Source organism: Typopeltis vanoorti, chromosome 8 (assembly GCF_054136105.1).
Source record: "Typopeltis vanoorti isolate ZY-2024b chromosome 8, IOZ_Tvanoo_1.0, whole genome shotgun sequence".
NCBI classification, from domain to species: Eukaryota; Metazoa; Arthropoda; class Arachnida; order Uropygi; family Thelyphonidae; genus Typopeltis; species Typopeltis vanoorti.
In genome coordinates, this window is record NC_143556.1 from 26388240 (window position 1) to 26532418 (window position 144179).

General features: G+C 35.7%; 1 protein-coding gene across 1 annotated transcript; it reads left to right on the plus strand.

Annotated features, from left to right (window-relative positions):
• The first annotated feature begins 60067 nt into the window (after window positions 1-60067).
• On the plus strand, window positions 60068-121380 carry LOC150103867 (glutamine synthetase-like). The gene is made up of 7 exons (XM_090397160.1): window positions 60068-60217; window positions 92641-92831; window positions 98389-98550; window positions 99973-100119; window positions 100248-100375; window positions 115702-115901; window positions 120781-121380. The coding sequence occupies exons 2-7, from the start codon at window positions 92657-92659 to the stop codon at window positions 121064-121066; spliced, it is 1098 nt and encodes a 365-aa protein (XP_090253286.1). The 5' UTR covers window positions 60068-60217; window positions 92641-92656; the 3' UTR covers window positions 121067-121380.
• Window positions 121381-144179: the final 22799 nt, after the last annotated feature.

A 144179-nucleotide genomic window follows, 5' to 3' on the forward strand; every position in this document is an offset into this window, starting at 1 on the left:
CACAGGCTAGAAGGGTAACTGGTATGGTAAGGAAGGCAAAATCAGAGTATTAATGAAGAGATTAGCTGAATGGGTCAAGAGTAATCCACAAGAATTCTTTCAGTAGATGACAAGTAAAAGAAAGAATGATGACAGTAGAATGCTTTTTAAGAATGCAGATAGTAGGGAGGTTACTGAAGAATATCAACTACTTGAATTATTGAGTGATCATTTTGCAAAAGTGTATCATGCAGGTGATGACATTACAGTAATAGATATGACAGTGATTAATGTGGAAGTAAGAACAGAGAAAGTCGAGGTACATTGGATATTATAGAATTTGGAATCTGGATACAGCTATATAGGATTTGGACGGGATATCACCTCGATTACGAGAATGTGCTGGGAAACTGGTTATCCCTTTGACTAGATTTTTTTAACCTGAGATTCAGCTAGAAGTAGAACCTTAAGGGAATGGATAGAGGTGAAAATCTTCCATTGCATAAAGGGGGCTCCAAGACCAAAGTAACAAATTATTGACCAATTAGTATTTTACAAAATTTAGTAATGGGTGGATAGGAATGGTATATTGTATGGGGAGAGCATGACTTCGTGAAGGATAGGTCATGCTTCTGTAACTTACATTTTATAATAAAGTGACACCGAGTTGGATAAAGGTAATGAATGCACGGTCATGCTGCTGGACTTTGCAAAGGCATTTGACAGGATACCGCACGGAATCCTGATAAATAAATTACATCAAATGGATATGGACATGAGGCTGGCGATGTGAATAAGAGGATGATTGTTGGAGAAATACCAGACAGTCGTTTATACAGGAGCACTTTCCAGTAGAAGGTGAGACTAGCGGCGTGCCACAGGGCTTTGTACTTGGGTCACTATGATTTAATTTCTTCATTAATATATAGGAAATGCTCTGAGGGGGAAATATTCAGTTGTTTTCTGATGATGCGAAATTAGGTAGAGCAATAGTCAATAAAAGTGATGTTGATATTTTACAGGATGATTTAAATAGACTGGCAGTGGAATGAATGTCAATTTAATGTGGCAAAGTGTAAGGTTATGCGTTTTGGAGTGAAAAGATTACCAGCTGTGTACCATATTAATGGAACAGTACTCCAGGAAACTGATGAAGCCAGGGATTTGTTGGTGTTGGTGGATAGAGAGTTGAAGTTCAGAAGGCATATTGCAAAAGTGGCTATAACAGTTCATAGAATTGCCTGGTTACTGAAGAATACCTTGACTTTGAAAATTGCTTGGAGCAGTATCATGGAAGATATATTTCAGGGAAAATATGTTAGTAGTGCAAGGGAAGTTGTAGCAGGTTATTATTCCTCTTTATAAGGCTATGATATAAGGCCTCATCAAGATTACTGTTGGAGATGTGGACGAGATGAAGCGGATTCAGAGGCGAGTGACCAAGATGGTCGGAGGTCTTTGTGATGCTCAATATATGATTTGTGGTTTGAGCATTTGTGATTTACAGAAGCTGGCTGATCAGTGGATAAAGGAGGGATTTGATAGAAACAAATAAGTTGCTTAGAAAATTAGAAACAAATAAGTTGCTTAGAAAATAAGTTGCTTAGGGGGATTTATAGGAATGGTGTGGAGGAAATATTTCGGTATACGAATAATGTGACGAAACCCAGAGATAATCCATGGAAACTGATTAAGAGTGTGGCTAGCAAGGAAGTGAGGACTAGATTTTTTGCTTGGAGAGGGTAAATGAATGAAATAAATTACCAGTCAGTTGTGTGCTTTGTCGGTGAATGATTTCAAAGCAAAATATGACAGGTATTGATAATTATTTTTTTTAACTGGATCTCCCGCGATTAGCCTACGGACTCCATGGAGGTGTTTATATGTAATAATAATCGTAATAATCGTTGAGCTGATTCTTGAGGAAATACTAGAATAAACTTTGGCCATCCGCTTTTATATGATGTCTCATATTGGGTTCTTTGAGAGGTTGAAATCTTATTACACTATCCATACAGGCCTGTAACGTGATATTCAACTGAAATCAGCTACATTGTATTTTGAATACAAATAAATAAACAAACTGCATTCTGTAGATGTATATTTATACTTGATTTATGCTCGTTAGAACTGTCACTATTTTTTTCATAGCCTATATTTGCACATGATGTTTTCTGTGTGTGTGTGTGTGTGTGTGTGTGTGTGTGTGTGTGTGTGTGTGTGTGTGTGTGTGTGTGTGTGTGTGTGTGTGTGTGTGTGTGTGTGTGTGTGTGTGTGTGTGTGTGTGTGTGTGTGTGTGTGTGTGTGTGTGTGTGTGAGAGAGAGAGAGAGAGAGAGAGAGAGAGAGAGAGATATGATTTTAATTTTCTACAACTTCCAGTATTTCTTTCATGAAATGGTATAAACTGGCTGCATTTGTTTACAAATCGCTATTTATTTATTTATACGCCATTCCATAAACCGAAGGAATATTTCAGGTAGGTAATGCAATTCATGTTGCTAAACAAACATCTGAAATAAGACAACTGTTTTCTCGTTTGATCTGGAAGAATATTATTTTACTTCTATTATACGCTACTGCAATAAATCTTGGAAAGAAAAAAAAAAAAGTTATTTCACAAAAAAAAAAAAAAAAATCCTTATTGTTCTAGAAAACATATAGTGCACTGCAGCATATGTTTCTGTATTGCATTATGTACTGTGTGTGTTTTATAAAGATTCCCTCTGAGACCTTACTAAAACATCGGGAGTTAAAGTCCTAGTTTTTTTTTTATTACTTTCTCTCCGTCCTTATTAAAGTTTGGAGTTAATTTAAAGCAAACACTCAAAGGTAAATATATGCAATTTTCTTAGCTGGGTGTTTCCCATCCATTCTTTTACCGAATGCTAATCTTCAGTGAGTTTTAAAAATAGTTAGATTAGTTTTTCCAGAACATAGAACGAATTTTCATTGTAATTGTGGCCAAATGTGAGCCAACAGTATGTTGAGGTCTTGTTTCTGTATTTTTTTTTTGCGTGTGTATGTAAAAAAAATATATATATATATGGTTACGCGCTTCGCAACCATATGCCTGGGGAAGGAGTGTCCTAGGTTCGATTCCCGTTCGAGACGTGAGGAGCTTAAGGATCTTTCTCAACCATAGCCAAGTTAGCCGGTCTTTGGGCGTGGACAGCGGGTTTTCTTCCCCAGTTTATCCTGGGGCTTTTCCTCCCGCAAAGCAGGCAAACCAGTCCCGTGAACACGCTTCGACAGACATGGGATACCGCCGGGAATAAGGAGCATCCAACCTATTCCGCGGGATTATCGGTTACGGAAAATTATTCGGTAAAATGTGTAGACCTGCGCGAAAGCGTAGCATACGATGAGTTTTTTTTTTTTTTTTTTTTTTTTTTCCGGCTAACGCTTGGAAAATCCTGCTTTATCCTAGGCATGGTGTTCATAATGTCTCTGATCGTTGTAACATTTCCGTCATCTTCTTGTTAAATGTTGGCGAATATAAATTGGATAATTATGGATCAAATATTAGCCGGTAATGAGGGTGGGGATGGTGAAAACGTATGTGATGCAAATATGATTATTACTATTACTACTACTACTAAATGAAATATCAGTATTGACGTTAGTACTAGTTCCTTTTATAACGATGTTGAACCAAGAGCGACAGGTGACTAAATTTAGGAAAGAATGACAGCGAAAAATATGAACAATCCATGAACATCGTAAGCTTTTGGAACTCATCGGAAGCTGATGAGTTACAAAAGTTCAGATGCCTTCCGTTGCACGTTTTCTCACTGTGTGCTTACCATAATTTAAGTGTCCCTGCAACCAGCGTTCTCCATCTCTCGAGAGGCTTTTTCTTTAAATTATTTATTTATTTATTATTTTTTGATCTCATTGGCGGTATATTACAAGCTTCATTAGATACATTTTAACTCCTGGATTTCCCTCGTTTAAGACATGATGCCTACACCTTTTTTCTAATCTTGTCAAATATATAATAGTTAGAATTATTCTCGATTTACTTTCAACTATTGAAAATCATTATATCAAATTAAAACTATTCAATTAAGCATTTTTTTAAAAAAAAAAGTATGCATACTTAAGAGAAAATCTTCTTTTAAGTAACACCAAAAGCAATAAGTTGAAATATTGAGAGTCTTAGCTGCTTCTAAAGCTGAAACAGAACTGATTAACTGTATCATCTTAAATAATTCACAACCTTATGTATATTTAATCCATGACATTGGAATCATATTACTCTACGTCAAACATCGTAACCTGCACATACGAAAACAAATCTTCAAGGTCACCCTAGGACGCAAAAGCCAAGACTGAAAATCTAAAACAAGTATGTCTTGCCTGTTTCTTTAACCTCCGAAAAGGTCATTCATAATTCCGACCACCAAGATAGATTCTTGTTCCAAATTTGTAGTCGCGTAATTTTCACTTCACTTTTGCTTTTCTCTCTCTCTCTCTCTCACACACACACACACACACACACACACACACACACACACACACACACACACACACACACACACACACACACACACACACACACACACACACACACACACACACACACACACACACACACACACCTGGAATGGAGAAGGAGAATGCCAGTTACGAAAGAAGCTATACGTTCTTTTTTACAAGTTTATTAATAAATCAAAATATGATAAGATGTACCAGAGAGACAGCAAAAATTCAAGATAAATAAATACATAAATAATTAATAAACATAAATGGTTAATAAGTATGAACACATTAGCTTGCATAAGAGGAAATAAACGAGACATTTTGGTTCTACTTGCTAACGTGTTCTACGAGCTAACGTGCTCGTATATCATTACATTCTACAGGAATCATTAAATAATTCGAAACAACAACAAAAATATATTTTTGAAATCTTGTAGCCCAAACTTTTGGAAATTGGAGGCAGTTGGTGGTCGCCCTAAGTCGTCATGCAGTTGAGTTCATCTCTATCAACTATTTGTAGATTTATGGCGACGAGAGTACAGCTGACAACTGGCCCTCCGTTGATGAGTCTTTGACTCCCTGTGGGACCTACATATAATAATAATAAATAAACTGCAGCTGTCTCTTGTTCCTAACCCTAACTGGTTAACTGTATTATTTTCAATGATAGTATGAGTGCTATGAGCAATTTTTCAGCGTTATATGTCTGTACCCAAAGTCGACTAATTCAGAAAATGGCTCAAAAAAAAAAAAAAAAAAAAAGCCCAGAAAATGTTATTTTAGTTAGTCGGCGACTAGAATCGAACCTGTAATAATATCTCTTGTGCCACCCTCATGGAAGTTACCAGGAGGCTGCGATTATAAATACTGTATGTGATTGTTTATTTACATAGCAAATAACAATTTGGTCGGTGAACATGGACATCTACTTCAGTGATCTTTTTTATGTAATGAGGATATACAGTACCGTGAGATAATCTGGACCTCCCTTTAGGGACCTTGGTTTTGGAGGCATTGTCTCTAAAAAATCATCTACCACCTAAAGTCATTCGCCAACATCTGCGCCAGCAGTGAAATGCTAATCTACAAGCTGTTTGGACAACATGAGGAACACGTTGGAAAATTAAACAAAGAATCCGTAGCTAAAATAATTTCCCAGCAATAATATTTCACTGAAAAGAATGAACCTTATAAGGAGACGTCTGGCGAACAGAGTGGATGTGGTAATGTTTCATCGGAAGTGCATCAGCAGTTGTCGAATTTTTTGAAAAAATAGATGTCACCAGACTCGGAATTCTATCCTGACAGGATTATTCATGTTCAAATGATTATGAATTATATTATATGTAATATGCAATTCACGTGCAATCCCATCACCAGTACCAAAACATTCTTTGTCGATTAGCTGTTCCACTTCTGTAAACATCTCCACAATTTCTGGGGAAGCGACGACCTCCGATTTGTGGCTCATAAACTATTTCACTTTTCACAGCTAAGGAATTTTAACATTCCTCATTCAACACATGGGCCGTTTCTTTTGAAGAAAAACAAACAGAAATTTTGATTGTGTGTCTCGAAGATTAAAAAAGAAGAAGAAAAAGGCTAATCAAATGCAGCACTCCGTGGTTACGTGCCATAAATAAAATTACATTTAATTTTTACAGCTTCACAATTATATACGAAATCATTCCTGAAAGGATTAGGGAGATGGTTTACATCATAGCTATGAAGATAGTTATCGTCACATAATGCTGTTACATATTATTTCTTAATCGTATGGCATATGTAGCATAATTTATTAGACAAAGTAAAATTATTACTCAACTGGTCTCTTTATACAGAAATCATAAATTTACAATACGCCCTCTGTAAATAAATCTATCCAAATAGCATCCTCGATATCATTTGGATAGATTTATTTATTTATTTATTTTTAAAATAATTTAGTAATTAAATGGTAGTTTATCATCACTTAATCGTATTGCCTGATGTAATTTACAGAGGGCGTATTGTAAATTTATGATTTCTGTATAAAGAGACCAAAGGATATTTTTAAGGTCTTCCTAGGTGAGAATCGTTCTCTGGTTCACTAGAAGCATATTTAATAATAATAATAATAATAATAATAATAATAATAATAATAATAATAATAATAATAATAATAATAATAATAATAAATACCCATTTGGTAAAATACGCAGTAGGCAACTATGATTTTTCAAGTCTATATATATATATATATATATATATTATATATGACAATTGACAATTGACATTTATGTCTTTAGGGGTGAAGCAAGATGCTTTTCATATTCCCCGCTATCTGTTGTGGTTGCAGTGAAGGTAAAATTTATGAGCAGAGTGCTCGCCCTGATTGGGCATGGAGATTATGCATCACTAAAGGAGGCCAATATAGCTTTTGGTCTTCTGTATTTGAATATGTCCGTTGGATCGTATGCTGTAGCTTGTTGAACCAAATCGTTGGGATGTGTGGACGTCTTTAGGAAAAACTTGGTGGCTAAGGATCGTAGAAAAGAGAAGATATAGGGAATATTTGTGTCTCTGTGGAGTTAAGTGTTTCTAACATACCACGGGGCATTCAAAATCATTCTCAGGCACTTGTTCTGCACTCGCTGTATTTTGATGATGTTAGCATTAGAGGTGTGGCTCCAGGCCGGAGAGGCATAGGTGATTATAGGACGAATCGTCAACTGGTATAGCTGCAATTTGATTCTGTTGCTGAGCTTGCTATTTCTATTAATTAGCGGATAGATCTGTGCTATGGCTTTAGATGCCTTTGTGCATGCAGACTTGGTGTGTTGATTGAAAGATAGCTTTTTGTCGAGAATTACACCCAGGTAATTTGTTTCTGACTGCCAGGGAATTTTAATATTGAATAGTAACAAATCTCCTACAGGAGACATTGGCCTTTTTGAGAAAAGAACGGCTGAGCTTTTCTGGGGGTTGACTTCCAATCTCCATTTGGAGAACCAACCCTCCAGCTTTAGAAGGTTTTCTTGAAGCTTTCTGGTAATGAAAAGGGGTCTGAGAGATCTGGTTAGTATTGCCGTATCGTCTGCATATAGGGCCAAAATGGAAGTCATCGGATTGTGTGGGATGTCAGACATGTATACTGAGAACAGCAATGGAGCCAGTAGAGATCCCTGCGGCACTCCAGCAAAGATGTGGCGCTGGGAGGATGTAGAACCGTTGATTTTTACTTGCATTGATCTATTCTGAAGATATGAACGGATTAGATGAACCATTTTTAGTGAGATACCGGCTGAGATAAGTTTGTGCAGGAGTCCAAAATGCCAGATTTTGTCAAATGCTTTAGATAGGTCAAGGAATACCGCACCTGTGCACTGGCGCCAGTTGTAGCTGGTGGTGATATATTCCACAATTCTGTGGATTTGCTGGGTAGTACTATGGTGTTGTCGAAATCCAAACTGTTCTTTAGGGAGGATGTCTAGGTCATTTACTGAGGTTTGGAGTCGTGAGAGGATGACCTTCTCTGCTACCTTACCCAGATTGGAGATGAGACTGATTGGACGATAATTCTGCGGTAAGTGTGGGTCTTTGCCTGGCTTATGTATAGGAATCACATCAGCCATTTTCCAGGTGGAAGGAAAATAGTGAAGTCTTAAGATTGCATTTATTATATTGGTCAGATGCACTATAGCTTTTCGAGGCAGCAGCTTGATCACCCTGTTTGAGATGCTGTCTGGTCCAGGAGCTTTATTGTTCTTAAGTTTTTTAATAATATCATATAATTCAACAGGTGATGCGGGTGCAATATGATCGGCACTGGTGTCCGGGAGGTTTAGTGCATGCCTAACCTGTCTGTGGATTTTATACAGATGATTGAAATCAATGTTGTTATAAGAAGGTTTGCACTGATCCTCAAGATTTTTAAGTATGGCTTCGGCCTTATCTGCATCTGTGTGGACTAGGCCCTGGTTTGAGATTATAGGGGGGAGGGATCTGGTTTTATTTTTGATATTTCTCAGTAGACCCCAGATAGAGTGATCAATAGGTGAGATAGAGGCTAACTTTTTATCCCAGACTTCGTTTCTATGTGTTTTAAGTGCATCTCTTACTGCTCCATTCAATCTGTTAAGCACTGTCTTATCCTGAGGTGCGCGAGTGTTATGAAATCTCTTCCTAGCTCTGCTCTTCTCTCTGATCAGGTCCATAATGTCCTCAGGCAAACGATCAGGCTTGGGAACAGGTTTCTGGTAGGATGCAACCATTATAGCGGACTTAATCTGTTGGGTGAAGCTAGTCACTGCAGATTCCACATCTTCTGGTGTGCATATGGGAGGGACGGATCCTATTTGATCCCGAAATGCTTTAGACAATCTCTCCCACGATATGCCTGAATGAGAAGGAGGAGGCAGGCATTCTTGCTCACCCAATTGCAGTAGAATTGGGTTGTGATCCGACGACAGCTCGTTTAGTGATGTAAGGCTGTACTGTAGTTTAATGTCTTGCAGGATGGCTATATCCAGGATATCAGCAGTGCCAGATGTACTGAGATGAGTTGGTTCGGTAGGTCCAGCCACAACAGCATGGTTTAATCCTGTGTAGCTAGAGAGGATGCGACCATTTTTGTTGGTAGATTTACTGTTCCAAGCAGGATGCTTTGCATTGAGGTCTCCAGCAATGATGACCGGTCCTTTTACTCCAAGGATGGCATCCAGATCTGAGGTCAATAATGTCTTTAATGGAGGGTTGTATGCAGAAAAAATTTTGAGGTTTCCAATTGAGTTTGTGAGAACATTGATTCCTGTGATTTCGAGGTTGGTGGTAGTAGGGTTGGTTATTGAGTGATGATTGATATAGTTTTTGATAAGGGTGGCTGTACCTCCACCTCTATACCCAAGCCTGTCGTTTCTATAAATCTGATACCCTCTGATTTTCAGGGTGTCAGCAGGCCTCAGGTGAGTTTCATTAATTAGCAGTATATCTGGATTGTATCTATTATTAAATTCCTGGATTTCTAACAGTTTGTTTTTTATACCGTTGGCATTCCAACCGATAATCCTAAGAGAATTTGGGACGATTTTTTTCCTATGCATCAGAGAGTGCAGATAATATGGATTGGGTTTGCTGTAGGAATCTTTTTGTGACACTTAAGGATGGATTTGAGTTGCTGAAATCCTGCAGCATGTTTGCAAGAGAAGAGGTGATAACAGCTGATAGATTTGAGTGTGGATTATTCCGGTTCTGGGTTTGTACTATCTGATTGGAGCGGGCCACATCAGCATATGTTCTTACTTGATGTTGAAGATTCGTTTTATTAAGGGGCTCAGTTAATGATGGGCGAGCACCTGTTGTCATGTATTCACTCTTGGAGAACTGAGTAGCCTGAGCTTCAGGAACTCTCGCACTAGATGACGAGGTAGATTGACTTGTATCATTCCATCTGTTTTTGGGGTGATGTATACACCCTCTATAATTAGCAGGGTGAGGACCCCACAATTAGCGCACTTAGCCGGGGTGGATTTTGGCTTGGCGCAGGTGTTTGTGGGGTTATTCTCGCCACATTTTAGGCATTTGAACTGAGCTTTGCATAGCTTCTGGGCATGGCCAAATTTTTGGCATCGGTGGCACTGCCCAGAAGATGATTTCTTTCTCAATGGTTCTGGGGTGATTTTGAGTCCACAGATTGATTTTAAATTATAAATGTCTTTGTAAATGTTATGAATTTTTACTAAAACTAATGGCATAGGTGTCTTATTTGATCTAAACATTCTAGTAACCTTTATGGGGGGTAGTTCCTGTAGGCTAAGGTCAGCAACTATTTCATCAGTGTCAATATCCTCGGAGACTCCACGTAAGACTACTTTCAGATTTTTTTCGGAGGCAAGTGAAAATGTGTGATATTGGGTTCCTCTAGTGTCCAGTTCCTTTGTAAGATTTCTATAGTCAGCCACCGTGGTGGGCAGGATACGTATTCCCTCGTCTGAATTTTTAGCAGACGTGTAACGAATCTGTGAATTAGCCATGATGGTTCTGAGTGATGACCATCTCTGCTTTTCCCTTAGGATAATCGGTGGCACCTTTTCGTTGGGGGAAGCAGAGGGATCTGAAATGGGAACATCCTCGTCCATACCAACAACATTTGTTGACTCAGCAGCAAGAATTTTTCTTTTCTTACGTGCGTGGGTTTCTTCTTGACCAGAAGGATTAGAGGTAGAGACAACTAGATTGAGTTTTTCCTCCATTTGAGGGGAGTCTTCATTTTCCTCAGCATCGACTTCAGGTGAGGAATACAAATTTAAGTAGCCGGGCCAATCCCGTTCAAACTTTTTGAGGAGCTTTTTAATAAAACTGAGTGCTAGCTTTTTATCGAGTGACTCGATAATAGTGTCGGGGTCAATCATACTAGTGGGCCATGTCAGTTTGAATTTCTTTTGGAGTTTACGTATTCACTGACTGGCTCTTTATCGAGCAAGTCAGTGAATACGTCTAGGTCAGGTACGCTCATATCGATTTAACTTCGTATGTGCGTTAATAAAATATCCCGCAGGTCTGAAGACCTGCCAGCAGAAATTTTTGTAAAATATCCCGCAGCCGCAAAGGACTGCCTGCAATATCAAGCATAGGCGTGTCAACCAGCAATAAGATGTTAAAGTACAACAACAATGGCGATACGAATGGTAGTAGGCCTAGCGTATCGCCTTTGTGAAGTCAGTTGACTTACCTGTACTTGGATAAACCAGTATGGGAAATAAAATACCTGTTTATGGCAGCAGCAAATAATTGATATTACTAAAGAATAAACATAAATCTCTAAAAACTTATCAGTCAAATTCACAATTCACCATCAAAAATACACGACACGAAACACTAACACGCGAGCCGCCATCTTGTCATCTTCTGATCCACACCATATTATATATATTATATTATAAAAAAAAAAAAAAAAAAAATCAGCTAACGCCTTTTTATTCCCGTATATACGGGAGTAGGCGAGGCCATTTAGCCCTATTTAACTTTTGGAGACTGAGTGGGCAGTTCAATCTCCACTGGTACCCAATCAGAGACAGATGGCCCAAGGCTATCACTAATTAAGCGGTATGCAGTGAAGAGAGACGGCTCAAATGTGCCGCCATCTCGTGGTCCCTAACCGTAACACAATATATTTTAATGTCTGAAATAATGTGGGTTCTACGGTCGATTTTCTTGAGTTTACAGGACGAAAAATCCGAGTTTCCGGGAGGAAAAACCTGCTTGCCCGTGCCAGAGATCGACTAACTCGGGAACCGGTCGAAAAAAGGCTTAGAAAAATTTCCTCTAGTCGCCGACTAGACTCGAAACCAAGACTTCCTTCGTGCGGCCTAGCGCGGTGGTGTGCAAACGCCACATCCACTGAGCTACACAGGCTCTATATTATATTATATAATATAATATAGAGCCTGTATTATATAATATATTATATAATATATTATATAATATATAATATTATATATTATATAATATATAATATTATATAATATATAATATTATATAATATATAATATTATATATTATATAATATATAATATTATATAATATATAATATTATATAATATATAATATTATATATTATATAATATATAATATTATATATTATATAATATTATATATTATATAATATATAATATATAATATTATATTATATTATATACATATATTATATATATATATATATATAATATATGTGTGTGTGTGTGTGTGTGTGTGTTAAAAGTATTAAATGACTAAAGACCGAGATTAACATAAAAGTTTCTTAATCGCACAACTAGTTTTCTTACATAGACTTCTTCAGATGCTAAAACATAAAAGAATCCCAGTAAGAAACTGGATCTGAACAGTATTAAAAAGCGCAGCAAAAACACTGTAGAGGCTAAAGCCTAGATGAGTTTAAAAAGAAGAACAATCTTCGACTGAATTATTAGGCACATGCGTGCGCCCACTATCTCGCACATGCCAATATCGAATAGCAGAGCTGTGGCAATCTGATAAGTTATAGCTTAAATTACTATTGATATGAACAGGGTTTAGGATTATTTCTCTTGACTCCAAAATTTTTCTTTCTATCTCATCATAACAACGGTGAAGATTGTTAGACTTTTCCCAGAGAACTGGATGTGGGAGGCCCCTCCTCGTTCGAATTTGCTGAAAACAGGACTTGGCCTGGATAAGGCACTGGTTCGAGTTCTTTTGTAGTTGATGTCTCTTTTTGGACCCACGTGAGGGAGAGAGAGAGAGGGGACTGAAAAGTTCTGATAAACACCTAGAACAAAAATGACTGGTTTGTGCAAAAAGGGAAAGACTTTTTTCTCAGAGAATTGCAAATGATGCAGAAGCTTTGTAACAAGTGTACAACACTTCGTGGGGAAATGTGGTTCTACCTCAATACCTTCATGGTGATTATCACTTCTACGTACACCCTCGTAGTTATATTCAACGGAATAAAATTGAATAATCTCTCAGAATGTAAATAATCATATTCTATAAAGAAATTATCATCTAAAGGAACGAATAAACTATGATGTATTCCTCAAGTGATTTTCGTCTCTTGTTTCGTATAAACCGGCTGCTTGCTCTGTTATTCTCAGCACGAATTCGCATACATCAAACATTAATTCAAGTATTAGCAGTTTGGAAAAGGAAAAAGAGATTTTCTTCTAGACATTTACCTCTTATAAATCATTCCAAGCCTTGATCTATAATCCATTGAAATCCTATTTGAGTGTAATATATTGATGAGCTAAGGATTAAATGATCCGTAATATATTTACTATAGAGTCAACTTCCATTCAATACTGTATCCAACTTTTATTTGGACTCTCAGTTATAAAGATAAAAATGCAATTAGTAAAGTATGCTAGTGCCTTTAAACAGGGGCGAATGCTGGTCTTGAAATTCACGCTTGTTATCATTCAGGGAGTGAGAGGTGTGATTGAAGTCTGATTAGCGGAATAATGAATTACTGACCATTGAAAACTATATATTTAGAAATTTATGTACATTTAATTATATAAATACAATATTTATTTTACAAATGATATTCTATATTTTTCAGTTTAGCTACTTGAATACAAATTCTACCCTACGGTTCTTCTCTATGAACTGGTCAATAACATCGTCATAAAAAGTTGGTTGTAACTTAATTTCCCCAAGCAACAACACACTTGTAAAGGCTAGCTGAAGCTCACTGGCTAGACCTACTTTGACCGCGTATGGCCTTATGTTTAAGACGACGTGAAGGGAGCGGAAATGGCTAATGCGCGCGCATGAAATCACAGTGCTGTGATTTCATGCGCGCTGTGATTTCATTTTTTCATACTTATGATAGCTTTTAGGATATTATTTGGTATTTGTCTTTCTTTTAATATGTTAAATAATATGTTTCTTTTAATGTCAAATGCTTTTTCAAAGTCAATAAATGCAATATGTGTTTCTAAATTCTCTTCTTTTCTCTTTATTAATTGTAGGCAAAAGGTCTATACATGATCGTCCTTTTCTAAATTTATTCTGTACTTCTAAAATAAAGTTTTCGGAATATTTCATTAGTTTGCTATTTAAAATTCTGCTGTATATTTTGTAACAGGAATTTAGTATGCTTATATCGCTATAGTTTTTAGGGTCATCTCTATTACCTTTTTTAAAGATAGGAATCACAATTGCTTTTTTCCATTCTATTGGATACCAGTTGTATAAATTTTATTTAAAAATAATAGGAGTCTTTCTTTGAATCTTGTTCCTGCATATTTATACAGTTCTGAACGTAGCTTATCTTCTCCAGGTGATTTTCCGTTTCTTGTTTCTTTCAGGCTGATTTCTAATTCTTCTTTAGTTAGTTTCTTTTCATTTTCATTAAGTGTTTGCCAGTTGTCTTTTTTAAAATATTTGTCTGTCCACAATTCTGTGTAGAAATTTAGAAATTCTTCTAATTTCAATTCGGTGTTTAATTTTATGTTTTCTTTAGTATATGCATTTAGGCGTTTCAAAATCTCATATACATTGGGTCTTATTTTATATAAATCATGTTCTAAATTAGAAACAAATTTGTTCCATAATTCTCTATGTCTTTTTCTGACTTCTCTTTTAGCTATGGCTCTTATTCTTTTATTCTATTTCATCTTCTAATCTTTTACTGCTTAACCATTTGTGGTAGGCTTCTTTTTTCTTTTTGATTATTTCTTTGTTTGTATCATCCCAGATCTTCAGTTTTTTTCCTTTTATTGAATTTTTTGGTCTTTCCAAAAGCTTTCATTTACTGCTGCATTTAGTATCGTTTTCATATTAAGCCATTCTATTTCTATTTCTTCATTTTGTTTTATTTTATCTAGATATTGGTTAATTCTTTGTTCATATAGCCATTGTATATTTGCGTCATTTAACAGTCTAGTTTTATAAACAAATGTTTTAAATTTTCTTTCTGTTCTTGTTACTTGTAGCCATTTAGGTGGTAATCTTAATTTTATTTTAACGAGGAAGTGGTCACTATTTAGTTCATATCCTCTGTGAACTCTAACATCTAACATCTAACGAAAACTTTGATGTCTTTTCATTTAAGATAAAATAATCTAATATTGATTTCCACCCTCTTTCTGCCCAAGTATATTTATGTATGTCTTTATGTTTATAGAAAGAATTCATTATTTTTAGGTTATTATAAACTAAGTCAATCAATGTTTTACCTTCCTGTTTAGAGTATGTTCTCCATATATTCCTATATTATTATTAATTTTCGTGTTTCCAATTCTTGCATTTAAGTCTCCTGCTAAAATTACACAATAATTTTTATTTATTTTATTATATATATTTTGTAGACTGATTATAAAATTCAATCTTATCCTGTTCTCTTCCTTCTTCTGGGACATATAAACCAATTATTGTTAAATAACCTCTATCTATTTTTATTCTAGCTTCTATTATTCTTTCATTCCATAATTTATAATGTTTTAACTGTTTTGAAAGGGAGTTATGAATCCAAATCATGACTCCTGCTTGTGCTCTTTGGTCTCTGTCAACTCCACATTATCACATTAAAATTTTCGGTTCTCATGGTTCCTATTATTTTTTTTTTTGTTTCAGTGATTACTGCTATTTTAAAATTTCTTTCATTTAATATTTGGTTTAATTCTATTTCTTTATATGCTATTCCTCTTACAATCCAGTTTGTTATATGTATTATATTTTGTCGTTTCCATTTTCGTTTCACTTTTTCCATTCCAGGGTCGTTTTCCATAGATTCATTCCGATTACCTTTTTCTGTCAGCTTAAAAGTAGAATTATGTTCTCCATGTCAGGTGACTAGCCAGACGATGGAATAGTTCAGTGGTAGGGCTGCTACCTTAAGGCTTCTGAACTAGCCTTCTTCCAAATTTAAACCCATAGGAGGAATAGGGTATATTGAAGGGGGAAAAAAGGTTTATAGAGGAGACATAGTTGTAAGGCCAGAAATGGAAAGACCCCATGACCCTCGAGTACTCTAATAGCATAAGATCATAAAATAAGAAGAGTTGGCTGAATAGGCCTTATAGGAAAGATTAAAATGAGTGGATCTTCCTCAAAGTAGAAAAAGAAGAGGATAGATCCAGCTAGGAGTCCATGGGAGTGCCACTTCCCTTACAATTAAGATGATTGCCCCTTATGGCCCTGTTGGTCCACGAGTCCTTATTCAGTATATTCGGACCACCCCACCATACACACACACACACACACACACACACATAGATGTATACACACACACACATACATGGCGGGCTCCCCCTATCTACCACCCATGGGACGTGCTCTCTAGGGATTACAGTCCTCCTCACCCCCGAGAGATATATATTCAGGTTTATATATATATATATATATATATATATATATATATATATATATATATATATATATATATATATATATATATATATATATATATATATATATATAGATAGATAGATAGATAGATAGATAGACTTGAAAACGTCCTTCTACAGGTTCTTCGCGTCCACACAGGATTCGAAACGATTAACGACTTTCAAGCCAAATGTCCGCGTTTGCCTTTATCGGTTGAACTAGGGAAGCTCAGTCGGTAATATATCTTCTGAAGGCAAAAGAAGAAAATCATGATTATTTTCCTTACAGGTATCTCCAATGATGAGCTATGGAAATTTTAACAAAGGGCTCGCATCGTCGAGTAAAAAAGAGCCGTATTTCACACAAAACTTTTATTAATACAGCTTGTGTACAAATTCCAATCAAAAAGTATAAGGGGACAATCAACCTGTAAAGGCTATCATTTTTAAACAAATATTTCATGATCTAAACACGAAATATTTGCATACAATCATCTGTGTTAATTTACCTAACAAAAGAAAAACATTATTTAACTATCAAAATATAATAAGAATAAAATCTTTAATAATCGCACATATGAAATAGTCCGCATTTTTTATAAACAAAATAAATTTCTTTTGTTTGCGCTAGACGTTTTTATGACAAACAATCTATAAATAATAAATATATATTATCTAAACACAATAATATTGAAGTACGTTATATTTCTCTTCTGTTTTTATACTTCAAGTGATAATCAACGGTACCAATAAAGGACATTATTTTATAGTCCTATTTATTGATATGCGATTACCAAAAGTGAATTCTTATTTGTAAAATGGTGGTAACAGCAACTATAATATTTTATTTAATAAAATCACTTTGTTAGGTTACCGTATGAGTTTGTCGCTTAATATATTTCAAAAAATTGTTTTTTTTTTCTTCTTCTTCTTCTTTTTTTTTTTTTTTTGAAAAAATAAAAAAGTAAACAAGAAGAACAAGGGGCTCGCAAATTTGAGAAAAATTTAACAAAGGGCTCGGGCGAGCCCCTTATAGCTGTGTGAAATGAAATACAAATATTTCATTTCACATTTTCATGTATCATTGTTATACTGTAGTATGATGGCAGGATAACACACACACACACACACACACACACACACACACACACACACACACACACACACACACACACACACACACACACACACACACACACACACACACACACACACACACACACACACACACACACACACACACACATCAGATAGGAATTGTTAGTTACGGTTGATGGACTGAATTTATTATTTAAATCCAGCTATCCCAATAGGTATTATTGCAAGATTAAATAGAATCTCTAGTGATACATCTCTGGATGCCATGGGGATTTCAATAATAGTAATAATCATGCATAATCAACATTGTTTGTCACACGAAAGAGAAATCGGCCTAGAGATCGCAACTTTAATGAAGTTATTTAATATCTGAGGGAAATTATAAATATCAGAAAGTTGATAAATAGGTTGATTTACTTCAGAATTACGTTATTATCTTGTTCACAAAACATTACCATGAAAATAGACTGCTGCGAGATTGAATTGTGTGTATATTGGTGTATTTAGACTTGTCTAGTAAGCCCAATATATTTCGATGATTCTAAATAATTAAAATTAAAGCTGAAATAAAAATGGAAATAAAGAATAAAGCGAATCCCAAATCGATAAAACCAGTGGAAAAGTCCTGATAAAGGTTCGTGCATCCTAGAAACCGGGTTTTTCCACTTAAAGAAGACAAATTTTACTGCACTGTCACAAAACAATGATGGATTCTTTTTGGCAAATCCTCATAATTCAAAGTGGTGTCGATTGCAGGAAACTTGGTTTTTCTATATCATTATATCAACACCAGATTTACTATGATACTTTTTTCACAGCGGTCCAGCAACCTTTTCCATCACTCTTGTGGAACAAGCAAATCTAGTAATACTGTTATTCTTTTAATCAACGTGTCATGGAAGAATCTCATCCTGTCAATCAAAATGAAATTCCATCGCCACCTACTAGTTTTTTTTTCTTTTTTTTTTTACTCTTCTAAAATACGAAGGTGTGAATTCAATAATGCAGAAATTGCATTTAAAGAATGGCAAGGTTACTTATCACTCACTCCCGAATTGCGAAAATGTCGATTCACCGACATCTTCCTTAGTGACATCACGACAGATCAATGCAGAATATTACTAAATATGCCCGGGGTACCAAAGTGATTCGTCTCTTTCGTATTCGAATGGTATCTTTACATTTTTTTTTTTTTAAATTCATTGAAGTATTTTTGCAATTCGTTTTGCAATACTGTTAAAGTCAAATTCTGAAAACGCTGCAGAGGCACTACATTTTGATTGACAGAACGAGATTCACACATCCTATTTTGAATGACGATACTTTTATTTGACTTATGAATAAACAAATACTGTGATTAGTTACCGCTATTCGAAAGAGTTTGCTATACTGTTTGTATGACATTTTAGAAGAAAGAAGTATCCTTACACCGCCTCCTTCATATTAATAATTTTGTAGCAATTTCTTAAAATCGTGCTTTGAAATTTTTTTATTTAAAAGTAAAAGTGAATATAATTGCATGGAGAGAAATGCATAAATTACCTCCAAGTTCTAATATCCCAAAATAACTTCGTCTTTCAGTGTTATTTATTCATATTTATTTATAGAGAAAGCAAAGTCAATTTCATAGGCGGTGCTACAATCACTTTACATTACGCAATAGCGCACCAATGTGGCTAAATACGCATTGTAGTAGAAGCCCTTTGTTTACAATAATATAATACTGTTTCAAACTGTTCACTTAGGAATTTTTGATTGTATATATTTCTAGGTTTTTCCCCTTGTGAGAACTATGAGGATATTTAAGACAAATTTATATTATTCAAAGAACTTTACCGACTGGTGAAACTTTGTAAAAATCCGAAGTGTTAAAATACGAGACTAATTTACTGCAATCTCACAAATATTCCTCGTATCTCAGACAGAATTTGAACTCATTAAATGAAATATCTTTAAATGAAAAGCGATACTTAGTTACGGTAGCCACCTTTGAAGTAGTCCTCAGCAGTACATGAACTATAACACCCTTTTATACTCTCAAACAACAATCATTTCCCATTACCAAGCTTTAAGGCAACTGTTAGTATTTTTCTATCTTTCATTTAGATATTGGTAATCGAAAATTCAGTTCTGAATTATTTCAGATTGTACTGTATGTAAATAGTAAATAAGTAGTTTCCTGTTTCGGTCCATGGCTGTACTGACCGTGTAGGTTTCTCCTATACAATATTTTTACTACAATTTTTTTTTCATCTTTTTACGAAAATTATTTAATAAAAAATAACCTTAGCAAGTTTTTATTAAAACAGATTAAATAGATAACTTTTACTAAGGTCATATGACTTTCAAATATGATTATAATTTCAAATTGCGATTTGAAATTACAATAATAATTTCTCTCTAGATAGATATGATTTAATGAAATTTTAATAGAATGATTATTAAAATTTGTTATTTCAGCTGGGACATTTAAATAACCAAGTTAATCAAGATAAAATCATGTCTACAGATACATACAGGGACAGCGTTACCATTTAGGCAAACTAGGCAACCGCCTAGGGTGCAAGCCATGAAGGGGCGCAAAATTTCAAGCTATGATTTATTCATACTTTACTAAAATATCAATATAATTAAATAGTGATATATGATTTAGGTATCGATTCTTTTTCCTTATCCCTCACACAGCACACTATTTTACTATTTAACTCTTGGTTCTTTTTTGTTCCTTACCTAAATGATTTGAACTTAACGCTATTTAAAATTCAGTTAAGATAAATATTTTAAAACGTTAACATTTTAAAATATTTAATTTAAGTATTTTATAACTTTTTTTTTTTGTAAATGAATTATAACAAAGAATTTTCAAATTAATTAAAAAAGAAAATAAAAAAGCCCTATTAAATCACCTATTAATTTAACCTGAAAGACAATTTTATTTTGTTTAATGTCAATTAGAAACATTTTAGTTTATGAAATAAGGGGAGCACTTGTGAAATAAGGGACGCACTTGGAAACTTTGCCTAGGGCGCAAAATAACCTGGCACCGACAGTGGGTACATATAACAAATGAATTGACTCCCTATACAAGAATGCTAATAATGTCTCTTTTTAAGACTGTCTACAGTTTTCCTTTTGTTTCGTAGATGTGTAAGATTTAATCTGTAGTAATTATTGGAACATATAATATAATATAATATAATATAATATAATATAATATAATATAATATAATATAATATAATATAATATAATATAATATAATATAATATAATATAATATATCCTGTCTGGATATCTTAAACCACTTCGTTATTGTATGATATGGAGTTACTGGCTTATCTATAATTTTTCATTCAAAATGGCCAATTCTCAGTATTTTACATTCCTACACAAAATTCAGCGTTTGTTATATTGTAACGGTATAACATAACTGTATCACTTCCTGTAATAAATATATGACATGAAAAGCGCGTATGAATCTGAATATTATTATTATTATGTAGCACCTCCATGGGCTATTGCAGGAGGGCACACTACTCCACTTTCTGCAACTCGCCATTTCCCCTACTTACATCTATCAACTACTATCGCCACCAACAGCATTTTTGTCTGTAAACTGAGTGCGTGTGTTCTCATGGCCGATTTGTCTGTATGCGGGTTGAAAAACTAAGTTTTTCATCCTGGGAGAAAAAATCCTGCTACTCCCATATGAGATCGGCTACCTCACCTACAATTGAAAAAGCCCATATAAAGATTCGAACTCTGGTCTCTTCCAATCGAACAGTGAAATGTCCCGTTATTTTTCCAACTTTACGGACGGGCTTGTGATGTGTTACTAAATGCTGAACTAACCAGAAAAAATATTATTTTACACTTTATTATTTTATAAATAAATAAAATAAAGTAGAAAATAACAATAAATATACAAGTATTAGCTTAATATTTACTAAAAGAGAAAAAAATTTTAATTACAATAATGTAGTTAGAACAAAGTTATCATAGCAGAGACATGAAGCATTTATAGAAACTTTTTTTTATTTTTTATTGTCGCTCTTATATTTTAAATCAAAGCTTTGGATTGAAGCGTACGTGATTTTGAATTGAAATTTTGTACAATTCAATATCCCAGTTTTATCACTAAAAATATATAACTATACTAAAAAAAAACAGCTTTCGTGTTATTTTGCGTGGAACTACGTGGTTGAATCGTTCTCCTGTTATTTGAAAAATGATTCAGAATTGCGACGATCATGCAAAGGCTATATTCAACTGCACGACGTGCCATCAAAACACAGATATCGGTTATACTGTCATTCGCTTCGATGTTGGCTATGTACTTGTTGTCATTGCCAACCAGATCGATCGCCAATTTGATGCAGTTCAAAAATGCGCAAACGTAGCCTTCCAATAAATGTTGCTCTGTTTGATATTTCGGTGTGTTTGCGGGTGTGTGTGTGGGGGGGGGGGACAAATGCCAATGAAATCTCCAAAAAATTCCACTAAGCTCGAACTATATGAAACTATTATACTTTTAGAATTTATTATTATTATTATTAGAATTTAAGCATGAAATATATTTCATTCTAATTAAAATTAGAACCAAAGAATTAGGAATTATAAACATAGTAATATTATATGATAGCCTAAATATTCCTATGATTTTTTTTCATCATTTAATCATTTTCACTCCAAAATAATTAGTTCTTGTCAAATTATAGAGAGATAAAAGTCAAAACACTTTTAATAACACATTAAAAAGTTACTCCACAGGAAAAAAGGTATAACTTATGTTGACAAGACAGGCAACTTAAAGGATTCACAGTACGTCCTAGTGCGTCCAGTATGAGCACTGTTTGTTATGCAGGTCCCATTTAATTAGCATGTATATCTCCATCGACGGTCGACAGCATACTTAATAGATGGCTACTAGATATCTTTGTCACACCAAAAGAAGTCTAGTGGTATAATGTTGTGTGTGTGTGTGTGTGTGTGTGTGTGTGTGTGTGTGTGTGTGTGTGTGTGTGTGTGTGTGTGTGTGTGTGTGTGTGTGTGTGTGTGTGTGTGTGTGTGTGTGTGTGTGTGTGTGTTGGTAAGTTTATGGCATCCATTGAGGAAATTCGATGTCAAGGTAGTCGTGTAAAGGTTTTCCTAGTTTCCTAGTATGGGTGGAAGTGCCACCATGCTGAATTACCTCGTCCCTGGGACCACTGGGAATAGCTGAATCGTCTCCTTTGTTACGTTTGTTTGGGATGATGATGAGGCCGAATTGAACACATAGAAAATGGTTTTCTATGTGGATATTGATGACGCCAAATGAACTCTTTCCATTTCTGTCTGTCCCTGGAGAGTCCGAACAATTCTACCCAGTTTGGTGTCGCTTGCTGTGATTTGGTTTTCAGGTCCTCTTTTATTTTGTCTATCCATCTGATTCTGGGCCGCCCTTTGGATATTTTACCTTCCATCATCGTATTCAGGTAAATCGGTTATTAAATCAACTTAATTTCTTTCTTCTACGCTCTGTCAAAAATTTATAAGAACTTTTGGACACTGTCCAAATGAGTGAAAACGCTGTTCAAATAATCAACAAATTTGATATCTGTATGAGATAGGAGTTGCTCCTAATACAATACATGCACAGATGAGTTTAGATGGCCAGGAAGGATCATTCTTTCATTTTCATATTCATCACACCATTATCATCTTGAACGTGAATGAATGCTGAGAAGATATCAGAGAACTCCTTTCTTTTACTAACTTTCATCCTTCCGAAAGTAGGATGAAAGTAGGTAAAAGATATCAAAGATCTTCAGTCATTAAATGACTAGAAGAGAAACTTCACCTTGTAAAGAAAGTGGGAAGGTCATGTGAAAAAAACATGACCTTTCCGCTGCAATTTCTGGAAAGGAAGATGTCTCTATTCCTAAGAAGGCTATAAATGGTACTTTTTTTTGGTAAAAGACCAAAAGGAGAAGCCAAAAACAAAAATGATAAATACCAAGAGTGTAAACCATATTTTTCAATGCCCGAAGTGGAAAAGGAAGGTTATAGAATGGCAGAAATAGGAGGGAGGGTGACAAATCCAGGCCACAAGTCTCAATTTGAGCTCTATGGTCATTGAAAGAAGAAGAAGTTAACAAGGTTATTAGGAACCCTAGTAATGCATAGTCTTGAGATTGAAATTCATGACTGAAGATCTTTGATATCTTTTACCTACTTTCATCCTACTTTCGGAAGGATGAAAGTAAGTAAAAGAAAGGAGTTCTCTGATATCTTCTCAGCATTCATTAGGATAAATATTCATTCTCCATCACATGTAATATGCCATCAGAAAAAACTGGCAACTTGGTTACAAAAGTCTTAAGATAGAAAAAAAGACGGAAGCTTATTTAATAGGTCATTATTCTTCAGTCAAATGCCTTTGAGATATCGATTGCAAACATTTGAGTTTTTCCAAACTTTCCCATGGCATTCAAAGATGCGACATATGACATACGCAAGAATATCCTCCTATTGATCAACAATGGCTGAATTCATCCTAGCGATCGCGTACTAGTGGACAGATTTCAGAGTATCTTATAAGTTGAGAATTAATGAATTACCGTCTTGCTTTAGAAAGGTGAAAGCAATATTTGCCTCCATTCTCAACAAATAGAGAAAGGCAAACAACTTCCGAAGCCACTTATTATGGCTAAAGTGTTAGAGTGCATATAATTACTAGCTTCTACGGCTAATAGCTTATCTTTGTTTTATTAGCATCACGGAGAAGATGAATTCAAGGAGCAAAAAAATGTTCTGGAAGTTATCAAACTTAGAATTGAAAGAAAGAGTAAAATGAATGAGAGATAATAAAGGTGACAAAAAAAAAAAAAAAAAAGCTATTCTAGATGTCTGGAGTAATTTTTTTTCTGTTATTACAACTTCCTCAGAGAATGTTCGTGAATAAGAATCGATAATTCGTTGGCCCAAATGAGTGACGTGGTGTTAACTTGTCTTTCTTTACAAGTAAAAGTGAGTCATTATTTCAAAATTATCCAATCGCTGGTCGTGACCTATATTCGCACCAGGATTTCAAACGAACGAGAACGTAAGGGTGTTTTTTGTACACAAAATGTATAGAATAGTTCAGAATCAATAGTTTGCAACACCATCGACACTAGTACCCTTGTCACCTTGTGATACAAATCATGTAGGCAGAGTGGTGTAGCTAGAGCTTTTTCTGCCCGGGGAGATGCCTGAGTTTGCCGCCCCTCTCAATACACACCAAAAATACTACAAAAAGTCAAAACGACGTATAGGGAAATAAATTAAAATGCTATGTTTATTTTTGAAGTAAAACTTTACTTTCAACATTCTAAAATGTTATTTTTCTTGCTTTTCTGTTAGCAAAATCGTCGATGACATTGGCGAAGTCTATTTCATAATAATGTAGGCAATTTTTAATCAATTTTATTTAGAAAAACTCCTCTCACAACTAGCAACATTTACAGCCACTGTGAGGAAGATTCGCAGTAGTATTACAATATTTGGAAATGAGTTCTCGAGATTTTAAAATTAACTGCAAAAGTTCAAAAAGGTTCAAAGTGCCATCCGGGGCAAACCTCCCCCTCCGCCCTCCTCTACCTACACTTCTGTATAGGCATTCTTCAGTAATTGCTAAGATTCCTTCCTTTCGTTTAAATTGCATGACAACGGCTAGTCTTCTGTCTGGAGCCTTCGTAACTACGATGGCCTTGATTGGAAATACCTGAATTCTAATTCTGACTGGGACGTGAAAGATCTTTATAAGGACTTTTCGAATGAAGGTGAGTTAGCCGGTCTCATAAGGAGGTGGCACGATTTTTCCTCCCAGAAATTTTTTTTCATCATGCAAAACTAGCAAACTGGCCAGAAGACATGCAGTTAACAGGCATAACGCATTGCCGTCACAGCCTAAGGTGCTTCGACTGTATTTCAAAACAATCCATTTCAAGCGTCAAGATATCGGACATTGAAAGCAATTGTGGGTTTGATGGTTTGTAGTAAACCATCAGATCCACGACTGATGGTTTGTAGTAGCCCATTTCGAGTTCAATACCAGCCTGTTTGTTTACAGATTGTTGGTGTCAGTGTACGAGGGTTATTGAAACAACGGATCCAGTATAACGCAAACCAGCTTCTTAAACAAATGCTTTTTAACAGTCAATTCTACGAAGCGGGCTTAATTTCTAGCCACTCCTAAAGCAATAATCACTCTAGATTCCTTCAGCAGTGAGGGTGGTAGAGGACTCATTCATACACTATGTTCTAATACAATACATGCACAGATGAGTTTAGATGGCCAGGAAGGATCATTCTTTCATTTTCATATTCATCACACCATTATCATCTTGAACGTAACCATCTTCTTCGGGATTAAAATGCAACACAACGTGGCATCCAATTATTTTCTTTTAGGACTATCAGTAGTTATTATTTAAGGTGCTGTTATCGGTGCCAAGACCGTAAGGTATTATTATGCAATACATGGGAAACTATATTCCTTGAATAGGTATTCTTTGAAATAATCTGACGCACAAGGTTTTGGATTATTAGTTTTCTATCCGACAGACACATACGGACGCACGCTAGGACAAACAAACAAAATAAAACAAAAAATGGCTTCCTTATTTTATATTGGAAATCACTTACTGCCGATATCTTTGGTTCGCATACTATCTGGGATGCGACAAATATCTATAGCTGCTACTGGAGTCTTTAATCCCGATTGCAAGATGCAAGATTGGTCTGGCAGTTTGTGACAATATGGATCGTTGGTCAAAGTCAATGATATCTCTTAACGACAAGATAGGAAACCAGCTATTTAACCATGCCGGAAGAGAGTACTCTGTATTTTAATTAAAATTTATACACTCGAGAGGCGCAGTGTTTTTTTCATCGCCTAAAACATGCAAGTCGGCCAGAGAATAGACACATATGCAAGCTACGATGACACCAGCCTAGGGATATTTAAATTACGCTGTTATTACCAGGCGGTTTCCATTACAGGTGCTTTGATAGCTTTCTGATCACGAGATGCGCGAGCATACATTTCAAGGGAGCCATGGAATAACTGACAGCAACAAGCACACGTAGTTTCTGTATCACTTCTGTAAATATCTTCACCTAATTTGTCTCTTTGGCTCTCTCAAGTTTATTAAACAACATTTATTACACTTTTAATATAATAGTGTGTGTGTGTGTGTCTCGTCCCATTAAATTTATTCTTGAAAATAAAGTCATTAAAAACAATATTTTACTTTCTTTTAAAAATTATCATAATAATTAACTATTTTCATCTTATGAAACAATTTGAACTCTTCCACTGTTTCTTATAAATATCTTCTAAGTCAGAAGAATTTTTTGACGTAATTTTCCTTCCTCTTTCCGCTTATTCCGGATATTAGAATAAACAACGGGAAGTAGCTTTGACCTTCAGCATCGTCAGAGAACACGGGTTGTTGTCAAGCACTGTTTGGCTTAAATATAGCAAATGTCACCAACACTACTCTCTCTCTCTCTCTATCCGAAATATGCAGGTTGTTCTTTTTGTGGTGCAACGAAATGTAAACAAGCATTATAGGTAGCCAAACAAAACAATATGAGGATCTTTGCGCTAAATACTAAATGAAAAATTTTTCTTTGAAATGCGACGGTGTTTAAAAAGAATTAGGGAACAGCACATTACACATGAAAATGCATCTTTCACGAAAGGAATTTAAAAAAAAGGGGGGGGGGGAAGAGAACGTTTGCATTATCTATTTCCTCATAAGCCCGCGAGATAGCATCACATGGGTGTGGTGCTGCCACACCATCAGTTGCAAGATGACAGACGATTAGTACACATAATCATATGTAGAAGCGCGCTGAAGTTCTCCCAAACCAAACAGGTTTGCATTTGGTATGATGCCATTGTATTGGGAAGTTTGCAGGTTCTTTGTAATGAGAATTTGTAGACTACCTACTACACAGTCCTTCGAGGCAATTTTTCCATCTCTTTGTAGCACTGAAGGAACACATGGCTGGCAAGCGATGGCAAATGACAGCAATGTGTGACATTGTGTTGATGACAAATGACAGCAAAAACTTAATTCTGCCTTAATAGTCGTCTAATAATAAATAAATACTAATATGTAGTATGCTCAATGCAATTCATTGTTAACTACCATTACAGATTACCCGAGTTTCCGGGAGAAAAAAATCCGCTTGCCCGTACAAGTGATTGAATAATTTGGAAAGCGGCGTTTGCATCCTCTGTGCTAGGTAGCTCGAAGTTAGACCTTAGGTTCAAGTCTAGTCGTCGACTGGAGGAATTTTTTCTAAGCCTATCTTCGACCGGTTCCTGAGTTAGTCGATCTCCTGCACGGGCAAGCGGCTTCCTAGATGCACTTACCCGACAGTGCATCATTTTAGGGCAACATAAGCACATTATGCACGTGCACACAGGTTGCACTGAGTAGATACTTCATCCAATCATATTTAAGAAGTTAAGTTTCTCACTTCTACAATTCGCTGAACAAATAAAATAAAATAGTACTTGAAATTACAGTTCTTGGCAAATTACCTGATATTTTAAGCCAATGAAGATACTGTTTAATCACCAACGAAGACTCCATCTCTCCCTAAACATCTCGAATAATAATTTGGGAGGATTCATTCTATTCCTATGCATATTTTGATAAGTAGTTAGTGCTATTTCCCTTGTGAGTGTATAAAAGTGCACCCAGTTGACCATATTTGACAATATTATTTAATAAAGGAGAATTCCACGGATCCATAATATGTTACAAGCACTGCAATCTATTTCTATCTCTAAGGATAAATAAATATCGCTCTTACATTTACGCTGTTCCATACACCAAATTTGAAAAACTGAAATTTTATTGTAACTATTGAATACATATCACAGAGTATTCTCAATAACTTTTGCCATATTTTTAAATGCTCTTACGACAACATAAATGCAATTATTTTTGAAGTTAGTAAGGATGATAAATTATTTTCAATTTCACAAACTAAAACTTGAAAATGTAATCAGCATAATTAAACCAAATAGTTTCTTTCATTTCTTATGAGCCTACTTAAAAGCTATGTCCCCGAAAACACTAGCGATCGGAAATAATATTTTTCAAATATTTAATTATTTGATAATTTCGAATCATTTATTAAATAGCTGGATTTAGGTAATAATAATAATAATAATAATAATAATAATAATAATAACACTCAACTAGCATGCAAATCGTTTGCTTTTTCACAATCAATGATAGTGATGTAGAACAGCATTATACAGGTCAAGAAAACTGTTATAAAGAATCCTGCTCAACTTAAGGCTTTTCTGCCTAAAATGTAACAAACGCTTAGAAAAGAGATTACCAGTATAGGATAATGAGAACATAAAGGCAAGCTATTATTGAAATCCAAAATATAGTAATCGTCTGGTTCATTTTCTGGTATGTACTAGTTGATGACTATGTCCCCACAAAAAAAAAAAAAAAAAATTCCTATAATAATCAATCACTACATTAATGATATTGGGAGGGTTTGACAAGCCACATGCAGCTATTTTCTGATGATGTAAAGATAGGCAACGTAATCAGGAATGCTGCTGACATGCAGTACTTGCAGAATGATTTGAATAGACTGGAACTGTGGGCATAGGAAAATGAGTGTCAGTTCAATTTCAGTGGTCATTCCCTTCAGCGTGATTAGATATCCAATATCGTATTATATTGGTGGGATTATACTAGAAGAAACTGATGAGGTTAGGGATCTTGGAGTGTTAGTAGATAGGAAATTGAAGTTCAGGGGTTATTTGGCAAAGGTTACAAATACAACTCAAAAGATAATTGCAATGCTAAAACGAACGTTCACGTGTAAAGGTCAGGATGTTATTTTGCCTCTTTACAAGGCCTTGATAAGACCTCACTGGGCTATGTGCGCAGGCCTGGTCTCCTGGTTTCCATTGTGATTCTGATATATTGAAGAGAGTACAAAGGAGAGTGTTAAAATGATATCTGGATTGTGGAATACTGATTATGAAGACAGATTGAGAATTTGTAGACTACTGCAGATACTAGCAAACAGGAGAAAGAGGGGGTGATATGATTGAGACTTACGAACTTCTGAAAGGGTCATACAGGATTTCAATTGATGGGATTTTTCAATTTATGGAGGGTGAGAAAGGACAAGAGGGCATCGTTAGAAGCTGAGAATTAGATCGCTAAGAAGAGGGTGAGGGCTTGATTTTTTCTCATATGGTTGTGCGTGATTGGAACGGATTGCCATTGGATGTTGTGAGTGCAAGCAGTGTGAATGAATTCAAGAATAAGTATGATAGCTAGTGTGTGCGTGTGTATTATGTGGCCTCCCTCGACGAGTCCCTGACTCCCTAGAGGTATTTTTTAATAATAATATTATGTTAAGAAAAAATGTATTTTTTAATAAGTTGTTTTAATAAAATTTTATCCTTCTTTCTTTTTTTTTTATTTTTCTGAGGGAGAGGAAGGATAGAAAGGTATCTAAATAGAAGAACATTTTTATTTTGAAGCTATGTAGCGGAAAAGTGGAAAGAATAAAAGCGAAGTTACTATAACATCTGAGAATCAATTTCGAAGTATTCTATCAAGAAAAAACATAGCAGATGACCCAAGAAGTGGTCGTTTTAAAACAACTACATCAATGAAAGAGAGCACTTAAGTTCGAAAGTGAGATTTTTTAAATTTATTTTTTGTTTTATTTATTCATTTATTTTTTTACATAACCAGAAACCCTGTTTTAGACCAAACATGGAACTCTTTGCAAGCCAATAAAGCGGAACAAATAAGCCTCGCATCGTCAATGAGATTCATCTCTCACCTAAAGACATTCACAAACATCCGTTTAAAGATAACTTCTTGATAAGATATTTTTAAGTAAATGCACACTATTTTACACACTATTTTTTGTGTAAAATTCTAAAACAGTATCCTCAGGCCATTATATTATCCAACGTCTACATTACACAATCTGCTACACAGAAATGTGTGAGTCCTCTGGTTAGTCTGCCTATTCTGTAGGAAGATAAACTCGAGTTCCCGGGGGGAGGGGAATATATAAAGCTTCTTAGTTTTAAAATGAGGACTGAACCCATTTTTTTTTCAATTAAAGGCAATATACTTCGCTCTTTCGAAATGTAGAACTGATAGGGACGTAAGCCGTTCTTGACTTAACTATCCACCCAATTTTTTTTTTTTTATTATTAATAAAAAGCATCTAACTTTAGATTAGATAAATAGTTAGATCAATAACATCTACTTTTAAAAAAGGTTTGTAATTAAGATAGCTCCATGTGTAGTTCATAATATTTTTCAAATCTAGTTAACTTATTCGCTCTCCGACCAACAAGGTTCGAATCTCGACGTAGGCATACATGTTTGTGATTGTCTTTGAGATAAATTTCATCGTCCGATGTGAATCCACCGCTCCACTTATTGGGGATCTAAAAGCAGCTTGTAAAAAGTTCCATGCTTGGTCTTTACAGCGGGGTTTCGAGACTGTATAAAAATATATAAAATACAAAAAAAAAAAATGCATTATATGTTTACAAAAAAGTATTGATGGGTGAGAGCAACATAAAAAAAGAAGAAGTTCAAACATGTTTTTAAAGAATGCGATATGCGATATACGATATATTTTGAGTGTACGGATTGATAATTATCAATCCGCACACTCAAAAATAGTGTTAAATCATTTCTGTAATAATGCTAATTCTTTTCATTTTTAATTTTATTTTTCTGAAATCATTTCAAAGTGTAGTAACACATTTCTGGGAAACGTTACATTACAAAAAAAAAAAATAATAATAATAATCAATTAATATTAAAAAAAAATAGGAACACACGAAACCAAAACAATTTTCGAAAGGATTTGCTATTTACGACAAGTTTCGAAACTCATCTCCAGTTAAACGGAACTGTATCGCTAATATTCTTCTTCAAAATGTTACTCAATGCTTTACCTCATTACAGTAACTCTATAACATACGATTAATGTCACGAAATAATGATATGTCATCCAAAAGTTAACTAGAATTGTTGTTTTAAACAAAAAGTAGGTCATGCAAGAATTGTAAAAACTGAAGAGCGCTGATTATTTAACAAACAGTATCAAAATTAGTTTCCAAGAATACCAAACGAAACTTTCTTTAATAATCTATTTTAGATGATTCACGCTGAAATACGAAGATAGCCAAAACAGATTAATCATTGAAATCTCGAAAGGTATAAATTGCAACTTAAAGTATTATGGCAGGTGTCGTAAATAGTTGATAAAATTCAAACCCAGGCTGAGTGTTGCTTCTATTTCAAAAATAGGTTATTCAGCTGTTCTAAATAACAAACTGTTACATGTAATGGAGAACATGCTGATGATAAAATTTATCAAAAAAGAATTTATTTACGAAAATACTCCAAAACGGTCTCTAGAATTTCTTTCTAAATAACTAAATTATAAATATTAATCGCCTGCTATAGTAATCATATAATCGGTTGGTAAAGTTAGCTTGACGTTGATGTTTATAAATTTATATTAGTCAGTAGAACTACATGTAGAATATATTTTGATTCTTTATTAAAGAAGTAGAAATAGCTTCAATCTGTAATATATTGTAATTTGTTTTCTTTAATTTTATGTTGATTGTTACTGGAATGGGAATGTGCAGTGCCCTAGTTTGCTTCACCTAAAGTAAGCAGGGAATTTGCCCCAGCACAGCTCTTGTGTGTGAGCAGTAGGGGAGACAACAATTTATACAAAAGGGAACTGATAACATTTTTCTTTTTTGCTCTAACGTATTGTTTAATGGCGTATTGTTTCTGAAGGAAATGCTAAATGAAATGTATTCATTTTAAGTTAAGGCACTAAAATTAAAAATATAACATTTTGTTATCAATTACCCATTTGATAACTATCCTAGTATTCATGTAATGAAATATAATAACAGTAATCAGTAATAAAATAAGTTTTTTTTTTTTTTTTTTTAAATAGTACTTGTATATTGAGTGATCATACAGTCGAATAGATTATTGTGGGTTACTGGTTCATTACTGCAAGCGGAATGTTATGTATTTTGGGTTGAGGAGATTGCAATGATGAAAATTGTACGCAAGGCAGATTAGATTGTTGAAAAATACTAACAAAAACGCTAACTTTTCATATTGAAGAGAAGAGTGGTGTAAGAAAGTTTTGAAACGAATCAAAGTTGAATAGCTATTCGAGGCAAACTGTAGACTCACATACATTATTCAAGAAAAAATAAAAGCGTTTGAAAAAAAATGAACCAAACCTTGGAGATTCAAAGGCAAACCCCCTGAAGAAAACATTGATTGATTCAACCAGAGAGGCATGCAGCGAGGTAATCTGCAAGGATAGAAAAATCAGAGCTCTGGTGGACATAGGAAGTTTAAAGAGGCAGTGAAGGAAAAGAAGAAAGCATATCAAAAGTTCCTGGCAAGTAAGTCACCTTGTGCTCTTAGAGAATACAGAGAAAAATGCAAGAAACCAAAGCACTGAAAAACAAGCTAAAGTCATGAGAAGACTTTGGTAAGAACATAGAAAATAAATATCAGAATGGTGGTAAAATATTCTGGAGTTTACTGGTAAAAAACTCTGAAATAAAGGAAAGAGTACTGCAAAAAGAATCAAAGATGAATCAAAGAGTAAATGGCGACATGAAAATTAAAGACATTCTAGATGTCCGGGATAATTATTTTGAAAGACTGCTAAATTAAACAAGTGATGGTAGAAAACACCCAACAGAAATGCAGTCAGAATATATATCAGCACTTGAAGTATAAAAAGATATGAAAAACCTGAAATGTGGAAAGACAGCTGAAGTAGATGATATACAACCAGAAATTCTCAAATACAGAGGTATAAAAGTTTTAAAGTGACCACACTGCTTAATTAAGAAGGCCTCGTCAGAGGGTTAAATTCCAAATGATTGGAACAGGACTCTCACAGTACTCATCTATGAAAAAGAGAAATAAAACTGAATATGATAATTATAAAGGAATTTCTCTACTGATATTCCTAGTAAGATTTATACAAATATACTTGAGAAACAGCTAAGAAAAATCATGTAAGTGAAGCATGGTGGATGCTGGATTCAGGCCAAATAGAGGCAGTCAGGATCAGACTTTCACTTTAAGGTAAATAGTTGAGAAATCACGGGAAAATAACAAGGATCTGTATTTAAATTTTGTAGATTTGGAAAGGGCATATGAAAAATGCTAAGAGGAAAGCTGTTCAAAAAAGCTCCAGTTATATGGTGTAAATGGGACATTATATATCAAGCAATTCCTAATCTATATTTGAGTTGTAAATAACAGTTAGAATCGAAGGAGGTACATGAAGATGGTTTGATGTTAAATCAGGTGTGTGGCATGGATGCAGTTTATCCCCACTCTTATTCACCATCTACATGGATCGCATTATGAAGGAAAGTGGTATTAAACCTGATATCAAAATAGAAGATATAAATCTTAACTTTTTATTTTATGCAGATGATGTTATACTTTTAAATAAATCCAGTACAAGTCTGCAAAATTCCCTGACAAAATTGAATAACTGTTGCAGTAGATATGGTATGAAGGTCAGCATTAAAAAGACAAAGACAAAAATGAAAATAGGCAGAAGCATTGAAAATATCAACAAATAGAACAAGTAAAACATTTCAGCTATTTAGGCACAATTTTTAGTGAAGAAAGAAAATTAAATATGGAAATAGACAACTGAATTAGTAAAGCTAATATGGTATGAAGTCAACTGAATACATTTATATGGAATAAGAGAGAAATTAGCCAAAACACTAAATTAGCTGCATGCAAGACAGTATTCAAACCAATTTTAACTTATGGATCTGAGAGCTGGGTTAGAAATAAAACACTCGATCAAAGACTAGAGATATGACACACAGATATGACAATTCTGAGAAAGATCACGGGAGTGAAAAGATGGCATCGATGGCAATATCATATTAAAAATGAGGATATTAGGAAAGAAACTTGACATTGTTAGCATTCAGGAATGTGTTAGCAGAGCTAATCTCAAGTAGTATGGTCACTTAAACGGAATGGGAGAGGAAAGATTAGCAAAACAAGTATTCTCTGCCAGGTTGGCAAGAAAAATATCCAGAGGAAGACCAATATGTAGCGGTTGATACAGTAAAAAGTGGCTTAGAAGATAGAAATATAAGATCTGAGAATAGTCGAATGTTGACAGATAATAGGTTAATATGGAGAAAAATTGTCCACATGAAGTTAGTAATGACGTAACTTTTTCATTTGCTGAGGGCATATATCAGGAATTTGATATATATATATATATATATATATATATATATATATATATATATATATATATATATATTACATTAGAGGAAGGAACAAGAGATCATTCCTGAAAATTGAGTAGAAGTGTGGTTAGCAAAGATGTGAAAACTAACATTTCTTGCTTGGAGAGTAGCGAATGAGGGTTACTAAATGTTGTGAACACATCATAATCAGTGAATGAATTGAATGAATTTGTAAGGAGAGGTATAACAGAATAGATAATGCGTAAATAATGGTTACTGAGGCCCTCCTAAGATGAGTCCTATGAGTCTGTGTGCATTTCCGGATGATGATGATGATGGCAGATGATTTTAGTTTTATACCAAAAATTATGCATATGTGACAATACAGAATTACTTATTCTATACTAAGTTTTGTATTAGTAACAGAGTAAAGCTTCACTATACTACACTCTACTGTACTTTCAAAAACTGAAAGTATAGTATAGAATTATAATTTAAAATTATAATGAGTCATTATGTTGACATTCAGTGGAGTTCACATTAGATATATATAACTTCAATTTGTATTCTGTATAGGAGTAGGGATTCTCTTGAGTGGAACGAGCACTGCTTCTCTGACTTTCTCTCTTTTACAATCTGTCATCACACCCCTTTTACAGCGCAATAAAAAATAAAAGTAACCTGACGAAACAAAATGGAGATCCGAGGAGAGTCCAAGCTGGGTGAATGTGGAAAAGCCTCCCAATTTGTCGATCAAAATCGGTGAAAAAAAGCCTTCTTAACTTCTCTGCGCGTATGCTTTAATAGAGAAGCTTTTATAAAGGTTCTTGACGTCATGAGTTAGAAACGAATTCCAATTCGTTTCTAACTAAAGGTAATGTGTCGCATCGCTCTTTCGACTATGCTACAGAAGTATTTATATAATATATTATAATAACAGGAGGTGTAGAATATACAAATACGACCAATGTATTAACTGTATTTGAATGTTAGAAATCAAGCAACATCAGGTCCTGTTAGAAATTTGGATTATGAATAGGATTCAAAACAAATACGTAGATAAAGTAGATTTATGGGAAGTTTCCTGTCATGAAATCATTGCAAAGTAAATGTTTCCTAATGATTAATTATAACCTGATTAATCGGCATTATATAGCAGATTTTTGAAACTGCATCTGTCTACGTTTTAGATAGACAGGTAAAGTTTTAAAATTTAACATACTAACTTAATGTCAAGGAATATACGAGCAAAGCAGATGGAAAATTGTGCAAGCAAAATTTCCTACATCATGGTATTCAGACATCACTGACAGCTTAAAAAATCCACTGATTGTAATGCTTTTAGCAAACTGCATACATTGCATATTTATTCATATTCTAATACCGAAAAATATTTATATTCTAATGCCAAAACTGAAAACTAGAAGAGCTTCATAAACAACTAAAAAAATAAAAATAAAATGTCGTCTAGAATTTCAAGGTTGTTAATTATACAACCTTGAATATATATATATATATACAACAAACCTCCATTGAGAGAAGTCAGAAGAATTTTTTTTTTATGTTTATGTTAATTTTATGTAGATTATTATCACAGTAATTCTCCTTGCTATGTTCATCGAATTACCTAATGACACGATTTCTAATGACCCTAAACAGTGAATGGCATTGGAAATGATCAAAGGAAGATTGCCATGACCTATTTGAAGGGCGGAAATATCTTTTAACCATCTTTTGCTCTAATGGGATTTTTAGAGCTATTATGTCTGCTTCCGATAGTACGAAAGAAGGAGCGAGATGGATGATATTTCTTTCTTATAAACAGCCTGGAAATTTTTATCTTTCATAGTCCAACAAAGCCAGACGTGAGTTCGAGATTGGGCTCTGAATAGTTTCTTTGACAGGCATTTTATTTTCGTTGAAACACAATGTCTAGCGGTCTCTAATAGTCTCTTTCAGATTGAAAAATAGACCAGGGCATACTAAACTGTTTATAATAAAGAATAATGACAAGAAACATCAGCAAATTTCATTGGCTTTTGAGAGGAAAAAAAAAAAAACTTTTAGTATTATAACGTATTTGTTATGCAAGGTCATTAAACCTTTCCACTGATATAACCAAAATAAATAAAATTTCTCAAAGTTCTACCTGTTCTCTCTAATAATATTGAACTGTCCCAGACTTACTTTCCAGAAGTGAATACTTGTAGATAATTAGGTCATGAATTTTTAAAAGACACGGAAACGCCAGAGGGTGAAGGTTAAAAACTCGTTTGGCGATTATCTTGCCCTACTCTGAAAGTCTTTCAGTGCATCTTAATCTATAAAGATCTTAGAACTTGTCTCAGTTCTGTAGAACACCCTGTTTTAGTCCTTCACAAACTATATAGCGAAACCATTGTAGTCCTGTCGTACTTAATGTTACCAACACAAAATAAAAATTAAAATGGGTTTCTTAAGTGCAATGAGATATTTAAAAATAATTATAAACTGGAATAAGTTCTCAATTAAACCAACGTAAACAATATCACCTTATTATCATTTAAATTTCTCGTAAAATGCCCTGCAATCATTCAATATGATATCTCTTTTTTATTGTTTCTTTTTGCTAAAAACTTCAACTTGTTTCTGCTCTTGTTATTGCTACCTATTTTCATATTCCTGTTTCGTTAACGCCCCCCCCCCCACCCCGGTTACGTGGCAATGTTGCAATGATTGTAAATGTGTTATTAGAGTTCATATTTCTTGTATAAAAAAAAGTAAATAAAAAGCTCTCATAGAAATGGATTTAAAATTTGTTTTCATGTTTTATCGGGGAGATACTAATTTTTATAATTTTTGTAAGACCATCAAAATTCTGAAGGATCGTTAGTAGTGTGAACATCGATAATATATAAGCTTTGTTTCCTTGCATCAAATACGTAGTATTGCATGACGTGCAAGTAGGTGGCGGACAGAAAATTTGCTTTTGTATTAATGACGTCATAAATGATGTCATGTATGTGTGTTCAGATTTCGAAATTTAAAAATCGGATACTGTAATTCTATGAGAGAGAGAGAGAGGGAAGAAAATGATTATTTTACAAAATTTACTTATTATTATATTTATATTTATATTTATTGTATAACCAAGAACGGAGTTTCATTTCAAAATCACAATTGCAACTAAAGGCTGTAAATGGTTAATATTACGTAATCATCCATGACATCTGAGGGAAGTCTGTTTCAGCATTACATAGCATTAAATATTAAAATACAAAGTGCAGCCCATATGCCACCCTTTTGCCTATGGCAAAAATAAATTAAGTATTAAAAATAGAATTAAATATTTATTAAGTTTTATATAGCCAATATAAAACTTTTCAGAATCTTTGCTTCCATAATTATAAATAAAAAATCGGCGCAATGGTTGAACATTATTTTATTTATTTATTGCTTTTTATTTTATTTATATATTTTATTATTATTGTTGTTGTAAACTAGTGCCTGTCAGATTGCTACCTTTTCTAAGCACTCCACTTACCCATCTTAGTACCAAAATAAGAAATTTATAAATTTGAAATAGGAGCAATTTAACATTCGTATAAATCGAATACCGGCAGAATATAAGGATTACTACAGCTAGCGGAGTTCTGGTTTGACTGTATGATGGTTTGAGCTGTATGATGATAATCATCATCATCGGCTCGACAGCCATGTTTGAGCACCAATCTTCTTCAGAAGGATTCAAGCCTACAGTAACTTCTGCCGTAAGATCCGCCAGTTTTTCATTTCCGGAGTCTTAATATCGAGATTGGATCACTCCATTTTCCTATCTCGATTTGAGTCTTCCAGTTTTCCTTTTGGTTTAATATTGAACAGCTTATTATAACTGTCTGGTTTGAGGTATATACTTGCATTAATTAATGTATGATTTTATGTTGCTTTATTATGGCTGAGTATACAGATATGTGCATTGCAAGCGGACTATGGGAAAAGCATATGCTAACTTGGATGCTTCTCTGTAACATACCAAAGGAAGAATGGTAAGTTGTCATTTCTTAAAAGATAATAAAAAAAAGTCTGTCTGTATAAGTTTAGAACTAAATTCTCATAATAAAGAATTTCTTGAGCTTTACTGAGTAATAACTCCTTCGTCTTTGAAACTGAGACTTCTCATTTCTAATATTTGTATTCAGTGGAAGTCTATCTTAATATATGCATGATCCATGTAAAGTAGTTCATGAAAACCTAAACCCAAAAAAGCAAAATTTTTTTTTTAGAAATAAAACAAACGAGAAAAATACTTAAAATCCATTTTAATGGCGTTTAATACGAGCAATATTTTCCCTAAGATTTTTTTTTCTTCCTTTGTACAATTCATGCATATCTCAATCTGAAATCAGATGTTGAGAGTGACATATAATGAATCTATTTGCCCAAATACCGACCCCAGAGTAATGTGGTAAAAAGAGAGAGAGAGAGAGAGAGAGAGAGATTCCAGTATTTTTAAACTTGAGAAAATAGGCGCGGGTGGATAAATTGAAAATTTTATTTGAATATGAATATTTTGGAGTAATTTGGTTTGAATTTTCTATCCCTACTCATGCATTAGCTCATTAAAAAAAAATTTTATGAGAAGCATGCTCACAAAAGCATGCTTACAATTTATAGCACGTTAGTGCTGTGAATAGTGTAAATGTTATATAATCTGAAACTCTACTCTACAAATTCAACATGGCACTTGTTCAACCCACTTCAGGTCTCCAACAAGAGAGTGGTCTCAAACTGAATGGCGAAATCACCCAATTCAGTGACTAACCTATAGCACGCGAGTGAATTGTTAGTATTCCACTGAATTATTAAAGTCTCTGAAGTGTTTCCAATTAACTTTATTTTGAAAAAGGAATCGCATCGTATTTTTCACTCTTCGTTCTCCTATCTAGCCTCACCACACTCTTATAAAATCTTCCTTTAAGTTTATTGACATTTTGCGATCATATACGCGTAATACCCCACTGGACTGTCTCCACGTCATTCAGTGATTCCCAATTTTCCCATTCTCTTGGAAAATAATCCCAGATACTTCATTCCTTCAATCAAAAAAAACTAACCGAAGTGCCATCCATATTTCTTCCCTCACCAAAGGTGTACATCATACATTGCTTTAGATCTATTAATCCTTAAATTGTTGGTTACCAGTCTTTTCTTCCACAACTACAACTTACCATTTACATATTCTCTTGAATGATCATTCAGTACCACATCGTTACGGAATATCATGGTGCTTTATCTTGTATATCACAAATCAACTCTTCTGTCATCACCACTACGAAGATGTAGGGACACTTTGCTAGATCCTCACGTAAATATACCGTCAAAGGAAAATCCCATGTTTCAACATTTATTATTTGTTATATCTTCACCTTCTATTGTGCTTTTTTATTAAGATGTTTATTTTTATCCTTGTTCTCACAGCCTATGAATCACTATCATAATTAAACTGGTTGACAATAGATACATCTTATAATATTTCCATAATAAATTTCATTAAAACCTTCTCCATTTGGTTATTTCCAGATCCTCTTTCGTTTATTTTGTTTTTTAAATAAAGTATTGTCTATATACAGTCCCAACCTCTCTACAGATTCAATAATCTTTGTCCTCTCTTATTTCTTTGCACACCTATACCACTTTCTCCCCGTTGTTTCATGGCTATTTTATAATTAAATCTCGCATTATAATTTTCCAATGAAGTATTTATGTATTTTTTATGTATTTATATGTGTGTGTTTATTGCAATGTAAACAAATGTATAAGCAAGTGTGTATGTGTGTGTGTGTGTGTAGGCTACAGATTCGAATAATTCCATGGGCATGGATGTTTATGATTGTCTTATAAATTCACACACACACACACACACACACACACACACACACACACACACACACACACACACACACACACACACACACACACACACACACACACACACACACACACACACACACACACACACACACACACACACACACACACATATATATATACAGACATCTCCCAAGATGGACTGAATCACTATGGGAGAGATAAATCCAACTTTCCCAGTGGGGAATTCTACAGGCTGAATATCATCGTCATATATATATAATGTATTTTTTCAAACTAAGAAGGAAGGAAGAAGGATTACAACCTAAGAAGGAAGTAGAAGAAGAACTGCAAACCAAGAAGGCGGGAAACGAAAGCACAGAATACACATAAACATAATTACATATCCAGCGAATTTATGTTTCAATTTAACATGAATGACAAGGTCTCTATTTCCGAGACTTTGACAAGTTGCTAAGGATAGTGGAGTGCACTTCGAATTAAAATATTCGAAAAGCTATTAAAAACACCCCGATAGTGTAAGCGAGTGATTTCTGCTGGTTTTTATTTTCTACAAATAATAATAATAATAATTTTTTGACAAAGTTTATTATCATATTCATATAATAATAATAATAATAATAATAATAATAATAATAATTTACAAACTAATGCAATCAAATCAAAAATTTTGAACATCAATAATAACAGCAAATGCAGATTATGCGATCAGAAAGATGAGACCGTAGAACATCTAATCAGTGTCTCAGCAGCAAAATAGCTCAAACTGACTAGAAATACCGCTATGATCAAGTGGCCAAAATAATCCATTGGCATGTATGCAAAAAATATGGCTTCCCTACTGCTGATAACTGGTGGCAGCATAAAATTGAGACAGTACTGGAAAACGAAACAGCAAACATTCTCTGGGACTTTCGAATACAAACTGATCGGCATTTGGAACACAATAGAATTGACATCACAATTATCGAACATCGACAGGTTTGGATTATTGATATCGCAGTACCCAGTAATAACAACATTTACAACAAAGAACTGGAAAAAATGACTAAATATCGAGATCTGGCAATCGAAGTTGGTTGACTGTGGCTTAAACACACCAAAGTCATCCCAATAGTTATCGGTGCACTTGGTGCAACTTCAAAGAAAAAACAGCATTACTTGGAACAGTCTATCTTTTACGACGCTACCTGACAATTCAGATTCTTGAATAGAATCTGAATTGTTCTGAATCACCAGTCAAAATTTTATTTATACGATATTTTGTTTTGACTGTGTATCAATTATGTGAATAAAAAAATAATAATAAAACCGAGATAGTCTTAAATTATAAACAAAAAAGAAAATTTAAATATTTTAAGTAATTTCGGTTTTTATTTTTTGGATACTTCTTTCGGGTAAGGAATTCAACTAACTAAAAAGGGTTATCCTAGAATTCTTATGAAATAAAGATATATATACCATTCTAAATCTTTTTCCTCCCATTGTCCTAACATTTATATTCTATAACTTGCACACAAATTTAAAATTCTGAATGTACCTTCCCAGAGAATAAAGGCTGATGTTACAAATTCCTAAAAATTGGAGCAATGAGGTAGCCACTGCTAACACAAGCACAGAAAATCCTACTAGTCTCGAAGGCTTTATCTCGCTGGAACTCTGCAATTGTACGCTTTTATTATTTATGTTTATATTTTATTGACTATAAAGAGGTGTATTCACATTGTTGAGAAAAAATATATATTTCTTCAAGTTTTGGGATTCTGAAACATTGGGCCCTAGACGCACTTACTGTGCCTGTAACTAACCTAAATGCTGATCTGTGAGCATTCACATTAAAAGAAAATGCATTAACTTTGCTTCTCCTATGGAGCCTATACAAAATTTGATTGCTTTGGCTGCTAAAGAAGCTTACTAAATTTATTAAATTACACTATTTACAAAATTAGTGAACTAAAATAATTCGTAAATGCAGAATATAATCTAAAATTAATAGCACAGTTAGCACTTAGATTCTTCCTTCTGTTACACAAAGCATGTTTTTGTAACTATAAAAGAAATGTAATTACATCAAAACAGGAAGTCTCTGATTAATCATTCTTTCAAGGAAATTAAATATATTCCAGCCTTAGATTCTGGAAATAGAACTCCATAGCCTCATTTTTATTGTCAAGAGATCACATGAGCTGCCATAGTTTTACGCGAGCGGTTCCAATTGGGCTTGTACTTGGTATTTATTAATACATATCAATTCCAGTGCTTTAAGGTCAAGCGTTAGTAATTTTATATATCCATTTTTAATGTTCTTCGTATCTAACATAATTCTCGCAGACGATGCATCCACCCACCTTCACCCAAGATGTTAGGCTTCGCATCAGATCTTTCCATTAGCGCAATCTGGTCTGAGCAAGAATACATGCCATAGCAACAGTGTGTTGACTGTAGTGGAATGACGTCGTGTTGCGTCACTTCCTACATACCACACAATCATGTCACTGACTCAACTTTCTCCGTATGGCATTTTGCCAGAAGCTGTCTCCGAGAATATACATGAACCATACTTCCAAAACATCACTGCTCGACATAGCAAGCTTCAGTTTCCCAAATAGGTACCAATTAATAAAGAAATAGGTGGGAGATTATTATTTTATCTCCTCTGTACTGTCAAGAGACTGGTCGGCAAAAACAATTTGGCTAAATTATATTATTATACTATAATACATTATTATGACATTATTATTATAATACTTATTTATATTATAATACGCCATAATTACTAAATTTTTTCAGTGTTAATTTATGGACAATTTTTGGTTCCGCAAAGGCGCAAGTTCTTAATTTCAAAATGTAACAGAAATTTACTTTGCATTTATAATAAACTGTTCAGTTTATACAAACTGTTCTGCGGTAATTCCAATTTACGATTTTTTTTTATGTTCCGGTGCTTCATGACTCCAGCTGTAGAAATTAAGTTTGCACACATTTAAAATTACATTAAATTAAAATTTAATGTAATTTTAAATTAATTTAATCTAATTTAATTAGTTAGTTTTATTTAATTCAATTTTAATCAATTCGAATTTAATTTAATTCGGTTACATTTCATTATATTTACTTATAATTATAATTTAATTCATATTTAGTTAATTGAATTCACTGAAACGAATTCTTTTAGGCTCTCTTTTTCAATAAATAAATAGTCTATTTAAAGGCCTATCAGAAAAGCAAGCAGAAGTAATCCAAATGATATGAATATTTCAAAAGCATTCAAGAAGGATTGAAACACCCAGCCTGAAGAGCGAGTATATTAAATACTCGGTCAACCAAAGCGATAAAAGTCATGTGAGTACCACTACTGGTGTTCACATCATGACCTTTATGAAGCACGACCTGCAAATTATCCTTGGCTTCCATAATCAAAACTTTAATAGGATAAGGTAGTTAGTCATGGCTCGTGAGCCAAAAAATTATAACCATCTACCCAGTAGTTTGTTGGTCGAAATAACCGCTTGCACTCTTGAATTTGACTGCACTAGATCGGGAAAGGTATCCAGAAGTATTGTGGACCAAGTACACAAAATAACGATCTGGAAGTCAACAACTGAGGGAGGCACTGGCGTCGACCAAAAGATCTGCGTTTTGCATGATCCCACTTGGGCGCTGTCTTGCTGTAAGAGTACAGATTCATCGGGCCACATTGTTGCCATGTAGGACAATACCTGGTAGGAAACAAATCAGTAAGAATCAGCGGTCAAGGTACGTTCAGAGGACGCAGTGATGTCAATGTGAACAATCCCCATACCAGGATACTGCCACACCTGCCTATTTCTGGCCAAGCGCGTGCGAACTGGTCAGCTGGAAACAGACCGGCTGGTCATAATACTAAGGCAAGAAGCTTAAAGAATAAGCTTCATTCCTTAAATGGGTAAGCGAAGAAATTAAGCCTCGTTATGAGGATTTCTGAATCTCAGCTTAATGGGGATGTTTTTGATATCGAAATGCATGCTGATCATTTTAATCTAATTCAAAACATCTTATAGGTAAGAAAGTGAGTCAAATAATAGGGGGAAAAGGATGACTGCTGCGATTTAGAAGCGGCTAATTTAATGTTAATGCTACTATTGATTAATATTGTTAATACTACCATGGTAGAACCGCTCGAATTTCTGAAGGAATTTACACCTTCAACAAGTAAACAGTAATGTTAGTCAAAAGTAGCCGATAGATTGCAGTCAACCACTGGCTTCATTAGCATTTGACGATCTATTTTTTACACATAGGATGTTTATTTTTATATAATATCAGTTTTTTTAGATAAACCAGATAAAACATTCCAGAAATAATTGATGGAAACCAGTTGAACAATGCGATTCGCAGTAGTGTCTGCAGCATTTTCCTTTCTTCTCCCTCCTTTACAACTACATTCTTCATTTTCGCAGTTGTGCAAACATTTTCAGAGAATCTGAAACAACCTAAGAAACAAGTAACTTTATTCCAAATTTTCTTGGAAATTATTGCATGATGAGACATGTACAAGGGTCCGAGAATGAGGAAGCAATTTCACCTCCATACACAACCACTTCATTTTAGTCCTAATTGGTTGAATTTCCCAGATTACTTTAAACAAAGTAAAGAACAACTATATTTCAAATTTGTTGAAACAGATAAGCGATGTGACCTTAGAGAAGTCTGCAAAAATTAAAAAAAATGTCCTTTGCAACCCTCTTCCACCTTTTTATTTTAATTCTGATTGTGCGGTCTTTCACATTCCTTTCCTAAAAGCATTCTAAATTCGGTGGAAATTGTTAAATGATGCGACTTTTAGAAGAGCGTCTAAAGAAGCAACGGAACCAATTTTTTCAACCTTGAGGCTAAAAACAAGGCTATTTTTGCCTCAGATCTAAAATAACTTATATCACTGCTGAAGTAATGTTAGAAATAGGTACATTCCAAATTTGATAGAAATCAGTTAAACGATGCGACCTGTGCAGATGTCCACCACTGCGACTCTCCATATTTGTTTGATTGTACTCAAAATTCTCAGAAGGTCGCATAAAACAACGTAAGAAATCAAAACCAATATCAAATTTGGTTGGGATTTCTTACGTTGAAATAAGCTAAATTATGCAACTTGAAGAGGTATGGAAGAAGAATTTGTTTCAGTTTAGCTAGATATGTTGAAATTCTCAGATCTTCAGCAACATAATAATCAATCGTATTTCAAATTTAGCTGACATCATTTGAACAACGAAACTCGTTGAAGTGTCTTCGAGGAAGAAAAGAAGAAGAAGAAGAAAACGGCGCATTTTGAATTTTCGCTATTTTTAAAGAACTCGAATTATTTAATTAAGTTGATTTAATGTTCAAAATATGGCAGACTACCTGTTAAATGCCTCTGCCTAATACGAGTAGCAGACCGATAATATTTTATTTAGAATGATAGTAACATAAAATCGAAGTTTGACCTTAATGATAAGTAGTCAGTAACATGGTACAGAACTTGGCCTGAGTTCCGTTGAGACTCCTGATGCTCTTAGAAGAGACTTAAATAGGCAAAAAAAGTTTATTGGAGAAAATTTAGACCATGAGATCAAAGATATATTAAATTCAGATCTATTTAAAATTATTTAAAGAGACAAAGAAAAGAAAAGGGTTATTGATGATGTATTTTATCTCATCTCATCTTCTACTTTTGTGTTAGGATCAATGGACTGGAAAAGTCAAGTAACCAGGCATTTTGGAAAAACCCAATTAATGCGTTGATAACTTGGTTAATCTTGTTTGGAAATAGTCTGCAATGTCGGGGAAATCTACGTGTATTCTGTGGCCGGTTTGTATCGCGGAATGAAAAACAGCTTTCATCACCGCATGAGACCTGCATCACCTTCAGTTGAAAAAGTCTTTAGTTCAGAATTCTTCGTGTCCTAGACGGTATCAGAAACCAAGTCTTTGTCTTTCCAAACAATGGGCATTCGTTCTTACCGACTGAGCTATCTATGGAGGCTCTAGAGAATTTTAATACGGAGATATTAACTTGAAGGATGAATCGATGATATAAAAGATCATAAATTTTTCGAGCAACTTCATATTACTTATCAGAGACATGTACCTGAACTGACTGTAGGGAACAGACTTGTATTTCATAATAACATCACAGAAATTAGTGATGTACCATATTAATTGTCGAGTCCGTGTGTGATTGCGGTCACTTGATACTGGAAGTGGAATTAAGACAAAAGAGAGATGTGATAATTAGAAACCATTACTTTGAGAGTATGATAAGCAAGTTAAAAGGTATTAACTGTGAGGCATTGTTTAAAGGAAACGGCATAATGCCAAACAAGTAGCCCTAATTGATCGGCAACAATGTTCAGACATCCATCGGAGGACACCCGACCTTCCAGCAATATCAGGGTAATCGTTTCGTACCAACAGAACATATTTCACACCATGACACCACCTCCAGAAACCTTGAGTTGTGCTTACAAGGCAAACTGAGTTCATTGTTTCATGGGGCTCCCACCAAACTCTCTGCCTACCGACGGTACAGAACAAGGTGCATCGTGACTCGTGGGACTACGACTTTTTTTTTTTTCCTGTGTCCAGTCACGGTGTTCCTGACACCACTGTAGACGAACTTTCCGGTTCTTCGCAGAAATCAGTGGTTTCTCTATTGGCATGCGACAGCCAATACCGATCTTCTTTTCCCTCTGCATAATTCGGTGAGACATGGATCAGGAACAGCCTTCATTAAATGTTCAGTCAATTGCTGCACACAAGAAGTGCTCTTATTCCGTACCAGCCTTCCCAGACGACTGCGATCTCGTTCTTGGCGCAACTGTGATCAATTACGCACCATAGACAACTAATGTGAGTTATTTTCCCACTGATTAAACATCCGCGATATCCACATTTTGAGAAACAAGTCTGTTGTGCTGTTTTCAAAATCGTGGCTCCAGCCAGACGGGCACCCATAATAAGCCCTTTATTGAACTCCGAAAGATCCTTTGTTTTTCTCATTGTGATCAGCACTTTGACGATTATTGACCAGCAGCATTCTTAAATAGTTGCCTAGAACAAGTAGTGACGCTCGTGACTAAGTATTTTGCATAGACGCTGCGTTTACGTATATTTGCATAAAGGTTCTAATTCAGTATGTTACTGACGAATTACAATTAATCTTATTGGCATTATAAATAAGTAATGGAAAATTAAGTAGAAATAGTAATCTGGATGTCCTTGATCGAAATAACTTGTGGAGCAGGACGCTGTATGATTTCGTTAAGGAAATGCTAAACTGACTTGGCTTTCATCAAAGCCTTTCATAATGTTTCCCATGAGAACCTGTTGATTAAAATTCACCAGATAGGTACTGATGACCACCTAGTGAGACGAGTAGGATATTGGTTGAAAAACAGAGGAAGTAGTGTTTGGAAGAACATCTAAGAATCAGCTAATTAGGAGTCGAATATCCTAGTGTTCAGTGTTGAGTCCTTTATTATTTGAAATATTTATAAGGGATTTTAAGTTCAAACATTAAACTCCTGTTTTTGTTAATGATGTCTTTTAATTAAGCCTACATATTTACATATTTATATCAAACCAAACGTAAATATTCTAATGCCTTTAACACTCTTCCGTCAGCAATTACTTAGTGTTAAGGCCGGCAGAATGAGTTGCATCATACTTATTAATTCCCAAGAATATCAACAAATTACATCATCATCATTATAAAATTTTGCAGTGTGCGATTGAACATATTCAAACGAGCGCTTAATTCTGAATTCCCAATAAGTACACATAAATATGAAATAAATAATCATTTGTAATTTATGAATTTATTTATTTATAGACATATTTATTTATGTGATATTTTGATGCGATAATTCAATTAATTAAAAGTTTTTTTTTTTTTAATCCACCCCTTTCTTCTTGTTAATAAATTCATCAGTATTTATAATAATCAATTTATATTTTCGAATCTCTCTCTCTCTGTTTTTGCCTTGGTTTTATAAAGAGGAAGTTGGCAACATTAAAGGTACAACAGCCGGGATTAGAGTTTGAAGCAAACTCTTCCAGTCAAACTTAGAGAAACAAGTTACCTACTGACGTCAGTTTACACCAGTATAAATGTGTTGTTGATAAAAGAATGAATAATATAGATGTTGTAATGCTTACGGTGAAGACCTGGAAGCTTTTGTAACATTGCTACAGTACTTTTTTTTTAGAAGTCTCGCACTAGAAATTGATTTAACCATTAAAATGACCGTACTTGGATCTTAATTTTTATATTTGAATTAGCGATGAAGTTACAAAAATTCAGTCAGCGTTGATAGATGCTCTCTTAACTGCGCACTTTTTATAGTCATATAAGGCAACCATCCTGCGAAGGATGGAAGTTTTCGTAAAGGTTTACCATAGCTGATCATTGATTGAACATCTTAGATTGTAATAGATTATCATAAGCGAAGTCATGAATAAAGCCAACGTCTGAGACACGTAACATCAGTATTGACTTTCTTTCAAGACAGGTATATTGTAACAATGCACAAAATTCTTATAATCTTGTTTCATTTCAACTATAAACCATTTCCAAATAGGTATCTAGGTGTTGTTTTGACTTACATAATTATTTTGCTGTCAGCATTAACGTGGCATATCTCCAGTGAACATCATTTAATAAAATGACTTCACAAAATTCTCATAGGCTATTTCATAACACGATCTTTTTTTTTCTTTCTTATTTTTTCCCTATTAAAACACTTCAATATACGGGAACAATGTCTATGTATATTCTATGATTGTGCGGAATGCCAGGCATGATTTATGCTGCCTTATTTAAACAAGATTTCAAGAATGCAATCACGCTGACTTATGAGTACATCAGGAATGTTACAGACAAAGTGGCTGCGTTGCTCCGCGAGTACAACGTAAAAGTGGCTTTTTTATCTTTAAAAAATATGAAGATTCCTACTTCCACCAAAACCTCCATGTTCCTGGTTTGAAAATACCAGGCGTCTGTGAGATTCATTGCTCTTGTGGCATTTGTTATGTAGGCCAGACGGGAAGATCGGGAGAGATCCGCATGTCTGAGCATGTAAAAGACGTCGAAAAAAAGAAGAGAGCATAAATCAGGCCTGGCATTCCACACGACCACTATTGGCCATCAAGTACTTTGGCAACAAACAAAAATGTCATATACTGATCGTAACTGTTTTACAAGAAAATTTAAAGAAGCCTCGCAAATGCTTCGGATCCCTACACGATGCAATAAAAATCAAGGCTTAATTTTACATCAAGTATGGTCTGCTTTCATCAAAAATTTAACTGCCACGGACCTAGGATATAGCACGTGTGATACCACAGAACACGATAGCAACGACCAGCAATGTTCCAACACGCAGACAGTAATGAATTCAGCATCTGTATTCTGGTTTATCAATTATATTTGATAAACCAAATTTCAACAAAAATTTGATTTAACAGTTGTGAAGTTATCAAAAACATCTAATATGTGTAATTAACTGTTAACACGCTTTTGTTGTGTAAAACGTTTATGAACCACTTACTTAAGACTTACTTTTTTGTAAGTCTTACGACTTACAAAACTTGTCGGGTTTTAATTGCTTATTTTTATTAAACTCTTTATTTAATTATAATGTGGTCTCAATACTGATAACTCTTCTAGTCAAGATGTACACAGATACAGAAATGAATGCAGCTTTCAAAACTTTATATTCGGTGTATGGCATCCCAATCCTAACATGACTGATCCAGTAATATGGAGGGGTGGGGCTGAACTGCCAGTACCCATCCTTAGTTGTCACCATAGCTGAGTTCCTGATTTTCAAGGCATCGAAACGAGAGAGATATCCATACTAAAGCCTAACCTAACATTGCTGTTTGAAATAGTACGATCTCTACGATCGATAATTTTGATTTTTGGGATTAAAAATCTGAGTTTTCTCAGAGAAAAAAAACCAAACAAAACAAAATGTTCAAAAAATCGACTAACTCAGGGACCATCTGGAAAAAGGTTGTGGGGAAAAGAGTTCCTCTAGTCTGATGGTCTAGCATCATGGAATCTGAAACTTTGCAGTAACAATAACTTTAATTACAATAATTTCTAAATGAGATTTTGAGACAATAAAAAACTGGATATTCCCCAAATTTTGGGTATTAAAAATTCGAAGATATGGGCAAGATTGGTTCCTTTCTCTCCCCGTTTCTGATTGAGTCTGATATAACATAATATATATATATATATATATATATATATATATATATATCTCCAAATGCACATAGCAAGTATTAAATCGAAACAACCCTGAAAACTTAAACATTAGATTTCGTCTGTTGGCATTCTGGCATGATCACTAGATTTTCGATGCATAGCTATGACAGCCGCATTTTGCCCGATCTTGTACATGCTCACTACAGCGTCCTACTCTGTGTTTAAAATCCTAATGATGAAAAATATTTCATTGATTATATATTTCTTAATTTTTAAGGAAATGGTAAACTTCATTTATTATGCGTATTTTTAATTTGCTTATTTGAAAGTTATGCCATTGTTACACTACTATTCAATTTTGACTGTTTCTTGTATCTTCTGTCTACAAGATACAAGAAACACACAGTCAGTGTGAAAAGTTTTTTTACATTGGGTATTAAATATGTTAAAGATACCAAGTAATTTTATAACCTGGTGTTGCACCACCAGGAGTTGCCTTGGTGTTGCACCACCACCACCACCATAAGTCTTGAACCACGTTCAGGCGCAAATTTGACTTACTTGTCTGTTTGCTTACTTGGGAAAAAGGATTAAAACCAAGGTTATAAAATTACTTGGTATCTTTAACATATATTATATCCAAGGTAAAAAACTTTTCACATCTTTCTCTCATCCGGAGATTCTTAATTAATAAGTTCAAAGCACCTTGTGGCAACTTGCATAGGTAAAATTGATATGCTCTGTATTACTTAAACCTTGGCATTTCAAGGTCTGCCTACTTACTGATGAGACCTCAATAAAGGTTGAAACCGGTCTGGGTAGTGACCCCCACCCATAATGCATAACATCATACATCTCCTAGGAGATGTGTTTTACATTTATGGGAAATACTAAGGAAAGTGATCAGAACTTAATCCATCTTTACCACGAGTTGTTGCCTTGGTGTTGCACCACCACCATAAGTCTTGAATCACATTCAGGCGCAAACTTGACTTACTTACTGATGAGACCTCAATAAAGGTTGAAACCGGTCTGGGTAGTGACCTCCCACCCATAATGCATACCATCATACATCTCCTAGGAGATGTGTTTTACATTTATGGGAAATACTAAGGAAAGTGATCAGAACTTAATCCATCTTTACCACGAGTTGCCTTGGTGTTGCACCACCACCATAAGTCTTGAATCACGTTCAGGCGCAAACTTGACTTACTTGTCTGTTTTCTTACTTGGGAAAAAGGATTAAAACCAAGGTTATAAAATTACTTGGTAACACACACAGTCAGTGTGTTTCTTGTTACGACAGTCCCATTAACACATTGACCGAATATTACGTCATTTCTGCAACCTACTCATATGGCGCAAGGTGATATTGTCGAAAACAGGTTATGCATCTGGTGAACCATCCACAGAACGTTTTGTTGCAATTGCTGAATACCAAGAATTTGTAGAATTTGTTGTAATTACCTAGCCTCCCTTGCCTCTCCTGATGAACTAGATAGTATATGTTCATGCTTTCACAGAATTCGACAAAGACAAAGCATTGCAAGAGATGTGACAAGATAGCGCTAATACTGTAGCTAAATAGTTAAAGTTGGAGATTAATAATGAAAATGTAGAGTTTTCGTTGAAAGCTGGGAAAATATCTTAAACGAAGAAGACCTTTTAGAGGTAGAAGCAGAGCAAGTGGCAGAAGAAGGAAAAGAAGGAAAAAAAACAGACGAGAAAGTCCAATCCCGAGAAAAAGTTTTCAGGGAAAAAATTGGCAGAGGCATTTGCCTCTGTTAAGGAGGCAGTTTGGTTGTTTCAGGAAACAACCCAACATGGGCAGACTTAGGAAAGTAGAAAAGAATAATACAAGCTGCAATTACTTGCTACAGAGAAACTAATGCAGAAAAAAACCTCTACATACTAAACTGGACGTAATGTACAAATTGTAAAGTCGACTTGTGTAGTCAACTCATCCTCCGGAGATGAGCCACAGGTTATGCATTTGGTGAACTTAAAGTAGCAGCTTTAAAGAATTACTCTTGCTCCACATGTTTCCAACTGATTTCATTGGTAAGTACAGAGAAGCACTGTACACACAGGTTTTATGTTATAATCTGTGCATTGTATAATTTCACTATAAACAAAATATAAAATTAGTTTAAAAATATACAACAAAACATTCCTACACATTTTAGCATTCAAGCATGTTTAACTGTGAACATATATTCTTATGGTTTATATAGTGATTTCCGACTTGCGACCTTTTTGACTTACGATGGAATGGTAGGTACGGAACTCCGTCATTAGTCGAGGACTGATTGTATTATTAGAAATCCTAATTCGTTTACAACTGATATGACTCACAAAAATCAGAATCTTCTCATTGTTTCAAATACAACACAACACAACACCAATTATCTTTTAGATATACAATAAATCTCATTTACTGTAGATGTTCCAAACAATATCTCGTGTTGATATTATCTGCCCAGTTCTCTTTACCTAAAATGGAACTAGAATAGATGATGCCAACGGTAATATGACTGTAAAAGTAATACTGGATGTTAAAATTTTAACATCCAGAGAGAAATTTTAACGAGTTTTTTGACTGTGAAGACGCTCTTTAAACTATCATTACGCTCCACTAAACCGTGTGATCTGCGTATAAATGAATGGCCAACAAGGCTGGATTCCTTATTTCAGAAGGGCATCTAATTTATTCCAATCCCAACCGCAAGAACATAAGCAATTCTATAACCACTTATTAGAGACCATGATGAAATTTTATCTTCACGTGTAGAGTGCATTTTTCTTACAGATGAAACTCATGTGTAAAAGTTGAACCTCTGTAGGATATGTCTTTTACATGGGGAATGGAAATTAGAAAAATGTCCTCTGATACTGGTTATTTGAGTCTGTATTTCTATGAAAATTTCCCAATTATTTTTTAATGTTAGTTGTGAGATTTCGTCTTGCTTTCATAAGTCTTTAGCTATCTCGATGACGTATTTTTGTGGGTGTATTTTAGTGTAAAATTGCACGCGCGCGCGCACACACACACACACATTAGAAATAAAATCAAATGAATTTTTTATGAACGAAAAATAATTACTAAAACTTTAACTAATATTTTAGAAAGGTATTTTGCTATTTTGTAAGCTCAGTTTTCCAGTCTATAATTAGGCTGACCATATTTCCTTGAGACAAAAATGGGACATTGGGATAGCAAAAACGGGACGGGGGGTTATGTCGTATTCTGTATTCATGAAAAAGACGGTTAAAAAAAAATACTTTGCCCAATATGTATGGTTATAAAACGGTGGTAATTATTGCTTCTGATTTGGTACGTGCTGAAGAAAATTTTGGTTCATAGATTTTATTGATCAATGTCGACAAGCAGTCATTTGCGCGATAACTTTGGCCGTGACGTATGATAAGCAACATGAGCTTCACTTGCTGCAATTTTATCACTTTCGCTATCACCATCCCGTCTCACCAAGAACGAGCTGATGTTTTTAATTGAAGCTAGAGTCTTTTCAGCATCCTTATGTTTCTGGCTACGTAGATGTTGGTTGATGTCGCTTCTGCCTCCACGATCAACGGAAAAATGGATATTACAATTTTGGCATACCACTTTTGTTCCATCACTACACAGCTTGTCCAGTTTAATAAATTTGAATTCTTTCTGGAGATCGTCATTAAAACTACAGGTTCGCCTCTTTGACATTGGAAGGATAGACATAAAGCTTTAAAAAATAAGACTTAAAACTTAAAAAAGAAATATGAAATTTAAATCACTGGCATTGAATAACAAGCCACCAGTTAGCATACAAGCAAAGCAAAAACTAATGCTGCAGCAGAACAGACGCCGCGTCTGAGACGCACAAGCGTTGCCAACATGCATTTTTTATTTTCTCTGAATAAATCACTGCAGATATCGATATTTAGTATCGAACAATGCGACTCCATGGTTATACAAATTACTGGTATCCATGATATTGATATACGATTATAGGTTTTGAATAATAATTTATGACTGACCAATATTAAAGTATATTTATAGTTTTTATTAAAATGGGACAAAATTGACATTTTCATTAAAACGACGGGATGGCCGGAAAATATGAAAAAAAACGGTACGTATGGTCGACCCAGGCTTAATGGATTGCCACGCTCATCAATCTTGGAGAAAACCATACAGTGTTGTCCACAAAAAACTGCATTTATTTTGTTTAATAAACGAAATAGTTTTACTGTGATTTGGTATATCATGGAAATGGGAATTGAGGGTAATGCAATATTTTATCCATTTTTAGGATAAAATACTACATTACCCATTAGGTAGTACATGGGACTGAACCTGATAGTACTATTTCTTTCCAGTTGGTGCATAATTCTCCTCTCACACAGACCTTGACTTGATGGATTCGTAGTAGTGGTATCTGGGGATGAAAGATCCATATGACATGGAGACTGGATGCTCTCTCTAGGGGAGCAACCAGTCTCCATGCCATATTACCACACAACTTCACCAACAATTTGTGGCATAAACACAAATAAATTATATATATAGCACTATTAGACATCCAAACCTGACCTCTTATTACCGAGGGAACTTCAAATAACAATTCCAAAAGCAGATTATCTGGTAGATTATTAAGCGCCTCCGTAGCGCAATTGGAAGAACGACGGTACGTTGCGCCCTTCGATTGGAAAAGGTCTACGTTCGATTCTCGTCATGACGGGAGGAATCTTTATATGGACTTTTTCAATCGAAAGTGAGTTAGCCGATCTCATACGGAGGTAGCAGGGTTTTTTCTCCCAGAAACTAGGGTTTTTCATCCTGCATACAGACAAATCGGCCCTTCAGAATACACGCAATTTACAAACAAAAAATACTAGCTGTGATGGTGGTGGGCAGTAGATGGCGCTGATGTTGATTGGTGGTAGAGATTCGGTGTAGTGGTCGAGACGGAGAGTTGTACAATAGGTGTCCTCCCAGACTCCTTGGAGGTATCATGAATAATAATAATAATAATCTGTGTGATATCCACTTCTCTAAGCCATTCTCCTTCAGGTTTCCTTGCCACTCTTCAAACTTAAACTATTCACACAGCAAGGTAATTTTCTTAGGTGTTCAGAGCTAAGGATCTTTCTCAGACATAGCCAAGTTAGCTGGTCTTGGGCGTAGAGTGCAGGTTTTTTCTCCCAGTTTATCTGGGGTTTTTCATCCCACAAGCAGGCAAACCGGTCTCAAGAACACAACGCTTCACAGATAATTACACATGGTTGAGAGTGGGGTAACGACCCCACTTCGTAGTGAGTTATGAAACCCAGAAATGGGAGGCCAAGGCCCTACATGCGCCTTGACGTTTTCTTAACCAGTGAAGGATGCATTTTTGCATGAAAATTCATCCTTCACTCAGCCATTTACATCTTTGGCACCATTACAGTGCCAAACAAGATTATATTCGGGATTTCTATTCAATCTTTCTATTGTCAGACTAATTCTTCTCTCTTGATATGAACACCCATTTTGATTGAGTTATTGAAATTATCCTCGCTGGAATTAACCGCCTCCCACACATAATATATTTAAATTCCTGCTGATTATTCAGGCCATGGTTTAACAAAGATTACCCAACAAAAAAAATCTGGATATCTCAAGTGGCTTAACACAAGAGTTCCAGCCTCATTCTCCCTCCTATAGTAAAGTATACAATAAAAGAACCAACAACAAATCTAAATCTGACTTTGACAGTACCAAATGCAGAAAAATTTCCTCCTGTACAATGGCACTTGCACCTTTGGTCCTTTGAGAAGGTCATTGGGTATAACTTTTGCTCATCTATGCCTCCACTTTTCCCTGGCTCAGATGACACTACTGCTTTACACCTAAAGATAAAGCTAACTTTCATTCATCATTCTTCTTCTTCTACTCTTACATAAACGACAAATGAAAACTCCCCAGAATATAGCATTTTGCTGGAACAACATCAGAAGAATCTTAAATGAGCTAGATATCAAATTTCAAAAATTCCTCTGTAACCAGAGGAATTTTTGATATAACCCTTACCCTATATCATCTCCGCACGCTTTTATACTCAGTTGCCAAGGTATATTCTGCCATTAAATAATAATATTAATAAATAAAAAGAAGTAAAAGCCTGCTTTCAAAGTACCGATACATTGGTACTTCCCTCCAGTCTTCTCAAAAATAATGGAGAAATTCATTGCCAGTCAACTCCTTCACTATTATCAGCCAATAAATTACCAGCAGTACAGATTCTGCCACTCCAAATCCATGGCGGATCTCTCCTTCTCAACATTATCCACCTCCAAACATATGCATTGGAAAGGTTAAGAGAAACTTACTTGATACTTGATATTTCATTTCCAGGCATCAGGTTTAGTATCAAACTCAGTGCAATTAGATAGCCAGGTTCTCTCTATTCGACTGCTGCACGTCATGATGGGTGGCTTCCGCTCTATAAACTTCATTACCAATGCACATAAAAATTGGCAAGCCTTAATGTGCTCCAATAACCCAAGATTCAAGAACTTCTGCAACTATTACATCAAACACATATACCTTCATGCTATCGACAATGAGGGTGAGAATAGCCTTGTCATCCAGTCTAGGATGTGAAGAACTTTTATAAGGGTTTTTTCAACTGAGGGTGAGTTAATCAGTCTCATTCGGTGGTGGACGTTTTCCTCCTGGAAATTCGGGTTTTTCAGCCCTGAAGAAAGGCCCACCAGTCAAGAATACACATAATGCATTGGCCTCTCAGACTAAGTTACTTGGGCTATAATCCTAAATAACAACTGCACTGAACTGGTATTGATCATTCCTTTGCTTTCCACTAAGCCTGTTACATTCCAAGTTCAAATCGACCTCTGCTCCTCTTTCATTACAGCTCCCTCTGTTTTGTGGATTCAACCTCCAGTTTATTAGTTTATTATTGTTATCGTCCCTTAATTCTTGCATACACGCAGCACCCTTGTGTTATTTGTTCTGCAACCTCTCGTGTGTGGGATATATATATATAGTTTCACTTATTCTTGAATTATTTTTTTCTTGGGATAAATAAACAATTAGCTGATGATTTTGCATCAAGCCCACTTTAATGAGAATATATAATAATAATCCGAAGCATACATACCGAGGATTTTTATCATATATTCTCATTAAGAACCTCAAGGTCTACAAACTGTCAACATTGTCTTTCGTAACCTTAATTTTAGGATAAAGTGGCTAGTAATCTGATTGAATATATAATTTTTGTGCATAAATTGCAAGCGTTCATCTGGCCGGTTTGCCTGAAGAACCTGAGTTTTTTGGAGGGAAAAATTCTTCCACCTGAGTATAAAACAGGCTAATTCCCACTTTATCTGAAAAGTCCCAATAAATGAATCTAGTCTAGTTTGAATTTGAATCTAGTCTAGGACCTTCGCGTCCTAGACTAGATTCAAACTTAGGGTCTTTCCCAACAAAGGACTTTGATTGAGCTAAGGAGCTTCTAGTTTAATGGAAAGAAGTGGCAAGAAACCTATTTTTGTAAGTATTAGAAGCCCACTCGAAATTTCTTCGTCCTGGAATAAAAGTCTATTTCACCAGCCAATTTTTAGGAGCATAAGTTGTGCCAATGTATAAGGTGTTGATTTGACCTTATATGGACTACAGTGCTTAAGGCGATATAAAAAGATATGAGAAGGGTTAACGCATTGTGGATATTGCAGAGTGTGGTTGCAGAAGTTCGACGTTCATTGGTTCATTGGCTCGACGAGCGGAAATGTTGTGTGTGTGTGGGGGGGTGCAACACACCCGAATGGGTTTAAGGATATACTGTATATCACAGTCATTGATTGGGCCGGATAGGTCATCCCTGAAAGTTGTTACTGTTATTTTTAGATTGATAAATATTAAGTGGAAATTACTGATTGTAATGTGAATAAGCTTATTATATAATGTTGGCGTCCCACGATGCACTCTGGACGCCATGCAGATGCCAATATAATAATAATAATAATAAAAGGTTGTCGCTGAATTTTACTGAAAAAAATGGTAGGAAGGTAGATAAAAAATAAGACATAAATCCTTCGTCATCGGAGAGCCAATATACCTCGGCATTAGTAGAATTAATACAAAGGGTAAAACGTGATGCCACAGAAAGTTTTTTTTTTTTTTTTTTAATTTTTCTTTCATATATAACAAAACGAAGCACTTAATACACAGCAAATATCTATAAAACAATATAATTATTTGATAACATTAAATGTTGTTTTTAAATTCCCACATTTCATTAAATTACTATTCGTGAAAGACTACACTCGCCATGGCGAGTGCTTAGTGCTTTCACCAGCTGTCATAGCACACTCGAGCAAGCTGCCATTGCGACCATCCAGCCACTCAGATTTCTTGGCTACGTGAGGTCGTTCAGCAATGCGAGTTCATAGAGAAGTAGACCGTTCTGTGTGGTTTGTCGTGTATAATACATGGCAAATGATAGATTTTTAATTATTTCTGTGTGTAATTCAGGCTGTCATAATTATTTTCATTCACGTAATGCAATATAAAAGTAGACAAAATTTAGAAATATTTGCACTTGAAGTATTTTTAAAAGAAATCAGTTATAAAAACACCAATACTTGTTATAAATTTTGCATGATTAATTTTGTGTAAAAACGAGTATACGAAAAAGCTTTAAGTTTATTATTAGTACCTAATTTGACTTACACGTCACAAACGTTGAAATTTATTAAGAATAATTCACCGTTCTATTATTATTATTAAATAAATCCGAGTATTAAGTCAATTTCGTAACGTTATTTTAGAAATAGGACAATAAATATTTCTGTAAAAATCATATAAAGGGTGTAAAAAATTTCAAATTAACTATTTTGTACAACAACAACATATGGGCTACGTATCACTATATTCCTTGCAGTTTTTATCTAAAACTCACTCCATAGAATCCCTCATTTTACCAATTTTTACAGAAAACAATATCACAACTTGACTAAATAACAATGAAAATTCTCAGTGTAGTTCCTATGGAGAAAAGCTACCTTCATGCATAGCCAACAGACAGAAACACAGGGAGAGCATGACACCCAGGAGATAACCAATGAACGTGGTCGATGAGAGAGAGGGTATCCCACTACAACGAATGACGCACACTCTATCACGTGGACAGAACGTTATTCTCCATTAATAAGGGCTACCTCAGAGATTCTCTTGCACTTCTAACTGTACGAGCCAAGGAAAGAAACTCTATGAATAAAGGACTTCTAGTTACTCTATTTTCTACGCTGTTTAAAGACAGGCCGCCTTCTCCCTACAAATATAAACCTCCCGATTTAGGTATCAGGTAAGAATAAAATAATATGTAAATCATAATTGAAATTAAGTTATTGTATTATATTATATTTTAAGGACTAATGACAATTTGTAACTTCCATTACATTATATCTTTCATTATGTTATTAAACTCCGATAAAATTCTTCTAGTGATCTATCCTTTATATATAATAAATATTTGTATTACTCTGCGAGTAATATAGATATAGATATATATTTCTCTGGTTATTGAACGTTAAGTTCACAGAACGGAATTACCTTTGTGTATTTAATTCTTATGGTCATTAGCAGTAAAGTTGTTTTTATAAAGGTGTTAAGGCTGCGTGAATGCAATCCCAAAAAGATTGCATTACAGTATACCATCTATTGTTACAGTGGTTACGTATCTTTGCTAGCTACCAGAGGTCGATGTGTCGCCTTCTGCAAACGCTCCTTTCTTTCAACCAAGCCAAGATAGTATTTCAGAGATTTGATACTAATTTTAGACCTGAGAATTTTTTCCCGTTGGTTACACGTATAAATTATTTAATTCCAGAGCATAGTGTGTAGAACTTTACACAATGATTTCGATTGTTAAACAGCAGTTTTTTTTTTTTTTTTTTGCTTAAAAAAAAAGTGTTTTGATACTATCAGTTGACTTATTTATATGGCTTATTAAAATGTAAGGACATTTCTAAATGGTGGAATATGTTGGTAAATTATGGTTTATGGAAAATCCTCAAGCTTGTGTCATGGATGGCTTTGTTTTACTCTCGAATGTTACTCTTCTCAGTATATCAATGTGCATAAAGAAAAATGCCATCTACTGAGTTAAAATGGCTTTATGATCTTTTCACAATAAATTTTTAAACCGTCGGAACTAAGCATCTGATTTTCACCGGAGGCTCATGAGCCACCACCCATTCGCCATTTGTTTTTTTTCCCTCCATTTTGCCTATTTTATATCCTTTCACTTATCTCATGGAACCCGTAGCTGATCGCTAGATTGCGATTTAGGTATTGGTGGCATTTTAATGTATTGCATAAGTAGATTAATTAGTGCTGACAGAGCCATTTCCTTATAGCTGCCAACAATTTCTCATTTAGGTGTTCTGTTCCAAAATCGAGCAGCAGCTTCATTCCATCTTTTTATTGTATAGAAAGATCACATTGTTTCCTCACTTATCCACGATAGTGGTTTCATCATGGGGACAGTCGCAGAACTCCTATTCCATCTGTGGAGGAACCCTTTTCAGGCGGAAAACCTAATTGGTCAGTCAATTGGAGACGGCAGTGTTTTTAATCCTTGCTCTTTCTCTCTTCATTTGACCGGCTTTTCTCCAAAACATATTAATGAACCCCATCAGCACTTTTAACAAGTGTTTAAAATAATTGAAATGAGAATTGTTAATGTAGGTGGCATACTATTTTTATTAATGTGCTTTGTACATTCTGAAACAAACTTAGTTTTGACTAAACGAATCGATCAGTTGCTGAGATCCTGACCTGAGCAATTATTCAGAATCAATTCTTCATTATAGTACTTAGTTCTAAAGATTGAAAGTCGCGTCAACTCTTATTACCGCTTTCCAGAATTTGCAGCTGAAACCGTCTTAAGTTCTGTGCGTATACTATTTTTACCACACTAGTAGGACCAATCATTCGAGGTCTCGTATTATTCAGGAGAGACTTTCGTTTGTAAAATTGCAAAGGATTCTATCCCATTCAACCAGTGTTTACAATATTCAACTAATATAAATAGTATAACGCTTTCGGGAAAGCGTTATACTATTTATATTAGTTGAATGATAACAGTTTATAGGGCAAAAGCTATTTTTCTGGCAACCTTAATAATAATGAAGGGGATACAAATCCTTTGATGTTTATCTGCCAGTAAAAGAAACTCTAAGGACTAAGATCTATGAGTTTCATACGGAAAAACTATCGGCAAATCCAAGTGTAAGTAACCACTTGGTAGTAACATAATATACAGGCACACCTTTATGGCATTCGTATAGTGAAGGTATGTAAGTTCTTTTCACTTAAATCTTGTTATCTTCCAGGTCTACCTACTCACTGATGAGACCTCAAAAAAGGTTGAAACCGGTCTGGGTAGTGACCTCTCCTCATAATGTAATTACAGTATTACATCTCCTTGGGGCTGTGTTTTTACATTATGAAAAAATATAAAGGATAGGGAGGGAGCTTGCACCACCTTTGATACGAGTTGCCTTGGTGTTGTACTACAAAGTGGTAACGTACACTTGGATTTGCCGATAGTTTTTCGGTATGACACTCAGATCTTAGTCCTAGTTCTTTAGAGTTTCCTTTACTGGCAGATAAACATCAAATGATTTGTATCCACCTTCATTATTAGTTTATAGGGCAATTTTCCGGTTGTCTTATAAATTGTATATTTATCAATGTATAGCAAAGCTTAAATTCAAATATTTATTTTAAATCCCTATTATCCACGAAAGGCTAAACCCATAGTACTTCAGCATTACGGACAAGTTTAGATAATCTGAATGGAGACACTTTTTCAACCTACTTAGTCCTCCAGTAAGCTGAATAGTTTTATCACACCGGACAACTAGATTCTTCATCCAACATCCATGCTCACTGCGGGATTCATCCCACAGACAGGCGGTCACGCTGTCTGCTCAACTAAGCATCATGGTGAATCATAATTAAATCCACATAATCGCACCAGTCGGTCTAGATGGGCGAGCACCCTGTCGTCAATAAAGCAGCAAAATATGGAGTTTCAGATAAATAACGAAACCCCCCTCCCCTTATGTTTCAAATTATAGCACATTTTTCGGGTAAAAATGAAATCTTAATTTTTTTTTTTTACTTTTGAGACCTAGTTTCAAAGTAAGTCTGTCTAGTTGACAGAGCTTACGAGAATACCTTTTTGACATAAAATGTCTTGCTTGATGACAGACTCGACCTTTTTTTTTGCTATTTTTTTTTTAAAAGGAAAAAAGCATTTTTTTTTTTTCAAATGTTACATGAATCTTTTTTGAGCTCTTGTACTTAGTTGTACACTCCTTCCCATATCGAAATAATCACTACAAAAACTAGTGTCGATCTGTCGCCGAATTATAGTGAAGTACAACCGAGGCAGGTTCATCATCACTTAAATTTACAATGCCGTCAGATAGGCATATCATAGTCGTTAAGAATGGAACAGGTGCCAGTAGCCAAAACTTACTTTAAAACGTAACTTCAAAAATAAGTATACTCAAGAGTAACAAATTATTTGCATAACACGCTGTCGTTGACATGATTGTCCATGAATAAAAAAAAAATCTCAACTGAACTGAATACATTTTAGGACAGTAACGGCACCAGTGCTCGCCTCTCTTGAAACTCTTCTTGCACTTGTTAACGAATTAACTGGGGAAAAGTCTTCATTTGCATATGGAAGGGGGGGGACGCGTCATTAAAAATAAAGGATTATTTCTCGATGTTTACCAGTATTTAAGAAATGTGGCAACCTGCAGAACAGCACTATTTAACGTTATCGGAAACCAGTGTTTAGATTCTATACGACGTTTACAAAACACATTTATGGATGACTGCACACATGAGATTAATATATAGTTGATACCGTAACTTGCTGCTGTGGACATACTATTATGTTCCCTCTCCATTCAGATATAGGTAGTTGTATAAATTGCTCGCTAGCCAAATTGTTTATTTATAAATAAATAAAATAAGCCGCTAAAGTATTAGTTTGACTTAAATTACAAACGCTCTGTTCACAAGATAAAGAATCTACGCTGCTTCCATGAAAATTGCTGTGCGTGTTCAATGTCGCTTGCATCGAATTTTGGAGAGGTGTTATTGCGCTTCCATTATAAATATAAAACCTCTTAACCTAGCCTCCTCTTAGTCTTCCGTTTTTATCGAGAATTCTAGACTTACGGATGACGAGCTGCCGCAATTTCATATTCCTACTCCTAAAGGTTTCATTGTTTGAAAAGGTTCTGCCCTCGACTTCCTAAGTTGTAGGATTAACTCCGAGGGGGAATCCTAGTAGATCAGATCTAAGCTGGAAACCGGCCGAAAGTCTTAAGTCTATTCAGCCGAGAAGAAATCCAACCCTCTTTTATCTAATGTCATGGAGAGCATACAGCCAAATAATTTTTCTTTAATATGCATCAATACTTATTACAATTTATATCCCATTTGCAAATGAGCCAAGTATTTCTCTTGGTGCAACCTGCAACTGTCACGTAGATGCTCGATTTCTGCAATTCGAACTTGTCCACCTGGATGATTTTTGGATTAGATACGTTTAGGCTGGCATTGCCAATTGAATGTGCCACATTGGTGGTACATTTCTGCAGAAACAACTCGGTGAGGAGTCTCATGCAGGCGTGAATGGCAGAAGTAAAAGGTCATGCTTTCGACTGAGCTGGCTATTGGGATTTACTTTATTATTGCAACTGCTTTCGGGAAAAGATATCGCCTACGAAACTGGAAGAAAAGGACACGGGAATAATAGCATCGTTCTATATGGAATTATCTAAACTATGCAGCTCCAACGTTGATGGGTTAGAATCCCACCACAAGCGTGGATGTTTTACGAATATTTCAGATGGTCATGAATTTCCTCATCCATTGATCATTACTGTGTGCTTGAAGCATGAAATCGCTTAAGTGTTGCGTTTCGTCTCCAGAACAGCGTTTCTGTATTACCTTACTCTTAAATAAGCCAGTTCTTAGGCCGATTTGCCCGTATAATGGATGAAAAACACGTTTCCAGGAGTAAACTCCTGCTGTCTGTATGAGATCAGCTTATTTTTCCACTGAAATAGTCCATAAAGATGTCCTTCGTAACAACGAGAATCGAACTAGTTTTCTAACCACAGGGATCAATATCCTGTCGTTCTTCAATTCATAGAAACTTGATAGTAGGTAAAAAGATGTAATTATTCCTGTAGGCAAAACGATTGTTAACGCTAATTTAGAGTATCATTATAATCTATATCCTTAAAAAAGATATAGAAAGTGCAAAGATGTGACCAGACATTCTGTAATGAGTTACTTTTGTAAGAATTCAATTTTATAGGTTACAAACCTTAGACAAATCGCTCATGACGATTTTACTGGAATCAGTAAAGCTGTTAAAGTAATGATAATTAATTTATAATGGCTACTTTACCAGAAATTACTGGGAACACGGATTTTCTTTTAGCTACTGGATTATTTATTTTATTTCGCAGGCATTGATTAGTGTAAATGATATTCCTTATTTATACAATTGTGAATATTTATCTATAAATATGTTTGCATATTTATTTTACTGTTGAGAACAAAGTGCATTTCATTTGAAGATTATTTGCACTGACGGCGATGCAATGTTTACTCCATTGCATTCATGAACAAGCTGAAGTTATAATTTCAATGTTGGCACACAAATGATTTGAAATTTGCTTCTGGACACCAACCTGAGTATCCTAATGAATAGTCTGTGGCACTCCAAAGCCTTATGTACCAGGTTATCGTCATTTTTCTTTTGCACGTACCTCCTGATAACACTGATCTATGAGAAACTTCGTTTTGCTAATTACCAAATTTCATCGCTGGGCTTTTAATCTACTCAAGTTATAATCGCATTCCGAATTTCTCAATACCTCATAGGTACTCCATCTGTTTCCAACGTGGTGACGGTGCACCTATGGCTATTTGGGTGGACCACTAAACTATTGTTTTTAGTAGTCACTTTTTTCCTGCAGTCTTTCAATGCTTTCCCTCAGAAATCGGTCGGAAACAGGAGGAAATTCTGAGGGTGGGAGCAAGTTGTGAAATCTGAAGATTGGTTGAGTTCGCTCTAGCTTGTTGAAACATTACTTCATTGAACATTTCAGATCTGAGGGTTTTAAGTGACATTACGCTTTATTTAATGATTCATAAAATCTTGATACTGGCTAAAGTTGCCTGTAGTACTGGATGAAATTTTAAGGCAGAACAAATTATGTTTGCGTCCCCCTCCTTTTTTTTAAGTGTACTAAGTACACCGGTCTGCACTGTTAACGTGCTCTACTATAGCACACTAATTGGGATGGTGTGTGTGTTGGGGGGGGGGAATCTAAAGGATTATATAATCCGGAATCCTGAAAAATGGACTACTGCCTAAAAACAACTGTGCATCCGTGCGACAGATTGATTTCGGCAAACTGCCGCTAGTTGAGCAGAAACGCTGTATGCACTCGCCTAATCAGGTATTATAAAAAAAAAAAAAAAAAAAAAAAAGACATCCAACGTTCTAAAAAAAGATGTGAACATGCTTAACGATCACTTCCGTCCCTCAATTCCATCTCTGATCCCTGGTTTTCTCATTTCTTCCAATATGATTAAAAACGTCGTGGTCGCGAATACAGGAAACTTCATTGCTGAAGTCATGTATATAACATTCTCCTTTAAGAGCATTTTAGTCTGTACATTGCTTTGAAAATGTTTATTACTGATTCATAACGTGGTTTTTCTGTCAGTGATATTGTTAAATCAACGCATTGCAGCAGTCTCAAACGACTCTCCCTCCCTACATGAAAAACTTTTTTTTTTTTTTTTTTTTTTAATTCCTGACAAACCTTTCAGCGAGATAAATGAAATTGATGCCATTTAGCTTAAATGGGTTAATACGAAAATAGTTTATTCTCGAACGTTCTCAATGTTAATTTCCGTATACCAGATGCTCAGTCATTGTGAAATAATAGTATGTGCTTTATATATAATTATTAGCATTTCGCAGCATTATTTTGGACACAAGTATTGTGGCAGTGCTCCTTAATTGAAACGAGTCAACCTAGAGCCGAAACGTCTTACGACAGTGGTGTAATCTCGATAGCGAATGCGCGGGCATCTCTACTCTAGAAGCGCCGCCAATTTAGCTGTCACTTTATCTATTTATATTATTTCCTATTTTGTATACATTCCAGCAGTCACCGGATGTGAAAAGAGTTGAGCGAAACCATTCAAAAAATATGAATAACGTAATTATCAAGAAAATTTAACTTTGTTAAATTTAGTTTTCTATTGCTTCAGGTGGGAATAGATACTTAAGGTCCAGCTTGCTGTCATTCCAAAAATATTTATTTTGCGCTATTTGCTTGTCTTCAGAGACCCGTGAAAAAAATGTAAACATCGAATATCTGGTAAGTTATTAGACAAAACAATCGATGAGTTCTCTCCATAGATTTCGCAAAACAATTTAGTTACTAAAATAGTAGTAGTATGTGTTTGTTTACGCAACTTGCGAAGATCTCTTAGGATAAAAACATCTCGCTAATTATTAATTATAATGAAGAGCCAAAGGCTTCAATTCGGCGACATGAACTTATTTAAGTTAAGGGATATTATATCCCATATAGTTTCTTAGCCGAATAAGAAACTCAGAGTTTCATGCCGAATATAGAAATTTTATATAGTTTCTATATTCGGTATGAAAGGCTAAGAAACAATATGGGATATAATATCCCTTTAACTTAAATAAAAATCTCGCTAAGTTTAGCTTATTAGGAACCTGTACAATTGCTTTTCCAAACTTTTATCTTGGTAAATTTCAGGGGTGGCTCGTGCATAGGCACTGCAGAATCCCCAATTTTTCTCGATATATAAATAATTATTTGATTGTAATATTTAACAATCCTATACAATTCTCTTATTTTTTTTTTTTATAAAAAAATAATAAAAATCCATCTTGCAGCACTGTTCACCACAGATTGCTATACGCGCAAGCGTATGTACGAGCGAGCTATTAGCGAAATGCGGCACTGTTTATATGCAATTTACGCCAGTAGTAGTGCTTATCGTATTTACTCCGTGTCTTTTAAATATTTCGACCTTACAATTAAAGGCATAACCTTTGTTAGTTTTTATTTTAGAACATTATTGGGGTTATTGACAATTATGACCTCAGAAATGCAACCTCAAGAAATAAGTTGTGACTGTAAGAGAACTACAAAAACTTAAATTTTCAGTTGATTCTCGCTGAGAAAGTTTCTATTAAAATAAGAGGCCAAATTTTACTCGATATTCAGATATCTCAGCCAGGAATAAGCAATGATAAGTACAATTCTGGGAGAGAAGAGGTAGTCGAATTCTGAAAAAAATGGCGACCCGTGTGTTAGTGTTTTGTGTCGTGTATTATTGATGATGGAATTAAGAGTCAGATGAGTCATTGTGTTGTTAATTAGTGGCGATAGTTTTGAATGATAAATGATATATACAGAGGTAAGTGTTCTTCATTTTCTGAGGTTTTTTAAGGTGAAATATTTGCTACCGATGCTGGTAGATCGATTTGATCTACGGGATATATATATATATATATAGAGTAACATTTTATTGCTGGTAGACACCTAAGAGTCTACGGGATCTGCTAGTGGACCCTCAAAAGTCCACAGGATTGTCTTTGCCTGCTCGGGGCACCTGAGGGATCTCTACTTTTTCTCCATCTGTGTCTCAACACATTTTAAATTCTTGAAATGGCAAAACTTCTAAATGAGACCAAATTCGAAGAAGTTTACAGGGAATTCCTCAGACTGGGAAAGCTACTGAGTGATAATTGGCCGGGAAAAGTTAAACTGTATGACACGTTTCCCCCCGAATGTGTCTCAGACGCTGTCGCTGAAGATCATTTAGAGTCGATGCCTTCTACTCCTTCAGACTTTGTAGAAGTGCGTGCTCGCAAAAAGCGAAGAACAACAGAAGAACCGCACAATGACAATACTGTAATGGAACAGAGTTCGGACGCCGCTACTTCTCCCAAAGAAAAGGTACCTCCGGTCATCCTTAGAGAAAAACAAAAGTGGGCAGCTTTACGATCCACAATGTCCAATCTGCATATTGGCTTCATTAAGGCCAAAAACATGGATGAAGGCATAAAAATTCAGCCAGCAACTGTGACAGACTATAGAAGGTTGACCAAGGAACTGGACGACAGAGGCATCCAGTATCATACCTTTGCGCTCAGTTCCGAAAAAAAATTTAAAAGTAGTCATTCGTGGTGTCTGTGAAGACATTGACACAGCAGAAATCGCTGCTGACCTAAATTCTCAGGCTCTGCCACCTGTCAAGGTCAGCAGAATGTACAAAACAGACAAAACTCCCATGCCATTAGTCCTTGTTGAGATTCACAAAATATATAAGGATATCTACAACTTAAAAACAATCTGTGGTCTCATCGTCACACCGGAACCACTCCGTAAAAGATCATCTTCTGGGCAGTGCCACAGGTGCCAAAAGTTTGGCCATGCCCAGAATCTATGCAGAGCAGAATATAGATGTTTAAAATGTGGAGACAGCCACCCAACCAATACCTGCACTAAGCCAAGGACCACCTCGGCCAAATGTGCCAACTGCAGTGGCCCTCATCCGGCGAACTACAAAGGATGTACTCAACACCCAAAGAACAGACGGATGGAGGCAATCAGTCAGCCCTCCTCCTACAGTACAAGAACACCAGCAGCCCAGACATCAAAACTGGAGACTCTGCGGCCACAGTCGGAGACCTCCAACCAAAAGCAAACAAGAAGTTATGCCGATGTGACCCGTACAATTAGGCCAATTCCATAACATAATCAACCAAGAGCACCTAAAAACCTAACAGCTATTATCACGGCCTCACTAGCAAACATGCTACAAAATTTTAGCTTATCAAACCCTACTGAAACCTCCACTAAAAGATTTCTTCGTGAAACACAGGTCATCCTCACAGCTCTCATAAATGAATAGAAACAAACTCATTCCAGCATCTCTTCAAATAGTTGCTTGGAATGCAAATGGCCTCAAAAACAAAATCCTGGAACTCCGTGCCTTCACATCTAGGTATCAGCCAGATGTTATTCTAATTAGCGAAACTCATCTAAGACCCTCAGACAATCCTACAATAAGGGGCTATCGCCTATACAGAAATGACAGACTACTCTACAGAGGCGGTGGCACTGCCATCTTCATTAAAAACTACATTAAGCACCACTCTGTGAGCATTCCTTCAACCACTAACCTTGAGCTCACAGGAGTGGAAGTAGTCACCAGCTCCACTGGCAAACTGAAAATCTACTCAGCTTACAACCCTCCCCAAAAATCTCTACTTCACTCTGATCTAAATGCCATCTTAGGCATCAGAGGGCCCACCATTATTGCCGGGGATCTGAATTCCAAGCATCCTGCGTGGAATTGTTCAACCACAAACAAGAATGGTTGCATCCTTTTCAATTACTTAGGATCAAGCAACGCTGTTGTGGCAGGTCCCACCGAACCAACTCATCTCAGTACGTTCGGCACTGCTGACATCCTGGATATAGCTATCCTGCAGGATATTAAACTTCAGTACAGTATCATATGTATGGATGAACTATCATCCGATCACAATCCAATTCTACTACAGCTGGGAAATCATGAATTCCCGTGTCCTCCTTCTCACTCCTACATTGTATGGGAAAGACTGTCAGCCGCACTCAAGGATTATATTGGACCTGTTCCTCACATGTGCACAAAAGAAGTAGAAACTGCAGTTACAAATCTCACACAACAAATTAATTCTGCTATAATGGTAGCTTCCTCCTACAAATCTGCCCGCAAGCCAGATCGTTTGCCTGAAGACATCATGAACTTAATTAGAGATAAAAACAGAGCTCGAAAAAGATTCCGTAACACGTGTGCACCACAAGACAAAACAAATCTAAACAGACTAAATGGGGCAGTAAGAGATGCACTGAAAGCTCATAGAGACTATGTATGGGATGAAAAGTTATCCTCCATTTCACCTAGTGATCACTCCATCTGGGGACTACTGAAAAATACCAAAAACAAAGGCAGATCCCTTCCCCCAATATTAACTGATCAGGGCCTTGCTCACACAGATGTGGACAAAGCAGAGGTTATAGTGCACAGCTTGGAAGAGCAATGCAGGCCTTCGTATGGAAACCTTGACTTTGACCACATAAGATTCACAGCAAGGTCAGACACTCACTCAAACTTCCTATCACCAGCACTGACCATATTGCATCAACATCACCTGCTGAGATATATGACATTATTAAAAATTTAAAGAACAAAAAAGCTCCTGGACCAGACTGCATTACTAATCGTGTGATTAAACTTCTGCCCCGGAGGGCAGTAGTGTACCTGACCAGTATAATAAATGCAATTTTAAGATTTCACTATTTTCCTTCCACCTGGAAACTGGCTGACGTAATTCCCATACATAAGCCAGGCAAAGACTCGCACCTATCCCAAAATTATCGTCCAATCAGTCTCATCTCAAATCTGGGTAAGGTTGCAGAGAAGGTCATCCTCTCACGACTTCAGACCTCAATAAATGACCTAAACATCCTTCCAAAAGAACAGTTTGGTTTTAGGCAACACCATAGTACTACCCAGCAAATCCACAGAATTGTTGAATACATCACAACCAGCTACAACTGGCGCCAGTGCACAGGTGCTGTTTTCCTAGACTTATCCAAAGCATTTGACAAAATCTGGCATTTTGGACTCCTGCACAAGCTTATCTCAGCCAGCATCTCACCTGAAATGGTTCATTTAATCCACTCATATCTTCAAAATAGATTAATGCAAGTAAAAATCAACGGTTCTACATCCTCCCAGCGCCACATCTTTGCTGGAGTGCCGCAGGGATCTCTACTGGCTCCATTACTGTTCTCTATATACATGTCAGACATCCCGCACAATCCGATGACTTCCATTTTGGCCCTATATGCGGACGATACGGCAATACTAACCAGATCTCTCTGACCCCTTTTCATTACCAGAAAGCTTCAAGAAAACATTCTAAAGCTAGAGGGTTGGTTCTCTAAGTGGAGATTGGAAGTCAACCCCCAGAAAAGCTCAGCCGTTCTTTTCTCAAAAAGGCCAATGTCTCCTGTAGGAGATTTGTTACTATTCAATACTAAAATTCCCTGGCAGTCAGAAACAAATTACCTGGGTGTAATTCTCGACAAAAAGCTATCTTTCAATCAGCACACCAAGTCTGCATGCACAAAGGCATCTAAAGCCATAGCACAGATCTATCCGCTAATTAATAGAAATAGCAAGCTCAGCAACAGAATCAAATTACAACTATACCAGATGACAATTCGTCCTATAATCACCTATGCCTCTCCGGCCTGGAGCCACACCTCTAATGCTAACATCATCCAAATACAGAGAGTGCAGAACAAGTGCCTGAGAATGATTTTGAACGTCCCGTGGTATGTTAGAAACATTCAACTCCACAGAGACACAAATATTCCCTATATTTTCTCTTTTCTACGATCCTTAGCCACCAAGTTTTTCCTAAAGACGTCCACACATCCCAACGATTTGGTTCAACAAGCTACAGCATACGATCCAATGGACATATTCAAATATAGAAGACTAAAAGCTATATTGGCCTCCTTTAGTGATGCATAATCTCCATGCCCATTCAGGGCGAGCAATCTGCTCATAAATTTTACCTTCACTGCAACCACAACAGATAGCGGGGAATATGAAAAGCATCTTGCTTCACCCCTAAAGACATAAATGTCAATGATAAGTACATTAGAAGTTTTAACACAGAGTGGTATAAAAAGAAAAGTTGGCTATGTGGTTGTGAAGTGAAAAATGCACTATTTTGTTTTCCGTGTTTGTTGTTTGGGGGTGATACGAAATAGACAAAGGATGGTTTTTTTTTTTAATATAAATAAAAGGAAAGGAAAAACATGAAACTTCAAAAAAAATATTAAAAATGTAGTTTCTTTGTCGCCTTTAGGAACTGTAGATATTAAACAAACAAATTTAGTGAGGCCTACAGAATTTCAATTAATGAGCATAACAAAAAGTTGCTAAAACCCGTGAAATTTTATCCAAGATAATTGACTGCAGTAGCATTCAGGATTTAATCTTGGGGAGGTGGGATACTAATTTTCCTTTTATTTTAATTCATTTTAATTTTCCTAATTAAATGAATTTTAGTTAGGAAAAGATTTTTGGAATATTTTCTAGTGTTTTTTTTTTCCCCTTTAGGGGAGGGCCAGGGCCCCTTGGTTGACTATGTTATTTTGTGTAAATTTTGAAATTCCTTTACGTGTACATGACGAAAAAGATGATTCGGCAAATCCAGGTCTATTTAGGGATTAGTGAATTTTGTGGAGGGGGAATGACCTGTTGGGTTGCAAAGCAGAGATGCTGTTCAGATCTCAAACTTACAGTACTACAAATAATTTAACTATTTTACTTATTTATTCTTTTCAGGCAGAAATACGCATGCTATCATTAAAGCAAAAAATACATAATTTCTCTTATGACTTACTTTCTTGATTGTACAGTAATTTCATCCTCTCAGTATTTGACAAGCATAGCAATAATTTGCTTTTCTCAAGGTTCAATCCAGTTGCTAATCCAAACTGTAATATCCTAAAGTGTTTATCTTCCAGGTATAAAAATCAAGCTGGAAAATGAGATTTCAGTCAAGTTGTCATGGCTTCGTGCTTTAGTTGTTTCTGTCGTAATTCCAAGCAAATAAAAAAAAAAGGGGGGTGGATCAGTTAATGTCAATACTTAAAATAAACCTGTCAATGCACTTTACTCTCCAAAGGGAGTAGGTGAGACTATTTAGTCCTAAATAACTGGGGCTTGCCCTTCCTTAGCCAATCATAGATAGTTGGCCAAGACCATCAATGATTTTCAACACTGTATGTTCTTTGCAGTGTCTCTGGGAATCATTGGTTCACCTCTATAAATTGTGCAGCCTTCTGGTTCTTGTTATAAATGCCCAAAGTAAAGCAGCCATTTCATGAGGAATACAAAGTTCAAGCAAGAAAGGTGACTAGGAAGGGAAAATTCTGGAAGGGATAATTAGAATGAGAAGAGTCTAGCATTACAGACAAACTGAAGAAAATTTTTTGCCATGTGTTTTAGCAAAGGAAGTAATGATTGTGGATGAATGGTCTTGCTAGATGAAAAAGGAAATTTATTGACCAAGGCAAATGAGGGAAGTTTCCCTTAATGCATAGCATCATACATGTCTGCAAGGAGATGTGCTTTGCATTATGGGGGATACTGCGATAAGGAGTAATGAGCGCTTGGTCCACCTTTACTAAGAGTTGCCTAGGTTCTGAAGATACTTCAGGTGCACATTTTGTTTGCTTACACTGGATAAAGGATTAAACTACACTTATATTTATTATAGTCTAACCCAAGTGGAAAATAAACTTCCAACATCTTTTGCTAAATCCAGAGTAATTTAATAATAAGGTGGTAAACCTTTTGGCAACTCATAAGTAAATGTGATCTCTACATTGCTTCTGGGTCTGGCTCCCACTGACGAGACCCCAATAAAGGTAGAAACTGGTCTGGGTAGTGGCCCTTCCCTTGATGCATAGTATTATACATCTCCACAAGGAGATGTGCTTTGCATTATGGGAGATACTGAGATAAGGAGTAATGAGAGCTTGGTCCACCTTTACTAAGAGTTGCCTCAGTTCTGAAGATACTTCAGGTGCACACTTTGTTTGCTTACACTGGATAAAGGATTAAACTAAATTTATTATAACAAGGAGAATGATATTGTAGAGATTAAATGGTTACTTTATGAAGTGGATGCATTTCCAATAAGTACTCTGGATGTCAACAAGGCTGTGGGATTGTAGGAAATTTTGGCACGAGTCTTACGGGAGTATGCTAAAGAATTAACAGCTCCTTTGACTAGGCTATCTAATGATGCAATAAGAAAACTCCCCAGGGAGTCGAAGGAGGTAAGATAGTGGCATTGCATACCAAAGGCATCAAATTATAGACCAGTTTGTGTTACTTCTATGGTTTTTAGAGAAATTGGTAATATCATAAACTGGGCAGATGAAAAATAAGATCTTAAGGTCAGCATAGATTTAAGGGGTGCTCTTGTTTCAGTAATCTCATTGACTTTTATGATATAGTAACAAGATTGGTTGAGGGAAATGCATATACTGTAATTTTTTTAGATTTTGCAAAGGCATTTGATAGGGTACTACATGATAAACAGATATTTAAGCTGCAATGTATGGATTTGGATATTAAGTTGGGGTGGATTGGCAATAGGTTGTCTGATGGATATCAAAGGGTTGTGTGTGGAGGGGTAGTATCATGGAAAAGTTACTAGTGGAGTTCCATAGGGTTCTGTGCTGAAACCACTATTTTTCAACCTTTATATCCATGATATTGTCACTGAAATTTAAGGAGATATTCAATTCTTTGCAGACGTGAAGCTGGGGAAGATTGAGTAATGCTGATGTACTGGCTCTTTTAGGAGGATCTGAATAAACTGGAAATGTGGGCAGATAGATGGGGATGTCAGTTTAATGTTGCTAAATGTAAGATTTGAATTCTAGGAACTGCAGACCGTAACATGAGCTTTAACTGGAGAAAGTTAAAGCATGATGTTGGGGTTATGGTGGATTGAAATATGAAATTTAAGGGACATGTTGTAAAGGTGATTAAAACAACTTGAAGGATTGCTATGATATTAAGATGAACATTAATCAGCAAAGATAAAATGATAGTGATTCCACTCTATAAGGTCCTCCTAATCAGGGCACATCTGGACTATTATGGTCACCTGGATTTAAAGGGATGAAGATACTTTGGAAAGGGTGTAGAGGCAGTTAGCAAAATGCCTAGCTACTATAAGGACAGAATGAAGTCATGTAATCTGCAGAGTTTGGTAGATAGAAGGCAAAGGGGTGATAAGATTGAGACATTTAAGCTCTTGAAAAGTATTTACTGGATGGATAAGATTTTTCAGATTGTGGAAAACAAGTTAGTGGTAAGAATTAGAGGCCATCTCTAGATATTGCTCAATGAAGTGGTGAATAAGAGGACAAGGTTTTTTGTGTGTAGAGTGGTGGAAAGTGGAATGCATTGGCTGAGTATGTTGTGAATGAGTTTAAGCTTCAGTATGATCAATGTTACAGGCAGGAGAGATTTTCCTTTAGTCTGGATTTTTGTAATATATGTATACTTATTTGCGCTGTAATGTAATGCATGTCTCTTATGTATACTTATTCACGCTGTACCAAGCTATTTTTAACCTGGTTTTACTCCATTTCCCAAGTAAGCAAACAGACAAGTCAAGTTTGCACCTGCATGATGAGACCTCAATAAAGGTAGAAACCGGTCTGGGTAGTGGCCCCTTGCCTTTAATACAAAGCATCGTACATCTTCTCCAGGAGATGTGCTTTGCATTAAGGGTAAATACTAAGATTAGTGATCAGAGCTTATTCTACTTTTACCATGAGTTGCCTTGGTCTTGCATTACGTGCAGGGTCAGTTAGACTTGCAAGTGCAAACTTGACTTGTTTGTCTGTTTGCTTACTTGGGAAATGGAGTAAAACCAGGTTAAAAATAGCTTGGTATCTTTTAACATTTATTATACCCAAGGTAAAATACTTTTGGAGGATTTTTATTTATTAGTTATTTTATGTTTTTTGTGATTAATCAATGAAATGCTGGTTGCCCATAAATTTTATTCAACCCACCTGTGAAAAAGGATAGCAGGTGCCCAATAATTGAGCAACACAGCACTAATAGTAGATTCAGAGCAGAGAATTAATGAGAAATCAGGTTTAATTTATTTTGTTCAATATAATGTACATTTATTGAAAATGTAAATCATTACTAACTTTAATTATTAAAATCTAATGAACCTTCTCAGTTTTTTGCAAAGCAAAAAAATGTATCTGCTCCTGTTTCAAATCACTAAGTGAAGCAGTGGTGATCTACATTGAAAAATTACCACTTGGATTTACCAAACATTCAAGTTGCACAGTAGGCTTCAAACCTGTATCTTATTGGTAACAAAGTGGAAACATTATGCATTGGTCACTCAGTAGCTATGTTAAGTAGTATGAATTAAAGATGCCAGGAAATTATATTCTTGATATAATCCTTTATCCAAGTGTAAACAAATAATGTTTGTGTGTGAAGTTTCTTCACAGCTGGGCTACTTTTGTATAGAGGCTTTGTATTGCCACATCAATTGCCTTAGTATCCCATAATGCAGTTGGGCTGGAGGCCTAATAACTACTTCCCAAATCTTGCAAAAATTAACACAACTATATTTATTTAAATTAGGCTGTTTTTCAAATCTTGATTATAAAAAGTCAAGTTTGTATACATCCATTCTCCTTTTCCCAGTCTGCCAATCTATCCAAATCATCCTGTGAAATTTTGACATCTGTATTAACTATTGCTCTATCCAACTTTGCATCATCAGCAAACAACTAAACAGTTCCTCTTAGATCCTTTCCTATATTGTTAATGAACAAATTAAACAGTGTTCCAAGAAAAGAACCCTATGGCACCACTACTCAAGCTTTCTTGTGGACTCTACTCCTGAATAAACTACTCTGATCTCTATCAACCACCTTCCCATCATCTCACCAACCCTATATCCATTTCCATGTGCTACAGTTTACTGATTAGAATTCCATGTGGTATCCTATCAAAGGTTTGCACCTTTTTTTTTTTGATAGGATAGTTCAGCAGTATTACTGTAACCATTTCCTTTATCCACCTCAGCTGTCACTTTATTAAAAAATTGTGAGGCATGAGCTACCCTTCACTATTCCACTCTGCCATATACTACTCTCTGGTGTCTGTCCATCAGCCATCTCCCTATCCATGCTTCATATCCATTTCCATCCAGTTTTGTAAAGTTTATTTATTTTAAAATGTGAATAAGGTTCTAAGACGAGGGAACTATCCTTTACAAAGCCATACTGCCCACTGTAGAATATCTTACCCCCATCAACAGACTGTTGTATTTTACTTTTCACCAACTTTTCCAATACTTTAACCACTCCAGATATTAATTGATCTGTAGTTTGCTACTCTGTCATGGCCTCCTTTATACAATGATACTATCTTACTCCCTTGGAACCCTGCCAGAACTGAGACTTAGATTGAGCAACTTTGTCAGAGGCAATGTCAATTCTTTTGCATAGCACACTGACTGATATGCCATCCAGTCTTGCTGCTGTGGTCACATGCATATTTTTTAATATGTTGAACATGTCATTTTAATATGCTGAACATGTTTATCTACCTCAATGTTAATATAAATCTGTTACATCAACAACTGTAGAATAACCACCTGGATGGATACACATTTGCAAAATGATCTCTCTAAGAAGCACTACTTAACTTTCATATTGACAGATAAATGATTTCTTGACTCCACAATTTTATTGATTCAGTGTGGCAATTTTTCATATGACCTTCAAAAGCCAACTTAAGTTTTGGGATAGAAGCATGGTCACACACTGCTCAAAGGGTTAAGGAAATGGTGGTGGTGCCTCTGTACAAGGCATTGCGATGTGGAAATGGTAAAAGATCCAGAGATGAATAACCAAAGTGATATTACGACTAGAATGCTGGTTATGCGAAACCATTGAAATATAATTCCCTCGTCCTAAAAATAGTTCAGGAGCAAACTTGTTTGCTTACACTTGGATAAAGGATTAAACCAAGTATATCGCCTGCTTAACGTGAGATTTGATTAATGCGTCGAAATTAATTGTGACAATCCCTTGATATACGCGTCAGGAGTTTTAACGTGCCTTTAAATTTACCAAAATTCCATAAAATACGACATCATTGTTACAAACCATGGACGTGGGCGTCAATCCAACTTTCAAAGCCTATTTTAAGACATTCTCAAAGGCAGAAACAACAACGGGAGAAAATGTAATTAGGCTCCAAGAAGTTTGTAAAAATTTTAACAATAAACATGTAATTGAAAACATTCATGACTCGTGAGCAAGTATCTTCTAGCTAGATTTGTTGGGGGGGGGGGAAGTAGAGATACAGTCCTTATGGAGGCAGTTGAATGTAAGAATGAATATAATATGACAGAGCAAATAAGGACAACAAATCTGAGTGGGATAGTTAATATAAGGCATCAAGGTAGGGTTGGGGCTAATGGGGTCTTAAATTCATGTACACTAATACTAGGAGTATTAGGAACAAGAAGGAAGAGTTTTTGGCCATGGTTGGCACTTCCAGACCACAGGTTATAGGTATTAGTGAAACATGGCTGACTGTAGATGATATAACTAGTGGGATTGAATGTGATGGGTATAGTGTGTTCAGGAATGACAGAGAATAAAATGGGGGCAGGAGTATTGTTGATGATAGCTGATGAGCTCCAGCCAAGGAGAATAGAAGTTGAATTGCAGGATAGAGAAAAGAGCACATTTGAGGCCATTTGGTGTGAGATTGTGGCTAGCAGAACTAAATATACAATTGGGTGCTGCTATAGACCAGGTGATGGAAAAGATGGTGGTGACGGTATGCACAAGCAAATAGAAGAAATGGGTGGAAGGAGGGTGATTATTATGGGAGATTTCAACTATGGTCGCATTGATTGGAGTGAGGAGAGGACACATGGGAGGAAGGAACTGGATTTTATGCGGTTATTAAGGGATAACTATCTGCGACAGCATGTAATGGAAAATACTAGGGGTCAGAGAGTGCTTGACCTAGCAATTACATCTGAGGATTTGGCTGTAACAAATATGACCACATTCCCACCAATCGGTGAGAGTGATCATAGGGTCTTAACTTGGGAGGTGGCTAAAGGTGTAGAATTTTCAATTAAGACAGGGTACATGTGGAATTATCGGGCTGGAAAGTATGACATGCTTAGGAGTTTGATTGGTTCAGTGCCATGGCATGTACAACTGCAAGGACTAGAAGTTGATAGTGCATGGGAGGTAGTTAAGCAAGTGCTTGCATGAAGCAATGGCTGACTGTATACCTAGAGTCCGAATAATAAATCAAGTAGGGGTTAAATGGATGAATAACACCATTAAGCTTGAGTTGCAAAAAAAGAAACAACTATGGAGGGAATTTAAGGAGAAGGGTGACCGGCAGGCACATGAACGGTATAAAGCGCAGGCCAGAAGGGTGACGAGTGTGGTAAGAAAAGCAAAAAAGGATTACGAAAGAACATTGGCCATGCAGGCTAAAGAGAATCCTAAACAGTTTTTTAGATATGTAGCAAGTAAAAGGAAAAATGTACATGGCAGATTGATTTTAAAGAATGCTGATGGTAGGGAGGTAACTGAATTAGTTGAGTTACTGAGCGAGCACTTTGCAAAAGTATATCATCCAGGTGGTGACATTGCAGAAACGAATAAACCAGTAGATTATACGGGAATTGTGGTTAATGAAGTGGAGGTGAGTAGTCTATTGCATAACCTCAATTTCAATACATCTGTGGGATTGGATGGTATACCAGCTCGTGTTGTACGAGAAGCAGCTAAAGAATTGTCAGTACCCTTGACCATTTTGTTTAATTTGAGTCTCGGGTCTGGGTTAGTCCCGAGCCGGTGGAAAGAGGGGAAAATAGTTCCACTGCATAAAGGTGGTTCCAAGACTGCTGTTGTAAATTACCGACCGATTAGCATATCAGGAATCATTGTCAAGGTCTTAGAGAAATTAGTCAAGAAAAGAATACAGGATTGGATAGATGAAAATGGGATATTGTATGGGAGACAACATGGTTTTGTGAAGGGTAGATCATGCCTCAGTAACTTGCTCACTGTTTTATAACACAGTGACGGCTGAACTGGATAGGGGTAATGGGTTTACAGTGATACTACTGGACCTTGCCAAGGCCTTTGATAGGATACCACATGGAACCCTAATCAGTAAACTGGAGCAGATGGGTATAGATATAGGGTTGGTGAGATGGATAAGAGGGTGGTTGAAGGAGAGATATCAAGGAGTGGTTTATTCAGGAGTGGAGTCTAAAAGACGTCTTGTGACTAGTGGAGTGCCACAGGGCTTTGTTCTTGGACCACTGCTTTTCAATTTGTTCATCAATGATATTGGAAAGGATCTGAGAGGAAGTGTTCACTTGTTTGCTGATGATGCAAAGTTGGGTAGAGCAATTGTGAGTGCACAAGATGTCAAAATTTTACAGGATGATTTGGATAGTTTGGAGGACTGGGCTAGGAAAAATGGATGTGAATTTAATGTGGCAAAGTGTAAGGTTATGCACTTTGGGGTGAAAAGAATAGCAGCAGTATATCGCATTGGTGGAATCATACTCCAGGAGATTGAGGCCAGGGATTTGGGAGTGTTGGTGGATAGGGAGTTGAAGTTTAGGGGGCACATTGCAAAAGTAACTAAAACAGCTCACCAAATCACTTGGCTTCTGAAAAATACTTTAACATGCAGAGACGAAAAAGTTGTTGTTCCTCTGTATCGAGCCTTGATAAGACCCCATCTGGACTTCTGTGCCCAGCTATGGGCACCAGGGTTTCTTCGTGATGGGGAGGAAGTGGAGAGGGTCCAGAGACGAGTGACCAAGATGATAGCAGGTCTGTGGAATGAACCTTATGAGAATAGGTTGAAGATTTGTGGGTTGCAGAAATTGGACAATAGGCGAAGGAGGGGTGATATGATTGAGACATTCAAATTACTGAAGGGTTTTTATAAGATTGATCCAGAAGATATTTTTGAAAATATGACTGGTGGTGGGAGGACTAGGGGCCATGCATGGAAGCTGGGCAAGAGCGTGGTTGACAAGGGTGTTAGTGCTAGGTTCTTTACTTGGAGAGTGGTAAATGAGTGGAATAAGCTTCCAGAGTCTGTTGCGGGTGCTACAACCGTGAATGAGTTCAAGGCAAGGTATGATAGATACTGTGTGAATGTTGAATAGTTGTTCTTGATGTTAGGGCCTCCCTCGATGAGTCTGTCGACTCCTTGGAGTTTCCCGGAATAATAATAATAATAATAATAATAATAATGAAAGCTATTTGGAAAACCTTTTGCCAGAATGTGCTAATGACTTAGGTAGTTTTCAAAATCCTGTGAAGAATGTGGTTAAAGAAATTGTTGCAACTGGTGAAGACCTTGTTTTGATATATTGATGCAGAAGATGTTAAAGAATTATTGGATTCAAATTCAAAAGATTTCAGTGACAACGATATTCTTGAAATGTCGTAGAATTTATGCTGATAAGAAAAAAAATTAACTGTTCAAATGACTCTTGATAGCAATTTTTTTGATAAAAATTGCTGTAATTGATGTAGCATTTATTAAGCATTTATTTTGCATTAATTTTTTTCTTTCCTAAAGGAGTACCATATAAAACGAATTATTAATACAGTAATCGAACATGGACGATGATTAACACAATTCGTTATACACGATAACATAGAGGGATTAATTAATCACGTTAATCAAGGGATACCTGTATACAATTTCTTGGTATCTTTAATTTACAGTATAACCATGTGGAAAAACTTCCAACAACATTTCTTTTAATTAATGTTAAACACAAAACTGTCTTCAGAATTATACTGAATTTCATTGTAACAAGCAGCATTCTTTATTTTTCCACTTCTGATTTAAGAACTTAATTATATAACGTAAACCATAAATATTATTGCATACACCTCCCTGGAGTTGAGAGGTAACAGTAAGAAGCAATCTAACAGAGGAAATTTGTCAATCCTCATTTAAATCATTCAATGTGTATTCACTTACCACTTCATTTGACAGTATATTCCATTTATCAACTACACTCCATCCAGAAGTCATGCCTCTCTCACTCATGCATTATACTTTTTAGTTTCCAAGAGTAACCTCTTTACTTTATCCCCCCCCCCCTTGAAAATATCTGGGTGAGCTTTTAATATTTTGTTTCAGTTATATATCACCATCACGAACCATGGGCACACTGCCCATTGGTGTCAGATGCTTCCTTCACTATCTTCTTCCCCCTTTCTTTTGTCCAGTTAATAATGTCGCAATTTCTGTAACCCCATTCCACACAGTTCTTTGTCTATCTATTCTCTATATGGTCTACTTCTGTTTTTTACACCATCCATAATATCAAACATAAATGTCTGTCTTCTAATCCTTGCTTATTCTGTAGATATGTCCAAATAATTGCATCTTCCATTGTATAATTTTATGCATTAAATTCTCTTTTGGTTGTATCTTCCAATAGAGCTCTTCATTTGATTTCTGTACTCATCCTATTCTTAGAATTTCCTGTAACAAGTTATTTCAAATGCCAAAATTCTTTTTCTTGATTCTTATTTAATTACCCACATCTCAGATCCATAAAGTACACCGTCAAAGATCCATATTTCTAGTGTTTCATTTTGCAGGCTGATCACTTTACTTCTCTAGATATTATCCATGACCTTCAGATTTCTTCTGCCCTTTACAATCCTGATCTTTATTTAATTTTTATAGTCCAAGTTATGTCATTTTACTTCCCATATATGTGAATTGTTTTAGATTTTTTATATCAGTTTCATCCACTTGTATCTTTTGTTTCATGTTCTTCTCACCAAATACTTTTTTTTTTTTTTTTTTCCCCAAGTTCATAAGTCCAAATCTTTTCCCTTCCTCATTTAACAGTTTCAGTGTTTTTTGTAGTTCTGTTTCATCTTCAATAATAACAGTGTCATCTGCAAATCTCAGATTGTTAATTCTCTCATGTACTGATATTCCTTTTGTATCATTTTGTCTATTGCTCTTCTAAATGTGTGAAATTGCTTGGTGCCCCACTGTCTAGTACCTCTGCTTGTTCTAAACCATTTGCCCAAATCCTCATCTATTCTAACTGCTGCCATTGCTTATAAACATCTTTTGATATGACAATTAGTTTTCTGTTAGTTCAATAGTATTCTAGCATTCCTAATGTCACTTTCTGGTCGATACTGTCAAATGTCTTCTGAAAATCAACAAAGCAAGCGTGTTTTTTGTTTTCTCTCCTAGCTTTCTCTGCTATTAACCCCATTGTCAAAATCTGTTGAATTGTACTTCTATCTTTCCTAAATCCTGCTTGCATTGTTTGAAAGATATGTTTCCAATTGTGTTCTCAATCTTTCTGGCAATATTTTCACCTTATCAAGTTGACTTGTCAAAGCAGTTGTATAATTTTTACATTCTAGCTTATTTCCTTTCTTGTATAATGTCAATAATATCAATTTCACCACTCTGGCATTTTCTTTTCCTTCCATATACCATTTTACATGGTTAGTATTTAGTATTTATACCATTTTACATGGTTAGTATTTATTATATATGCCATATTTATTTCTCCGGTGATCTCATCATTATTGGAGAAATGATTCATATGGTAAGTCATACTGTTAAGTATGACAAGCTTAGGAGATTGCTTGGATCAGTGCCGTGGCATGTGAAACTTCAAGGGCTGGATGTTGATACATAGGAAGTGGTTGAGAGAGAGGTAATGGCTGATTGCATACCTACAGTCAAGAAAGTTAATCAAGTGGGAGTTAAATGGATGAATAACACTATTAAGCTGGAGCTGCAAAAAAAAAAGTTGTGGAGGGAATTTAAGGACGAAGGTGATCTGCAGGCACACAAACAGTACAAGGCATAAGCCAGAAGGGTAATTAATGACTAAAACACATAAGAACCAATAACCACAGTAAAAAGTTTTAATAAGTAAATATTTCATCCTAAGTATCATAGGATGTAGTCAGTACAGTTAATTTAAACAATACTAAGAATAACATACAGTTAGGGTGCATGATTTACATGGAATCCCAGTATGTGTGCAGTAGCATGTTATAGAATTAAATTAAAATATATCTGGAGGGAGGGGAATAGATTACATTAAAATAAGAACATATATCTGGAGGGGGGAAATTTTTTTATATATGTTATCTTATTTTAATGTAATCAATTCCCCCCAGATATATTTTAATTTAATTCTATAACATGCTACTGCACGCATATTGGGATTCCATTGTAATCATGCACCTTAACTGTGTTATTCCTAGTGTTTGAATTAACTGCACTGATGATGTCCTGTGATACTTAGGATGAAATATTTACTTATTAAAACTTGTTACTGTGGTTATTACATGTTTTAGTCATGAATTTTCCACAGGTTTCATCGTACAATAAAGAAGGGTAATTAGTTTAAGAAACATAAGCATATTATGAAAGGAAATTGGCAACGCAGGCTAAAGAGAATCCGAAACAGTTCTTTCAATATGCTGCAAGTAAAAGAAAAAGTATATGGCAGAACGATTTTAAGGAATGCCAATGGTAGGAAGGTAACTGAATCCAGTCGAAATAGTAGAATTACTAAGTAAACACTTTGCAAGATTATATAATCCAGGTGGTGATATTGTAGGAATGAGGGAACTGATGGCTTATACGGGAACTGAGGTGAATAACATATTACAGAACCTAATGCAAATACAATCTGTGGGATTGGATGGTATACCAACTCGAGTGTTACGTAAAGTGGCAAAGAAATTGTCAGTGCCCTTGATCATATTGTTTAATCTAAGTCTCAACTGTGGGTTAGTCTTGAGAAGGTGGAAAGAGGGAACACTAGTTCCATTGCATAAAGGAGGCTCCAAGGCTGCTGTTGCAAATGACCAACGGTCAGCATATCAAGAGTCATTGTCAAAGTATTGGAGAAGTTGGTCGAGCAAAATACAGGAATGAATAGATGGAATGGATACTGTATGGGGGGGGGGGTAGCATGGTTTTGTGAAGGGTAGATCATGCCTCAATAACTTGCTCAGTATTTATAATACAGTGATAGCTGAATTGGATAAGGGTAATGGGTTTACAGTGATACTGCTGGACTTTGCTAAGGCCTTTGACAGAATACCACACAGAATTCTAATCAGTAATCTGCAGCACATTAGGATGGATAGGAGGGTGGTTGATGGAGAGAGATCAGAGTAGTTTATTCAGGAATAGCCCATAGGAAGGCATGTGACTAATGGTGCCATAGGGATCTGTTCTTGGACTGCTACTGTTTAATTTGTTCATTAATGATATAGGAAAGGATCTGAGAAGAACTGTTCAGTTGTTTGCTGATGTTTCAAAGTTGGGTAGAGCAATAGTTAATACAGAGATGGCAAAATTTTGCAGGATGATTTGGATAGATCGGCAGACTAGGAAAAGGAGAATGAATGTCAGTTTAATGTGGCAAAGTGCATGGTTACTCATTTTGGAGTGTAAAGATTACCAGCTGTATACCACATTGGAACTGTACTCCAGGAAATTCTCAAAGCCAAAGACTTGAGTGTTAGTGGATTGTTAAAGTTTAGGAGGAACATTGCAAAAGTGGCTGCAGCAGCTTATCAGATCACTTGGTTATTGAAGAATACTTTGAAAAGAGACGAGCAGTTATTCCTCTTTATCGAGATTTGACGGGAACCCATCTTGACTACTGGGTACCAGGGTTTCTTAGTAATGAGGAGGAAGAGAGAGAGAATCCAGAGGCGAGTGACCAAGATGGTAGCTGGTCTATGGAATGAACATTAAGAGAACAGGCAGAAGATTTGTGGGTTACAGAAACTGGTTGATAGGCAGAAAGGGTGATATGATTGAGACATTCAAATTACTGATTGGTTTTAAAAGATTAATTCAGAGGAAATTTTTCAGAACAGGTATGGTGGTGGAAGAACCAGGGGCCATCCATAGAAACGGTGCAAGAGTGTAGTTATCAGGGGGTTAGAACTAGGCTTTTTATTTGGAGAGTGGCAAATAAGTGGAATAAGCTGCCTGAGTCTGTTGTGGGTGCCATGACTATGAAGTTCAAAGCAAAGTATGATACTGTGTGAATGCTGAATAGTTTTTGACATAATGTTTAGGGCCTCCCCTAAACATTATGTCAAGCGAAAACACAGCAGGAGTCCTGGTAGTTGCCTATAATAATCATTACCAGGACTCTTACTGTGTTTTAGCTGTCCTATTGCTTTTTCCTTCCTCTTCTCTTCAAATGTCTGTCATACTCATTACCTGATGGTGATATCTACTTCAATCTGTTTCCCAACTTCATCTAATTCTAGTTTTTCTTCACATAGCTCACTACAATATCTTGTCTACTGCTGTACAATTTTTATCTTTATTCATCAATACTCTGCCATTTTATCTTTAATTGTGATCTGTTTTGGTTGCTACCTTCTATTAATTGTTCTAATCATTTTGTACACCTCCCTAATTTTTTGCTCTCCATAGTGCTGTTCTATATTATTATTAAAGTCTCCATGGAGTCAAGAGACTCATCATGGGAGGTCCTTCCTAGGAAACAGTATCATACCATTCCTTGAACTCATTGACTATTCTTGCTCTCACCACTCTATCAGGCAATGCATTCCATGGTTCAACCACCCTGCATGCAAAGAAATCACCTCTTGCTCACAGCTTCCTTTCATAACTTCTAGGGATGGCCCCTTGTCATTACTCCTTCCTGCTCTTCCAAGTGAAAGAACTCCCCAGTGTCCACCCCGTAACTGCCTCTCAACAGTTTAAGTCTCGATCATATCACTTCTCCTTCTATTCACCAAACTCTGCAGTCCACATTCCTTAGCCAGTCCTCACATCTAACATTGTACAGTCCTGAAACCATCTTTATCTGCTTCCATAGTTAATTTATCCCTTTCAAATCCTGGGGTTCAAATTTGAGAACAGTTGTCTAAATGTGGTCTGATCAGGATCTTATACAGCAGAATGGTAACTATCTGTGAAGGTCGGCATCTTTCTCAGTATTGCAGCAATCCTCTGGGTTACCTTCATCACCTTTGCAATATGCCCTTAAATTTCAGTTTTCTATCAATCATCACCCCCAGATCTTGTCTCCCCTACTTACTCCAATCTAGTATGCAGCCTCCCACAGATGTATTCCAAACTTCAAGACTTTACATTTTCTGCATTAAACCGACACCCCATTCTGTATAGTTTATTCAAATCCTCTTGCAGGGCTACCACATCTGTACTATTACTAATAACCCTTGCTAGCTTTGCATCACTAGCAAACAACTGAATATCTCTTTGCGTTGTCATTGATATAAAGGTTAAACAATACAGGTTCTAGTACAGAGCCCTGTGGAACCCCACCTGTAACCTTCTGCTTCCTTCATATTGCCCCACCATACACAACTCTGATGCCTATCAGACAGCCAATCCTGAATCCAGTTGACTAACTCAACATCTGAACCCATTTGCAACTTAAATATCAGCTTATTATGTGGCACCCTGTCAAATGCTTTTGCAAAATCCAAAAAAAAAAAAAAAGGCAGTATATGCTTTTACCTCAACTGCTCTTGTCACTTTATTATAAAAGGCAATCGTATTACTAAAGCAAGAGTGCTTTTATCAAATCCATGTTGATTCTCACAGATAACATTACTCTCATCTGCCTAACACTGTATATAGTCCCTTTCTAATTTCTCCAAGAACTTAACTATTGATGGCATACAAACTGGCCTATAATTAGACACATCCAGTTTGCTTATTGCATTGGGCTTCTAATCATTGAAACTTATTCATGCTGACTGTTTTTTGTTTTTTTTTTCACCTCATTACACTTTCTTCTATATTGCTCCTCTATTTGTTCTGATGTACTTCTTATCCTTGGCATTCTATTATCCTGTATTAACTTTAGTGTTTCCTGTCTAATATACTTCTGGTATTGTTTCTTTAACTGCATCTTCTATTGCCTTCATTACTCCTTTCACTCTTAGATTCGAATTTTTTTCTTTTTCCACACTTGTTAGTTTCTCCTCTAACGCTGTTCTATACCTTCTTCCTATTTCTGCTTTACTTATTCTTGCTGTATCTCTTAGTTTCTGACTGGATTTATATTCTTTTTAATTTCAACTTGATGTTTGCAATCACTAAGCTATGATCTGAATCTCTATCTGTTCCTTCAAAAGTTTGACACTACTCTACTGATGTGATCCATCTCTTAATTGTAATCATATCAATCATGTACTTGGTTTTCCCATTTAATTGCTACATACATTTTCTACATTTCTTTTGCTGAAATCTTATGTTATATATCATCTTGTGGTCCACAGCAAATTCTAACAGTTTTTCACCTAGTTTCTTTCTCCAGAACCATCTCACCCCCCGACGCTTTCCCAACCATTTTCTATTCCAGTTTTGGCATTCATCTCCTTCAATGATTAGTATCTTTTTTGGTATTGTTTCTATTGTCTGTCAGATCTGTAAAATCAATCCTCATGTGCACTGTCAGATGTGGGTGCATATATCTGGACATATTGATATGTTAAATGGTTTTGCTTGAAATCTTGCTACCATGATTTGTTCATTGACTGGTTTGTAACCTACCAGTGCCTCTCTAGCTCTTTTGTTAAGAAGGAAGTCTGCTTCATGCTTGGTGTCATGCTCTGATCATGTGATTTTGCATTCATTTATCTCTCCTGATGTCCATTGCATCTCTGCCTGTCCTAGTATGTCACATCTATCTTTTCATTTCCTTGCAAAGTAATTCTAGTTTTTTTCTGATATCCAAAGTGTCTGTATATTTCATGTCCCTGCTGATAATAGTTCTGTCGATTTGTTTCCTTTCAGTATCTCACTTTTTGATCCAATTGTTTGATTGGTATCACAGACCTTGTTCATCCGACCCAGCATGTTTTTAACTGTTGATCGTATAGGCATTGGATAACAAGTGTTTTTTCAGTTATATAGCTCCTCTATAGTTTAGTGATGCCAAGAAATTATATTCTTGGTTTAATCCTTTATCCAAGTGTAAGCAAAACAATGTTTGCATGTGAACTAACTTCATAACTGGGCTACTTGTATATACATGTAATGGACAAAAAAAAGGAAACTGACATACTTTGATTAATGACGTTGGTCCACCATGGGTGTGTAGTTTCTCCCTCAAAGAATACAATTCTTTGAGGGAGAGGCTGTCAGTGCTTGGAATGCAGCAGGAGGAATTTTACACCATTGGTCCAACAAATTAATGGTGGGAAATTTATGGAACATTTTGGAGTGAGCTCTAAAATGCTCTATAGGATTTAAGTCTGGCAATTGTGATGGCCATGGCACAGGACACATCACTGTCATGTTCCACAAACAACTGAGTGACACCACATTTGCTCACTGAATGAATGGGAGCATTATCCTTTGAAATATGGCTGGTTGCATAAGAGAAAAGTGTCAACATGGGATGAAGATGATCACATTGAAAGATAATGTGCAGCACCACTTTCTCTTCCAATACAAGTGAACCCAAACCATGAAATGAGAATGTGTCCTAGACCATTACAGCACTACCAAAACATTTCAGCTGAAAACAAACACACTGGCTGGTAAGCTTCCTTTGGTTGATGCCACACACATGTTCATCACATTTGCAGCAAAAAATGTGAATGTTGTTTCATCAGACCATATCGCACCCCTCCACTGCTTGTGATCTTTGCATCATTGGACATGATGACGTGCATTGACAGGAGCGATCAAAGGCTTGTGTAAGGTAACCTGACCACGATATCCAGCTCTGTAGTTCCTGGCACAGAGTTTTTGTTGAAATTTGGTTTCTTATGACCAATATTAAATTTTTCACAATTGCTCAGCAGTAGCCTGCCTGGCATTCATGGCACAGAGCACTAATGCTTGAATGTCCCTCTCTTGCAGTAAGTGCTTTCATCCAATGTTGCATTTTGCTTATGTTTATCCTGTTGACTGCCATGCTTATATTACCTTAGACTGTTCCTCGACCAACATGTGCAATTATAACTGTTCTGGTCATAGATGCACCTGCCAGCCTGGCTTCAACAGTCATGCCCCTTTCATAGTCAATGAGGTCCTCTCTGAATTCCATTCTAACATGCAATAAATGGCAGCAGACCTGTTTACCTTTTTATACACCCATCCCTTGGAATGTCAGGAGTAAATTTGCATATCAACTGCATCTATGTTTGGTGCATCATAGATGCTACATTGCAACTACTGATAACATGATCCAATAGTTCAGTATGTCCATTACCTGTAAATGCTAATGACTTTGCATCAATTGCCTTTGGTATCCCATAATGCAAGGAAATTAATGTGAAGTCATTAGCTTCTATATAGAAATAGCCCAGTCATAAAGTTACTTCATGTGGAAACATTGTTTGCTTACACTTGGATAAAGGATTAATTTATAGTATAACCAAGTGAAAACTTTCAACATCATTCTTCTTGTTCCTAATTTACCAGACTCAGCAATTGGTATTCCTGCAACCTGTTATCGCAGTCGGTATTCCACAAATCCAGTACTGCTTTTATCTGCCTCCGAACCCTCTTTCAGAGTTTGCTTTCCTCCTAGAACCTTTATAGCTCAGTAGAACAGCCTGGACTTGCAGAGCCTGCCATCAACACTAGACTTCGAGTTCATTAGAACAAGGCTAGAGTCCTTCACAAAAGTCTGTTCCTCATGGAACACCTTTATAAAGAAATGTGTACATTTGCAAACTTTACTTCACTCTCCCAAATTAAGCAGATCCAATGGTCTAAGTCTTCTTCCTTTATGGGAGATAGTACTCTTTAAATCAGCTAATCTCCTAACTTTTTAATTGTTTTTTTTAATAAGTTAGGAAACTTAATGACCTTTTTTAGTTATCTTACATGAGCTACTTAGATGGCACCCTTTGGAATTGTCAGTTATTGTTTAATTAGCCTTTTCACATGTACAGAAGATGCCTGTGATAAACAGGTGAAAATTCTATAATAATATTTTATGTGAGTTTAATTCAGTTTATTATAATTTTAAGTAATATGTCTACTCATGGTATTTCCTTACCGAAACATGAATTTATGGATCATTTTCATGCTGGAATATTGTATTAGTAAGGAATAATCCATTTCCTGATCTTAGCATTATTAACTTGTACTTCTTCAAATTTTTCCAAAATGTTTCATTAATGCTCTGTTTAGATCTCCTAGGAGTTGATTTGTTTTTCAGTTGTTTTTGTTTATCAGTCATCTTCTCTGATTTAATTCCTTCACTTCCTCAGCAGAACTTTCTGTTCACTCATAGACACAAATGTTTCATTGTCATCTCTAGTTTTGATGTTTGACCATCACTGCTTCATATTGCCTGAATAGTGAGTTAGGATAATAAAATTAAGGATCCTTCATTTAACATTAGTTTTATTAAATACTTTATTCATTTTATAAAAATGAATTTTTTTTTTGTCATTTAGGACTGCATCCTAAATCTGCCACTACTTTTGTTCTATGCTCATTTTGTTCTAGTTGGCCACTAGTAGTATAAGCATAGTTTTAAGTTTATTTTTAAGAGTACAAACCAATTTCACAATATGCATGTAGTATATAATTTAAAAATTCATAAACTTCAATTTCAAGTAATATCAGTGGCTGGTAGATATTGCAGTCTCAAATGATTTGTTGCAGAAATCTAAATTTATAAAATTTCTTCAATTTTTACGTTAATTTATTTTATCATTAACTTATTGTGCTTTACTCAGTAACTTTGTAAGATATAAATTCTTTTGCTCCCTGGAAATCAGAATTCCAAATAAGTATTCTTGGTAATAATGGATCTTTTTGCCTATTATTTTGGTGCTAATCAAATGTACAGACAATGTGCTCCTCAGTATTGTTGGTTTTCAAAAATTTCATATTTAATTGATTTTATAGGTAACACACAAAGACCATGGCCTTGACAATGACCAATCCAACTCTGCTGAATAAGCAGACTTTGATGAAATATCTGAGCCTTCCTCAGCCAGAGAACCAAGTTCAGTGCATGTATATCTGGATAGATGGTACTGGTGAAGCAATGAGAGCTAAGACAAGGACAGTTAACTTTCTACCTAAACATGCAGATGGTATGTATGATCTTTTAATTGGCACTATAGGAATAGTAGGAAATGTTCCTGTATATGAGTGAAAATTTGTAACCATCCAAAGCTTTGAGTAATGACCTCAAATTAATGAATTCACTTTTAAAGTTTTGAATTTTCTTAGTCTTAATTACTAAGATTGTACTAATGACTTGGTGTTTTTACAGTAGTATGTTTCAACTAAAACCAAATAGCATTATTGAAAATGCAAGAAACACAACATAGAAACATTTCATTGTTACCATTCAAGGGTTAAATGTTGAAATATAAGGAAAGGCAAGTTGGATAGCTGAGATCTTGAACACCTCCCATAAAGGATGTATTTTGTTTTCTCTCTCTCTCGAACCATTCTGATTGAAAGGTTTTTACTCGTGACAAAATCTTCCATTAAATATAACTGATAGAGGAGCAGTTCTTATATTCTAATCTTAATCTATGCTAATCAATATTTTACAGAGAATAGAGAAACAGGATTGTAGAAGGGATATTTGCCAAAAAATTAAAATCAGGAAGTAGTTACTTTTTTTTTTTTTTTGAAAAGAGCTCTTAAAAGATGTTTTTAAAGGACAAAATGGGTTGAAAATCAAGATGTCCTTAGATATATACACACACGGATAAAGAAATTAGTGCACCTGGAAGGAAACATGGTACAATGGCGAAACTAAGCAAATAGCTAGAGTGCAGGGTGGTATGCAAATGATCCAAGTTTGGTGCAATTGCACATGCCCACACACCCTGCAGTGGTGCTGCAAGCACGAACTGGCAACCTTATAAAGCCGGCATGTAGTCGATAGCCGATTAAAGCGAAAAGCACCGGCCGACACAAGTTAGAGTACAAAGTGACAATGCCGGGTAGACGCCAAAGACGTCGATTTAAGCGACTTACGGACTTTGACAGAGGCATGATCATCGGCCTGAAAGCCGGTGGGTGGTCAGCATGCCGTATAGGCATGCACATGAACTGTTCTGACCATACTGTCCGACAATGTTGGAGCTGTGGACACGTTCCAGCACTGCCACATGGCAGAGCGGCACCAGTCAGATCAGGAGAACCAATGCTAGAGATGATCAACAGATTGTATGGCAAGCACGGGGGGATCCCATGGTGACCCGGTATAGTGTACCGGGTCACCGTGGGATCCGGGTTCACAGGCAGATGTAGGGACTCCTGTGTGCCCACAAACCATTTCCTGACATCTCACGGAGGCGAATCTATGATCCCAGCGCCCCTTATGTGTGCCCCCACTGACACCACAACATCGCCGACTTCGTTTACAGTGGTGCCAGGTGAGAGCGATGTGGAATGCCAGACTGGTGACATGTGGTCTTCAGCGATGAGTGCCGCTTTGTCTTGGGGACAGATGATCGGCGGGTGTATAGGACCCCTGGTCAAGGACACAATCCTGACCTTGCTATCGAGCGCCACACCTCCTGCTCAGCAGGCATTATGGTCTGGGGGAGCCATAGCCTATGATAGCCAATCGTCCCTCGTAGTGGTATGTGGTGCATTAACAGGGCAGTGGTATATGGACGACATCCTACGGCCTCCATGTTCTCCCATTCATGGCCAGGATACCAGGAGCGTTATACCAGCAGGATAATGTCAGTCTGCACACAGCTCGGGTTGCCCAGGCCTGCCTACATAGTGTACAGACACTTCTGTGGCCTGCCTGCTCCCTGGACTTCTGCCCTATCGAGCATGTTTGGAAGCAGCTGAAACGGCTGCTCCCACCTTGCCGCAATATCCAGGATTTGGAGCACAGCATCCAACACGTGTGCACCAGTCTGCTGCAGGACAATATCAGGCGTCTGTTCGCCACCATGCCGGACCGTATTGCAGCATGTGAAGCCGCACAAAGCGGTGCAATGCACTATTGATGATGACCGGATCGTGTACCACAGATCCCTTTTGTAATTGTCCTTTAGCTCTGTTTTTGCCATCACGTGCATCACTCACCTGTATCATTATACCAATAAAATTTCAGTTAAATCCTATGCTTCCTTCTTGGTGCACTAATTTCTTTGTCCGTGTGTGTATTATTACCTAAGACCCCATTGAGTAACTCGCCTAGGAGGATCTTTGGACATGCACACAGCTCTTCACACTACCATCCCTTAAACACACTCAAATTCTCTGTAGACACCACACTCTTAGGCAAGGCGTTCCAAATATTCACAACTCTGCATGCAAAAAACTTGCTTCTCACATCCTCCTTTTACAGCTTCTAGGGATGACCGCTTGTTTTCCACTTCCACTGTTTTCTGTAAAACCTCTTCAACATTAATCCTATAACAACCTTTTACTAACTTGTAGGTCTCTATCACATCACCTCTTATCTACTAGACTCTGTAGATTGCATCTTCTCAACCTTTCCTCATATTTGACATTCCAGAAATCAAACTGACTTAGTCGGTCACCTCTGGACCCTTTCCAACATCTCTTCATCCTTTTGAAAAATCAAGTGACCAAATCTATGCACATTAGTCCATGTGCTACCTAATCAGCCTTGTACAATGGAACAAGAATCTCCTTACTAACAAAATTTTCTCCACTTCCAATAATATATCCCCACCAAGCATAAATTCCACATCCTATCTTTTGTTTCCCAGAATTTAAAATCCTACATTTTGCAACATTGAACTGGCGTGCCCATTCACTCAATCTATTCAAGTTTTCTTAGAATGCCACAACATCTTATCTACTCTTCATAGGTTGTCCCAACTTTGCATCATCTGCAAAACAACTGAATATCCCTATCCAAATCCTCGTCAATATCATTGAAATACAGATTAATCAGCAATTGCCCTAAAACAGATCCCCGAATATATAAAAACATTGCAAAATATTTACTTGCCTCACTATGTACTGAGGTCTATCAATTTTTTTGTAATATATCTTATGTATTGTCACAGTGCCACATGTACATCCAAGTAAAATGAATATAAGATACAGCATGACTTTGCAGCTTTTACTATTTTAAATTATAATTTTTAAATTATATTTTAAAATATTTTTTATTCCTTATCCAAGTAAGAACATAAAGTAACTCCATGATAAGCTATTTGTATGTGAAGGTGTGAGACTTCATGGCAAATTGTCTTATCTCTACATCTCAAAATACATAGCATGCTTCTTTTGGATGTTTATATCGCCATGAATTAGTGAAAGAATCACTACTCAGACTAGTTTTTGTACCTTATCAAGTTGTCTCATCAGTGCAAGCCAGTCCAGTGGCAACTTCTATTAATTTTCTTTAGATATCCTACATGCATAGATCTAGCTCCCACTTCGACCTCAGAGGTTGAAATCATATTGCCGTATGTTGCAATTTTCCTGTCAAATAAAACAAGTGCTATATATAAGGATACCTAAGGAAATTTGAAGTTATTGCACATGCTTGCACTTGGGTAAAGGATCAGACAATATAATTTAATTTGCAACCAGGTAATTTTCTACACTTGATCATTAATTTGAAGCAACCCTCTCTAGAGGTACTACATAGGTAAGGTGGAAGTTTATCCTACAGTATTTACTGATGGATGATTTTCAAGCATCCTGCACTGTTAAAGGGCATAAAAATGACTAATGTCCATATTGTTTTTTTTTATATGGTGTGTGTGTGTATATATATATACACACACACACACACTATGGGGCTCTGCCCCAAAACCTACCCCCCCCCCTCAAGTTCTGGACTGGTAGGCTGGTTTTCCTTGAATTCTGATGACTCAAATTTTGAAGACTCAACACTCAGGGTAGCCCTGAGTTTCAAATAACTTAATAAAAAGTTACAAAAAAAATTATCAATTTATATTATAGAGTAGATATATAAATAAAATAATAATTACTCTATGCGTACTATATGAAGTCTTCTGGAGTTCATATTTACAACTAAACTCCTATTATATAAACTGGTAATTATAACCAAACACAAGTTATTTTGACTTGAAGTGATAAGAAGACATGCTAATGCCAAAAATTCTGTTGGTATGTACCATCTAATATCATCAATTCCCTGTAATATAGCAAACTCATAAGGACAAAAGAATAGCTTATGCTGAATTCCTTTGCATTGCTGATGCTACCAGATTTTGCTTGAGACTTTCAATAAGTTGTTATAGTGAGCAAAATTCACTCTGTCTTCTAGTGACTTTACTATATCAATAAAGCTGAAAAGCAAACATTCAAAGTTAGTGTGCATTTGAGATTTAATTGTTTCATAAGTTATCTATATGTTTATGAATAGTTATGCATTCAGAACTGCATGGAAAAGAAATTGAGTTTTAAGGAATGCATTTGCATTCTACAATTGCAAACTGTTTTTTGAAGTGTTTATTGTATGTAGAAGACTACATGCTTGTTTTTGCAATCGCAGAGCATACTATTTTCCCCCTCCATCTTAAACTCTTTCCTTTGATAATCAAAGTGGAATATTTTGTTAGCAAAAGTAAACTGGAAAAATATTGCTTGCAACATAACAATACATTCTCGGCATTTTTAAAATCAAAATAAATTCTGAAGTATCTTTTAGAAACTAAAAGACGAAACTAATAATTTCACTTCAGATTTTAAGTGAAATTACTAACAAAACTGACATTGCTTGGTTATCAGCATGGATTCTTGCATATAATGCAATATGAAAACTAATCCTTGTCTCAGATCCCTTAAGCGAAGAATAAAAATATTTCTTGCAAATATTCAGTTCTTAACATATTCATGCTGGGCAAGAGATGAATTTCTTGGAGTGGGACAAAGATTTTATACTTCCTGTTTGCATATTAGGGTGGGCACACTACAAATTATGCAATGTGCTTCTATTGAAACCAAAACTGTGGTGGTGGTGGGGGGGGTTCAGGATATGTTAGAAACTGGTAATTAAGGGGAATCCTGTATTTAGTTGGTATGGTTATCTAACTTCCATAGAATTAAGATGCCTACTGACTCCATGGTTTGAAATCTTCATATCTACATAAGCTAGAGCATAAAAACTTCATTTGGCCAACTAAAACCATTTAAGATAAGAATATTAAATATGCATCTTTTTTAGCTAAATTTGAAAATCAACTTTTGAAAGTAGGTTGTCAGATTTTAAACCTTTTAGCATAGGGTTTTCTTACATATTGCACTAAAGATGAGCTTTGCCCAAAAGCCCATATGTTTTGACTAAGATTTTGCTGACCTGATAGCTGTTTTGAACTTAGTCCTCCTAAATTATAGATATATAGGCTTTTGTTGGGATAGAAAGAAAATAGATAATTAAAAGGAACTTGAATGTATTGAAGAAAATTGGGGCGCTTTAGTAGAATCGTTAAACAAAAATATTGCATAGGAACGTGGCATTTTTACTATTGGAAAAACTAAAGTAGGGAGCACAACTAAGTATTAGAAAAAGATTTTGTAGGTGAGGAAAGATCATCAGCTTTTGCTGCAAAGTACTTAGAACTGACATAGGGGTCTTTCTTATTTAAATATATTGATGCACATTTAAAACATGTTGGTGCATTTTTTAAATTCTCTAGTTCATAATCTGTTCTATTTCAGAGCTTCCTATATGGAACTTTGATGGATCTAGCACAGCCCAAGCTGAAGGCTCCAATTCTGATGTCTTTCTTCATCCAGTAGCTTTATATAAGGACCCATTTCGTGGAGGAAATAACAAGTTGGTGCTTTGTGAGACTTACAAGTACAACCACAAGCCAACAGGTAAAGCTTAGTTATCAAAAATATAGCTTAAGAACACTGTTTTAACCATAACTCATGAGTTTGCAATGATTATAATTTCATTAAGTCTAATTTTAAGTTCAGCTTCTGATTTCAGTATAGTAATGTCCATTAATACAAAAATTGATGTTTTGGCAATATTATATGAAATTGTTCCTTCAAGCTTAAGGTAAATTTAATATCTATGAGATTAAATATCAATATATTGAAATTAAGTTTTAAGTGAGTTATGAAAATCTCCAATCTAACATGAATTTCCTTGTTGGTGTTGCATTACTTATGACCGCTAAGCAGCCAGTAAATCTTAAAAGGCTTCATTGCAAGCAAAATGTGATATATAAAATTTAATGCTTTAGTAGAATAAGCAGCCAAAATATTCTAATTTGAGAACTTGCTTTACGTGATTTACCATCCATAGAGCAATTGAATAGAATGCTATAAAGAGTAACATTTGATTAGATGAGAAAATTAAAAGCTCATGGCATTCTTGAAGATCCAAGCATAATAGTATTCAGCTGAACTTGATCTTTCAATGTAAGATGGTATCACCTTCACAAGCTTGTCAAAGTCAAAAGAATTCCATTGTTTTTGAAATTAATATCAGAACAGTCTTTCCATGGCTGTAGAGAATTGCTCAGCAATACTTCATGAGCATTTCATTAAACCAGTTTTCTGATAAAGTGGGTGTATTTTTTGGAATTTAGAAAGTATAGTTATTTTATTATATGAAGGCTTAAACATTAGATGATTCATTATGTAGATTTACTGAAAATTATACATAGAACTAAGGAATAAAATTTAACACTGCTTCTAATGATTTTTTAAGCCATCAAGGTATAATGCAAGACTTCTATGCACAGGTAGAAAGAAATGAAGTATAAGTGATTTATAAGTACAACCACAACAGCTATCTTACTTGTGGTTGTACTCTTAAATAATCTCTTAAGCCCTAAGAAGAGTTGATAACATCTGCAGTAGGTCATGCCTATTTTGAAAGCCTTCAAATTAGTTTTCCACAACTCTTGGGAGTTCAATTTCATGCATCCTTAATTTACTAAGTTTAAGGTGGTTTTTAAGAGCAGTTACAGATTTTAGAAATTAATGATTAAACTTGGTGTGAAGTACATCAGTTTTTGCATTTGATTCTGATAGTGTACTAGACCATTTTTTCTTCCAATCTATAAGTCTAGTTTGCAAGCTGGCCTATTATGACTATTCCACTTGGTTATATAAGTCTCAGCTTTTATCTTAGTGAATATGCAGTTCTGTGCAAGTGACTGACTTGTAATACTTATTACAAGTTTAAACTTTTTGTGCTGATATTTGTGTAAAGGGATAGGATAGTCCTGTATGTTACCGTCCTATATATAACTAATGTGTAAATTCGGAATTATCTTCCAACAGAATCAAACAAAAGGAGAAGTTGTGTGGAAACAATGGATAAAGCCAAAGATCAGCATCCCTGGTTTGGAATTGAACAAGAATATACATTATTAGATTCAGATAAGCATCCATTTGGATGGCCTAAAAATGGTTTTCCAGGACCTCAAGGTAACTTGGCATTTGAATGCTGAATTTAAAATTTTATTAAAACATTAGTCTTAGACATTTCTGGTAAATGAATTAAGAATTATTTTAACTTGTATCATTGTTCTAAAATTATTCAAATGCTTTTTTAGGGCCCTATTATTGTGGTGTTGGTGCCAACAAAGTATATGGAAGAGATATTGTAGAAGCCCATTACAGATCCTGCATGTATGCTGGAATTACCATTGCTGGCACTAATGCTGAAGTAATGCCTGCACAGGTGGGTTGGATCTTAAAATTGTAATATGCTTAAAGTATTCTTTTAGTTTCAAAATTTTAATGAAAGCATAAATTAAAAAACCTTGCTCCTAAGATAATTTGAGTGATGGCTCTAATTTACATAGATTTCCTAATCAATTTATGGTATCCTTAATAGTTACTGTTTATTCTCCTTCATACCGACTTCTACTGAAAAAATAGCAGTTTAGTATTTATGTGCAGTTTCAGGCTCATGGCCTGTGCTGCTATTTTTTCAGCAAACCTTAATTATAATGATGCAGCTATTTTTTTTTTTTTTTTTTTTTTTTTTTTTTAAATACATTTTTAAATTAAACTTATGGTTGCTTATGCAAAATACAGAAATCATTGCTTGAAATGGCAATCATCTCAAATAGTTGGGGTAAAAAAATGATCTTTATCTGTGTGAGATAGAAAAGATTCATCTTTGTTCTGAAGGAAAGAAATAATACTAATATCAAGGTGTTAATGAATAAACTTGTTTCACTGTCTGTTTATGTTATAATGCATTTATTCATTTGTGTGTGTGTCATGGTCATACAGTTGAGCTATAAAAGTTCAAGAAACTGGTGTTCTTTAACCTAAATATACATTTAGGTGTTTTTGTATTGAAATTAAAGTTCTGCAAAGTATAAAGGTGGGTCTTTTGAGTGAAACAGAACACAACTTGGTATAAAATCATTTTTCTCATATGCAGAATTGGAAAATTTTAGTGATATTTAGAAAGGAACTAGAGAATGGTTTTTGGAAGTTTTCCACTTAATTTTACTATAAATTAAAGACAGCAAGAATTTATACACATGGTTTAATCCTTTATCTAAGTGTAAGCAAACAAAGTTTGCATCTGAAGTATTTTCAGGACCAGGGCAACTCGTATATAAACATCACTTGCCTTAGTATCTCATAATGTAAAGTACATATCCTTATGTACATCCATAATGCTATGCATTATGGGAAGGGTCACTACTTAGACAGGTTTTGACCTGTGAGGTGAAAAAATAAAGGGTTACTCATCATAGGCCTAGAGTAGTTTGTATAGGGGTGCAAGAGAGCCTAATAGTATTAGGAGAAAGAAAAGACAGATAGCATGAGAGAGAAAGGGCCTCAGCTCTTTTATATCATCATATATAGCCAAAGGCTATCAGTTTTTGTTTCAATCATCATATAGATGAACAATCGACTAACACACAAAGATGACTGATAATACTTTTCCTTTCTTTTAGTGTTACACGGTGATCAGCATTCCTTTTTGAAATTATGGATTTTACAACCGTGTTATAACTAACTCCTTTTTATTATCCTGATGTTTTGATCTTCATATCAAGATCATCTGGAGCATATGCAAGACAAGCTGAGTTACATTACAAACCGTAAGCTAGAGAAACAATGATTTGATCACGTGTTATTCTACTGTCATGACCTCTAGTGAAAAAAAAATGATAAATTACATCAAGCTAGATTTAATTTAAGATAACATGAATAAACATTTTATCTTATAGATAGGACATCATTGTTACTGAAAGAACTATTTCTCGTATTACAATTGCTATTTTTGATTTAGGATCTTGGATTTACTACAGTCCTGTTTCTAATTGTTCTTAGAGGAAGGTTCCGTGCCTTCCATATGAGATTTTTAGACCTTCATTATTGTTCAGATTAGGGCAGTTGATAATGATCTCACAGGCTTCTTTAAATTTGCATTCGTACCATGTTTTGGTGTGATGTAGACATCTAGTGCTTTTCCAGTCAATTCTATGTAAGGGGTTCAGGGCATGATCAGAAAGGCCAGCTTCACCATAATTATTATATTTAATGTGTCTATGTTCTTTTTGTCTTATAGGAATTGTGTATCCTGTTTCTCCTATATATGGTATGTTACAGGTGCAATGAATATGGTATACTCCAGGGTAGGCCAGTGGGGGAGAGTGGGTCTTTGAATGAGTCGAGTAAGCTTTTTAATTTTGCTGGGAATTTAAAGGTGGATTTGAGGTTGTAATTTTGTAGTACTCTGTTTATTTTGTCTGTTCCTTTAATGTAGGGAAATTGCTAGTTTTGTCTGGTTTGTCTTTGTTTTTTATTGGGGTCTTGTAGAGAATTTTGTTAGTGTTTTGGCTGTACCCATTTTTTTTGGAAAGTATTGCTGATCACTTTAAATTCATCTTTCAGTGCCTATTTACTGGAGCAGATTTTCAGAGCATTGTTTTTTTAGAGTATTGATGACATGTAGTTTTTGTATTGGGTGGTGTTAAGAGTTTGTGTATATATTGGCCAGTGTGTGTCGGTTTTCGGTAAACCATGAAGGAAAGATTGCCAGAATGTGACAAGTGTCTAGAAACGGAAATGTGTTCTGTTTTTCAATCTCAATTGTGAACTGTTTGTGTTTGTTTAGGAGGCTAAGGAATGTCTGGCGACCAGATCGTGAAAACATCGTCAGCGTATCTAAGCCAGACTTTGAGTTTTAAAGGGGAGGAACCTAAAGCAAGTTGCCCAAAATGTTCCATGTAAAAGTTAGAAATAGGAAGGTAATGGTGAGCCCATGGCTGTGCCTTTTTTTTTTGTAGGTAGAAAGCATTTTGCCATACAAAATAACCAGAATGTAATACATGCACAAAGAGCACCGTGATATCTGGAGGGAATTTGTTCTGTAAATGGATTGTCATTGATTGGGACATTCCTAAAGAGGGCAGACACGTCAAAACTGACTAATAAATCATCTTTTTCTAATGTAATGTCTTTGTTTATGAAGTGTTGTGTTTTTGATATAGGAGAGGGAATGATCTACCAACTCCTTGAGTGTTGCTAATTTTTTTTGGCTAAGTGACAAGTTGGGCTATCTATCCCTTCAACTATAGGCCTTAGCAGTGTGTTTTCTTTGTGAATTTTCGGTAGTCCGTAAATTCTTGGGGAACGAGCGTAGTGCGGAAATAGTTGATCGTATCTTCAGGCCATGTGGTAATTGACTTAAGTAGTTTCTGTTTTATTTTTATTCTATTGGTTGGGTAATTGGTATTTGTTATTGTCAGACCAGCAGATTCATTTTTTTTACATAAGTGATTTGGTTTAAAATCACAGTGGCACTTCATTTATCTGCTCTAGTTATGATGTTTGGATTTGACTTTAGTGATTTCGTCACTGTTACTTCGTGTTTGGTTAGGTTGCTTATTGTTTTGTTATGATTTAAAATGTTGACTGTTTCTAAATGTATTTTTTTCTGCTATGTTATTTGGGATGAATCTTGGGCCTCTTTCAATATTACAAATAAATTCAAGTTTGTTTATCAATCTGGGTGCTACAGCATAATTTAAACCTTTTGTTTAGTATCAGTATTTAATCTTTGTTTAAAGCGTGGTTGGATAGGTTAACAATGTTACTGTTACCTGTAGGCGATTGGTGGCTCCTGTTGTTTCTTGCTTCTGGTTGGTTATTGTTCACTGTGGAGAAATTTTTGGGGACTGGTTCTGTCATTCTTTTAGTCTTTGGAATTTGGAAATTAGGTTTTCTTTCTTCGTTTGGAGGATGTGGTTCGCTGTGTTTTCCGTAATCTTTTCCAGGATCATCCAGATATGTGCGTTTTATGTAGCTTGAAAGTTCTGTTTTTTTCCTTTTTGTAGCTGGTTTTATGTAGCAGCTAAGTTCTTTCTGATGGCTTGAATCTGTTCTCTTAGTAATGCTTTCTCCATGTGGAGGTATATTTGTTGCACCTTTGAGGTGCATTTTCTCTTTAGCCTAATGCAATTTGGAATGATATTGCTGTCCCTACACAGTTTTAAAAAAAAAAGCCAGTCAATTGATCAAATTAGAAACAAAAGGGATAATAAAAAGAGTTAGTTATAACATGGTTGTAAAATTCATAATTTTGAAAATGAATAACTGATAATACCTAGGTGTTATCAGTTATTCATTTAGGTATTATTGCTCTCCAGGCATCCTTGCAATTGACTATAAGACCACATTGAATTAAGAGGATGGAACTATTTAAAAAAAAAAAAACCTCTCGTAGCAAGAATAGACAGAATTTTATTGCCCCATTGAATATTGCATAATGTTGGTGGTCTACACCATCTAGTCATAAATTTGATATCTCTTAGAATGCTTCTTTCTAAATAAAAAAATCTTTTGACTGAACAATACAATAATATAAAGCATTTGGATGTCATATTGCTAGTTTTCAAATCCATGTTTCTTTCTAACCTTCCATAAATGGAATTTTAATGGAATGCCCAACATATTACATTATCTGTTCCAAATATGCAGGGAAGGAGGGCAGCTGTAGAGTGCATGTTCTGTTTCCAGTTGGTCACAGATTGATCTCAGATATTAAAATACCTCCATTTGATGGTATTGACTAGAAGATGGCCATATGCAATTCTCTAAGCAATATCCCTCCTGTTAGGATACCTTTTTTGGAACTTCAAGTTATGAAACAAAATATTGTTGTCAGTTAACTGTGAAGCTTTGTGGCAAAAGAGATTAAAGATTTCTTTATACCAAATCTTACTTTTTTTTTGAATGGAAAGAATGTCCATTCCAGAGATTGTTAGAGTCGAACAGTGTTATAGTATTCAGGAACAATCTCAGCTTTTTTGACCTTTTTATAATCATTAACTCCAAATAGGGCAAGATGAAAACCCGAGTAGTACTAGAGAAGTCTGCTTATGCATGATTAGTCTGCAATATTTTATCGATTTTAGCTGTATTGCTTAAATACAGCTGAAATCCATAGTCTTAAAATCCAGAATTTTAAAGCTGGTCCAAATCCTCCATGCTTCTTTGATAGTTGAAGAAATGCCTTTTTTTTTTAACTTCTTGGAATTGGCTTGACCAAAAAAATTGCAGAGGTTTACTATATAATTGCTTTTCTTCAGCTTCTTTGTCTATAATATTACGTACAATTGAGTAGGAAAGATTATGGTTTGAGTACTATGGCTTTAGAATAAAAGGAGTGGTCCTATTTTCCAGTTTTCTAACATTCAAAATTCATCAATTTCCTGACATGTACCCTCAAGGGGGTGTACAGGATATGATAGCACTACATGAAAAATTTACATCATTACTAACTTCCTATCTACAATTTTCCTCCAAATCAGTCTATTTGTCAAGACTCCAACATTATCAGATCTTATACTTTAATCGTCTAAGGCACTTTGTACCGTATCAATCCACCTATATCTTGGTCTTCCTCTGGGTCATTTTCCTGCCAACCTGGCAGAGAACACTTATTTTGCTAATCTTTCCTGCCCCATTCTGTTTAGGTGACCATACCACCTGAGATTAGCTTTGCTAACACATTCCTGGATGCTCACAATGTCAAGTTCTTTCCTAATATCCTCGTTTTTAATGATATTTCCAGTGATGCCACCTGTTCACGGCTCTAATCTTTCTCAGGACTCTCATATCTGTGGTCTCTAGTCTTTGGTCAAGTGTTTTACTTCTGACCCAGCTCTCAGATTCATAGGTTAAAGCTGGTTTGAACACTGTCTTGTATGTAGCTAATTTAGTTTTCTGACTAATTTCTCTCCTATTCCATATGAATTTATTTGACTTCCTACCATACCAGCTTTGTTGATTCTGTTGTCTATTTCCATATTTAATTTACCATCTTCACTAAAAATCATGCCTAAGCAGCTAAAATGTTTTATTTGTTCCATAGGTTCCCTGTTCACAACACAGGTAGAATTGTTGAAAATATCAACTATTTTCATTGTCTTTGTCTTATTATTGTTGACCCTCATACCATATCTATTAAAAGTTATTCAATTTAGTCAGGGAATCTTGTAGACTTATAGCAGATTTATTTAGAAATATAACATTGTCTGCATAAAGCAAAGAGCTGACATTAACATCTCCAATTTTGATATCATGTTTAATACCACTTTCCTTCAATAATGTGATCTATATAGATAAAGAATAACAGAGGTGATAATGTACATCCATGTCTCACACCAAATTTAACATTAAACCATCTTCCTGTACTTCAGTTCTAACTGCAGACTTACAACTCAAATAAAGACTAAGTATTGTTCGATATAATGCCCCCATTGACACCATATAACTGTAGCGTATTGAATAGCTTCTCTCTTGGCACCTTGTCATATGCCTTTTCCAGATCGACAAAACTTAAATACAGATCTTTGTTACAGATCTATGTATATTCCCATGCTTTCTCAACTGTTTGTCATAAAGAAGATCTGATCCTGACAGCCTCTATTTGGTCTGAATCCAGCTTGTTCTTCACCAAGCTTTTCTTCCACAATTCTTCTCAATCGTTTCTGAAGTATACTTGCATAGATCTTGCCAGGAACACTCAGTAGGGAAATACCTCTGTAATTCTCACATTCAGTTTTATTTCCTTTTTTATATATGGGGACTATTAGATCTACTCCAATCATCGGGAATTCGTCCCTCTGTCCAGGCTTTCTGAACTATGCAGTGCAGCCACTGTAAGACTTTTTTACCACCATATTTCAACATTTCTGGTCAAATATCATCTACTCCTGGTGCCTTTCCACATTTCAAGCCTTTGATGGCTTTTTCTACTTAAAGTATGGATATGTATTCCCGAGTGTTTTTACCATTGTGCTATCACTGCTTGTTTCCTTTAGCAATTTTTCGAAGTAATTACTCCATACTTCAAGGATATCTCTCCTGTTTTCATGTCACCTTTATCATCTCTAACTCCTTTTACAGCACTCTTTCCTCCATTCCTAAGCTTCTTCAACAATCTCCAGAATATCTTGCCACCTTCTTGATATTTATTATCTATGTTCTTGCCAAAGTCATCCCATGACTTTTGTTTAGCTAGTTTTACACAGTGTTCAGTTTTTTTACATTTGTCTCTGTATTCTCTAAGAGCACAAGCTGATTTGTTTGCCAGGAACTTTTGATATGCTTTTTTCTTTTTCTTCACCACCTCTTTAATTTCATGTGTCCAACATGGAGTTCTGATTTTTCTATCCTTGCAGACAACCTCACCACATGCCTTTGTCGCTGAATCAATCGGTGTTTTCTTCAATGCTTGCCACTGAATCTCCAAGGTTTGGTTGCTGTTCTCAAAAACTTTCATTTTTTTCTTAAAATCTTTGTATATTTTAGTCTACAGTTCACAGCTGAGAGCTGCTCAACTTTTATTCGCTTTAAAACTTTCTTACATGTTATTCTTTTCAATATGAAATTCAATTTTTCATGCTCAAGACTAAATAGTGATTGCTTCCAATTTCAAGTCCTTTGTACACTCTGGTGTCCTGCACCAGGGAGAAAACATCACTATCAACAATAACATAGTCAATGAGACTTTTCTTATTCCTAGCCTCTTCTCTCCATGTGAATTTGTGCACATTTTTATGTTGGAACTTGGTGTTAGTAATAACCAGTCCATGTCCTGAGCAGAAATCCAACAGGTATTTACCATTATCATTATTAGCTTTGCTCTTTTCTCCAAATTTTCCCAAAATATTTTTGTATGTCTTACAATCATTTCCTACTCTATTTACATCCCCAACAAGGACCAGCTTTTCCTTTTTCATTGTCAGTTGCTTTTTCTAAAGCATCAAAATTCCTCCACTTCTACCTTAGTAGAACCTTCTGTGGGACCATAGGCACAAATAAGTCTCATTGTCCAATTCCCCATTCTGATATTTGCCCACATCACTCTACTTGAGACTGCCTGCCAGTCAAGAAGATTAGCCTTGTATTTTGTGTTGAATACTATGGCTACTCCTTATTTTCCTTGATTGTCATTTCCTGAATGTAACATTTTGTATTTATTACTCAGAAAGATCTCACCAGTTTTGTCTTTTTTGTTTGTCACCCCTATTATGTCGATCTGGTACTTATCTAATTCTTCAGCTAGCTCCATTTCTTTGCCATTCAGGCTTCTTATGTTGATAGTACCAATCTTTAACTCTGATATTGAGTTGGGGTATGTTTCAGATTTGTTCCAGTAGCTGACTTTTTTGCTGTTTCCCCCTGGTTTCGTGGCAGAAACAACCGGGACCTTGTTTAACCAGCATGAAATTTTGTCATGTTGCACCATCATTTTGTATATTGGTTTAAGCCAATAAGAATACAATTTGGTCGGCTAAATCCCAAATTGCCAGCCCATCCTCGTTCGTTCAGTATCTATGTAGATACCCAACAGGGTGCACCACGAGAAGGTGAGGATTGGATATTAGGTCAGAAGCCCTGGTCGGTTCTCCACATTTCTTTAAAGGCTATGTGGAGGTCTCCTCTGTTATACAACTTTGACCCTTAAGCACCCCCATTTCAAAATTCTTATATATAATTGAACTGGTAATTTTGGGTAAGTGGCAAAATGAATTCAAAGTATGAGGGGCTCTCTTAGGGGTTAATCCAAAGGAATGCCTCTAAGATCCCACTTTCCATGAACTTTTAATTTTGTCTTGTCTGCATTAATAATTAATCCATTGCTTTGCTGAATTTTTCCCAAATACCAAAAAAAAATATCGTATCATTATCCTTAGTTCTTACTACATCATCAGCAGCATATGCTAATACCTTATTTTCCTTTATAGTTGCAAGGAACTGTTATTCCTTGCACAGCATGTTAATGGTTGACTTCCTGTAAGAAAAGTTCAAGAACCAATGAAAGTGCAGTGGACTAGGAGACAATCTTGCTTGACTCCTTTTTGAACTTTTACCAAGTCTGACAGGAACCCATGAACTAGGAGGTGGGTAGTTGAATTGGCATTAGGCTCCTTAGATAATGGATAGCAACTTTTTACCTACACTAATTTGCTGGAGTATCTGGAATAGAAAAGGATTCCAGATCTTATCAAATGCTTGAGTTAAGGTCTACTGATAGCACTGCCTTTTCGTATTAATTAAGCGGATTAGATCATGTAGCAGAAATATATTAAATTGTAATGCTAGACCTGGTACTCCATACATCTTTTAATTATATATCTCGTTCCTGTTTTGTTTTATTTTATTATTTTTTTTAAATTTATGGAATTTACAACTGTGTTAAAAACTTTTTTTATTATCCCGACGTTTCGATCTTCATATCAAGATCATCTGGAGCATGATGTGAGATTATTATCAACCGCCCTAATCTAAACAATAATGGTCTAAATATCCCAAACATATGGAAAGTATATATTTGACCCACAGAACGTTCCTCACTAAAAACAACTAAACAGGACTATAGAAAATCCAGTATCTTAAAAGCAAAAATAAGAATTGTAATACTAAAAATAGGACATCATGGTTTCTGAAAGAAAACCATCTGAAAGAATGTTTATTCCTGTCATTGTAAATAGAATTTAGCTCGATGTAATTTTTTTTTCACTAGAGGTCATGCCAGTAGAATAACATGTGATCAAAGCATTGTTTCTTTAGCTTACAGTTAATAATGTAACTCAGCTTGTCTTGTATATTGATGTATGCTCCAGATGATGTGAAGATCGAAACATCAGGATAATAAAGTTTTTTTTAACACGGTTGTAAATTACATAAATTTTTAAAATGAATGCTGATCACTATGTAACTCTAAAAGAAAGGATATCTCATTCCTGCTTTGAGCCTGTTTTTGATAATGCAGAAAAATATCTTGTAGTCAGTATTAAAGAAATAGGTCTCATTGTGTGATCTCTATTAGATTTAAGAATGAGGACAGTATGGCTTGCTGCAAATTCACTTGGTATGTATCCTGATGAGTGAAAGAATAGTGTAACAAGAATGGGAAGAATAAAATCCCAGGCCTTGCAGATGCTATAATGGGTCTGTCAAGCCCATCTTGGATTTGAACAGGAAAGCCATTAATGTTCCAAGAGTTATAATTTCCAACAGTACTGTTGCCTTCATTTTTATGTTTTAGAAAGGAGTTGTCTTGAGTGGTAGACATGTCTTCTCCATCAATGCAGATTTGAGTGAAGTCCTTTTGTGAATTGTCTATTGAACAATTCATAGGCCATTATATAAAGACCCTGAAGCCTATGTCTTTAAATAACTATAATAGTGGTATAGCTTAATTACCTGATTTAAAAACTGTTTTTCATTAGAAAATAGTTGGATATTTATTTGTTTTAAGACTGGTTGAAGTACAGATATTTTGGCACTCATCATGGGCCATCTTCACTGTTTTTGCTGTTCAAAATTAAAAAAAATCAAACAATAAGGGTACATGGAGAATGTAACTTTTTCCTTGTGTGCAGTCATGAGACAGCTAGGTAAAATCCAATATTATTGGGATGAAATGAATTGTGTGTGAATAATCGTTAAAAAGATATTTAATATTTGTAACCTTGTTTAAAACTGCAAAACAATGACATTATCAACTGTTTCTGACTCTTATTAGAAGAGATGACTTGCAATGAATCTACATTCCATACATGAAAGGTTCAGAACATATTGATTCTCTCCCACATTTAAGCCTATTAATCAACTCTGATATCATCTCCAAAAGACATTCCATCTCAAGCTTAATGGGCTTTCCATGCCAAAACTCTAGAAATTATCAAGAATTATATGGCTTAAATATTATAATTTAAAATTCTCTTGAGTGCACACATGATCATATCATTTTTTTTTATGTAGCAGTCTGGAGACAGCTTAAAGATTCTATTCTCTATCTGTCTTCACTTTATAAATTTTCAACTGTTATACATTGAAAATGGTTCACAACACGTGTACTGAAATATCTCTACTTAACCAGTCTTGGATAAATATTCAACTGTTTTTGTATAACTATATTCTAATTGTAAATGGTCGCTTCATTGATTTGCTGTGGTCATCCTTTAAAGATACTAATTAGATTTTATTTGAAATGTTATTCTTTTATATTTGTTCTTATTTAACATGCAGTTGTTTAGGTAAAGTTGAAGCTAGAAAAATAAACTGTACTCCTAAAAGGAGTGCAGAAGCTAGGGGCTTTCAGCCTCCACTCATTTGCTTAATGAACAAGGAAGAGCCTCAGAATTTATCTGGCCAGTGACTTTTTATAGTTGCAAATGACAATTAAACTAATGAACTACATTAATTAAGATTTGTCATTTAATTCTTTCCAATGTTTCTTTATTTAGAGTACTAATAGTTTACAATCTTTTTTTGTGGGTGTCATTTACAAATTATCTAGGAGGCTATTTGTATTACTTTTTATCAAACAATTATTATTATTGTTCCGGGAAACTCCAAGGAGTCGACAGACTCATCGAGGGAGGCCCTAACATCATGTCAAGAACAACTATTCAACATTCACACAGTATCTATCATACCTTGCCTTGAACTCATTCACGGTCGTAGCACCCACAACAGACTCTGGAAGCTTATTCCACTCATTTACCACTCTCCAAGCAAAGAACCTAGCTCTAACACCCTTGTCAACCACGCTCTTACCCAGCTTCCATGCATGGCCCCTAGTCCTCCCACCACCAGTCATATTTTCAAAAATATCTTCTGGATCAATCTTATAAAAACCCTTCAGTAGTTTGAATGTCTCAATCATATCACCCCTCCTTCGCCTATCGTCCAATTTCTGCAACCCACAAATCTTCAACCTATTCTCATAAGGTTCATTCCACAGACCTGCTATCATCTTGGTCACTCGTCTCTGGACCCTCTCCACTTCCTCCCCATCACGAAGAAACCCTGGTGCCCATAGCTGGGCACAGAAGTCCAGATGGGGTCTTATCAAGGCTCGATACAGAGGAACAACAACTTGTTCGTCTCTGCATGTTAAAGTATTTTTCAGAAGCCAAGTGATTTGGTGAGCTGTTTTAGTTACTTTTGCAATGTGCCCCCTAAACTTCAACTCCCTATCCACCAACACTCCCAAATCCCTGGCCTCATTAATCTCCTGGAGTATGATTCCACCAATGCGATATACTGCTGCTATTCTTTTCACCCCAGAGTGCATAACCTTACACTTTGCCACATTAAATTCACATCCATTTTTCCTAGCCCAGTCCTCCAAACTATCCAAATCATCCTGTAAAATTTTGACATCTTGTGCACTCACAATTGCTCTACCCAACTTTGCATCATCAGCAAACAAGTGAACACTTCCTCTCAGATCCTTTCCAATATCATTGATGAACAAATTGAAAAGCAGTGGTCCAAGAACAGAGCCCTGTGGCACTCCACTAGTCACAAGACGTCTTTTAGACTCCACTCCTGAATAAACCACTCTTTGATATCTCTCCTTCAACCACCCTCTTATCCATCTCACCAACCCTATATCTATACCCATCTGCTCCAGTTTACTGATTAGGGTTCCATGTGGTATCCTATCAAAGGCCTTGGCAAGGTCCAGTAGTATCACTGTAAACCCATTACCCCTATCCAGTTCAGCTGTCACTGTGTTATAAAACAGTGAGCAAGTTACTGAGGCATGATCTACCCTTCACAAAACCATGTTGTCTCCCATACAATATCCCATTTTCATCTATCCAATCCTGTATTCTTTTCTTGACTAATTTCTCTAAGACCTTGACAATGATTCCTGATATGTTAATCGGTCGGTAATTTACAACAGCAGTCTTGGAACCACCTTTATGCAGTGGAACTATTTTCCCCTCTTTCCACCGGCTCGGGACTAACCCAGACCCGAGACTCAAATTAAACAAAATGGTCAAGGGTACTGACAATTCTTTAGCTGCTTCTCGTACAACACGAGCTGGTATACCATCCAATCCCACAGATGTATTGACATTGAGGTTATGCAATAGACTACTCACCTCCACTTCATTAACCACAATTCCCGTATAATCTACTGGTTTATTCGTTTCTGCAATGTCACCACCTGGATGATATACTTTTGCAAAGTGCTCACTCAGTAACTCATCTCAACTGATTCAGTTACCTCCCTACCATCAGCATTCTTTAAAATCAATCTGCCATGTACATTTTTCCTTTTACTTGCTACATATCTAAAAAACTGTTTAGGATTCTCATTAGCCTGCATGGCCAATGTTCTTTCGTAATCCTTTTTTGCTTTTCTTACCACACTCGTCACCCTTCTGGCCTGCGCTTTATACCGTTCATGTGCCTGCCGGTCACCCTTCTCCTTAAATTCCCTCCATAGTTGTTTCTTTTTTTGCAACTCAAGCTTAATGGTGTTATTCATCCATTTAACCCCTACTTAATTTATTATTCGGACTCCAGGTATACAGTCAGCCATTGCTTCATGCAAGCACTTCTTAACTACCTCCCATGCACTATCAACTTCTAGTCCTTGCAGTTGTACATGCCATGCCACTGAACCAATCAAACTCCTAAGCATGTCATACTTTCCAGCCCGATAATTCCACATGTACCCTGTCTTAATTAAATTCTACACCTTTAGCGACCTCCCAAGTTAAGACCCTATGATCACTCTCACCGATTGGTGGCAATGTGGTCATATTTGTTACAGCCAAATCCTCAGATGTAATTACTAGGTCAAGCACTCTCTGACCCCTAGTATTTTCCATTACATGCTGTCGCAGATAGTTATCCCTTAATAACCGCATAAAATCCAGTTCCTTCCTCCCATGTGTCCTCTCCTCACTCCAATCAATGCGACCATAGTTGAAATCTCCCATAATAATCACCCTCCTTCCACCCATTTCTTCTATTTGCTTGTGCATACTGTCACCACCATCTTTTCCATCACCTGGTCTATAGCAGCACCCAATTGTATATTTAGTTCTGCTAGCCACAATCTCACACCAAATGGCCTCAAATGTGCTCTTTTCTCTATCCTGCAATTCAACTTCTATTCTCCTTGGCTGGAGCTCATCAGCTATCATCAACAATACTCCTGCCCCCATTTTATTCTCTCTGTCATTCCTGAACACACTATACCCATCACATTCAATCCCACTAGTTATATCATCTACAGTCAGCCATGTTTCACTAATACCTATAATCTGTGGTCTGGAAGTGCCAACCATGGCCAAAAACTCTTCCTTCTTGTTCCTAATACTCCTAGTATTAGTGTACATGAATTTAAGACCCCCATTTGCCCCAACCCTACCTTGATGCCTTATATTAACTATCCCACTCAGATTTGTTGTCCTTATTTGCTCTGGCATATTATATTCATTCTTACATTCAACTGCCTCCAAAACAATGACACAATAACTTGCAGAAATGTTACATGGGTCACTAATAATGGAACAGTGAATGGCAGACTTCTATACTTGCATTGTTTATGTTAAGTCTACTTGTTATCAGTGATGTTGGAATTGAAGTACTGTGCAATCTGAAATACAACGCAGGCTTGGGTGTTGATGTCATTCATAAGTGTTTTACAGTGTAAACAATTTATTTATTAAACTTGCTAATATTTTGCTGGTTAACCAGCATCAGAGCACAAATAACTGTTTTCACACAGTACTGAAATGTTAAGGCATCCTCTAGGGAACCAGATAAGTTAAGTTAATTTGGAGAAGCTGGTATTAAATGTTGTTTGAGAATGACTGTCTCTTAGGTCTTTTAGAAAATTAATATGGCCATACTAGTTCAGATCAGGGGAGTGCTTTATAAATGACTTGATTCTAAAAGCAACCTCTTGTAATGACTTCTGATTTATATCTGTATTTTTCCAAAAGTTCTTCAAAACTATGTATTCTTGTACTTGCTCAATTTTTGTCTATTTGTTCTGTTATCTGGTTTCCTTCAATATTTGTCATTTTAGTTTTTTCATAGTTTCTAATCCTACTTTATTTAATTCACCCATTTCTTATTTCTCTTTTGTATTGTCATTACAACAATACTATCAGCCTATAAATGATTTTTGGTGTTTGAGCATTGATATTGATCTCTCCAATCTCGTTTGCCTAGAGCATTCATCAGGTGATTACCATTATTAATTTTGTTCTTTCTCCAAATCTTCCCAAAATGTTGCTAATGTCTAGTCATTTCCTGCTTTATGGATTTATTTATCAATAGGGACTTGTCATCTTTTCCATGTCTGACTACTTCCTCCTCCATAGAATCTTTCATGGGACCATAGACACAAATAGCTCATTATCCAGTTTCCCATTGAAACAAACTGTTCAAAACAAAGTTTTTATCTGATGTTTTATTCTGGTTCTTCCAGTTACCCTTCCTTATAAAGGAGCCCATGTCATTTAATATGCATTGTATGGATGCATACTGAATTTTTAATGTGTAAATTTTTTTATTTTGGCTTCGGTTCAACTGCATTTAAGCATAAAATTGTCTTATTTTATGTGAATATGCAAATTAACAAATTTTTGTTAACTTTCATTTCAGATGAAGTATTATATAATAACTGATTGCATAATTGATATTAAAGCATATTTTTTTATAAATGTTTAAGATTTCTCTGTATTTAAAACATTTTAGTGGGAATTTCAAGTTGGACCTTGTGAGGGTGTAAGCATTGGAGATGACCTCTGGATGGCCAGGTTTCTGCTTCATAGAGTAGCAGAAGACTTTGGTGTTGTTGTATCATTTGATCCTAAGCCAATTCCTGGTGATTGGAATGGTGCTGGTGCACATACAAATTTCAGCACAAAAGCTATGCGAGAAGAGAATGGCTTGCAGTAAGTAACTTCTTTTTTCTCTGAACCCACTTATTGCATAATTTTAAACCTAATTTTTGTATGGTGTTCCAAAAATTTACATTTAGGCAATACTTAAATTTTGTGCATTTTAAGCTCATAACTCGTGTTGAAATATTAGACCAGTACCTATATGGAGTTGCCCATTATGGGAAGCCTGCAATTGTCATTTCTTTAGCATCTGTGCTATAAAACCCTTTTTTAGTAACTGTTTATAAACTGCACGTATGTTCAGTATAAGTAGCTGAAGGATTAAGCATTTAGGTTGCTCTTATAGAAATACCACCTGGAAAGAAGTCAATGGACACCATAGTGTGAGGAACAACAAACAGCCATGGCATCGGCCTCAAGATGTAGGACCTCCTCTCATTGCAATGCCAATGTCAATCCTATGGGGCATATTTTTCACAAGTGTATGCTAGTGATCAGTGGGAATTCTGGACATATTCTTCCTGTAGATATGTAATGGGATCCTGGACTGTTATGGAGCCTTTATCTCACCCAATTCTCCAGTTCATCCTATAATTGTTCAATAGGATTGAGATCAGAGGTCTGTGGAGGCCAGTCAAGTGTGATGACATGTCCACAAACCATACAGTTACAGCAGTAGCCTTATGACATGGTGCACTTTCTTGCTGAAAGAAACAACGGTCATTTCCATAGAAATGCCACAAAGTAACAAGCATTGCATTGTTCAAAATATTCAGATACCAGGTCAGAGGCCAAAATAGGACCATTGTAATATCCTATTGTGTATGGCCGTTTTTAATTCCTTAATTTTTTCTTAGTATCTCTTAAACTTTAAGATTCCCACAAACGGTGATGCTGCTGGTGAATAAGCCTGTGAACTATGCCAATTCACGTGTACAGAAAACTGTCTCCTATGCTAAAAGAAGTCGGGAAAATTTATTTGATTTATGACTGCACCACCTGAGTTCTTCATGTAAAGCATCGGCGATATGTTTAGCACCTGTAGGATATAGCTAAATTTAATTGTGGGCTTAATTAACAGTGGTGGATTTCCCAATTCTAAGCACAGGTTCGAAGTTTTTGCAAGGCAGTACATTGTACAAAGATCAAGCGATAGTTTCTATTAAGCAAACAAAACACATTTATTGTAACTTAAAATAAATCTACACTGTTATATGCTTTCATAACTTTCTTAATCTTAGCATGAATATCTATTACTATCTAACATTATCACTTCCCAGTTACGGTGAAAGGAGATTTTTCATATTATACAATTCTGGCTGTCACTATTTCTAACTTATGTTATGCTAGCAATTCAGTTTCAATCTTTGCCATCCATGACAATGTATTTAGCCTAGTAACATTATGTTCAGTGGAATCGTAGGTATCCTTCGCACTTTATTATTAATATAAAGATTTCTACTCGCAGGCCCTTAGTAACACATAGTCCTATCAGCACATGAGTTCCTTAGCTGTTTCTGCTGACGACTCCAATCCGTTCGCTGTACTAGAATTTCTCGTGCAGCGCTCGGTAGGCATCCTTCTGTAATTCACTTATGGGAGTAGGGGCACAGTTTCGCTGAAGGAAACTAGGTAGACTCGAGGAATTCTACGTTCGGTGCATGAGGCAAGTTTATTTGCTATACATCGCAGAAACTTTCACTACTTCTCTGGGCTCCCCGTTTCACAAAAGGTTGCATACCGACAAGTCCAAAGGTGCCTGCAGACTGCAGCTAGATGACGAGAGAGGGAGATCTTGTTTCTTAAGGCCCCTATATACGGTTTTTGAGAGTTCCATGATTCAGAGTTGGATACCCCCCCTCCCCTGTTTCCTGCAATCACTCTGACGTCAGCGGTCTTGATCTTCAGTGCTATTGTTAGCTTTCAAGTCCCAGACATAATCTTTTTTACTTCAAAACTAGGCTATTTTTACAATATCATTTTGATAAACATAAAGTACACAATCTGAATATTTATACTGTTTAATATTTTTATGAACAATTCTGTTACTCCTTGTGCCAGATACCCGTATGGGTTTACAATCAGTATAGCAACATGTAGTTTTATTATATTTACACAATTTACAACCTGGAAAAAAAAATCTAACTTTTGCAGCAACACTATTATTCTTTACTCGTCACAACAACTTCCTCAAGTCTGTGGACATCCCCCCCCCCCCCAACTAAGTCATTTGTGTCCACAACTACTACTAATTTTTTGATGCCCATTCTTTAATTTTCTGCAACACATCAGTTATTTGTTTCACCAGGAAAGCATGTTTTGTGCACTTTATTAGTCATCACACCCCAATAATCCCATATAATGATATGACTATTATTCAACTTCTTTCTTTGTAATAGTAACTTTCTCATTTTCATCACATAATCTCTTCTGTAAATGTTTAATATCCTCTTCCAGATATTTCATTATTTTCATTAACTCTTGTCTAAATTCTTCTACTACAGTTCTGACTCTACCTCCCATTTCTAATTGCTGTAATCTATCAAGATGAGATTAATTTGGAGGAAAATTGTTGATAAGACATTAGTAGTAATGCTACATTTTTCATGTAACATTATCATAATGTCCTATACACTCCCTGAGGGTATGTCCAGAATTTGACTAAGATCAGAGTTAAGTTTGAGATAACAGATGATCAGCCTAAAGACAACAGATGAATTCTCAGAAGTCATTAGCAGATGGCAGCGATGGCCAAACCATGTCAGAAAAGAACTTGACATTAATTTCCAGAATGTGTAAGAACTGATTTCAGACTGTGGTGCACTAAAAGGAAGATGAGATTTAGTTTTTCTTGCTTTTTCAAGTACTTGTTTTGCTATCTGGAGTCTAACTGATTTATTTCTAGCACATCTCTCAGTAACATAAGCTAAAATTGGTTTGAACATGTATGCTGGTAGGTTTTTAAATTTCTTTTATAACTGTCTCTCCACCATGCCAGCTTTGTTTATTCATTGTCTGTTTCCATGTTTTATTTTTAATCTTCATTAAAATTGTCTAAATGGTAGACAACTTTTTTCTATATTAGGTCTTGGTTGGGAATGCAGGTAAGGTTTTTAAATGTTCATTTAAAACTTTACCTGCTTATTTTATTTTTTTTGTTTTTTATTGCATATTTTGTTTTGTTATAGTGGCTATTTAGAGTTGGGCAAAATTCTGCAGATTTGTACTGCATTTAAGAGTGTAGCATCTGCATAATCAGCTGAGATTAACATTTCCAGTTTTGATATCAGGCCTAATGTAGTACATGTAAATAATATTGGAGATAAGTTTCTTGCATCTGATAATAGTTTGATATCAAACTATCTGATAACAAAAATTTTGTCTTGCATTGGATTTTATATTAAACTGTCTTCCTGTATCTTCAGCTCTGGCTGCTGATATTTAAAACTCAGATAATAGCCATGTATTGCTTGATATGTTCCATATACATCATAATTATAACCATGAGGTCTTTCTCTTGGAACCTTGTCATATGCCTTTTTAATATCTACAAAACTTAAGTGAGTCTAATCCTGACAACCTCTGCCTAAATCCATCTTGTTTTTCTTTTACTCTCACAATTTTTCATGGCCTCTTTGCAAATATGCTTGCATAAATGTTGGCCGAGTGGTTAATGTCCACTCTTCAGCCAAAAGGCTGTGGGTTCAAATCCTTCCTTGGACATGGATTGGTGGTGGGTGGTAGATGGCATTGGTGTAATTGGTGGAAATAGAGTTGTAGAGCAGGTGCCCTACCTCAGTGAGTCTCGTGACTCCCTGGGGGTGTCACAAAATAATAAATATAATTGGAAGACTCATTAAGGAAATTCGTCTAATTTCACATTCAGTTTTATTTCCCTTTTTCATAGATGGATTTGGCAGGAATTCTGTGCCGTTTGGAATTTGGACTTCAGACTGTCTCATCTCGCATCTTCCCTTATGTGGTAGACTCGGTGGCCTGTCATGGATATGTAACCTGGCTTCTTAGAAACTTAATGCTCTTATAATGTGGTTAATCCTATCTGCATATATATTCTTTAGATAATTTGCTTGCTTTGTTGGTATGAGAGATTCAAGCACAAAAAAACCTTGCTACCTGTATGAGACTAGCTAACTAACTTATCTTCGGTTAGTCCTTGTCAAGATTCAAACTTGTTTTTCCAACTAAAGAGAATTGTTGAAATCAACTGAAATTGATCAGTGCAGTGCTATAAATCTTTGGAAAATATTTCTTTCCAAAAGGGTTTTTTCCCAAGAAAACAGATCAGACCATGCCAACTGACTTGAGAACAGAATCTGCACCTGTCATATAATGACTGTCTATCATCTCAGCATGTCTAATGATCCTCTTCTTACTACTTTCAAAGAATTGCATGCCTTGCACCTTTTCTTATTTACAACTAAGAAAAATTGTTGCAAACTCTAGTTTTCGGTCTAGAAGTTTCATTTTTCATTGAAGCTCTTCTGCCGTCTGTTAATGACTTGGACCTAATATTGCTGTGAATAGTTCAAGGATCAGATAATTTATTACTTTAACAAACAGTAAGGATGTATTTAAATTCCATTTGTTCAATTTCTTGTAATCAATTGGAATTTATTTACAAACAGAAGAAATTCACAGCAATATTATCCAAGTCATTAACAGATGGCAGAAGAGCTTCAGTGAAAGAAATTAAATTTCTAGACAACTAGTTTTTAACAATTTTTTCTTAGTTGTAAATCTGAAAAGGTGCAAATGGTTTGCAAGCTATGTTTAACTTAAATGACATGTAAGCTGGATTGGATAGCTCACCTTTGCTAGGCTAGTATTCTTGAGTATCATAGAGCACTTTTACATAAATCTTGTAAATTGAATTTTCTGTCCATAAAAATTTAATTTCTATAACTTTCAGAGAAATTGAAAAAGCCATTGAGAAGCTGTCTAGATGTCATTCTCGTCATATTAAAGCATATGATCCCAAAGAAGGCAAAGACAATGAAAGAAGACTTACAGGTGCACATGAAACTTCAAATATTGATGATTTTTCAGCTGGGGTTGCTAATCGTGGTGCAAGCATCAGAATACCACGTCAAGTAGCTGAGGAAAGAAAAGGCTACCTCGAGGACCGTAGACCTGCTGCAAACTGTGATCCATATTCTGTATCTGAAGTTTTAGTACGAACTGTTTGTCTTGAATAACTTTTGTAGATTTTACAAGATGACATTTGGCATTGCCATGTAAATGTAACATTTTATCATGATGTCTTGTAATGTTTATCACTGTACTTTTCATTCCATTTTTGTGGCAATATTTTGTGATAAATTTTAAAATGACTGGCTAATGAGATGTAATGTTAGTAATAAAGATTTTGATGTATATAGTGAGTAGAAAATTTTCATATGTGCTTGACGTTGTCGGGAAATAAAAGTTCAATCCGGAAAGATTTGTAACGTAGTTTTTATTATTTTTTTTTCATTGCAAGTATAGAAAATAAAGTTTTTATTCCTGTTAATGCTGTAAATGCTCTTGAATTTGAGATTTCTCTCATTGGTAGTTAATTTTGAATAGCCAAAATCAGTTTCTTTTAATCAGCAAGTAGAATCTCACTACAAAATGTCTTTGGATGTCCTGGCATTAAGGATGAAAGTGCTATTTCTGTATTCTAAGGCCTCAGTGGGTTATAACAGAACCTGGTGTTTTGAGTGAGTTTTAGAACCATTTATTTATATATATTAATTTGAAAAATTTCCCCATGATTCCAAATTTTTAATGGAAGACTTATGCTATAAAACTCTTGTCACCTGCTGACACTAGCATGACTCGATCTGAGGAATTATCAAGTAACTGTCTCATTTAGTTGGAAGCAGCAAAGTCGGTAGAAGATGCTGAAGCCTCTCAAGAATGGGAAAAAAATCATGCTTCAGAAAAGCAATGATTTTAGATTAAGCGATTGCATCAGGAGAACATGATTTGAGAAGATGGGTCGCAATGTTCCAAAGTAAGATGAATTTATTAGTTAACTATTGAGAGATTCTTGAAAAGACCAGTATCCAACCACCACCATAAACTTGCCATAAAGATCAAACCATCCACATTGCAACAATCTTCTGTTTTGCAAAGGTTTTCACTTCAGCTGTTGACTCCAGTGACTAAGAAATGGTTAGATTTTTTCCCCCTGCATTTTATAATAAAAATTATTTCCTTTTTTTTTTAATTTTTTTTTTTCCTTTCACTCTTAACTGTCCATGCCAAACTATCTTGCACCAGTAATCATTACTTAAAAGGGGAGAAAAAAAAACACCTGAAACAAACAAATAGAATAATCAAAGAAAATGTGCTGAATGATTTGAAATGCAAATTTATTGCATAGAAAATAATTATTATGAAATATGAATTAGTTCAAAATAATTGCTGCAATAGTGGTTGAAAGGTAACAACTGCATCAAGAGATGAGAGTAGATTGAATATTGTGAAGAAAACCGCTCTCAAAGTGAAAGGTATTTTCACAGGAGATAGAAAGAACTAGGTGTGAATATGTCTAAATCTACAACGTTGATGACCTCACAAATTGGGTTTTAAATTGTGTGCCTAAGACAAAGCTGCTTGCTTACGACTTCCAAGCAAAAGGCAGCTAGAGTGTGATGGTGCAAGCAAAGACTGCCATGAGATCAAGAGGAATGGAAAAGGGTACTTTTTTAGTGATGAAAGTATGTTTTGTGTGTCCTATGGTCAAGGGAAAAAGCATTTGATAAAGAATGCATGAAACGTTGCATTTCATGCATTCTTTTATTTATTTATATTCATGTGGATATGCTAAACTAAGGGATAACTCGCGTCCAGCGTGACACAAAAGTTCATTACGCTATTTAGAACTGCATAATTTAAAACTTATGGATTGTTTATTTCTGGAATTTTCCATTTAATATTTTCGGACCACGAGTAACTGAATCTGTGGATGGGGGGAACTAGTTTCTCATTATCTACTTTTGTAGAGGCTACTATATTCATGTGTATATTGAATTGAAAAAGTTTATACATAAACATAACAGAATTTCATGCCGGCTGGTGCATCGCCCGGTTAGACAAGTCTAACCTGACTCAATAAGATGAACAGTAAAAAGTCGGTTACTGGAACAATCCTAAAACTAACCCCAACTCAACATCACCAAAGTTCAAGATTGGTACTATTAACATAAGCCTGAATGGCAAAGAAATGGAGCTAGCTGAGGAATTGGATAAGTATCAGATTGACATAATAGGGGTGACTGAAACAAAAAAAGACAAAACTGGTGAAATCTTTTCTTTCTGAGCAATAAATACAAAATGCTATGTTCAGGCAATGACAATCAAGGAAAAGAGTAGCCATTGTATTCAAAACTAAACACTAGTCTAATCTCGAATGGCAGTCTTAAGTAGAGTGATGTGGGCAGATATGAAAATGGGGAACTGGACAATGAGACTTATTTGTGCCTATGGTCCCACAGAAGGTTCCACTAAGGTAGAAATGGAGGAATTTTTTGAGGCTTTAGAGAAAGCAACTGACACAATGAAAAAGGAAAAGTTGGTTCTTGTTGGGAATCTAAATAGAGTAGGAAATGATTGTCAGACAAAATATTTTGGGAAAATTTGGAGAAAAGAGCAAAGCTAATAATGGCAAATACCTGTTGGATTTCTGCTCAGGACATGGACTGGTTATTAGTAACACAATGTTCTAACATAAAAATGTGTACAAATTCACATGGAAAGATGAGGCATGGAATAAAAGCCTCATTGACAATGTTATTGTTGATAGATGTTTTCTAACTGGTGCAGAGGATTTGAAATTGGAAGTAATCACCACTGAGCTACACAGGCTCCTGTGGCGTTTGCACACCACGGCGCTTGGCCGCACGAAGGAAGACTTGATTTCGAGTCTAGTCGGCGACTAGAGGAAATTTTTCTAAGCCTTTCTTCGACCGGTTCCCGAGTTAGTCGATCTCTGGCACGGGCAAGCAGGTTTTTCCTCCTGGAAACTCAAGAAAATCGACCGTGGAACCCACATTATTTTCAGACATTAAATATACAGGGTGTTCGGGATAAATTTGACAGTTTCGTAAGGAAAAAGAAAATCTTTGTATCTATTAAATTTAATGAATTGACAAAAAAACATTACAGGCAGAGTTAATTACAATACTATCAACAAGATTTACTCAAAATAACCACCATTAGCATCGATCACAGCTTCAATTCTGCTTCGGAACCTCGAACAAGCTGATGCTACAGTCTCCCTGGGAAGGGCCGCAAAAACTGTTTTAATTTTATCCATTAACTGGGCTTTTGTATTACTGGAAGTGCGATTGGTGTCTTTTTCAACTGCGCCCCATACAAAATAATCCATGGGGTTAAGGTCTGGGGAGTTTGGAGGCCAAACATTTGGACTGGTGAAGTCGTAGAAATTTTCAGACAACCATTCTTGACTTTTCCCAGAGGTGTGGCAAGGGGCCGAATCCTGCTGCCATACATACGGCCTACCATTGGCTACCCTTGTTATCCAGGGCTTGACTACAGTTAGCAACTCCACGAACAAAGCCCGAATTCCAATGCCAGGGTTCTTCAACACCTGTTCCTGCAGATTTGCGAGGAATTCTGCTGTACGAACGCAATCAGATCGTCTGCTAGGGATCTTTCTTCTTGCTACATCCTCGTAGTCACCATTGCAAGTCTCTAGTTCATGCCTGATTGTTTTTACTGTATTCAGGGAGCATTGGGCAGCAGTCGTAATATCCTTATTTTGATGGCGGGCACGAATCATCATGATACAAGTTATTCTCTTCCATGATTCAGGTGGGTTCCAGCTATCCATCCTTTCTGACATCTTGTATGTGAATGAAGAAGGGTCCAAACTTTTAAATGAAGAGAAGTGTGTGTTAATACATGTAACTTACGGAAAAATATAATTAATTATAAATATGTCAAATTTATCCCGAACACCCTGTATATATTGTGTTAGGGACCACGAGATGGCGGCACATTTGAGCCGTCTCTCTTCACTGTGTACTGCTTAATTAGTGATAGCCTTGGGCCATCTATCTCTGATGGGTACCAGTGGAGATTGAACTGCCCACTCAGTCTCCAAAAGTTAGATAGGGCTAAATGGCATCGCCTACTCCCGTATACGGGAATAAAAAGGCTTTAGCTGATTTTTTTTTTTTTTAAGTAATCACCATTAGTCTTGAGCAGGATAAAATTGAATTTCATATTGAAAACATGTAAGAAAGCTTTAAAGAGAATACCTCCAGAATATCTTGATATTTATTTTCTATGTTTTTGCTTAGCCAGTTTTAGTGTTTAGCTTTCTTACATTTGTCTCTGTATTCTCTAAGAGCACAAGCTGACTCTTTTACCAGAAACTTTTGATATGCTTTCTTTTCCTTCACTGCCTCTTTAACATCCTGTGTCCACATGGAGTTCTGATTTTTCTCCATACTTGAAGTAGAAAGAGCCTGAAATGTGGAAAGACAGGAGTAGATGATATTCGACCAGAAATGCTCAAGTATGTAGGTATAAAAGTCGTACAGTAGCTGCACTGCATAGTTCAGAAGACCAGGACAGAGGGACGAATTCCAGATACTCGGTGTAGAGCTCTCATAGTACCTATATACAGTGTGTTCGGGATAAATTTGACATATTTATAATTAATTATATTTTTCCGTAAGTTACATGTATTAACATATAATTAATTATATTTTTCCGTAAGTTACATGTATTAACATATAATTAATTATATTTTTCCGTAAGTTACATGTATTAACACACACTTCTCTTCATTTAAAAGTTTGGACCCTTCTTCATTCACATACAAGATGTCAGAAAGGATGGATAGCTGGAACCCACCTGAATCATGGAAGAGAATAACTTGTATCATGATGATTCGTGCCCGCCATCAAAATAAGGATATTACGACTGCTGCCCAATGCTCCCTGAATACAGTAAAAACAATCAGGCATGAACTAGAGACTAGCAATGGTGACTACGAGGATGTAGCAAGAAGAAAGATCCCTAGCAGACGATCTGATTGCGTTCGTACAGCAGAATTCCTCGCAAATCTGCAGGAACAGGTGTTGAAGAACCCTGGCATTGGAATTCGGGCTTTGTTCGTGGAGTTGCTAACTGTAGTCAAGCCCTGGATAACAAGGGTAGGCAATGGTAGGCCGTATGTATGGCAGCAGGATTCGGCCCCTTGCCACACCTCTGGGAAAAGTCAAAAATGGTTGTCTGAAAATTTCTACGACTTCACCAGTCCAAATGTTTGGCCTCCAAACTCCCCAGACCTTAACCCCATGGATTATTTTGTATGGGGCGCAGTTGAAAAAGACACCAATCGCACTTCCAGTAATACAAAAGCCCAGTTAATGGATAAAATTAAAACAGTTTTTGCGGCCCTTCCCAGGGAGACTGTAGCATCAGCTTGTTCGAGGTTCCGAAGCAGAATTGAAGCTGTGATCGATGCTAATGGTGGTTATTTTGAGTAAATCTTGTTGATAGTATTGTAATTAACTCTGCCTGTAATGTTTTTTGTCAATTCATTAAATTTAATAGATACAAAGAAGATTTTCTTTTTCCTTACGAAACTGTCAAATTTATCCCAACACCCTGTATATATATATAAAATAAAACTGAGAATTAGAGGCATTTCATTATTACCGAGTGTTCCTGGTAAGATATGCAAGTACACTTGAGAAACGGTTGAGAAATGTGGAATAAAAGTTTGAAGAACCAGCTGGATTCATGCCAAATAGAGGCTGTCAGGGTCAGATTTTCACTTTATGACAGATAGTTGAGAAATCATGGGAATATAACAAAGATCTATATATTTAAGTTTTGTTGATCTCGAAAAGGCATATGACAAGGTGCCAATCAAGAAGCTGTTCCAAACGCTACAGTTATATGGTGTTAATGAGGCATTATACCAAACAATACTTCGTCTTTATTTGAGTTGTAAGCAAGGCCGACCATCTCGTGGGTGCAAGGCCCCACGATCGAGTGGGCACAGTCGGTACACATTTGCGGAAACGTATATTATATTTCGAATGTTTTTTTTGTTTGTTTTCCTGTGCCAAAATCATTTGCAGGTAAGAGGCTTTACAATACGTTTATTTCGAATCCTTTAATTTTTACCTTTGAAAAATATTTTAGGGCCCCAAAAGGTTTCTTGCACCCGGGTCCCTTTATAGAGAATGCCGGTCCTGGTTGTTAGTCAGCAGTTAGAATTGAAGGAAGTACAGGAAGATGATTTAATGTTAATTCTGCTATCAGACAAGGATGTACATTATTCCCTCTCTTATTCATTATCTATATGGATCACATTATGAAGGAAAGTGGTATTATACCCGATATCAAAATTGCAGGTGTTAATCTCAGCTCTTTGCTTTATGTGGATGATGTTATACTTCTAAATGAATCCCCTACAAGTCTGCAAGATTCCATGACTAAATTGAATAAATGTTTTAATAGATATGGTATGAACGTCAGCATTACAAAGATGAAAACAGGCAGTAACATTGAAAATATCAACTGCATTGTGAATGGAGAATTTATAGAACAAGTAAAACATTTCGGCTATTTAGGCAAAATTTTCAGTGAAGATGGTAAGTTAAATATTGACTTAGACAACAGAATCAACAAAGCTGGTATGGTAGGAAGTCAACTGAATAAATGTATATGGAATAAGAGAAATTAGCCAAGACACTAAATTACGGTAGCTGTATACAAGACAGTATTTAAACCAATTTTAACTTATGGATCTGAGAGCTGGGTTAGAAGTAAAACACTTGACCAAAGACTAGATACTGCAGATAGAGTCCTGAGAAAGATTATAGGCATGAACAGATGGCATCAGTGGCAATATGTTAAAAACGAGGATATTAGGAAAGAACTTGATATTGTCAGCATCCAGGAATGCATTAGCAAAGCTAACTCAGGTGGTATGGTCACTTAAACAGATTGGCGAGAAAAGATTAGCAAAACAAGTGTTCTCTGCCAGGTTGGCAGAAAAAATACCAAGAGGAAAATCAAGATCTAGGTGAATTGATACAGTAAAAAGTGCCTTAGAAGATAGAAATATAAGATTTGATAATATCGGGTGTTGATATTTAACAGACTAATTTGGAGGAAAATTGTAGATAGGAAGTTAGTACTGATGTAAATTTTTCATGTAGTACTATCATATCCTGTACACTCCTTTAGTATAGTATATATATATATCAGGAATTTGAATAATCATATATGTAAATTGAATCGTCTGCATATTAAGAGATCCCGGGAGTCGGTCTCATTAAGGGAGGCCACAAGCCAGCTATCATACTTTTTCTTGAATTCATTCATGCTGCTTGCACTCACAACATCCAAAGGCATTCCAATCGTGCACCGCCCTCTTAGAGAAAAATGTAGCCCTCATCCCCTTCTTAGCGGCTCTCATTCTCAACTTCCAAGGATGCCCTCTCTCTCTTTTCCCACCCTACATAAATTGACAAATTCCATCAATTGAAATTCTGTATGACCGTTTCAGAGGTTTATAAGCCTCGATCATATCACAGTTCTTTTTTCTGTTTGCTAGCAGTCTCTAAATTCTCAATCTGTCTTTATATAATCAGTATTCCACAATTCTAATATCATTTTAACACTCCTTTGTAATCTCTGCAATATATCAGATTCACAATGTAAAACAGGAGACCAGACCTATGCACATAGTGATACAAAATAAGACCCAAGTGAGGTCTTATCTTGTAAAGAGGCAAAATAACATCCTTACCTTTACATGTGAACGTTCGTTTTGGCATTGCAATTATCTTTTGAATTGTATTTGCAATCTTTGCCACATGGACCCTGAACTTCAACTTCGTATCTATTAACACTCCAAGATCTCTAGCCTAATCCCAACAATATATATAATATATAACATGACATTAGATATCTAATCATGCTGAAGTCAATGACTTTACATTTACTGACAGTTAACTGACACCCATTTTCCTATTCCCACAGTTCCAGCCTATTCAAATCATTCTGCAAGTACAGCATATCAGCAGCATTCCTGATTACCCTACCTATCTTTGCATCATCAGCAAATAGCTGTATGTCGCTTGTCAAATCCTTCTCAATATCAAAGTAGAGATTGAATAACAGAGGACCAAGCACCGATCCTTGTGCTTGGTCCTCTGTTACTTGTTATATGCCACTTGTTACCTTAAATCTTGCAGACTCACATCCCCTGTATAGCACTTTTGTCAGTCAGCCATCCTGTTATCCATACTAATATTCTATAACCCAAACCTATTTTCTGCAATCAATGCAACAGTCTACTATGCTGTATTCTGTCCAAAGCTTTAGCAAAATCCAAAAGTATTGTGGTGTATCCATTGCCCTTGTCTAGTTCAATGGTAAGATTGTCATAGAATGTGAGCAAGTTTCTAAAACGCGACCTTCCCTTAGTAAACCCATGTTGTTCATTGCAAAGTAGGGATTCACTGTCAACCCATTTCTGTCTGAATGTGAGCCCTGATCAATTTTTCCAAAATCTTCACCGCCACTCCTGAGACACTAATTGGTCGATAGTTGGATACATCGGTCTTTACATCACCCCTATGCAATGTAATTACTATACATTCTTGTGGAATCTTCCCTGTTCTGAGACTCATATTAAACAGCCTGATCAACGGAATGGCCAGTTCAGCTGGACACTTTTAGCACACGTGCTGATATCCTAACAGTCTCTATTGCTGAATTCTTATTCAATTTGTGCAACAGCTCTAATCTAATACCTCTTCCTCATATACCTGCGTTTCTTCATCTAGTAAAGAGGTAACAGTAAGCCCAATGTTTCCAGGTTGATGGCTTTTAACAAAATGGGCACTCATTAACTGAACAACCTCTTCTGCATCTGTAAACCCTCACGTCATCAGGATTTAGAAGTTATTCTTTCATATTCATTCTTTCTTTTACTTGCAGCATATCGATAGAATTCTTGTGGGGTTTTCTTTAGGCATGCAGAACCAGTTTCTTTTCATACTCGGACTTTGATTTCTGTACAACAGTTGACTATTCTTGCTGGCTACTTATAACGTTCATAACGGACGTCATATTAATGCACAAGGTATTCCTTCCACATCGTCCTTTTCTTACGAATCTATTGCTTAATAAGATTGCACATCCATTTGACTCCTATTTATTCTTCGAACTCTCGGGACCCATTCTTATAACGCATCATTCAGGTGTTGTTTAAATGATTCCCATGCACTCGATATTCTTTCCTCTATTTTTTACTCTGGATTTAGAGATAGATGTTGAATGTTTATTTTTCAGTTGGTCAGACTATAATAAATTTAGTTTAATCCTTTATCCTTAAAGTGTATCACTTTACCCCAGTCCTGAAGATACTTTCAGGTGCAAAGTTTGTTTGCACACACACTTGGATAAAGGATTAAACTAAATTTATTATATACACTAGTAAGGTCATTTTATATTGTGGGTATTTGAGATTCTTTAGAAAATTTGCTATCATCTCAATTTTCGCCTCAGTTTCAAAATGAGATAAAGTAATTACTTCTTTTTGATTAAGTGGTAGAGATGGAGTGTTGTAGAATGGAATTTAATGAAATCTGGTATTTGGGACTAAAATTTGGTAACTCATGGCAGGTGGAGAGAACTAAGAGTCGTTCTCGGAAGTTGAGTAAATGATCAACTATATTTTTGTACTGTGAGATCATTTATTATCACAATTATTGATCTAGAGTAGTTTTTCGTTTATTATTATTACGTGACACCGCGAAGGAGTCCCAAAAACTCATCGAGGGAAGGCACCCATTCTACAACACTCCATCTCTACCACTTAATCCACCAACTACAGAAAACCGCCACTACCATCATCACCTACACCAACACCACCTACTGTCCACCACTACCATTAGTATTTCTGTCTGTAAATTGCGAGTGTTCTTAAGGCCGATTTGTCTGTATGCGGGATGAAAAACCAAAGTTTCTGGGAGAAAAAAAAAAACTGCTATCTCTGTACGGGATCGGCTAACTCACCTTCAGTTGAAAAAAACACATAAAAATTCCTCTCGTAACGACAGGAATCGAACTTAGGTCTTTTCCAATTGAAGGGCGCCACATACCGTCATTCTTCCAATTACGCTAGGAGACACTTTATAATTTTGCTTTGTTTAATTTTTGCCAGAGAAATGGTACGAATGAAATTAAGACTGAGATAACTCGACAAATTATAGTAGAAGTCTTAAATTCTGTTCAGTCAGAATGGAATTACCAGTATCGTCTTGAATCATTTTGTTAAATCAGACCATATTTAGTCAGTATCCTAAGTACTAATTTCATTAAATTCCACCCAGCTAGAATGGAGTAATTGCACCGTCTCATTTCGAAACTAAGACGAAAATGGGAAATGTCACGTGATAATAATAATAACTGAGGAATACCATCAGCACAGAAACAAACATGTAAAAACGAATTTATTAGGTGCTCAGACATTTCACAAAATACATCTAATAGAGGAATGTTTTGTTTTAGACTTTTTTGTTTCTATGAAAAAAAAAAAAATACTCACAACGCTATTTACATGTATAAATTTAAAAACCACTGGTCAGACGTGGGCAAAAACGCTTTGTGTCATGAATATCAACATACGAGCTAACGTGTGCTTTCGTAATAATAACTGCTCGTTTATTGGATACGAATTTCATATGGCAGAATATTTAAAAAATGTCCAACAGCGCATAGTAACAGGAAGTTAGCCAACGTACTGGAATAGCTTCAAAACTAAGATAGCAAGCCTCAGGTAAAGGAACGATAATTTTTGGAAGTGCATTTTTCTGGTAAAAATAATAATAGAAATGTATATTATATAATTCTTAACATTTCAAGTTTTTATGTGTACATATATATTCTGATTAAAAACCGATTAGCACATTGCGAAAAGTAAATACGTAGACAATACAAATTTCTAAAAAATAATTGCGATCTTTGACATATAAAAATGCTAATCGTAATCCAAGGTTTTTATTGTAATAAAAATAATAAGAAGAAGAATGAGATTCATTCATTATCAGGGCTCGACAAATACACTCGCCCGTGGCGAGTAGCTGTAGACCGGACAAAACAGAATACCATTTATATAATAAAAAAATATGACTGACTTATCCAACCACGGTAGAGCACTATTAATAATTTTCTGAAACTTTTATTGACCTTACTGACCTATTGAGGCATATCATTAAAAATGTGTGTGTGGTGGGGATCTTGGGAGAGTAATTTTTGTATTTTCTTTCTTTCTTTGTGTGTGCGGCGAGTAGAGTTTTGCATAATTTATCGAGCCGTGATTATTATTATTATAAAAACGAGCACAATGCCAAGTGTTATGATTTGTATACTTGATGCACTTCATAAATTTCCATATATTGTTATTAATTTCTAAATGTTTGCAGAAAATATAATTCTTAGATAAAGCAGCAAGTGTTATTAAGTATTATAAGAAAGGAAAAGAGTTTTGGATAATATATATAAGTATATGCGGAGGTTATTATTATTATCGTATGATGATACACGGCCGTGGGTCCCCTTTTATTTACGGGGAGGTACGGCACCATCTCAGTCAGTCCCTCCAAATTTTATCCGGGCTCGGAACCGGCATAGCTGACGAATCAGGCCTATGGCTGGGTCAGTATTCCTGCTCGCCCGTGGATTCCTGACTGTAATCCGTGTGTATTCATTCACGGGACCGGTTTGCCTGCTTGCAGGATGAAAAACCCCAGATAAACTGGCGGAAAAAACCTGCTGTTCACGCCAAAGACCGGCTATGGCTGAGGAAGATCTTTATGCTCCTGAAGTCGTCGACAGGAATCGAACCTAAGACACTCCTTCCCTCCAGGCATATGGTTGCGACGCGCAGTCGGATTTTTTGTGACAATTTCCATCAAACATTACATTGCGACTTGATAACTATAGGTTTCATAAACACCGAGAAGTGCTATACAGCAATTCCTCGATTAATGCGCCTAATGCATTCTTTAAAACAGATGCATTAATTGAAAATGCACTAATCAAATATAATAACCTATGGGGAAAAGTATAATTCGTTCCTCAAATTACTTTTTTCACCCTTAATTTTTTAATAAAAGAATTAGGGTATGTCTCAGGGCCTAGTTGAAGGAAAACCATGAAGCTGAAAGACAATAAAACATATTCAGAAAGTAAATTTCTTATTCTACTTCTTAACAAAGAATTGAGCTAATGTAGTTTAGCGGGCATTCTGTTTCTTTTTTTCATACAATTAACGGTATGGCCTTAATGACTATTCTACTCTTTTGCAAATTTCACTGCTTCACTCTTCACCAGGTTCAGTCTCAAAGCATTGCTGCTTAAAAACTTCAGTTGCACGAAAAATATTTTCGATTTGTTTCTGTGAAATTGGTTTGGGCTTGTTAGTGATTAAATTTTCTTCGTATTCTTCAGGATCTTCCCACTGTGCATCTAAATTTAGCATATCAAATGATCAATTTCTCAGAATGAGATTTAATTAACTTAGAGTCACTTGAAAAGCCTCTAAAATCATTTGCACAATGTAGAAAAATGTGCTTCCAAACAGCTTGCATATTGGTAGCAGTAATTTCATTCGACTTTGTGACTTTATAACCAGGCAAAGATTTCTCTGATTTGGCCAGAAAAGTCTTGGAAGGTATTCACTTCCAAAAAAGACCAGTTTCATCAAAATTAAATATTTGTTGGTTACGGTAGTCCCCTTCTTCCACAATTTTCTTCAACATCTCAGGATAATTTGCAGCCACCTCCTTATCTGCACTTGCAGTTTCACCTGTGAGTAGAACATCATGTAAGCTATTTCTCTTTTTGAAAAGCTCAAACCACCCAATACTAGCGTGGAATTCTTCTTTTCCATCATTGATAGCTCTTTCTTTCAAGATTGCATAGAGAGTTAATGCTTTTGATTTAATAAGGTCAGTGTTTAGCAGGATCCGTTTTTGGTTTCAATCTATGATCCATGTAGAAAGCAGTCTCTCTAATTCAATGATTATAAGACTTTGATTTCGAGTGGTCTGCATGCATCATGAACTTGAAATAGCCTTACTTTTCTCTTTGTATTCAGCAGCTTTGCTTAAAATTGCTCTTATAGTTGATTCACCCATTTTGTGTTCTTGTCCTGTATTTGCTCTCGACTCGCCTTGTTAATTTTTCTTTATTGTTTCAAGTTTTTCTTCCAATGAGATTACTTTTTGAAGCATTTTCGCACTTCCACTTTTTTGCTCACCAATTCTTTTACTCATGATGAAAGGTTGGGAAAATACTTTAAAATAAAAAAAAAAGTAAGGAAAACATTTGCAAAGAAGGCACAGGATATGATCAGTAAAATACTATGTAATTATAGTAGAAGGCATAAATTTTGGCAGTAAATTTCGAATATAGTGTAGTGTGCCATTAAAAAATAACTTTGTAAAATGATTTAAATTGGTAACTAAATTATTTCGTCCTGGCGAGTAATTTTTTAAAATAGTTCTTTTTAAAATTTTCAATCTATATATTTTTTATGGCTAAAAAATGTATAGATAGAATTTTTTTAAAATCTGTAATATTTATTTTTAAGATGTATATAGGCACACTAATCGAATTTGGGTATAGGAAAAAAAAAATGATGCATTAATTGGGAGATTGTTGTATAGCATGGTTCATGTCTCCTTAATGTAGGATCACATATAATCCTCATACTTTTTAGTAATATCAACCAAATACCCCTTAATTACTGGTTCTAGTATATATTCTAAAACTAACAGATTCTTTCCACCCGTCTACTTTGCTTTGGTTTCCCACATGAAACACAAACTAAATCTGCAAATAAATTATATACCGTATTTTTCGATAGATAATGAGCACCCCCAACATTTTCATCACTCCTTTTGATGTATAGATGATGCGCATGCACCAACTAGTGGTAGAGTTAGGAAGTAGACAGAGGATGGAGGAATTCTTTAAAAGCACGTGTGTTGCTAGTAGCAGTGGTTGATTTTTTTAATTCCAAATTTTAAAATTTCCACATTATTGGGGAGCATTGTGACATTACTACGACTACAATTACATCCTGTTTTAAAATATTTCATAAAGTAAATCATTATTTGTTTATATTTTGTTATTAGATCTGAATTACCCATGGAAGACAGAAGTACTTCTTGGAGAAAATCCTACACAGTGCAGTTCAAGCTTGAAGTGGTAGAAGTATCAAAGCAAAAAGGGAATCGTGAAGCTGGTAGATTGTTCAGTGTTGGAGAAAGTAGTGTTTGTGAATGGCGAAAGGCTGAACTGTTTACATAAGAGGAAACGTGCTATGAGGTTTAGAAAGTGCTTGTGGCCAACCAAAAGGGAAAAACTGTTTGATTGGGTTGTTAGTGAAAGAGCTAAAGGTATGAGAATATCTACTGTCCATGTGTTGCAGGAATCAAAAAGAATTGCGCAAAACGATAAAGGATTTCAAGGGCTGCCCATCATGAGTTTTTGGATTTACGAAGAGAAACAATTGAAGTGTGTACTCCTCCACTAGTGTTGGACAAAATTTGCCATGCAACTGGGAAGTGAAAGTAGCTAAATTTCGTTTGTTTCTGAGAGAAAACTTGTGTGGGGTTGATGCTTGTCACTTTGGGAATATGGATGAGATTCCCATAAGTTTTGACATGCCTAGTTCCAGGACTGTGAATCTGAAGGGAGCAAAACAGGTTTCAGTTGCTACAACAGAGCACCAAAGATCTAACTTTACTGTTGTTCTCTGCATAACTGCAGATGGTTCCAAACTGCCACCGATGATGATTTTCAAAAGAAAGACTGTTCCAAAAAGTTGTGATTCCAAAGATATTATTGTTACTGCTAATGATAAAGGTTGGATAAATTCCGAGGTTATGAAATTTTGGTTGGAGAATGTGTGGCAAAAGAGAAAAATGGCATTTTTTCAACCCCAAATCTTTGTTAGTGTTGGATTCACGTAGGGCACACACACACACAACAGCAGAAGTTAAAACAATTGTAAGCATTCCAAATTGGCTGTCATTCCAGATGGTTTAACAAAAAAACTCCAACCCTTTGATCTTGCAGTAAATAAACCATTCAAAGACAATTTGCAGACTAAGTGAGAAGACTGGATGATGAATGGCATCCATGAATGTAACAATACAGGGCTGATGAAAAGAACATCATATAAAGATATAATTACGTGGTTTGTAGAAAGTTGGGCTGCTGTAACTGAAAACTGTGTTAGAAATGGTTTCATCAAAGCACATGGGAATGCAGTGGTGTCCGGTGACAATGATTATGAAGCTGAAGAAATACCATTAAATTGCGTTAAAAATTAAATTTTTAACTCAACTGATTCTTTCAATATTGAGTCTGATGAAGAATTTTTTGGATTTGAATAGTGTAATGTTCAATAAATATTAAGTAATATTTCTACCTTAGTTTTGTTATTACATTTGATTTACCTCTCATACCTTTCAAATGTATACTGCGCATGTTCATACGGTATTTTTTATTCTCAAATTCTCTTATCATTTCGCCAACGGGCAGTTGTTTTAATACTTCACTTTGTATAGAAAGTACTGATAAAGATGACAATTTTGGCTGAGGTAATCCAGATCGCAAATGATTTTTATAGGATGTAATGTTGAAAATGCTAGTTCACCTTCTGCATTTCTCCCCAAAATTGATAAGTAAATTCGAAGTGCAACATTTGTATTTGGGAAGCTTGTCACCAGCTTTCGTTCAGTTTGCACTGACAATAATTCTGGTACTGTTTTGCAATCTGGAGAGCCTCCGTAGCTCAGTCGGTATAGAGTACAAAGCCCTTTACTCGGAAAGACCTAGGTTCGATTCCCGTCCATGACGTGAGTAATATCTGGTCTCATTCGACGAAAGGTGAGTTAGCCGGTTTCATACGGAGGTCGGAAGTTTTTTCACCCGGAAACCAGGGTTTTCGGCCCCCAGAACAGGCCGGTTTGCCTGTTCTGGGGGGGGGGGGTACTCACACGGATTACAGTCAGGAATACTTAAGATCCGATTCATCAGCCATGCCAGTCCCTAGTCCGGATAAAATTAGGGGGGGGGGAATTGAAATGGTGTCGTAATTCCCTGTAAAAAGGGCCTCACGGCCATTGTGTCATCATACGCTAAATAAAATAAATAAATTGCACTCCAGAAACAATTTCGCTTTCTGACATTGATTTATCAATAAGAAAGTCAAATCTGTCATAAAAAGAATTATAGGCAGGTCGTATTTTATCGAGCTCCTGGTATATTATCAACTGGTTGACTCAGTGGATTTCTGAATATTATTCATTTTGTCTTATCAAAGTTAAAGTCTATGGATTTTTTGGTGAGCCATTCAGTGAGCAAATTTACGCCATATTGAATATTTGTTTGAGCTATGCTTGTATTATTATGGATGGATATACTATAGCTGTATCGTCTACATAATAATAATAATAATAAAATAATAATAATAATAATAATAATAATAATAATAATAATACAACGATAGTTGACAGACAATTCTTAGATTCTTGCCTAAACTCTGAATTGAACTGTATCACTCGTTAAATTGTTGTGTTAATATATTTTTAATTTAATTTAATTTTTTTTTTATGGACATGTTTGGCTTTTGTGAATAAAATAATAACGGAGGAAGATAGGATGCGAAACAAATGGCGGTGAAAATTGCGAATTTCAATTTTTATTTAAGATTCTGGATATTGTCGGTTATGTTTTGATGTGGTTTCGCAAGAGCTAAGGATCATCCCTTTCAACATACATTTTTTTGAAGTCAGGATTTATACATATTCCTGTGCAATGCGTTTAAGTAAAGCTCAAAAAGCGTTTTTTAAAGATTGAAGTTTATAGTACTGTTGTCAGTTTCTACATCTTTAATTTTGTGATTATTTTTCATATATGCAGGATTGGAGCGTATTAGATGCATATATCAACGTGAAATCATCACTGTTGAATGTTGCCTATGATTTTTTTGCAGATTTGGCACCACATGCTTGTTACTTATTCGTTTAATTTGGTACTCAAAAATTTATTGATGCATGCCTAAAGCTAATCATTTGAATGTGTGATTGCTTAATAATCGCGTAATGATCCACTTAACTCAAAATACAAACTAATGAAGAAAAGATGGCAGGAAAACAAACAAACAAAAATTATTTGCTTTATTGATGGATTATTAAACCAAGTTCTGGATTCAGTGTGGCTGTGGTCTCTAAACTATAACTTTTAAGCCTTCCCCCTCCTTCTATGGAGTAAATTTTAGGTTTAAAAGTTTTTCGTAGGTCTTGGTCATGCGAGATCATAAGTTGAGGCTTGTCTAACTGCGTAAACACAGCCATGATTACCGAAATTTCTGGTTAGAGATCAAGTTTTGGAAATAATTGCTTGAGAATTGTTGTGTTTCATGTCGCGATTAACAAATGTTATTAATGGATGCGATCGTTACTAGTTATACAAAATGTTTTTGACCATTACAGAATGCTTAAATTCGTCTTTAACGTTCATTCAGGATGAATTATCAACACTAGTTTAGTGATTAATAGGACAGCAAATAAACAAACATTTGTCTGAGAATATGTTCATTAGAAGAATCCCCATCCAAGTTGAAGAAAGCTCGGGAAAGTGAGTCAGGCAGAAAGCGTGTTGTTGATGAGGATGATCATTATTTTAAGCGGTTTTTTTTTCAAGAAATCAGATGGTAAAGCTTATTGATCTTAAACCACTTGTTTGTTCTAGCAAATTTTTGTTTTCTTATTTTTGGTTCCCAAAATGACAATGAAGATGAAAGGCATCGTTCTAGTGGTGTTGACGATCCAATAGAAATCGCTGGTGGTACTGAATGATATGAATCAGAATTCGCAGTGCTTTCAGACAACCAAAGAGATCACGTTGAATGATTTGTGAGATTAGGATTGTTAAATAAATTCCAAGACGTTTTGATCGTACCGCATATGAAATGATAAGTTTTTCTTTTCATAGACGAATTTATTTTCTAACGTTTTAGTAAACTGTAATGGGAATTGATGGAGTATTAGGCACAGAGTTATTGTTATTCACAATACACATGCAAGCGAGGGAATAATACATCAAGAAGATACGGAAACTGATTATTAACGGGGTCCAGAATTTGTCTATCAGATACAGTATAATTTAAGCTGATAAGTTCTAATGAGATTAAGAAAAGTTATAAGGATAATAATAACTGATTAGAAAAGCAAATTAACTGAACCAATTCAATGAGCGTTTTAGTACAAATACTCATTTGTATTTGTAAATATACTGCTTATCACTAGCAGAGTGCAACTGCATGCATTGACAACAATGATCCACATAAGCAGTATCGTGAAAGCAAAAGATGGTAGGATTAATGATACTACAACGATTAATTAGATTTTTGGTTCACTCTACCAAATTCTTCCAATTGAATAAATTAAAAAGTCTTCTAACGCTTTTTATTCATCAAAAGGGGAAAGAGCTGCTTTACTCCGACTATTTGGAAATCGGTGGGCAGTCAGTCTTCCCCCATTGGCTACCGATGATTTTGAAGATTTCAGGGCTACAGATAATTGCAAGCTTCAAGATTCTAAACATTAACTGCTATTATTATTTGTAATAGTGTGAGGTCTTTTCTCAGATTTTTCAGAGTAGTTGCATTGAAAACTGCACTTGCCTATACCAAAGATTCAAGGAACTGGGTCGAAGGGGGGGGGGGGGGAGTGTAGAAAAAGTTCATGACCAGAATCGAAACTATAACTTTTGTTTGGCGGTTTAACATTACAGAAGAACCAGAAACACCGTCGTAAAGATACAAAAACATCATAGAAAGAAAGTGTTAAATTTTAAATATTTGTATAAATAAATATAAAATACTAGTTTTAATTTCATATATTTCCTTCTGTAATTTAAAAATGCAACACATTTATAAATACACTAGCGAACAAATTAATACGAGTAAGCCGAATTTTCATCAAGTTTTGGGTTTTGGTTTGGTTTTTATTTCAGTTCATAATAATGTTGGTTTCGGTTTACTATTTTCGGTTTTAGTTTACTATTTTGGTTGAATCCTGCATGTTTTAACTGTCTCTACGATGTTCATTAATAGTGTCTTGCGTTTTTAATAGTGTCAACTTGAAAACAAGTTGACACTATTAAAAACGTAATGTAAACAAGTTGACATTCGTAATGTTTTATTAATTTTGTGTAGAAAACATTACGAATAATGTTTTATTCACAAAATAAAACGCAGGAGACATTTTACAAAACTATAAAATGTCTTCTGCCCACCTTCAACAAGCTCCTAAACACCTAGCTAAAAAGATGGGTTGTTTTACACATGCCAGTCCAAGATCACTTGTACCTGATGAGAGTAAGATGAAAAGTGACCATTACATAAAAATATTGGAGAAAAGAGTGTCTCACAGATCCAGAAAGATAAAGACTCATCTTCCTGCAGGATCTCGCTCCATGACACATTTCAAAAAAGAAAGTGAAAGAGTTCCTCAAAAATCACAACATCCAATTGCTTCAGAGTCCAGGTTCCTCTCCTGATATGAACCCAATAGAAAATTTGTGAGCCATAGTGAAAAAGAGACTTTGAAAATGGTTTGGGTACTGTTAATGCGATTTTAAGCAGATATAGGGAGACAGGTACCTACTGGCAAAAAAGGGGGAACTACACTTATTCGAGATCGTTTACTAGTTAGGAAAAGCAAAATGAATCCAAGATTGTTTGCTGTAGACATAAATAGAGACTTGGCAGCTGGTGGGATTAATGTTTCTGACATAACAGTCCGTCGAAGATTGTTGGAATCAGGGAGGACTACCCACAGACCAAAAAAGAAACAACTGTTGATGAAGGCTATACAGAAAAAGAGGCTCCAGTGAGCGAAAGTGTACAGTGATTGGACTGTTGAGAAGTGGAAGAAAGTCATATTCTCAGATGAGAGCCATTTCTTTGTTCAAGGTGAGTGAATACCGTATGTTCGCATAGCGGCTGAGAAGACTTCTCCTGCCCATTTTCAACAAGTTCCTAAACACCTAGCTAAAAAGATGGTTGTTTACACATGACGGCCCAGGATCACTTGTCCCTGATAACGGTATGATGAAAAGTGACTATTACATAAAAATATTGGAGAAAAGAGTGGTCCCACAGTTGTCAGTTTCGAGATCGTTTATTCGAGAATGTTATTTATTCCATTATGGGATCTCGTTCGATAACTGAAAGATCACTGACGTATCTTTCAGTTATCGAACGGATGTAAGTTGAGGAATGACTGTATAATTATTGTTATGTAATTATTCTTATGTAATTAGAAATGAGTGTGGTAAAACCAAAATATGTCATAAATATAAAACAATGAACAAAAATTATTGGTCAAACGAAAGCAAATATGAACTTACATATGATTTGTAGGACAATAGAATTGCAAGAAGTAATTTCATAAAATAACAAATAGTTATACCCCTCAGGATAAAAGCAGTTGTATATACTATAAATATTATTTATTATGATGTATATATATCCCATTGGTTTAATAAAATGGTATCAGTGGAAGTGACGTTTAGATCCTCTGCACTAGGCCACCCAAAGATAGACTTCAAGTCAAGTCTAGTCACCAAATGGAGAAACTTTTTCTAAGGCTTTCTTCAATCAGTTCCTGAGTTAGTCAATCTCCGGCATGGACAAGTGGATTTTTTCTCCCAGAAACTTGGGTTTTTTGTTCCATAAACTCAAGAACCGCATTAATTCAGACAATGGCATTTTCTCTTAGGGTTAGGTACCAAGAGATGGCAGCACTTGTTTGTCAGTCTCATCATCGATTGCCACTTATATTTAGTGATAGTCTTGGGCTAGCTATCTCTGATTAGCTACCAGAGGAGATTGAACTGCCCACTTAGTCTCTAAAAGCCAGACAGGGTTACAAGGTCTCGTCTGCTCCTGATAAGGGAATAAAAGGAATTAGATGATTTTTTTATTACAAATAGACAAAATACGTTTCTCTATTTGAAGATTAAATACAAGGCGATAAAAATTCAAGTATCCCTGTTTAAGGCCTTGTGGAGCACCATCCAGTGATCCAAATGCTGCGAATCGTTGCAGGAATACATTGCACGTCATGCGGAAGCGACATCGAAAAGAAAGTAGTTTCAAAATTCACCACTAAAGGCACTTAGTGGTGTGATGTACCGAATGCAGATGTAGTAATTTTTCTGTGTGTGTAAGAAGGAGAAAAGCTACACAAGCATAAATAACACATTTTTATTTACTTGCATTATGCATTCACAAACTATGCTGTTCTTCCTGATATGCCACAAACTGCATCCTGGTCGGGACTGATGTTGCACACATGCTGCGTTATGCTGTCTTTCAGCACTGGCAAGTTATCAGGCTGATCCCAATAAACCCTGTCTTTGAGAAATCCCAGAGCCGGAAGTCACAGGAGGGGGATTAGACCACATGAATGAGGTAGCCATATAGTGGGAAATGCATGGCTAATCACTGGCTTCCATGAAATATTATCGAAGAACCTCCTGTACGAATTGGCTCATGTGAGGAGAGGCCCATTCTGCATGAAATGATTGAATCCATGCACAGGCCCTTCTGTTACTGTGTGGCACAACAAAATTGTTTACCATATCGCGATACCACTCGGCAGTAACTGAGCAGGCGGGAGGACTCGACTGGCGAATGTCCTTAAAGAATGATACAATGATAAACGAAGCCATACCCGCACCATACTAACGTTTGGTGGATGCAAAGGAATTTGTTAGATTGCATGGAAGTTTTCTATAGTCCATACCTGCAGCTTCTTTCAGGTGAAAGTAAATCTCATCTCCCCCACAAAATCATCCATGGCATTGCAGCGTCCTACTCTCTCGAGCAAGAAATGTTTAAAGCAAATGTCAATCGCCTTTCAAAGTCTTGCAGGTGCAAATCCTGTATCAGGATTATCTGGAATGAGTAGAAATGCAGTATCTTCTGTAGTTTTCCAGGCAGTTGTGTAAGGCACATCCATGTTGACACAGCACGTGCACTGTATGAACCAACGCTATTATTCATGGCCTGTTCCACAATGGCAGTAGTAACCTCATTTACTTGTGAACCGATTGGCTTGCGACCTCTGTCAGGTCTAACACCCAACGATCCTGTTTCTTCAAAACGGCTAATAATTCTTCACAGAGCATATGGAGATAGTGGACCTCATCGACATTTGTTCAGGCAATGAAATTCGCGAAGTGCAGCAACAGCATGGCAATTGTTTAGTTAACACAGCTTCATGAGCGAAGCACACTGGCGGAAAAGTAAATCACTGTGGATGGTATTAACAATGAGAATGAAGGAAAAAACTTCGTGCCATCTTTTTAAACTCTACTGGCACCTGCTGACTTGTGTGATACGCAAATTCCATGCATTTGGTTTTTACAACGTCCGTTAGTAATGAATTTTGGAATTTTCGGATATCACTTCCGCATGATGCAGAATATATACCTGCAAACTTTCAATGCATTTGGATCACTGGATGGCGCTCCCCAAGGCCTTGAACAGGAGTACTTTAATTTTGATCTCCCTGAGGTGCTAGGTTTTTTATTGTGATTCTATCTTGTATGGACGGAAGGATGAGAATAGAAGAAACTACGAAGAATATATTTGAATATCTGTAGTGTGCTTAAAGAGATATACATGAAGGAAGATAAAAAATATACAAAGAGTTTAATTCTGATTACGTATTTTTTAAACTTATCTTAATGAGTTTAAAGCAAACTGGAAAATTTGCTAATGTCAGTTCTGATTAACAGTGAGTATGGAAATTTCTCCTGAAACGTATAGGGCTAAATGGCCTCGCCTACTCCCGTATACGGAATAAAAAGGCGTTAGCTGACGTAAAATGTCTGCTGACAGGAGTGGAGCGAATTGACAAGAGACAGGTCAATGAATCAATATAATTGCTGTCGTCCACATTCAGTTATGAATCTCACAGGAACACCATCAGAGATGCTAGAGTATTAATGATATACATATTGCAGATTAATCCAGTCATGTTCCATAAGTAATTGAATCAGCAATTGCTACATCATTCATAATTACTCCAAAGTAATTTTATGCCAAAAACCACTGTACAGTAAAGTTAGAGAATTCTCATGTAGAAATTTGATATTATTGAAGGCAAGTATTGGGAAAAACAGCAATAAGACAAGTTTTTCTAGTGGGATTATGCCAGTTTGTGT

What these genes read in the sequence shown, in the direction of transcription:
- LOC150103867 (XM_090397160.1), top strand. Translation starts at nt 92,657, where the DNA reads ATGGCCTTGACAATGACCAATCCAACTCTGCTGAATAAGCAGACTTTG. An exon ending in GTACAACCACAAGCCAACAG is followed by an intron (nt 98,551 to 99,972) that starts GTAAAGCTTAGT and finishes ATCTTCCAACAG; the next exon opens with AATCAAACAAAAGGAGAAGT. An exon ending in CTGAAGTAATGCCTGCACAG is followed by an intron (nt 100,376 to 115,701) that starts GTGGGTTGGATC and finishes AAAACATTTTAG; the next exon opens with TGGGAATTTCAAGTTGGACC.